Source organism: Amphiura filiformis, chromosome 19 (genome assembly GCF_039555335.1).
Source record: "Amphiura filiformis chromosome 19, Afil_fr2py, whole genome shotgun sequence".
Classification (NCBI taxonomy): domain Eukaryota; kingdom Metazoa; phylum Echinodermata; class Ophiuroidea; order Amphilepidida; family Amphiuridae; genus Amphiura; species Amphiura filiformis.
The window spans coordinates 28,339,821-28,444,921 of NC_092646.1; the positions used below are offsets into that span (position 1 = coordinate 28,339,821).

Genomic DNA, 105,101 nt, shown 5'->3' on the forward strand with positions numbered 1-105,101 from the left:
CCTATTATTTAACATTCAAAGCATCGAGACTTAGGAATAAAATTAATGCAGTGAGACAATATGAATGTTTCCTGTAAGAAAATCAAATATCAGTCATAAGTCTCAACTATTAGCTCGTTGGCTGCAGTTTTAAAATTACCATTTTGTGTGTGTGGCAATGGGGACTTTGCCTTTAAAATTAGGTTATATTGATCAAATTTCCCAATCATAGTGCATTGTAGGAATGCCTTTAAGCCTCCTCTGGTCTCACCCCATCATTCGACGTGCGAGAAAAAAAATTGTACCGCCACCATTCTATTTGTAATGATTATATTATTCGGAGCGGGTTAATTTTACATTTTATGTTTGGTGTTGAAATTCGAATTAATATAAAGACATTCGAAAATGTTAGTTTTATATAATACAGTATAGGCCTATTCATAATTTTCAACTAAAAAAAAACACAGTGATATGCACAGACATAAACACACAGGCCTCTGCACACCTTAAAGGGGTACGGTATGGCATATCAAAAAGAAACCCCCTTTTGTTAAGAATGCTGAATCAATACGAGATGCTGTTAAAGGAAGGTGACCTGATATATTTGAAAAATCGAATTCTTTAAAACTTACCTATAACATGAAATGTCGTCCCTTTCAAACATTCATGCATAAAGAACATGTAAATGTTCCTTGTAAATGTGACTAATTCCTTATGGAATTATTTACATTTTATACAGCGTGATTTTGGTAGTCTACAGTGTTTTTATTAATGATAATCATCATAATCATGTAATAAATTGGTATCAAATGAGAGTTTCTATTTTTCTCATTAACATATTGAAATTAGGAGTTCCAAATCGGTGTATTTCCGAAGATATGATCAAAAACTGTTGAATTAGTCTAAAATATGGAATACCACATTTGAGACTAATTCGACAGTTTTTTGATGATTTCTCCGGAAATATACCAATTTGGAACGCTTAATTTCAGCATGTTAATGAGAAAAATATGAGCTTTCACCTGATACCAAGATCAGCATTTTAATGGGGGTAAAGTGAGGGGATGAGCCTGAGGTTGTCAACCAGGTTACCCACCTTTAAACATGTGGTGAATATTTAATGAGGATCACCCGATTAATTATGCAAAATGTCCCCACATCTTCCTAGGTCGCCCGATGCATTTAGAATTGCAAATTATGTTACAACGCATGTAACATCTATGTAACTCAATTCATGGTTAAGGGTGAGATTATAGTATACTATATTCAGCGAATATTTAGCCGTGGGCCGTGTATAAGGAAATTCAATGAATACTTTAAAATATTAGATTGGTTAGCAAATGTAATGTAGTAAAATGCGCTAAGCTTTGAATAAGTGATAGATAATGGTTTCATAAATGGCATATATTGCCATGCATCTTCAAGTTATATGCTATCTTCAGTAGACAGTTATCCAGGAGCTTAAAAATTATAATTATAGGGGTGCAAAAATGCTATCTGCAGTAGACAGCTATCCAGGAAGCTTAAAATGATAATTATACGGGTGCAAAAATGATATCTTCCGTAGACAGCTATCCAGGAAGCTTAAAATGATAATTATACGGGTGCAAAAATGATATCTTCCGTAGACAGCTATCCAGAAAGCTTAAAATGATAATTATACGGGTGCAAAAATGATATCTTCAGTAGACAGCTATCCAGAAAGCTTGAAATAAGTGATAGATAATGGTTCATAAATGGGATATATTGCCATGCATCTTCAGCAAAAAAAAAAAAAAAATCGGAAGTTGTATGTATCGTCGTCAATAGACAGTTATCCAGGAAGCTTAAAATGATAATTGAAGGGGTGCAAAATGCTGTCTTTATGAAGCTTAAAATAATAATAGTAGAGGTGTAAAAATGCTGTCTTCAGTAGACAACTATCCATAAAGCTTAAATGATAACTGAATGGGTGTATAAATGCTACCTTCAGTATAGACACCTATCCAGGAAGCTTAAAATGATAATTGTATATGTGTGTATAAATGCTGTCTTCAGTAGACAGCTATCAATGAAGCTTAAAACATAATTGTAGGGGTTCAAAAATGCTATCTTCAGTAGACAGCTATCCAGGAAGCTTAAAATGCTAATTCAAGGGATGCAAAATGCTGTCTTCAGTAGACAGCTATCAATGAAGCTTAAAATAATAATTTTGTAGTGGTATAAAAATGCTATCGTCAGTTGACAGCTATCCAGGAAGCTTAATATGATAACAGTAGGGGTTAAAAATGCTGTATTCAGTAGATATCTATCCATCATGTCCAAGAAGCTGAAATGATAATTGTAGGGGTGTAAAAATGCTGTCTTCAGTAGACAGCTATCCATGAACCAACCAAAGCATGATACGTGTTTGATATCTTCAGTAGAATGAACCTTCAAACAAAAATGGCGTGGATTATATGCAATATCTGTTGAAATGCCATAACTTGTATAATACGCCTGTCGTGTGCTGCTATCTTTAATAGCCACCAGGAACATTATAATATATAGTAATTTTATGGGTGCATGTAGAGATACATATCCAAGAACTATGGAATAATAATTGCATGTGTGTCATACAATGCATCTTGAGTAGACAGGTAGCCAGGAACCTTAAAACAATAATCGTATGGACGTCATGTAATGTTATCTTCAGTAGATAGCTAGGCAGGACCCTTAGAATAATTATTGTACGACAGGTGTCATGCAATGCTACCTTCAGTAGATAGCTAGCAAGAAACCTTATAATAATAATCATATGGTTGCCATGCAATGTTATCTTCAGTGGATAGCTAGCCAAGAACCTTAAAATAATAATTGCATGGGTGTCGTACAATGCTATCTTCAGTAGATAGCTAGCCAGAAATCTTATAATAATAATTGCGTGGGTGTCGTACAATGCTATCTTCAGTAGATAGCTAGCCAAAAACCTTATAAACTAAATAATTGTATGGTGTCATGCAATATGCTATCTTCAGTGGATAGCTAGCCAGAAACATTATAAAAATAATTGTATGGGTGTCATGCAATGCTATCTTCAGTAGATAGCTAGCCACAAATCTTGTAATAATAATTGTATGTGTGTCATGCAATGCTATCTTCAGTAGATAGCTAGTCAGAAACCTTATAATAATAATTAAATGGGTGTCGTGCAATGCTATCTTTAGTAGATAGCTAACCAGAAACCTTATGATAATAATTGCACGGGTGTCATGCAATGCTATCTTCAGTAGATAGCTAGCCAAAACGCTTGTAATAATAATTGCATGGGTGTCATGCAATGCTATCTTCAGTGGATAGCTAGCCAAGAACATTATAATAATAATTCTATGGGTGTCATGCAATGCTATCTTCAGTGGATAGCTAGCCAAGAACATTATAATAATAATTCTATGGGTGTCATGCAATGCTATCTTCAGTGGATAGCTAGCCAAGAACATTATAATAATAATTCTATGGGTGTCATGCAATGCTATCTTCAGTGGATAGCTAGCCAAGAACATTATAATAATAATTCTATGGGTGTCATGCAATGCTATCTTCAGTGGATAGCTAGCCAAGAACATTATAATAATAATTCTATGGGTGTCATGCAATGCTATCTTCAGTGGATAGCTAGCCAAGAACATTATAATAATAATTCTATGGGTGTCATGCAATGCTATCTTCAGTGGATAGCTAGCCAGATGCCTTATAAAAATAATTAATAATTTTACAGGTGTCATGCATGCTATCTTCAGTAGATAGCTAGCCAGAAACCTATTAAAATAATTGTATAAGTGTCATGCAATATATCTTCAGTAGATAGCCAACCAGGAACCCAAGAATAATGCTTTTATTAACAAACACGAACAAAGTTTAAGATTATTTTCACTTTTTCACTTTATTTCCAAACTACAGTTGCCGAACATTTTCACATAAAATTACATACAGTAAGAAAGAAAGACAATGGGTGTCTGTTAATCTGTTTGTTTATTGCTTAGTTGGGTTTTTTTGTTTGTTAATATTGTTGCTGTTGTTGTTGTGGTTGTGGTTGTTGTTGAGCAGCGTATAAAATAACATTCGGGCCTGGTATCCTAACGTTGATATTCCAAAATGTTTTTTAAAAGCCCAATTAAGTTAACAGATGAAAAGATCGTTTACATATTTCCCGTCTTAATTAAAAAACACATATCAAAATATATCGTATTATTTGGGTTTATTGCCAAACAACTTTTACAAGGAATAAAATGGTATTTTTACTTATTTAAGTCATATTCTTAACTTTTGTGGCAATATTTATAGTACCGAATTTTCTAGGGAATGAGCCGCATGCACTTTGCCTTTGCCATGTCATGTCATTGAAAGTAATCAACCAATTTTAATAACTACGTATCATAACGAAATGTTAGTGCAATAAGGCTCCATATGCAATAGCTGCCATGTATCATATTTTTAGATGCGTACAACGTAGACTGCAGATTTTGTCAAATGTCTATAAGGCAGCAATTGGAGATATAAGGCGTTCTTGCATCAACCCATTGATATATTATTGACGGTAAGTAAGAATGGGCTATTTCATTTAAAATCCACACTCCACCTGTGGAAGATCTGGGAAATATCTGCGACAGGGGGAGTATGAATTTCAAATAGAATGAACACATTAGCAGCTCCATTTGAAACTCGCCCTCTCTCAGTGGAATATTCAAGTTGAATTTTTCTCAGAAGGTGTATGAAACTCAAATGGAGCTGCCTAATGTGTTCATTCCATTTGAAATTCATACTCCCCCTATGGAAGATATTTCCAAAATCTTCCACATGGGGTAGTGTGGATTTTAAATGGAAGAGCCAAATGTAAAGGCACTTAATGTTGCCATATCAAGTGGAATATTTACAGGAATTTACTAAATGAAGACTGATCGATTTGTGCAAGTGAAAAAGTTTTTAGTTTTGCTCACATTCATTTCTATATGAGTATGGACTTGCATTCATAATATTAGGTATGTCACAGTGGCTGCACAATAATTCTGCTACACTGTGCATGCAAGCATAACAGTGAATTGAAAAGGGCGCGCTTCAAATTTGGCCAATTTTAGAAAACATCCATGTCGATAAATGAATTTCTTCATATGCTTCATTTATCCAAATTGTTTGAATTTTTAATATATGGTGTGTGAAGCCTTCCTGAGGCTACCATCGGGTCCCCCAAAATTAAAAATTGTTTTGTTTAAGAACTACTGCCTGTTTTTATGGATTTTTGAAGATCGCTCATAAATCAGTAAATATAGGCCTACCGAAGTAAAGGAACTACCACCATTTAGCTGAAATACTAATCTTTCTTAGCATGTAAATTAATTCCGTCGACAACAAATGAAACACTTCCCTAAAACCAGTTGAAGCAAAACATTAATCAATGTTTTTTTAGGGAGTAATTTTGCAAACCACAATAGCTCTAAGCCATTGTGTGTGTCCAAGGCCATACTATTTTTGTATACGCGGTACAGTAAAATTGCTCTTCATTTTACCGATTATCCTCCCATGTTAATCCAGATGACAAAATGTTAATTTAAAGTCTCATTGCAACTGAATTTTAATTTTTAATTTTCGGACTTGGCTTTGAGTAATGGTGACACATACCATGTTTACAGTAAAAATGAAAATTATATTCCAGACACCGTCAAAATGTCAAACTTTTAATTTTTTTTGTATTGTTTTTAAATAATTAACTGCAGTTCATTTATTCAACCTCATAACAGGATCATACTTAAAAGATTTATGATGAATGAACAGACGTTCATTAAATATTGAAAAAAACCAAAATTACTCATGCCTAATTTGCATAATAATATCATAAATACATAATTAGCTGTAATTACCTAATTTGCATAATTAATTACTTTTTGTGTATTTTTTGTCATCAATTGAAAGAACTTTGTATACATATGTGTGCAAAAAAACCGCACCTTTATATCATGTACGGTTTTCTATTGGCATCAATTTTGCATATTAATAAGCTGAACTTAGTCATTTTTTGAGATTTAATTTGTCTGCAGATTGGCCGAAATGGCTAAAATAGTATATTTGATTAATTTATTATAATTATTCAATGATGGATTTTTTAATTTTGTTTTCTGTAACGAAGTCAGGAAAGATAGGCATTTAACATGTGCTATTTAAATTAACGCTGTTTTTCCAAGCAAGCGTCCAAATAAACCTTCAAAATCTCGAAATGTGCCAATTTTGTCATTACAGCCATTTGTGGCAGGATTTCATTCCATCTACGAGCATCTTTAAATTGACATTACATCACAATGCATTGACCGATTTCAATTCTGTTTTTTTTTTTTTTTTGCTTTAATAAAGCTTAATAATGTAGGAACATTAAATAACGCGTTTCTGCTGCGATTATTTTTGAGGTGATATACCTAATAATATTGTTCTTTTATCTGTATTGTGAATATAAATTGATTAGGCCGAGTAAAAATAAAAATATGCTTTTCATCCGAGTTTTTCGAACAAGAGAAGGGGGGCTTTTTATTTTTTATCGAAAGATAAGTGTAAATACCCATATGTGGCTCTGTATTGAGCGTATGCAATATGTCTGAAAAAAGGAGGCCTTTTTTATTTTATCATTCTCGTAGATAGGGTCCTTTAATGATCACAGAACTTTTCAGAAGTGTTTCTTGTATATTAGCAAGGCTTTTGAAAGCATCTTAACTTCTTAGACATCTTTTTTCAAAAGTTATAAATTAACTTATAAAAAAAGATGTCTAAGAAGTCTAAAAAAATTGAAGCAGTCTCAAAAAAGGAAGCGGGAGGGGACGAGAAACATGTTTTATTTTTTATTCGGCCTTATGTTAAAATTGAACTTAGAATACTATTTAAAACGTAATAAAACATAAAGCTAAGACGTTCATCTTAGAGACTGTTAAGTCTTTGTAGAACTTAGTATTCTTCTTCCTGTTCAATATTTTCGTCAATCGATTCAACACCAACCTCTTCGTAGTCTTTCTCCAAAGCTGCAAGATCTTCACGAGCTTCAGAGAACTCGCCTTCCTCCATCCCTTCCCCAACATACCAATGAACGAAAGCACGCTTGGCGTACATCAGATCAAACTTGTGATCCAGACGCGCCCAGGGCTCAGCGATGGCAGTCGTGTTACTCAACATGCAGACGGCACGCTGTACCTTAGCCAGATCACCACCAGGTACAACAGTCGGTGGCTGGTAGTTGATGCCGACTTTGAAGCCAGTTGGACACCAGTCGACGAACTGGATGGACCGTTTGGTTTTGATCACGGCGATTGCTGTATTGACATCTTTTGGCACGACATCACCACGATACAGCAGACAACATGCCATGTACTTGCCGTGACGAGGATCACACTTGACCAACTGGTTGCCCGGCTCAAAACAGGCACTAGTCAGTTCAGAAACCACAAGCTGCTCGTGATAAGCTTTCTCAGCAGAAATGACAGGGGCGTAAGTGGCCAGTGGAAAATGAATACGCGGGTAGGGAACGAGGTTAGTTTGAAACTCCGTCAAGTCGACGTTCAAAGCGCCGTCAAATCGCAATGACGCTGTGATTGAAGACACAACTTGTGCGATAAGTCGGTTCAGATTGGTGTACGATGGACGACCAATGTCCAGATTACGACGACAGATGTCATAGATGGCTTCATTGTCAACCATGAAGGCGCAGTCAGAGTGCTCCAACGTGGTATGGGTACACAAGATGGAGTTGTATGGCTCGACGACCGCCGTTGAGATCTGAGGAGCTGGGTAGATTGCAAATTCAAGCTTGGATTTCTTGCCGAAATCGACAGAAAGTCGCTCCATGACGAGAGATGTTAATCCGGAACCAGTACCACCTCCGAAGCTATGGAAGACCAGGAATCCTTGGAGACCTGAACATTGGTCAGCCTATATAGATAAAGAAAATTGAATTACAAAGAAATTCTATAAAAAGTAAAGAAACCTCAAGACATCTTACTTTAAATAGCTGGACCCAAAGCTCTCGCGCGTGTTAGTAAAAATGTGTGCAATATGTTCTTTTTTGCCCCTCTTTTTAATTGTTTTTAATTATTGAAAAGAAAAACATCACAAGTCGATAACGATAAAATCATTTTGTGGAATCCTAAAGCTTTCAATTTAAAAGAAATATTAACAAGTGGCATCATAAAAATCCCAAACTAGGAGTTTATAAAAACTTACTAGTTTCCTAATCCTGTCCAATATCATGTCAATCTTTTCCTTTCCAATAGTATAATGACCACGAGCGTAGTTGTTGGCGGCATCTTCTTTGCCGGTAATCAGCTGCTCAGGGTGGAAGAGTTGACGGTAGGTACCAGTACGGACCTCATCTATTGTAATGGAAGAAGAAAATTGCCACTTATTTCATGAATTAATGAAATTTGTGTTTGAAGAGTTTGGTTCCAAAAGGCGCTAACTCCAAAGGCTGCTTTGTGTAAAATTCATTTGAAGATATTCCTTAGAGTAGCAGAAACCTTGCCAATATTTTTGTTATTTGCAAATCTCTTTACCTCCCACGTGCGAAGAAGAAAATAATAAATACAAAATATTTTTTTGTTCCAAAAGGAGCTTAATCTAATGGCAGCTAGCCATTTTGAAACTTTGCATTGGAGATTTTTAGGGGACAAAATAATGCTGAAAACAGTTAGAAAATAAGCTAAGTAACATCCATATCCATTATGTTAAAATATACCAGAAAAATGTGACACAAGGCAGCTATTATATTTAGCGCCTTTTGGAAACAAACTCTTTATTTGTGTGTATCTATAAAGAAAGTGAATAAGGTACATTAAGACGTATCGGAGGGGATCATGACCTAATGGTGTTTGCACTCATTAAGACGTATCGGAGGGGATCATGACCTAATGGTGTTTGCACTCATTAAGACGTATCGGAGGATCATGACCTAATGGTGTTTGCACTCATTAAGACGTATCGGAGGGATGACCTAATGACCTAATGGTGTTTGCACTCATTAAGACGTATCGGAGGGATCATGACCTAATGGTGTTTGCACTCATTAAGACGTATCGGAGGGGATCATGACCTAATGGTGTTTGCACTCATTAAGACGTATCGGAGGGGATCATGACCTAATGGTGTTTGCACTCATTAAGACGTATCGGAGGATCATGACCTAATGGTGTTTGCACTCATTAAGACGTATCGGAGGGATCATGACCTAATGGTGTTTGCACTCATTAAGACGTATCGGAGGGATCATGACCTAATGGTGTTTGCACTCATTAAGACGTATCGGAGGGATCATGACCTAATGGTGTTTGCACTCATTAAGACGTATCGGAGGGATCATGACCTAATGGTGTTTGCACTCATTAAGACGTATCGGAGGGGATCATGACCTAATGGTGTTTGCACTCATTAAGACGTATCGGAGGGGATCATGACCTAATGGTGTTTGCACTCATTAAGACGTATATGTGGGGATCATGACCTAATGGTGTTTGCACTCATTAAGACGTATCGGAGGGGATCATGACCTAATGGTGTTTGCACTCATTAAGACGTATCGACCTAATGGGGATCATGACCTGAATGGTGTTTGCACTCATTAAGACGTATCGGAGGGATCATGACCTAATGGTGTTTGCACTCATTAAGACGTATCGGAGGGGATCATGACCTAATGGTGTTTGCACTCATTAAGACGTATCGGAGGGATCATGACCTAATGGTGTTTGCACTCATTAAGACGTATCGGAGGGATCATGACCTAATGGTGTTTGCACTCATTAAGACGTATCGGAGGGATCATGACCTAATGGTGTTTGCACTCATTAAGACGTATCGGAGGGATCATGACCTAATGGTGTTTGCACTCATTAAGACGTATCGGAGGGATCATGACCTAATGGTGTTTGCACTCATTAAGACGTATCGGAGGGGATCATGACCTAATGGTGTTTGCACTCATTAAGACGTATCGGAGGGGATCATGACCTAATGGTGTTTGCACTCATTAAGACGTATCGGAGGGGATCATGACCTAATGGTGTTTGCACTCATTAAGACGTATCGGAGGGGATCATGACCTAATGGTGTTTGCACTCATTAAGACGTATCGGAGGGGTTCAGGACCAATGGTGTTTGCACTCATTAAGACGTATCGGAGGGGATCATGACCTAATGGTGTTTGCACTCATTAAGACGTATCGGAGGATCATGACCTAATGGTGTTTGCACTCATTAAGACGTATCGGAGGGGATCATGACCTAATGGTGTTTGCACTCATTAAGACGTATCGGAGGGGATCATGACCTAATGGTGTTTGCACTCATTAAGACGTATCGGAGGGGATCATGACCTAATGGTGTTTGCACTCATTAAGACGTATCGGAGGGGATCATGACCTAATGGTGTTTGCACTCATTAAGACGTATCGGAGGGGATCATGACCTAATGGTGTTTGCACTCATTAAGACGTATCGGAGGGATCATGACCTAATGGTGTTTGCACTCATTAAGACGTATCGGAGGGGATCATGACCTAATGGTGTTTGCACTCATTAAGACGTATCGGAGGGGATCATGACCTAATGGTGTTTGCACTCATTAAGACGTATCGGAGGGGATCATGACCTAATGGTGTTTGCACTCATTAAGACGGGGCGGAGGGGATCATGACCTAATGGTGTTTGCACTCATTAAGACGTATCGGAGGGGATCATGACCTAATGGTGTTTCATTAAGACGTATCGGAGGGGATCATGACCTAATGGTGTTTGCACTCATTAAGACGTATCGGAGGGGATCATGACCTAATGGTGTTTGCACTCATTAAGACGTATCGGAGGGGATCATGACCTAATGGTGTTTGCACTCATTAAGACGTATCGGAGGGGATCATGACCTAATGGTGTTTGCACTCATTAAGACGTATCGGAGGGATCATGACCTAATGGTGTTTGCACTCATTAAGACGTATCGGAGGGATCATGACCTAATGGTGTTTGCACTCATTAAGACGTATCGGAGGGGATCATGGACTAATGGTGTTTGCACTCATTAAGACGTATCGGAGGGGATCATGACCTAATGGTGTTTGCACTCATTAAGACGTATCGGAGGGGATCATGACCTAATGGTGTTTGCACTCATTAAGACGTATCGGAGGGGATCATGACCTAATGGTGTTTGCACTCATTAAGACGTGTCGGAGGGGATCATGACCTAATGGTGTTTGCACTCATTAAGACGTATCGGAGGGATCATGACCTAATGGTGTTTGCACTCATTAAGACGTATCGGAGGGGATCATGACCTAATGGTGTTTGCACTCATTAAGACGTATCGGAGGGATCATGACCTAATGGTGTTTGCACTCATTAAGACGTATCGGAGGGGATCATGACCTAATGGTGTTTGCACTCATTAAGACGTATCGGAGGGATCATGACCTAATGGTGTTTGCACTCATTAAGACGTATCGGAGGGATCATGACCTAATGGTGTTTGCACTCATTAAGACGTATCGGAGGGGATCATGACCTAATGGTGTTTGCACTCATTAAGACGTATCGGAGGGGATCATGACCTAATGGTGTTTGCACTCATTAAGACGTATCGGAGGGGATCATGACCTAATGGTGTTTGCACTCATTAAGACGTATCGGAGGGATCATGACCTAATGGTGTTTGCACTCATTAAGACGTATCGGAGGGGATCATGACCTAATGGTGTTTGCACTCATTAAGACGTATCGGAGGGATCATGACCTAATGGTGTTTGCACTCATTAAGACGTATCGGAGGGGATCATGACCTAATGGTGTTTGCACTCATTAAGACGTATCGGAGGGATCATGACCTAATGGTGTTTGCACTCATTAAGACGTATCGGAGGGGATCATGACCTAATGGTGTTTGCACTCATTAAGACGTATCGGAGGGATCATGACCTAATGGTGTTTGCACTCATTAAGACGTATCGGAGGGGATCATGACCTAATGGTGTTTGCACTCATTAAGACGTATCGGAGGGATCATGACCTAATGGTGTTTGCACTCATTAAGACGTATCGGAGGGATCATGACCTAATGGTGTTTGCACTCATTAAGACGTATCGGAGGGATCATGACCTAATGGTGTTTGCACTCATTAAGACGTATCGGAGGGATCATGACCTAATGGTGTTTGCACTCATTAAGACGTATCGGAGGGGATCATGACCTAATGGTGTTTGCACTCATTAAGACGTATCGGAGGGATCATGACCTAATGGTGTTTGCACTCATTAAGACGTATCGGAGGGATCATGACCTAATGGTGTTTGCACTCATTAAGACGTATCGGAGGGGATCATGACCTAATGGTGTTTGCACTCATTAAGACGTATCGGAGGGGATCATGACCTATGGTGTTTGCACTCATTAAGACGTATCGGAGGGGATCATGACCTAATGGTGTTTGCACTCATTAAGACGTATCGGAGGGGATCATGACCTATGGTGTTTGCACTCATTAAGACGTATCGGAGGGGATCATGACCTAATGGTGTTTGCACTCATTCATATCGGAGGGGAGACCTAATGGTGTTTGCACTCATTAAGACGTATCGGAGGGATCATGACCTAATGGTGTTTGCACTCATTAAGACGTATCGGAGGGGATCATGACCTAATGGTGTTTGCACTCATTAAGACGTATCGGAGGGGATAATGGTGTTTGCACTCATTAAGACGTATCGGAGGGGATCATGACCTATGGTGTTTGCACTCATTAAGACGTATCGGAGGGGATCATGACCTAATGGTGTTTGCACTCATTAAGACGTATCGGAGGGGATCATGACCTAATGGTGTTTGCACTCATTAAGACGTAAGGGGATCATGACCTATGGTGTTTGCACTCATTAAGACGTATCGGAGGGGATCATGACCTAATGGTGTTTGCACTCATTAAGACGTATAGGAGGGGATCATGACCTAATGGTGTTTGCACTCATTAAGACGTATCGGAGGGGATCATGACCTAATGGTGTTTGCACTCATTAAGAGGGGATCATGACCTATGGTGTTTGCACTCATTAAGACGTATCGGAGGGGATCATGACCTAATGGTGTTTGCACTCATTAAGACGTATCGGAGGGGATCATGACCTCGGAGGGGATCATGAATGGTGTTTGCACTCATTAAGACGTATCGGAGGGGATCATGACCTAATGGTGTTTGCACTCATTAAGACGTATCGGAGGGGATCATGACCTAATGGTGTTTGCACTCATTAAGACGTATCGGGGGGGATCATGACCTAATGGTGTTTGCACTCATTAAGACGTATCGGATGGTGTTTGGGATCATGACCTAATGGTGTTTGCACTCATTAAGACGTATCGGAGGGGATCATGACCTAAGAATGGTGTTTGCACTCATTAAGACGTATCGGAGGGGATCATGACCTAATGGTGTTTGCACTCATTAAGACGTATCGGAGGGGATCATGACCTAATGGTGTTTGCACTCATTAAGACGTATCGGAGGGATCATGACCTAATGGTGTTTGCACTCATTAAGACGTATCGGAGGGATCATGACCTAATGGTGTTTGCACTCATTAAGACGTATCGGAGGGGATCATGACCTAATGGTGTTTGCACTCATTAAGACGTATCGGCGGGGATCATGACCTAATGGTGTTTGCACTCATTAAGACGTATCGGAGGGGATCATGACCTAATGGTGTTTGCACTCATTAAGACGTATCGGAGGGGATCATGACCTATGGTGTTTGCACTCAAATATTTTTGTAATAAAAGGTCATAAAATTATTAACTATATTATGATAAGAAAGAAAGAACAGTTTGACCCAACTATGAATGATAGTCATTTTCAAAAGGATCTAATGTTGAATTTGGAAGAAGCATGCAGGCATTTCATTAAACTGATGGGTACCAACCATTTTGATACACCCTGTATAACTAACGCACACCCATGCGCATATTTGGGGGGGCGCGAGCCCAACGGGGTAAAATAAATGCTTTTAGGGCGATAGCGCCTATAATCCTTTTTTTTTTTTTTTTGCTATTCACTTTTTCAAACCACCGAAAAAAATTGGGTCAACCTTTTCGGGCTGTTGAGGAAGGGGCGGCAAAATTTAATTTTCTTCAGCCCCGGGTTCAGCCCCCGGGGTATAGGAGCGGCCACGGTACGCTGACACCCTTCTCTGCTTCGTACCTACTACAGTTGGTTCCAAGTCAACCATCACAGCACGTGGAACATGTTTCCCAGACCCAGTTTCACTGAAGAAAGTATTGAACGAGTCGTCTTCTTTTCCCATCGTTTTGTCACTAGGCATCTGACCATCAGGCTGGATACCATGCTCCAAACAGTACAACTCCCAGCATGCATTGCCCATTTGCACACCGGCCTGGCCTATGTGGATAGAAATACATTCACGCTGTGATGACAAAAGACAAAACAGAAGAGAGATTACAAAACACGTTATTTGAGAAAGATATATATATTTATATGCTAGTGCTAGAAATTACTTTTTGGAGAGCAAGGTTAACTATTCAAAATGAGAAAAAAAAATGTATTTTAATATAAATTATGTAAGTGCTTCTCTATGATTTGTACATATTTTTGAACTATGGCAAGTCGTAAAGCAATAACAGTATAAACAAAACCTTAAATGTTAGAGTCATCTTAAGTTAAATTTAACTTGTTTTGTGCGCCGAAGTTTATTTAGCTATATACAATTATTATTAGTGTACCGTATATATAATCAAGGGGACCCCGGAACAGGAAAGTCAACATTGCTGCCGACTTTGCTTTTTAGTAGGCTATTGTATGTTACGTACGTATGAAAATACATACACTTGCAAATCTGTAAGTTTGGAACCTAACAGTAGGAGTTAATCTCTTAATGTAAAATAGTGAATCAAAAAGGTGAGTATTTATGCACTCCAAAATGAGTGAAATTCACTAAAAAAGAGTGAAATTTGCACTCCAAATTAAAAGAGTGAGTTTCACTATAAAAAAAAAAGCAAACTTTTTATCTTCAAAAAGGCATTTATAGGACCACTATACATAAAGAGTTGTCCCTTTTATCATACATTAAAAATGAATATTTCACTCTTGTGGAGTTCAAGTGAAATTCAATTTTTTGGAGTGAATATTTCACTCTTTTTTAAGTGCATAATTGCTTACTAATTTGGTTCACTCTGTTATATTAAGAGAGTGCAAAATCCGATACAAAACTTTTATGCAATACTACGAAAGACCTGAACCGATTCAAATGCGCAATATCTCTCCGTGGCTTTTCTTTTCTTTCAAAAGCAGCAAAATCACCAAAATCGTGAATTGATCTAAGGACTATTTTAATTGATTGAATTTGACCATAAAAAGCAGACCATTAATCTTAATCATGTTAATCATCACACTGTTGTCTACATTATTGGTGACGAATTGGGCTATTCCAGTTGAAAACCATACACCCCTATAGAAGACATGACCTTAATCTTTCACACAGGGAGTGTGAATTTCAAATGGGATTACTAGTACCTGAATGGATGACTCCATTTGAAATCTACGCACACCCCCTATGTCGGGAGATTAAGGCCACGGCTTCCATAAGGTGGCGAATTTCAACTGGAATTGCCCATTGCTTGTTATGAGAAAATCGCACCCATCCTTCACCTAGATCCCCTACTCTTTAATAATGTAACAAAACAGGGTTCGCCAAATTGCAAAATTAGGGTAGCCTAAATGGTTCAAAATTCAAATAAGTATAGCGATGCACTTACAAACCATAATTGCCCACTTTTGCTGCATATTTAACATAACAAATGTAAGAAAGCTTAAGCACCCCAATAAATTGCTTTAATGGACGTAATTGACCACTGACCACAAGGCACTAGGATCCACAACATGCCCATCTATCAGGGCACAGTTATTTAACCCCAATACATTTGCACATTCATTGAATGACCTTTGATAATTTGGGTATACACGAACTCATACTCTGCAACTTGAGGTCAATTTCGTACTGTGATTGTTTAGTTGAGGTTATTGAACTACACCATTGGGATGAGGCCATTGTTGCCCAGTGAGAACGATATTTATCAAGCCCCTTGTAAGGTTTTCTTTGCCCTCTAAACAGCCTCCTAGCATTTATTGAAGACCTCTCGAGTTCCTGAAGCTATTTTTCCTTTCCGTATAAATATGCGCATTATAGAAAGGGTCATTGCATCGTTAGTGGGTAAAGAACATTTCCTCGCATAGAAAGCTATACTATAGAGGCATACTGGTATTATCTTGAAACCCTTTTTTACCAGCATTTGTTTTAAGGGGTACTACACCCCTGGCCAATTTTGTGCCTATTTTTGCATTTTTCTCAAAAATTATAGCACATTGGTGACAAGTAAGATATGCATATTATAGGGGCAAGGACTACAACTACTGTACTGAAAATTCAGCAACTCAAAGCAAGTAGTTATTGATTTATTTATCAAATATTGGTTTTCCCTCATTTTGACTGTAACTCCGCAACTGTTGTCTGTGCTGAAATAAAATTTCCAGTGCAGTAGTTGTTGTCCTTGCCCCTATAATATACATATCTTACCTGTCCCCAATGCGCTATAAATTTTGAGAAAATACAAAAATAGGCAAAAAATTGGGCAGGGTGTAGTACCCCCTTAAATAAAACGTAACTTTGGTCAAATACAACTTTATAGTTAAAACAGAGAGAGGGGAGAGGGGGGCGGGGGATGGAGTGAGAAAGAGAGAGAGAGAGGAAAGGGGAGAGGAGTGAGGGTGCAAACAAGTAAAACACAATCCAAACTTATTTTGGCACGTGAATATTAGTAACCCAGAAACGTTTAAATATCGGGTTAGGGTGTAAAAACGTTTTAATAACACTCATAAAACATTTTTGAAAACGTCATGTAAAACAATGTGACAGAATATTATTTAATTGTTGACAAAATATTTTTTGTTCATTTTTTTGTTCTGTATTGTTTTGTTTTGTTTTGTTTTTTGTTTTGTTGTTTGTTTGTTCTGTGGTTTGTTTGACATTGCTCATGTTTGTTTGTTTTTCATCGCATTCCTTACTTTATTTTCCAAATCATTTCACGGCTTAATATCAGTTTTCCCAACTGCTTGTTTTGGTTTGGTTTGTTTGTTTTTAAATTTATATGTTTGTAATTGTTTAGTGTTTTGTTTTGTTTATTTGTTTATTTCTTTATTTCTTTATTATTTTTATTCATGTTTTGTGCGTTGTTTTTGAAATCATTTCAAGACTAAATTTCACGAAGTGCCTGAAATTTAGTAAGGCCTAAAAAACTTACGACCGACCCAAAAATCTGGGGGGAAAAATCGTGTTTTTTTTTAATTCTTTTTAGTTGATTTTCATATACTTGGTATATACAAAATTGGCACAAAAAGTTTGCCTGCTTGTAATTTGTACCAAATAGCTCCGATATGTTCAAAAAGGGTCTGACAAACCTTTCAAATCATTGTGTACTATAATATTTGTGGTGAACTTGTGTTTTTTAATATTGTACATGGTAAAATAGTTTTAAAAAAGTTAACCGACCCTGACTTTGGAGCTTTAAGGGCAATTCAAACTTTCCTCTTTTAGGCCTTAGGTCTATCGTCATCGTTTGTTTTTTTAAAGATCTACAAACAAATAACACTGACTGTACTGAGGCACACCCCCTTGATATTATTTTTAATAATCTAACATAATCCCAACCTTGACCATAGCTCTGTACATTGTGTATAACATTCATTGTATTTCAAATTTAATTAAACAGTAATAAGCAAAATCAATAAGACGAAGTCACTAAAACAGATGCTATATTGATTTATTTAATTAAAATATCTTCATAAAAAAATTGTTCATATTGCTACTCCCCATTCCAGAAAAATACGGAACTAATTTTTTGGAATTAAAAAAATATTATCCTGTTTTGCCAAATGAAACATGGCTAAATCCTAATCCTTTAGTTAGTCCTAACTGACAATAAAAGTCAAGTTTTAATATTTTTGCAATTCGAGGTAAAATGGTCTGAAAACATGCAATTTTGCATGTTTTCTTACAACTGCAGTGCCAAAATTGTAAGACTTGGCACAAGTCTAAGCATTCAAAATCTTGAGTATAGGATTAAGCTCATAATTTAAATATTATATGTTAGTTTTCCTAATTGGTTAATGAAAAAGATTGGAAAATGTGTTTTCTAAAAATTAGAATGCAGAACTTGAAATTAGTCTTTGTCTTAGTCTTTGGCCCTTATTTCCAAAAATAGACCAAATAGACTTTTATTGCCGGTTAGGACTACCTAAAGAATAAGGAATAAGTTATGTTTCATTTGGCACGACCGGATAATATTTTTTTAATCCAAAAAAAATTAGTTCTGTATTTTTCTGGAATGGGGAGTATGCCTATATTTGTTTGGTATAAGTCAAGTACCGTATGTCATGATTAACTCTCTCAGAGCAGTACCTTTTGTCATTCAGTGTTTGTTATAGGTAAAAAAACCGAATATTTAATATATCGAATGTGAATATTAATTAGCAAAGTGAAACACTAAAAAAAACTTCTGAAAATTTATGTGATTTTTTTGTTGAATGATTAGCATTAGTATCTTGTTTATTTTGCCTTGAGAAGAAGATACGGATGCAAACAAACCAGATATTTTAAAAGCTACTAAAATAGATAAAAAGAATGTTGTTGGACTCTTAAAATTTGAAAAAATAAAACACATTTTTAGCTACGATTTTGCTTCTTTTTTTTTTTTGTTTTTTTTTTTTTGCATTTAAGTTTTTGACACATTCTTACAAAAAAAAAAAAAAAGAATTGGCAAAATTATAATGGCTGTAAAATTGACTTCAAATAAATTTCCATGTTCTGTAAATTAAGACCCAAAAAGTGAGACAAAAATGCTCAAGCTAGTATGAATGTGAATTTCAAAGAAAGAACATTTAATAATTTCCCCAAAATTGAAATCGCGGCGTCAGCTTAAACCAAATTCGCCAAGTTTATTCGGCCTCGATTATTATACTAAGGGAACCCCGTACTGGAAAGTATACGCTACTGCTGACTTTGTGCACAGAAATACATTGAATACGCTATTACTAAAATCCACGGGCGTATGTGTGGCGTATGGAAGGAGGCCGAGGGTGTATATAGTCTGTCATGCCTTGACGTAAAAATATCCATTATCATACGAATGGATAAGAAGGGCTGCTTAAAAAAGTTGCTTAACCAATGACAAATTTCAAAAAAGTCGGCTCACATTGTTTTACTTGACGGTGCTTATATAAATTAAATGTTGCCACTTTTTCTTGTTTCTCATAATACTATTGACTTAATCAACATGTCAACTTAATGATATTAAAAATATAGTGGACCACAAAAAAGATTTCACAATGCAACTTTAGTAAGTCTACCCTCCACATACAAGCGCAGTATACCGTTTCAGATGTTGCATTTTTACTCGAGAAGCAGGTGTTTTTTATCATGTTCCTGAAATGCAATATCTACAAGTAAATAACTTATTTAGCAGATACTGGTTCATATTGTGTTCTGCTTAATTTTATTTAAGGGCTTCGGATAGCGACGTTTTCACTTATTTATTGTGGGATATTAGAGCACGTCAGACATATCGAATAGCATTTTAAAAACGAGGAATGTCCTTCTGATATCAAATAATTTTGATATTTTGAAATTAGCGTTGTAATACACATTTTATGGCAAATGATTAAAAATTGATGTTCCCACAAAAATACTGCGCACACGTTGCTATCCAATTCCTTAAGAAATATTTTTAATCAATCGTCTCTTCTAAAGAAAATTGCAATATGTGACGTGTCATGTCAAAAGGAGACACTTTTGGGCAGAATTTTAAATGGAGAAATAGCCACAAATCTGCCCAGGGGTGATTTTTTCACAATTTGGGTTTGTTGCGAATTTGTGATGTTATTAATGTTAAAAATATTGTCTGATAGTTTCAGACCGGAATACAACTGGCATCTTGTATTGTTTTAGACAATTTTCAAGGTAATTCCTACTCTCAACATTGTCAATTATATTTTTAAAAGACCAATATCTCAATTTCCAATTTTATAATACCATAACTTACGAACACAATATCTTCGCTTAGGAATGTCCGATTTCATTGGGAAAACGGCGTTGTGGAGCAAAATATCTCTATATTTAAGATACGTAAAAACCTCAAAATTGATAACCTGCCCAAAAGTGTCTCCTTTTGACATGACGCGTCACACATATGCTAGTATATAAAGCAAATACTGCCCTTTACTTGCGAAGGCAAACTTGAAATGGGCTATTCCAGTTGAAATCCATACACCCCCTATGGAAGACATGACCTTAATCTCCCACACAGGGGGTGTGAATTTCAAATAGGATTACCTGAATGGGTGACTCCATTTGAATCTACACCCCCTGTATGGGAGATTGACGAGGTCATATCTTCCACAGGGGGTGTATGGATTTGAACTGGAATAGCCCGATAGTTTAACTCTCAAACTTACCATATTGGCAGTAGCTTTGGTACTTCTCGATAAATATTTCAAAATTAGCACAGCAAACTTCTGGTCCTTTTGCAGTAGTTCTCCTCAGTCCGTAGAGCTACGATGTGCGAACGGATAAGGTAAGTTCACGGTATGAAATCAATTTCAATATATCACCTCCTTTTATATCAACTAATATTAATCGATATATAAGATTAATTTGTAAAAAACAAAACCGCGTTTGGTTACTATGCCAATATCAATATTTTCTAGATATTCGTTAATAAAATGATATTAATGCAAACTTATATATACATATATTTACAATCCAGCTTGATTCACCCTCTTTTTGTTTTTAGTTTGTTTATAACTAAACGTAATGCGTCTACAAGGGCATTACAAAGAGGTATTAATATTGAAATGTTCATATTTATAATTATTAAAAGTATAATTGAAATTAAGAATATTACTTCTAGAAACATATTATTTTTTAATTAATTTGTCGATCGAATTGAATTAACACCTTACTTCGGTTTTATGATTCTACCAGTAACAATGGCAACGCCAGAACAATAGAAATATTGATAATAGATATTCATCACCGATTATAATCATTATTTTATTCAGCTTTTAGTGGTTATATTATAACTATATTTTGGCATGAAAATTCACGTAGAAATAATTGGGGGAATTTCTTGTAAATTACGCAAAGATGCGACAACGTATAGTTTTTCCTAATCTTGGCAATCAACAGTAAAATTCACAAATCTAACGATATGTATAATTTAAAGTGTATGTAGCTCTGAGGAAAAGCCGTTTTTTTCATATGAAAATTTTGACCTTTCGTATTCACATTTTTTCCCAAAAAGACCTAAATTTTTTAAATTTTTAAAAAAAAAAGGATATCTTTAATACGAAAAGTCAAAATTTTCAATTGATCGTCGGCCTTTTCTCACAGCTACATAATAGATCTACATATCATTAGATTTATAAATTTTACTTCGAGGACTGTTAAATGTCAAAAATATCCATTTTTAATAACTTGCCATAAAATTTGTATCATATCGCGAATTTCATAAAATCAAAAACCGTTGCTATATCCGAGCCCTTGATCCTCTGAATAAAAATTGCGCATGCATCCAAACACTTTAACACATCCCATTTGAAATTCACACTCCCTGTGTGGGAGATTAAGGTCATGTCTCCCATAGGGGGTGTATGGATTTCAACTGGAATAGCCCAAATCGAGAAGTCACCTGATGAAGAAGATCGTGCTTCTCCATCAGAAAGCAAGCTCAAATATCACGCTGATCTAAAAAATCACTGGGCTATTCCAGTTGAAATCCATACAACCCCTCTGGAAGGTATGACCTTAATCATCTACATATGGGGTGTAGATTTCAAATGGAGTCATCCATTCAGGTAGCCCCATTTGAAATCCACCCTCCCTGTGTGGAAGATTAAGGTCATGTCTTCCACAGGGGGTGTATGGATTTCAACTGGAACAGCCCGTTGCCTGTGTATGATATTGGATAAGTGCGCAGGTGGGTTTAGCATTCTTTCAGATTTGCAATAGGATACTATATATACCATTTTAGAAGTAGATCATGATTTTTTTCCCTTCAAATATGATAGAATTAACTGCGTGTTTAAACAAAACTAAGTCAAACGTTTTATTGTGTCTTAAAATTAATACGCGGCACAATTTCGTAAAACTTATTCCGTATTCGAAATTTAAGGGACTAGGGCAAAACGCCAAGAAGAAAACGCAGCTGAATTGCACGGATAATTTCAGCAAAGAACCAAAAACGTAGCGTTGGTCGTAACAGTAAAACGCACGTAACAACGTTTGACTAATATTACTGGTCCTCATAATCTTCCTTACAAGGAAATGATGCTTCCTTAAAAGGAAACGATGCTACCTTAAAAGGAACCGATGCTTCCTTAAAAGGAAACGATGCTTCCTTAAAAGGAAACGATGCTTCCTTAAAAGGAAACGATGCTTCCTTAAAAGGAAACGATGCTTCCTTAAAAGGAAACGATGCTTCCTTAAAAGGAAACGATGCTTCCTTAAAAGGAAGCGATACTTCCTTAAAATGAGACATTGTTTTTAAAAGCAATTAAGGGCACACCTTGTACAATATATATAAAATATAATAATTTCAGACAACACACATATTTATATGACCTTTTTCAGCTCTACACTATTTTATTTCGTTGATCAGTTAGCTCAACATTTTCTCTATTTTTAAAAATTAATTATAAATACATAAACACATGTTTAATGAGATGTTTATTATATTGCACATAATCTTCCTACAGTGTTTAATGGGTCATTCCACTTGAAATCCACACCTCCTGTGGAAGACATAATCTTAATCTTCCACAGGAGTGTAGATCTCAAATGGTGCCCAATAACAAAATGATTATTATGATACTTAAGAAGTCAATTTGAAGTATTAACGTTAGCAAAAATACAATATGGATGGCTCTATTACGCAAAATAGTCATTCTATATAAGAATGTTCATGCATTATGTGGCCTGTTACAGTTGGGAGGTGGGACAATACTTGAGGCTGTATAATTATTGCTGCGGTGGGTGTGTTTCTTGCGGTCACTCTATGTAGAAACACAAGTAGAAACCCCTGCGTAGAAACACATCAGAATTTACTGAGGTGTTCAAGTTCTAGACATTAACAATTGTTGCTATGCTCGTTTTTTGATCGTAATTAAATATCTTTGTTATTTTGTTTGTTCTTGTGTTGTTCTTTTGTTGGTGTTATTGTTCTGAGAGACTTTGTATGTGTATGAATGATGTGATGTTAGGTATTGCGCAATGGGGTGATGGGTGTTGCGCAATGGGGTGATGAACGTGATGATGAGGATGGTGATGATGTGTGATAGTGGTGGTGGTTGCGGTAGTGGTGGTGGTGGTTGTTGTTGTTGTTGTTAATGTTGTTGTTGTTGTTGTTGTTGTTGTTGTGGTGGTGGTGGTGGTGGTGGTGGTGGTGGGGTGTAGTAGTAGTGGTGTTGATGATGATTTTGATGTTGATGGTGATGGTGAGTGTACTGATGATGTGAAATTGTGGCTGTGCTATTGATGCTGATGGTTTAGTGCTAAAAATGTCATGTGATGTCGGTGATGGTGCGAGGTACATGGTGTCTGATGGAACGTGTGATTGATTTGTAAGCAAGTGAGACCGAAATGCACCACAGTGATTTGCACGTTTATTTGTATTCGTGTGCAAGTTTGTTTCTTTGTTCGTTTGTAAACATGATATTTTTTTGTACCTAAGAGCTTATGGTTTATTAAAGAAAACATTTTAGATAGATCGGAGGTAGATGATAAACTAAGTGTCAGACAATTTTAGCAAGTGAAATCTATAATTCTGATTACAAAAAATAAGAAAATTTTCTGGTAGTTTTGTTTAATAACTAGCATTAAGCATATTATAGGGAGATATGTATGGAGTTATGATTCCCTATTAGTGACAATATAATAAGACACCCTTACATCTGGCAGGGAATCATTTAAATTTGGCTGAAATTTACCAGAAAACTGAACAATGTCATGAAGTAATGATCTAGTGGTGAGACATTGACGCAAACGTGATCTGTAGTTACCCAAAACTTCTATCCTCGTTTGTTATATTCTGTATAGCAGTACCTTTAGATATCAACAGAATTCTAATTTTAAAGAGTATTGGCAAATTGGAGTTCAAAGAGTGAAAAAGATATTATGTTTCCTGTGCTATTCTGTTGCAATACCTAAAAGAGATGGGTTGAAGCTAAAACTTGCTAGAAAGATACGATTGAAAGAAGTAATTGCTGTATCACTGAGACTAATAGTTGCTGTCTTTATGTGTTAATATTCTTCGCCTTCTTCATCTTCATCTTCTCCTTCTGTGGAATCCACGCCAACCTCTTCGTAGTCTTTCTCCAGAGCGGCGAGATCTTCACGGGCTTCTGCGAACTCACCTTCTTCCATACCTTCACCAACGTACCAATGAACGAAAGCACGCTTGGCGTACATCAGATCAAACTTGTGATCCAGACGAGCCCAGGCTTCAGCGATGGCAGTGGTGTTACTCAACATGCAGACGGCGCGCTGGACTTTAGCAAGATCACCACCAGGTACAACAGTTGGTGGTTGGTAATTGATTCCGACTTTGAAGCCAGTTGGACACCAGTCGACGAACTGGATGGAGCGCTTGGTCTTGATGGTTGCAATGGCGGCGTTGACGTCTTTTGGTACAACATCACCGCGGAAGAGCAGACAACATGCCATGTACTTGCCGTGACGAGGATCGCACTTGACCATCTGGTTAGCTGGTTCAAAGCAAGCGTTTGTGATCTCCGAAACGGTGAGCTGCTCATGGTATGCCTTCTCGGCAGATATGACTGGAGCGTAGGTTGCCAGAGGGAAATGGATACGTGGGTAGGGCACCAAGTTGGTCTGGAACTCAGTCAGGTCCACATTCAGTGCACCGTCAAATCTCAAAGAAGCGGTGATGGAAGACACGATCTGACTGATGAGCCGATTCAAGTTGGTATAACTTGGACGGTCAATGTCAAGATTACGACGACAGATGTCATAGATAGCTTCGTTGTCTACCATGAACGCGCAATCGGAATGTTCCAGCGTTGTGTGCGTTGTAAGAATGGAATTGTATGGTTCTACCACCGCGGTGGATACTTGAGGTGCGGGATACACGGCGAATTCTAGCTTGGATTTCTTGCCGTAGTCGACCGATAGACGTTCCATGAGGAGGGATGTGAACCCGGAACCAGTGCCGCCACCGAAGCTGTGGAACACCAGGAAGCCTTGTAAACCCGTGCATTGATCTGCCTGTATCACGAGAAAGCAAAACAAAATCATCTTTTAGCAACAGAATAATAGAAAGTTTCCATGGCATCTATCTAAAAATGTAAATGAGTGAAAAGTGATAAAATGTTCCTTCTAAAAGAAAAAAACCTGTCAAGCTTTCGTCAGGATTAATAGCTTTAACTCTTTCAGTACATGACTCCGACATTTTGGCAGTCAAAGAAGGAGATGTACTTCGGCTGCTATGCCATCGCGCCTTTACTTCTTCATACATTGCTAAAACATAATGAAACACTGATATCTGCTTCTATATCGCATATTGACGAATAACAACTATAACCCGCTCGCGCATGCACGCCACTGTAAATTGACTACAGAGGGCGACATATTTGTGCAATACTAACACGTGCTTGCCTTGGTCGCTCCCCGCGCTCGGCGAATCGCATAAGAAACTCCATGTGCTTATATAGGGCCGGTTCATAGTAATCTAATGAATCCGTTGATTCGTCTGTATGCGATGTTTACGATTATAAGCTTACCAGTTTTCTGATTCTATCGAGCACAGTATCAACTTGTTCCCTGCCGATAGTGTAGTGACCTCGTGCATAGTTGTTGGCGGCATCTTCTTTGCCGGTAATCAGCTGCTCAGGGTGGAAGAGTTGACGGTAGGTTCCGGTACGGACCTCATCTGAAAAAAAAATAGACGGAACTCATTGTTACAGGTGGTTGCAACATTTTGTTTTCATTTTTGTTGAAACGTGTCTATACATGAGGTGACCTCAATGTTAAAGGCAAGGGAGTGAAGGGACTGGTATATCGATATGCTTGAGTGAACCCCATGCAACCACTACACTGTTCAATTGCCTTATTGTGATGTGGCGGGAGTTTTAAAAACACGAGCCCTGAACAAAATTTGATGCGCGCGCATACTGCCAGGCAAAAAACAATGGAAATTGTGATGATGCGTGCGCATACTGCCAGACATTGACGTCAGAAGTCAATTCATCTATATTGATACCTGAATGCAATTATGGAGGTGCGGTTACTTCCATGGCACAATTAAGAGGAGATTTCATAAGAAAATAAGAAAAAACATTTTAAATAATAAGTTCTGGTACATATCCAATAGAAATAAAAGTCCTCACTAGATATATTTCAGTTCCTACCAGTAACCTTGTTCACTCTGCAATGACTGCAGTGTTTCTACATGTAGATGTCGGCAGTCCTTGGTGGCTGTAATGACATTGCCACATTGACGTGGCTGTGATGACATATAGAAATACTGCAGTCATTGCAGAGTGAACAGGGTTCCTGATAGGAACTGAAATATATCTAGCGAGTACTTTTATTTCTATTGGATCTGTACCAGAACTTATTTATTTAATTTGACTTTGAACGATCCTGATGAATCTCATCAGAAAAAACATTGTATCTTACCTGAACACACAATCTACTAAGACATAGGATAAATAATTGATTCAAGTCTTCCAGCATGTCTTATCTAACCAAGAAGAAGTATCTCAAACACTAGGATCCACAACATGCCCATCTATCAGGGCACAGGTCTTTAACCCCAATACATATGTACATTCATTGAATGACCTTTGAAAATTTGGGTACAAAAAGTCATACTCTGCAACTTGAGGTCAAATTTTGCACTATGAGTGTTTAATTGAGGTTATTGAACTATACCATTGGGATGAGGCCATTGTGGTCCAAACCTGGCTTAAGATGGCTGAAAGTGTTTTACACAATGAGACATCCTCTCTGCGATTTGGGACACGTCTTTCATAGAGACGTCGTCACTATCCAACTGAAACCGTGTCTCAGTGGTTATGCATATGACTTGCTTGAGATCAAAGTGTCTCTGGTTACACAGGATATGTCTTGGATTGTGTCTTCATGTAAGACATGTGTTTTTATATATTCCCTATTGTTAAAATCATGCACACATTATCATGATTATTACGAACACACAATTTGGTAGAGCGTAACACGATTTGATAAAACTGATGGGTAACAATCATTAAGGTACAGTTATTGCCAGTTGAAATCCATATCACCCCTGTTGAAGATTCTGGAAATATCGTCACAGGGGGAGTATGTTTTTCAAATGTAATTGGTCAGGGTTAATTATTTTGAAACCCATACTCCCCTGTATTGTGGCTTTACTTATATCTTCCACAACTGGAGTGAGTATTTCGAATGGAAGTTACCCAATTGTATATTCTATTCGATGAGACTCATACTCCCTTTGTGGAAGACTTTAGCTACATCTTTTACAGAGGTAGTAAGGATTTTAGATGGATTTTTGACTTACCGACAACAGTTGGTTCCAGATCAACAAAGACAGCACGAGGCACGTGCTTCCCTGAGCCAGTTTCACTGAAGAATGTATTGAAGGCATCGTCTCCCCCTCCCACGGTCTTATCACTAGGCATCTGACCATCAGGCTGGATACCATGCTCCAAACAGTACAACTCCCAGCATGCATTGCCAATCTGCACACCGGCTTGACCAACGTGGATAGAGATACATTCACGCTGTAATGAGATATAAATGGAGTTGATAGAGATTGTGGGATTGAAAATATCGTTCTCTGATTTGAAATGTTGATATGAAAGTGTTTCTAGTTATTATTTAGTACAACAATCAAAAACAGAAAACAAACAACATATTACATTATTATCACGTCATTGTCATTCAACTATAACATAAACGACAACAACAACAGCGGCAGCAACACCCGGGGGGGGGGGGGGCACTTCAATATGAAATGGATAGGTGTAGGGCTGGAACTTTCGCACTAAGGGCATTCGGTGAGAGCAAAATGTAAAAAATATGGGGTCATTGGGTGAGAGCATGATTTTTGGCATTCGGTGAGAGCAAAATGTAAAAAATATGGGGTCATTGGGTGAGAACATGACCTTTTTTTTAAATGGAATCTTTTGGTGAGAGCCGAAACAGCGCCACAAAAACCTCGAAAATTGAATTTCTAGTTCTAAATGGCTTCAAATTTCATTGTTTTTTCAAAAGAAGTAACAAAATCAGTGAAAAATGAAAGTTGCTGTTCAAATTGAACTTGTAAGGGTCTTTGGGTGACAGATCAAATGGAAAAATAGGGGTCTTCGGGTGACAGAGCATGTGTTCGTAAAAAAATATGGGGTCTTTGGGTGACAGCGATGCTGAAAATGAGGTCTTAACAGCCCTACATACGCGTCACCTCCAAAGTTGGAGTGCCCCCCCCGGGCAGCAACAGCGGTATAACAACCATCATCGTCATTACAATTATTGACACTGATAACAATGACAACATGAACTGTAACAACGACAACAAACTGTATAACAACAACATAATCAACGACAACAAAATATAACAAAATCAACTGACTATAGTTTTCAGAATAAATTCATGCAAACAGAAATTAACAGATGTTTTTGTTAGATAACTTTACAGTGAAAAGTATTATCGATGGGTATAGAACAATTTATTATGTAGCAAATTTTCTACACTCAAATTACTCAATGTTGTATAACTATTGAGTTCTATTTGCTCATTTTCTTGCCCAATTCCTATACTCAACATTGAGTCATTTTTATTTAGAGTGTATATAACCAAAAGGGTTCACATCTTTTCAACTTCAAGTACTAGTACCTTTCATCATATTCTTTTATAGGCTCGTAAAATTCTATAGAGTCTTATCCTATGGCGCTTCAGGAAATAGGTAATCATGTTAATCAGAAGTCACCCAGGTTCTGACTCGCATTATTATGTTCATGTGATATGTAGGAATATACCTGTCGACTACATTTTATATTCTGTTAAGAATCCGTCGTCTGTATTGTGCGCAAAGCAGCGTAATGTACTAGCATTGTCGCGAATTTTGGCTTAAGGGTTTAGGGTTAGAGTTTAGGGTAAGGGTTAGGGTTAGAGTTTAGGGTTAGCTATCCATTCATTCACCTGGGTGGAGAGGAGTAATCGAGATAAAGTGCCTTAACTCAAGGGCACAACACGATGGCGTCGCCGCGGCTATAGAACCTGCAACTTATTATGAGTCGGGCCCCGTTTCGCTCCGCTCGGCCACCGTGCTCCCATTATAGAATATCTACTTCCCAATTTAAAAAAAAAAGTAGTATATTATGTTTAATTGCTTTTTTATTTGGGAGAAGACTGTTTAAAACCATATACATCCCAAGTCAATATGCAGCGTTTTTCCTTTGCTTGGAGGGTAGACATACGTATATATTGTTACTTGAGTCTCTGCGTTTACCCTCTATTTAGCCTACCATGCGCTATAGAGTATAGTATTACTACTATTAAAAAATCATCTTAAAGCTATAGAAAAAGATGATCATGATCAAAATCTAGTGCCAATATATTTTCCAGAGACCTGTGACCCTTTGATGATTTCTATCATTATAAACGTCCCATATCATAATTATCAGATATGAAAGTGTAATCTGTATAGTGTATATAGCCTATGTCACATAAAGCATATCCCTGCATAAAGGGATCCAAAATGAGCGTTTATTGCGTTTCGACAGTATTTTTTGTGGGACATGAGAGCACCTCAGACCTATCGAATTGCATTCTGAATACGAAGCATGTCTTTCTGATATCAAATAATTTTCATTTTTTTAAATCACAATATAATACAAATTTTATGACAAATTATAAAAATTGATATTTTTCACATTTTTGATATATAACAGTCCTCGAAGTAAATTATATAAATCTAATGATATATTCTTAAAGTGTATGTAGCAGGAGGAAAAGCCGACGGTCAATTGAAAATTTTGACCTTTCATATTGAAGATATGGATTTTTTCCCAAAAGGCTTAATTTTTTTGGTGTTTGGGAAAAAAATCCATATCTTCAATACGAAAGGTCAAAATTTGCAATTGATCGTCGGCTTTTCATCCCACCTACATACACTTTAAGTATAAATCATCAGATTTATAAAGTTTACTTCAAGTACTGTTAAATATCAAAAATATCAATTTTAATGATTTGCCATAAAATGTGTATCAAATTGCGAATTTCAAAAAATCAAAATTATTTGATATCAGAATGGCATTCTTCGTATTCAGAATGCAATTCGATATGTCTGAGGTGCTCTAATGTCCCAAAATAAATACTGTCCAAACGTTCATACCCCAGCCCTAAAGGGACCCTTAATCTTTCCATGACTTTTTCATTCTTCCGGTGAAATGAATTAAGGAGATTAATAATCATGATTTCGAGGGTTGAGAGCCAGAAAGCCTTAACTCACAAATTATTCCTTTGGGAGTTAAGGCTTTCTGGTTCTGAATCCTCGATTTGACCTGATGACTGTGAGTTGAAACTTAGAGGAATTAAAATGAAAATTTAAAATAACCACGGAAGAAAATTGCACGAGGAAAATATATATTTTTTGAATATATACAGACCCTCTGGAATATATATATATGTGTGTTTTAAGAAGAAATATTATTATCGTTGACAATTTTTTGTCAAATTCCCATTTATACACTTATATGTTAAAATGATGTAAATTTAATGCTATATTGTACTGAGGTGTATAACTACAGTAATCACATCTAAATCATTAATTTATTAAATTCCTTTCACATATAAATAGCGGACATGATTTAGAATATTATGTTTATGATATTATGGGAAGAAACGTTGCACACATCGTAGCCTTATTTTCAACGAAAATTACGTAAAAATGATTTAATCGTGAGTCCAATTATTATTCTTGAACCAGTTTTCTGTTTTTCTGTTCTTGAACGAAATGAAATGTATATCAAAATCATATTTCGTAAAGGCACACTCTTTCTAGGGTCTGTGAGCACAACACATACGTGCATGCATTTTAACATGGGCTCGTCAAATATCAAACATAATTTATGCCCGACGTAAAACGTCCCTCGATCGCAAAACACCCTTTCAGGTATATAACATACCTCACATGCATACCCGAATAAGTGTACACCTGTCGATTATGCTACACTTAGTAATCTATCTCTAACATCAGATTATCAGACACGTACCTGAGAAGATGACATTCCACCACCTCGAAACATTTTCGCTATGGGTTTAAAGAAATGAGCTGAATTTCATATAAATTTGTAGCTAAGATAAATTTATTCACACCCGTATAATGCCGGTGAAATAAGTCGATTGCATGGCGCAGTCCTTGCAAGGGCTTAACATGCACCAACATGGGTCTGCTGAACGGGAAATGCAGAATTTCCCCCTAATATTTTAACCCATGACGCGCGTGTATTGAATTGAAATATTAACATCAAAACAACCTAATGTTTAGCTTCCCTATCTATGTAATGTACATGAAAAATTCTATTCAATCAAGTCCAATAATGCCTAGTTGTGATTCAGTGGTTCTATAAAGTTAAGCTTTAACATGTTTAAAGATGTCAAGAATTCACCATAAATTTGCATTGCAAAATATATGGGCACACAAAATACAATTTATTGGCAAACTGCCCCACGTGCATGATGGGTAAGGGGATATTGAGGGACAAAACGGGGTCTGTTAAAGAGATAAAAGGTCTGGGGTAGAGATTGTAGGGTAATTCATAATTTTTAATTTCCAGTTAGGAAGCAAGAGACGTCCCGTGGGAATTGAAGTTTCTTAAGTCACGCAAAGATATACTATTTGAAAATGTCATTCTAAGTTAACAAATAAGAGTATTTCACAATAGTGTGGTTTTCAAGGAAAAGCAATTTCTCTTATGCACATAAAATATTCTAAATCAAATTTATATTTAAATTTTCTCTTATGCACATAAAATATTCTAAATCAAATTTATATGCAAACACACATCTTTTAAAATATAATTCAGGAGTATTTGTGCAAATTGTAATATTAAATCATGCATGAAAGACAATTACATTTGAGACATTGATGTCACTATGAAGTATGAGCACAAAATAGTATCAATCTAGTGACACAGTTCAATCAACTCCGTTCAGCAAGCATAACTTAAAATTTGACCTCTAGTTGCGGAATATGAGTATTTGTTCCTAACATATTCAAAGGTCATTCTATGAATGTACAAACATTGAGGTCAATGAACTGCGACGTGATATATGCGCTTGTTTAAGATCCTAAAGGTGGTTACGGTAATGAACTACGCTCCGAGTTTAAGAAAATTCAGGAAATGTTCGAAGTTTGCAGAACATTCAACAAATCTAATCGGATTTTAGAATATCTGCAAAATAAAATTGAACGTTTGAAAATAAGGTAAAACAAAATTAACCTTAGGTTAGAATAATAATTTTAAAATAGACTTCAACACTACTACTTGTTTATTTCGCTTACCAGGAACCTTTTGAGGAACGTCCTCGTATTATATCGCGAATTTCAAAAAATTAAAATCATCAGGACATTCCTCGTATTCAGAATGCATGTTGATGTGTCTATTGTGCTCTCAGGCCCCTCAAAAAATACTGTGCAAAGGTGGGTGCCCGACACTTTAACACGTTCTTTAAAATTGTCTCTGTCTAAGCTTAGAAGCGGCAACGTCGTGTCTGAGGTGCATTAATTTATTTGAGGCACGGAACTGAACTTGTAACTGTAACTATATGAGGAGGTTTGGTTAAGTTTAAAGAAACTGTTATTTTCACGAGTACTTGCCACATATATTAGAGCTAGCATCTTAACACATTTTTGTAGATTTAGATTTTTAAACTTATCAACATATTTCATTTAATTGTATTACGTTCCACAAAGTCTTTAAAAGGAATCCAACTTGTATCATCATCTACGGTATACCATCTTTCTCAATATTTTTCTCTATCAATACGCTGATATTTTTCGGTACAATTAAATAACCTTACCATGTAAAGCATTCGGCCTGAAATAGGTTTCGTGTGAATAAGCACAAAAGTGTTATTGACATTAAACATAATTATAATATCTTGTATTTTATTCTGCAATGCTGTTTTTTCCGAATCACATCAGGCGCAAATTATTTATACTCGTCATCAAAGTGATACTCATTATGGACCACTATGGCCTCATCCCAATGGCGTAGTTCAATAACCTCAATTAAACAATCATAGTGAAAAATTTGACCTCAAGTTGCGGAGTATGAGTTTTTGTACCCAAATTTTCAAAGGTCATTCAATGAATGTACAATGTATTGGGGTTAAAGAACTGTGCTCTGAAAGATGAGCATGTTGTGGATCCTACACTGCAAATTTTCCCGAACACATGACGCTTCTCAGACGCGTCCGGGGTGTTCATAATTGTCTCTTTAGAACACTAGCGTTTTTGGAAATATGATAAGCCTAGCACATTAGTGTTCTTTTAGTATAATGTAGAACACACAGTATTGATCAGACGTGTCACAAGTGTTCTGAATGATTATATTGAATACTGGTGTTCAAAAATGGAACGCATGAGGTAATGATACCGATGTGGATGAGCAGATAGAGGCGTTGGAGAGCTGCGACGTGTCAGCGAGAAATACACGGTGCTCCTTTGAAAGAGGGATATAATTGACTACAACAACAATGGCGATACAACGTGGAAACGCTATTCCAAACTGTCTTTTTCAAGAAGGATTTAGGGAAGAATGAAATTCTGGGCAACTTTGGGAGTCCGTATATCTGTTGACAGCGATGAACAAGCATCGGAGAGACACAAGAGGGCGAGATGGCCGAGCGGTTATAGGCGTTGCGCCGCTCAGCCGGGAGATACGATCGGCGAGGGTTCGAGCATTGGGCTTGCCTTAGGTGAAAACTCTCGGATTTCATCGGAATTCTTCTGAACACCGCCACACACCGACACCGCCTGGCTAATAATTATTTGGTGCAGAAGGACACTAAAATGAATACACGGGATCGATACACGTGAATTGCTATGCACGATTTTGATATCAGACGAAAATCTTCTGATACCGGGTTAGAAAATGATGAATATCTCCCGTCATGATTTTTTCTCAAGAAACCAGATTTGGTCTCATAAACTTGGAAATACGTGTTGAACAGATATGATAGTCGCTAGAATGCGCTTTGAAAATTGGCCGTGCGCTTTGAACTCAAAATTTGACCATTTTATATTGCGTTGGTCCTGTTATGGACTACAGCGTGCAGCGTGTAGTACAGCTGCACTCACTGTAGGCAGTATAAAAGTCGATGACCATTGATGACCTCAATGGGGTATACAAGCTTAATCACGCACAACCAAGATCGATTACCCGGCTATTGTGAGTAGCCTTAGTTATGTCCCTCGACTAATTATTAGTTTAAAAGAGCTTTAAAGGTTTTAACCAAATGGCTAATCGTGGCTGTGGATTTAACCTACCATGGCGATTCCTGCCATGAAGATATAGGGTTGAAGACACTGTGCGCCATTATCTTGTTTATACTACCATGCGTTTGTTTATTGTCGAGTAATGAGATTTTGAAAATGTATAAGTAAAGGTTGAACACCAGCATTCTGAAAATCAATGTTTGAACACGTGTAATGTGTTAAAAAACCGTTACATTTCTTTAATGTGTCCGAGGTGTTCATAGATAGCCTAGTAATTTTGGATTAGAACACGTTACACTAGTGTTCTGAGGTAATAACACCTGTGTTCTCTACATTAACACTAGTGTTCTCTAAATAAGTTGAACACGTGTCATGTGTTAAAAAACCGTTACATTAATGAACGCGTTCCATGTGTTCTGACCAATTTGCAGTGTAGTGACTGGACCATCTTCCTTTAAAGAATAAGATTGATTCTTTATTATTATGTAGGTATATGCGCAGAGAAATGGCAAAGGATGTTTTATCTTTAAATAACGGTAGCCAGACACAGTGTGACGAAAGTTGAAGGCCCTTGTGAATTAAGCTTTTCTTTGCATTTTAAATTAATGGCTGAGGTCCCGTGTCACACCTTTGAGTTTAGGTAACACCAAGGCACTAAGCAGGGGATTCCTTCATGAATTTTGAAATGAAAGGCGAATGAACTACAGGAGCTTCTTGAACTTCATTCTCAGATGATGTGCGCCTCGATTTTTTGTGAAGTTAGCCTACTATATTTAGGGGTTTCCCATAAACACTTTTCAAAGCACTAAATTGCACACAGAGAGAAATTTTTGCACAACGTTATTTGTTATAGAACCTCGCAATAATTAGGTAAAATTTACCTCAGAACTATGTGATATTTTCTAAATTATGTAAAATTTTACGTATTTTAATAAATATTACATAGTTCTGAGGTAAACTTAATCATTATGAGGTTCCATACTTACATACGTTATGTAAAAAAAATCTGTGTGCAGAAACACAAATGTTGGTTAATTCCAAAATACAAATGTCCGATTCCAAGATTTGGTGTTTTAATTCCTACACACAAGCCATTCAATTTCCTTAGCATTTAAACCTGTTTAGAAACTTGGTGCAATTTAGTGTTTAGAAAAGTCTAAACACTGTTTTTACATAGAATTTAATATCTCTACTCCGGATTACGTCATTTTCCCCAGACAAATACCAAATTATTATTGGTTTAGTTTTTTTTTTGTCTCGGAGTGAAGAGCAATTATTTTATTCCCCAATTTAGAGGTTTGCTTTTTATTTTTGATCACTTATCGTATTTTGCTATAACAAATAAAGAGGAACTAGATTTGGTTGTTATTTTCAGCAACAAATTCGGCAATTGGGCTCATTATATCGCGAGGAGAATTTTTTTCTTTATGAAGTCACATTGTGTCTCTAATACATGCTATACAGGCTTTTCAAAAGGATTATGCTCCGTCCGTATTTTGATTTTTTTAAGTGTCCCCATCTTCTATTCCAAACGCACCGCTTAACATTTCCAGATTTTTAAATATAAATTATTAAGTAGGGCCTATATGAAGTCTTGTCATTATGGATCGAATGGTGTATTTTGGAGATGTAGGATTTTAAAAAAAAGCAGTACAATCGTTTTGATAACGCCTGTAGCTGCTTGTATATTGAACCATGAAACTAAATCTGGAAGGTTTTTTTTTTTTAATTTTCACTTTCGACCCAGACCATGCAGAGAAAGCGGGAAGGTGAGACGGAGTGATTGCGACAAACAGACAGAGCAAAGGGACATGAGAAAAGTTGCTATTAAAAGAAGAATGTATGAAGAAGCATCAACATTATACGATTCCCTTATCTGTTCCTCCCTGACATAATCAGGTAGTATGAATGTATACTATAAATATCTAAAACAAACTCGGTCTGTAACACTAGCAAAGCGAAGACACTCTATATGGTATATGAGGCCTACCATACAAAAAGAACCTGGCAATGCCTCTAGAAGTTGAATTACGGTATACCGTATATTATTGTCTCGACTCGAACGGCGTGAAAGATTGAGGGTGAGAGAGGGGTTTGGGTGGTTGAGAGGGATGGGGGGGGGGCGATAGAGATCGAGCTACAGAGAAGGTGCGTATCTTTTGGCACACAAGCTTTTATGTCATATCTATTGTAGTTTTACCACTTTCCGCACTACCCTTGTTAAAGATTACACAGCTAACTACTCACTTAGAAAAAGGGTTCTAAGTAGAACCTAAAAGGCTTTCCTGTATGTAGAACCTTAAATAGTTCTACAAAAACTAACAAGGTTCTGCAAAGGCCAGAAAGAACCATTCTATACATGAAAAAGGTTAATGTAAAGGCCAGAAAGAACCATTTTGGGGTTCTTGTAATTTTATAGAACCAACCCTTGTCCTCTAGACCTATAGAAAGATTTTTTTCCTAAAGTATATGGGCCCACTGTATGGTAATGCCATTCGAACATGTAAAAAGGGAACTGTATTTAAAATAGACACAGAGTTCATGAAATTGATCCACAACAAGAGGAATTAAGCCAGAGGAAGATGCCATTGCTAGCTAATACCTTAATAGGGTCTATTAACACTCTACTTCATATTTTAAATATATAATGTCAGTGTATAGAACGATCGTTGCATTAAAAGCAGACATGATTAAATTTAAGAAATAATATTTGGGCACTCTGTATTCATGGTATTTCGAATCAGTTTTAAAAATATAATAGACATTTCTCATGCAAGTTTACCAATTATTCAAGTTTACCAAAATATTGTATTTTGTTTTATTTCAATCGAGGAAACTATATGCTTTATTTGTTGATTAACGTAAAGTTACATTTTACATTCTAACTTTTTTCAAACCTGATTTGTTGGCATAATTATTTTGTAATGATTACACATGTTCCAACTTACACCCAATTAATTGGTTTCAGCCAAACTTTCATGTTGGTTTTTTGGACTACAGAGTACGTTTGATGGCTTTAAAGTCCCCATAACAACCACAGTTAAGCAGCTAAGATATAGTGAGTTATCTTTCTTTTAACCTCATTAAAATAACATAATATTTGGCAAAGAATAACCAAATTAAAAGTTGACCGAAATCGTATACTGTATGCATCTACCCTTTGGAAGCAAATTATTACATATCGACTGTTATTTCAGATTTAACCCTCTTACCTATTGCAAATTCATATATTTTACATAATGCTTGTTATATTACAATACATAATATAAACTGAGCTCAAAAAAGAAACTTATATTTTTTACAACTTGTGAATCACAAGGTCATATCTTAAATACTGTCAATCAAAATGAACCAAAATTACACACAGGATTACCTTAATACTCTACTCAAAACACATGTCAGTAACCAAGCAGTTGTCCAACTGACACAACAGCAAAATGCACTGTCATAGGACAGCTTCCTGGACTTCCTTCACTTTCACAGCCCAACATTTGGCACCCAGGACAAAAAATCTGTGAGAATGCACACAAGATCCTTGCACAGATGATAAAACGGTGCTGCTTTCTGCTTTTCATACACTTTTTTCATGAAACAGGGCTGGGCTGTGAATGTGGTCCAGGAAGCTGTCCCATGTCAGTGCATTTTGCTGTTGTGTCAGTTGGATAACTGCTTGGTTACTGACATGTGTTAAGAGTAGAGTATTGAAGTAAATCTGTGTGTAATTTTGGTTCAATTTGATGGACAGGATTTCAAGATATGACCTTGTGAAAAATTATAAGTTTCTTTTTGAGCTCAGTTTATATGGGCTTTTGGGTTGGGGTCACAATTTCTTCTTTGCTATAGTTTGAAAACCCAGTGAACTTCTATTATTTTTACTTCTCATCGTCGTCCAATTTGAACCAAATAATTAATGTAGAGTTACATAGCTGAAACCACTTTGTCGCTCGATGCCACAAAAGGCGCAAATTATTAATTAGTACTGTTAACTTTAAAATCGTTTAACACAACCGTTACAAATTATTAATGCCTTTATCGTTTATCACTCTTTATGATACCACTCTTATTTGTAGCAGCAGAGTAGAGCTGATTGATCTTTTGAAGCGCATCAAAGAGGCCAGCGAAGAAAAACACCTTCTCCTGAACACAAAGAAGACAAAAATAATGGTTGTAGACAGAGAGCGCGGGAAAAGTGATGAGTTTGTGATAGATGGACAGCAGATTGAGGAGGTGAAGCAATTTGAATATCTGGGTTCAATGATTAACAACAGTGGTGACAGCACAACTGAAATTAAGAGAAGACTGGCTATTGCAAGGACAACTGTGCAGGGCATGTCAAGCATATGGAAAAGCAGAGGCCTATCCATTGACCTCAAGGTACGCCTATACTTCGTGCAACTGTGTTTTCCATTGCCACTTATGGATGCGAGTCTTGGGCTATGACCAAGAATGATAGGAAAAGAGTAGATGCTTTTGAGATGTGGTGTTACAGGAGGCTTCTACGAGTGACATGGAAAGACAGGAGAACAAATTCCTGGATCCTCGACAAGATTGGTACAAGTCTAACCATCAGAAGCGGCATAATGGAGAGAAAGCTGAAGTACTTTGGCCATATTGTCAGGAAACATGGAGGTGTAGAAAAACAGATTTTGCAAGGGGCTATGGAAGGCAAACGAGGAAGAGGACGTCCACCAACATCTTGGACTAATGACGTGAAGCTGGTTTCTAACCAGGGAATGCAAGGTGCAACGCACTTGGCATCAGATCGAGTGAGATGGCGTACTCTTGTGAAGACCACAGCAGCGCTACACAGCGCCACCTGACACAGAGAGAGAGAGATCGTTTATCATAACAGGGCAAGCAATTCATCTTTATAACAGCACACGTACTCCGTCTTTAAGACGAGCGTGATTGCAGGAGTTACATTTCTAGTTTTAGCCATTTAACTAAAAACCTGTATTGACATATTATATTAAATGAGTAAAGTAAGCCAATAATCGCATAATATTTCCTTAGGTCATGCAGTTTTTGACAATAGGTATCAAAACCAAAGTTTTGGGTGTTTTTCCCCTCCCGAGAACGCACATGAGGAGGAAATGACACCCCTATAGTTTGACCAGCTCTAATCAGCGGGCCTTATAACATCGCGGATCAATATCAATGTCTTTTATTTGGAGAATATGTCTTGTGACATGGCCAGAAGTATCACAAATTATTAATTGAAGTCTTATACTGCAGATCAACTATATATATCACTCTTAACGTGGGTCTACTTTTCGGCGTAGTGGTAAAAGCCTAATAATTCCCGCCGATTACGAACTAATAGTATTAAACATTGTGATCTCCTTTATGCATCTTGTCTGTCTGCTTTATTTGTCTCAATATTTAAGTGCAAACACCGCTAGCTCATGCTCGCTCCCCTAGCTTAAGTTATTATTATATAACATTAGGTCATACAGGTTGGTCAATTCTCGCTATTCACAATAAGGGCGCCGCCAGCGGTTTGCGATGTAATCGTGATGTATCATGGGAAAAGGTCGACATCCAAGTCCGCGCAATACGAATATTACCATGCTATTACATAGGAACACGTGACAATATTTTTTAGTTTGTCAAAATAAAGGTGTTACACGCGAATCGATACTCAATAATACTTAATAATGTGATTTGAAATGTGCACAATTAATTTTTTCTCTATCGATTTGCGTGTAATACCGTTATATTGACAAACTAAAAAATATTGTCACGTGTTCCTATGTAATAGCATGGTAATATTCGTATTGCGCGGACTTGATGTCGACCTTTTCCCATGATACATCACGATTTTCCCATGATACATCACGATTACATCGCAAACCGCTGGCGGCGCCCTTATTGCGAATAGCGAGAATTAAAATTATTTTGTTTTCTATCATGTCCTTAAGGGATCTAAAATGAGCGTTTATTGCGTTTCGACAGTATTTTTGTGGGACATAGAGCACCTCGGACCTATCGAATTGCATTCTGAATACGAAGCATGTCTTTCTGATATCAAATAATTTTCATTTTTGAAAATCACAAAATAATACAAATTTTATGACAAATTATAAAAATTTGATATTTTTCAAATTTTTGATATATAACAGTCCTCGAAGTAAATTATATAAATCTAATGATATATTCTTAAAGTGTATGTAGCAGGGAGGAAAAGCCGACAGTCAATTGAAAATTTTGACCTTTCATATTGAAGATATGGATTTTTTCCCAAAAAGACCTAATTTTGTTTGGTGTTTTGGGAAAAAATCCATATCTTCAATACGAAAGGTCAAAATTTTCAATTGATCGTCGGCTTTTCATCCCACCTACATACACTTTAAGTATAAATCATCAGATTTATAAAGTTTACTTCAAATACTGTTAAATATCAAAAATATCAATTTTAATGATTTGCCATAAAATGTGTATTAAATTGCGAATTTCAAAAATCAAAATTATTTGATATCAGAATGACATTCTTCGTATTCAGAATGCAATTGATATGTCTGATGTGCTCTGATGTCCCAAAATAAATACTGTCCAAACGTTCATACCCCAGCCCTTAACTTCATAAATTATGAATTAGTCTCATGCACGTTACGCAAAGGGTTACGTTCCTAGTGGGTAGCATGCAATCAGTTCGAATGAGAGGGGTGTAGAGATCTCAGCTCATGGACATTGGGCTATTGCAGTTGAAATCCATACACCCCAGTAACCTTAATCTTATACACACAGGGAGTGTGAATATCGAATGGGGTTACCTGAATGGGTAAATCTACACCCCCTGTGTGGGAGATTAAGGTTATGTCTTACAGGGTGTATGGATTTCAACTGGAATGACCCATTGCAGGTTGAAACCAGCTCTAGTTGATAGTTTAATACCCTCTCTCTGAAATGGAACAGGTGGACACAACTAAATTATGAATAGATATTAATAGTCGTGCCGATTAAGGTTTTTTTCTATTTTCTATTATTACTTATTTTAGAGAATCTAGGGTTTTATGATTCTAAACAATATATATTTTGTGATAGACTGAAAACCGGCAAGTATATCGTTTTGAATATCGCAAAAAACAACTCTTCTTTGCAATATTATACTCTCAGGTAAACTTGAAAAAGAATCAAGTGCTGGAGTGTATGCTCTTGAAAATAATACAAAACTTATATTTACAATTATTGTTAATGTAGATCGTCAAGATTTATCCGCAATATTATTTCATCGGGGATGTGGAAAGTGATTTCTCCTTATTGGAGCAAAGTTTTTCTATTTGCTTTTTCTCCATCTCCTCTTTTCTCCCACATAGCATCATTTCCTCGATTTTGATAGTCATTTAAGGAGCTACCCCGCTTTCTGCATGTCTGTTATTTCACCATCGTGAACTAGGCCTATGTACTTTACATCGTATTTGATATAAGAATTCTTTTCGCACTTGTTATGTATTAATTTTCCATATTAGTCAATTTGTGAGATTCGCCTATATTGTAAAAATCAAGTTCGAAGATCTAAATCCAGGAACCATTCAAATAAAGCATATATATATCTGTAGGCCTACTCATTTGTTTAAAGGGGCATTTCGTGATCTACAACCTCGTCTCCCACTTTTCTATTAAAAAACAGTTGAGATTTTTATACCACTGGAAACCTCTGGTAACATAATGTTTATGTACCAAAACATTCTTCCAGATTTACTCGTTTAGCAAAAATATCGTCAAATTTATATTGCGTTCTGGTTAACCAGAAAGAAATTGCAACACAGTGGTCCATGGAGCAGTGTATAATACACATACTCATGTATAACTCGCAAACGCAAAATCGGAATCAACTGAAATTTTGGGAATAAGCTTTTTTCATGGGTATCTATTAAATCATAAATCATGTCATAAAAAGACGATGCTATAGGATCACAAAGTACTCCTTTAAATGTAAATAATGAAAATACGAAGTTTTCATCATTTTAGTAAATTCTGTATGTTTTAGTAGCCGATTGTGGTCGATGGCTAATTGTCTCAACTCTCAAGATCATCTTTATATTTGAGAGTTAAAGAACCTGCCCTGCACAGTAAAGGACTGTATCTGATACGCAATTTAAATACAAATACGGCATTTTAGCTTGGGAGAGCAGCCTCTGTCGCATGTATATGATATGACAAGATAGTCCGCGTTTGCCCGCAAGGTGTAAACGGCAGATGCCTGATAAAACTGGGACAAAATATTAATCCCAGTCTGGCTTCCATGTTACACAAATAATAATATTGCGTCGACTAAATATAACGATAGGGAATTTGAAGCAAGCTATTATGCTCAATTTTACAGATGTATGTACTGTAAGAAAATTCCGTAAATTTACAGAGTTTCACAACTTTCACATGCAGTGTAAATATTTATTAGTTTTAAGGATCCCGTGTTCCGCTAACGCTATTCTCATATATGCGACCACCCATTACATGCACCCAGCCAACATATCCCTACCCAACACCCCTCCCCCAATAATACGTTTAATATTTCGGATTCCCTGCAAAATGTTTGGAAACTATTTGCCTGTAAATAAATAAATAAATAAATAAATAAATAAATAAATAAATAAATAAATAAATAAATAAATAAATAAATAAATAAATAAATAAATAAATAAATAAATAAATAAATAAATAAATAAATAAATAAATAAATAAATAAATAAATAAATAAATAAATAAGTAAATAAATAAATACATTAAAAAAATTACTAAATATATAAATAAATAAATAAATAAATAAATAAATAAATAAATAAATAAATAAATAAATAAATAAATAAATAAATAAATAAATAAATAAATAATAAATAAATAAATAAATAAATAAATAAATAAATAAATAAATAAATAAATAAATAAATAAATAAATAAAATAAATATTTTTGAGGTTCGTGTAGCTACAATTTCTGGAACCATGTAAGTGGGTGGGATCATGAGAAGGGAAGGAAATTTGAATATTCGTTTATGGAATTCTGTAAAAATACAAAATATTACACTGCAAAACGAATCGGCAATTATTGCCTGTAAATATGTTACAGTGTATGCATGAACATGTTTATATACAAATAACCATTAGCCCATATACATGATGTTCAGATATTGCCGAATTTGCCGCAGAGTATTTGCGTTTGAATGAAATATCTAGATCTTTAAACATGGGATTTTATATGTTACGCTATATACCATGGGTAGTAATTTAATTTAAAAAAATATGTTTTATAGCTTCTGAAATTTACATTTTATGCTTCTACACAATAATCTTGATATGTACATGTAAAAACATAATAAATGATAACATGAATAACATATATACATGTATGTAACGTTTGAACAGAACACAACAACACAACACAACAAGCTACAACACATTTGACCAATGGTATGATTACAAAATTCGAAAGCTATCCAATAATATAGTTCTTCATTTAAAAGGGCATTTCGTGATCCACAGCATCATCCCCCCACTTTTCTAAAAAAAAGTTGAGATTTTTATATCACTGGAAACCTCTGGTTACATAATGTTTAAGTACAAAAAATTTCTTGCAGATTAATTCGTTTTGCAAAGATATCGTGAAATTTGAATTTCGTTCTGGTATACCAGAACGAAATTACAACACATTGTCTATGGAGCAGTGTAATACACATAATCATGCATAACTCGCAAACGCAAAATCGGAATCAACTGAAATTTTGGGAATAAGTTTTTTTCGTGGATATGTACTGAAAAATGTCATAAAAAGAGGATGCTAGGATCACGAAATACTCCTTTAAATACACAGTTGATTACTGAAATGGAATATTCGTATTTTGTTATTATTGGATAGGACCTATGTGCTATATCAATTCAATTTATCAGCTTATTATCAAGGAAGGGAACGTTCATTATCAAACTGTTTAATGCTCTTTGTGCTCTTGCGTCCATGTTTTGAGATATTTTCTCAAAATATCCAGAGCTATCTCAAGAACCACTGAACCAATACTAGTCTTGTTTGTACTCATTTCAATGCAATTTTCATGTTGATTCCAAATATGGTCATGAACATTTATAATTCTGAATGTTTTAATTTTTTTTTTTAACTTGTCATCTGCAGTCGACATCCGCGTGGATAGGGTTAATGAAAGAAAGTGACACCAGACCAAAGCAAAATATTTTCTGATGTTATGTTTAGATATATTATTTAATATTTTCTTAACTATAAGGGTTCATCTGCTGCAATCATAATTATCCTCAATCCATTCCAAAGTAATAATTTCACATACTTAAAACAAAAACAGTAAATTGAATTTATTCTACCGTAGTGTAAGTCATAATTATAAGCAATTTTCTACTCAAGTGGCTCAAGGCATTTTTAATTAGCTCTGTTTCATCAGGCGTGTATATTCTGATCACGTAACCCTGATTTACTATTAAGACAACGCCAGAGATATATAAAGAGGTTAACATCTTGGACAAGTAGTCTAGATTACCCACCACTCAAAAATAAAGATAGTATTATGATGAAAAGAACACGTCCATCTAAAACGGGGCCTATTATATAATGGGCTATTCCACTTAAAATCCACACTACCCCTGTGGAAGATTTTGTCTAACTTCCACTTAAAATAGTCACTCCAATTGTGGAAGATATAGCTAAAGCCGTAATACAGGGGGAGTATGGGTTTCAAAAAGATTAACCCTTACCAATTACATTTGAAAAACATACTCCCTCTGTGGAAGATATTTCCAAAATCTTCCACAGGGGTAGTGTGGATTTCAACTGGAATAGCCCAATGTAATATCAATTTCAAGTACACCCTTAGAAAAAGGTTCGCCTTGAACCTTTTTTGTCCTGTATACGGAACCTTCTCCCAACATGGTTCTAGAACAAACCATTTTCCCTATAAAATGGTTCTAATAGGAACCAAAATAGAAGATAGAACTGCCAAAAACATTCTATGGGTTTAAGAAACCTTTTTAGGTTCTGTAGAGAAACCTTTAAAATGGTTCGTTGACAAAAAGCGCAGTGATTTATAGTGCGCTATGCACAGGCACATCGCCTAGACCATGTAGACGTTTATCCACAAGCCTCAGCACACTTTACAGGTTTTTACAGCTTTAAAGGTTCTATATAGAACCAAAAAGGTTCTTAAACCCATGAAAATGGTTCTTTATAGAACAAATCTGATAGAACCTTTTTGGTTCCTTTTAGGCAAATATTGAATCAATCTGCGCACAGAGTTAAGGGCAGTATTTGCTTGTGATTAACAAACCAAATACTATGTTCTTACTAGTACTTTGGAATGAGAATTGTATAGAGACGTTAGCAAAATGGGCTATTCCATTTAAAATCCACACTACCCCTGTGGAAGATTTTGGGAATATATTCCGCAGAGGGACATGAATTTCAATGGAATGAACACATTTTGGCAGCTCCATTAGAATTTCATACACATTCTGAGAAAGATTCAACCTGAATCTTCCACTGAGGGAGGCTGAGTTTCAAATGGAGCTGCCTATAATGTGTTCATTCCATTTGAAATTCATACTCCCCCTGTGGCAGATATTTCCAAAATCTTCCACAGGGGTAGTGTGGATTGTAAACGGAATAGCCCAATTAACAACCCAGATACTGTTTTTTTTACTTTGGAGTGAGAATAGAATATTGTATAGAGAAAATGTAATAATAATAGTGATGATCCATTTGCTCTTGGCAGAGTTGAAGAATATTTTTGTTCGATTTTGTGTTTGATAGGTTACCTTGGGCAAAAGAGCGGATCCATTAAAATGCATGGTTTCCAAAAAGTCGAAATATTGGTCATATAGGCCTATTTTGTAGCATTGTAAAATTCTCTTATAAATCAATAATTATATAGGGTATTGGTACACTCTTAGAGAGAGAAAAAGGATTCTACATAAAAGACAGCTCAAGCGAAAATGGAAAATGGTTCTAGGAAATTGAAAATAGGAACTCCAAAATATCTGAAATGGCTCTTTCTGGCCTTTGCACAACCTTTTTAGTTATTTGTAGAACTATTTAAGGTTCCACATACAGGATAGCCGAAGAACCTTTAGGTTCTACTTGGAACCCATTTCTAAGAATGGGCCTTAAGAGTGTATCTTGTACAATTAAAAACTCACTTTTTAAACTTTTGAAATCATTTGAAACGATTTTGTTTTCTTTAAAAAAATCTCCGCAGTGTTTTTTTTAAGGAACGGTCCAATCAGTGTAAAAGTTAACCATTATTTAAGTGTTCCTTAATATTAATAGCTGTCAATGTGAACTATGACTTTCATCACGATCAGTGTGGTTATATACTTGCGCTACAGGATATTTAGATTATTATATCTTCAAATTCAATTTCCGACAAATAAGTACAAAATAAGATGTGCATGGTTTGAAGCTTGATTCGTTAATAAATTCGTTTATAAGTTATAGCTTCTAAGTAAAAACGAAATATCTGGTTTGTTTAATTGCTATCACATACTGCCCTTTACTCCAAGAGCAGACTGGTTCAAAATAGTTGCCTCGCAGACAAAAACCACAGTAATCTGCTATGTTATTCACTTGAAGATATTATAGTTTACTTTATGAGTAACCCATCTCACGAGTAAGAAAGCAGTATCACTTTGGTAATTTGTTCATAGATACGTTTTTTGTACGTGGGAGAACAGAACTTGCGGTGATTTTCTGTTCCAAACGACTGTATCCTACGCCGACTGAATTCGCCGAAGTGATGATGCAACAGGATTAACTACCATAGCAATAGGTTTAAACAATTTTTGAATATATCGCACTGCACTTGTACGTTCACGTGGTAGGCCCTACCTCTGCATTGAACCTTAGATGTTAAAGAACAGAGATGAAGACCTGGATTGTAATTTTATAGAATATTCATATCAATTTTGATCAATCGCACCTGTAAGATTAGTATCTTTGAAAAGAGCAGTACTATGATTACATACATACACAGGTGATGAGTGCAACCTGTTTGAAGCACAGGGCGATATATTAAAAAAACTAAACCTATTGCTATGGTAGTTAATCCTGTTACATCATCACTTCTACGGCGAATAGTTTAACATAAGCCTACTGGTTGCTTCAAAATCGTTTATATCGCCGATTCCCCGGCATAATATGATTTTGAAATTGGTTAATTTGTTTTCAAACCTGATTTTTTTGGCATACTTATCTGTAATATTTACTCACTTCACCTATTATAGGCTATATGGAATCAGAAAATTTTGTTGTATTTGTAAGATCGACATAGCAATATTAGTATCGTATTCAGACATTGAGTCTCCCCTAGAACTCCACGTTGAACGACCAAATCAGCCGGTGTGATTTCTTTTATTTTACCTTGTTTATTTTGACTTCAAACCTTTCCTGGCGGTTATTACAACAAATATTATCTTAACATTTTAGCAAAGAATAACAAAATTAAAATTGGACAAAAATCGTACATTACGCCTTTAACAAAGTGTGCAATGAACACTATACTAAAACCGTTACAATTTATGCATTATAACGAAATAATGTGTAAGATACCACTTTTATTACCAATTAGAAAATACAAGTTGTTTAAAATGCTGAAAATAATTTTATACCGTGCATAATCCTAAACAACATTCCTTTGCATTATACTATACAAAAACATACAAAATGTAATAGACATGGTACCACTCACCATTTTGATGATGAACAAGAACTAGAAGCACACGATGCAGACTAATATAAAATGGAACAAAACTACTAAATTACTTGTAGTTTAAAATTTTTAGATGATGTTGTAAAATTTTGTAGCTAAGACCGGTCTCATCCACCATATGATGTTAGGGCAAGACTGCGCTATAGCTTAGTGTCGAGTTTTACATGAGAACGGCGGCTTGGTGGTTAAATTTGTTATCAGATTGGAACAGACGTAGTGAAGGATGCCACCATTTTATAGAGAGGGACAATCTCTTATTATTCGTTGATATTGAGGCACTAAGGTAAATCGGATATTTCAACAGATTTTGAAAAGAGATTGTGATTATTAATTTCCTTGTAGAGATTAATTTAATCAAAATATTGTGGAGGTATGTAGGGATAACAGATTGCGCATTTACTGCCCCAGGATCGGTAACGAGAAAGAAAAAATATACTAGTATTTTGTCAATGCAAAAATTTTATTTTTTACAGAACTGTTTAAAAATCGGGTCGTTTAAGTGCCAGGCTTAAAACAACTTGCATATTGTTTTGCTTTTTCATGGGGGACATCTTCCCTTAATCTTAATAAAATAGAACAATAAATCAATAATTAATCAATAATTGCCCTACACATTTTTAGCCCGAAAAACACAATTTTTTTTCAAAATCTGTTGAGTAACTTTCAGGTTGTCGCTGGCCACTACGAGCCCATCAGTCCACAAACCATAAGCAACAACACAGACACTATACATGTAGACATTCCACAATCGATCTTCGCAACCAGGATCAGCTCCCGGGATCAGCTCCCCAATGTTCGTACGGTTGCAACGAGATAATTAGCAGTAAGTTCCTTGTATCCAGGGAATTTCAAGCCAACTCAATTTTACACGAGAGCATTACCACCGCCAAGGTTCGAACCCGCAACCTCTCGCACCATAGTCACGAACGCCTTATCGATTGCGCTAACTTGACTGCTAAGAGCTTCTATAAAGCTAATTGATCGAGATTATGATTTTCGTCACCACCAACTTTGTTGTCATCAACTTGAATTATGCAAGTGAAAATGTTGGCAGTGACGACTCTTGATCATTTTACACGTTTTTTGTCTGTTGCGACAAGAGCAAGGGGCAAAACGTCGAAACCAGACAATCGCAGCCGTATAGAAAGTGACAACGTATAAAAAGCGTTGCCGTTTTGGCTTAAAGAGTTTGGGGTTCAAATCCCCGGGTCAAATCGTTGGCAGGGCAAGACCAAAGTGCAATAGAATGCAATCGCTGTCATTTGCAACCTTAGTTACTTTTGATCAATACCCAGCCATGTAAAGGTGATATCTTGGGTTAGCTTAGAAGCCATCAGGAAAGTAGACCATTAACAATGATAAGCACATGAGTTTAACACAAGGCAGCTATTACATTCTACATGTTCTACTGCACTTATATTACAAGGGTCTTGCGCTCTGTCTATACGAAATTTGCTTCACATAAACTTGTTTAAAATATTTTAAGCCAAAGAACGTGTTTTTTGTATGGTTTGTTTTTTATTTGATCTCATAATTGCTAAGGCTAGGACTTTTCAGAATACAGAACACGATTGGCAAGACACAATGTTTTTCAGTGTTAAGGTGAGTCGGAGTGGTGCCTGAGCTAGTCGGGAGGTACTTTTTCTCAAATATTGAAAAAATCTGAGACTTTTTACTAGTCTCGGAAAAAATAAAGCCCAAACTCGTAGGGAAAGATATGGGTTCCATATACGTGAGATCCCTATGTTGTTCCAGGCTCATCATGAAATCGCCATAAACGATCTCTCAACTACAATGTACTGCTTATCTTTAGTGTGGTGGCGCTCGCACATTATTTGTATCATAGGCAAGGCGGGAGGCAAGGGTGGCAAATTTTGACTATGGTTCTTGGTCAATTTATGGGTGCTGATTCCGAATCTTGTGTGTACTTTCATAACAAGGTGTCGAAATTCCAAATTGACCAAAACTATATGTTCTCAAACAGACTGTGGCTGTCTAAGTAGACCTTAATGCGTTTTAGAGGCTTTTTGCCAGTTTTGCCCCCGGATGAAAACTATTGGCACACCCTGTAAGACTTAAAGGCAATATTGGACTATTATATTTGAAATCCATACACCCTCAATGGAAGACATGACCTTATTCCCCCACTCAGGTAGATTTCAAATGGAGTCATCCATTCAGGTAACCCATGTAAATTTAAAATCTCTGTGTGGAAGATTAAGGCAATGTCTTCCACAGGGGGTGTATGGATTGCAAATGGAATTGTCCATTTATTATTAGTTATTTAGAAAATGTATGTAAAATGCATTAACGTTAAGGGCTCTGGTAGCAACGTTTAGACAGTATTAGACAGTGTGGGACAAAAAATCAGGCATATCGAATTGCATTCTGAATACGAAGTTAAGAATGTCCTAATTCTGATATCAAATAATTTTGATTTTTTTTTTTAATTCGTGATATAATACACATTTTCCGGCAAATGATTAAAAATTGATATTTTTGATATATAACAGTCCTCGAAGTAAACGTTATAAATCTAATGATATGTACTTAAAGTATTATGTAGCTGGGATGAAAAGCCGACGATCAATTGAAAATTTTGACCTTTCGTATTGAAAATATGGAGTTTTCCCCAAAAACACCAACACATTTTAGGTCTTTTGGGGATAAAATGTATATCTTCAATATGAAAGGTCAAAATTTTCAATTGATCGTCGGGTTTTCATTGGGTTTATATAGTTCCAATTTTAATAATTTGTCATAAAATTTGTATTATATTACGAATTTCAAGAAATCAAAATTATTTGATATCAGAAGGACATTCTTCGTATTCAGAATGTGATTCGATATGGTGTACTCTCAGCTCCCACAAAAAATACGTGAAAACGTCGCTAAACGTCCGATCACTTAATGGGATTTATATTGGGTCTGTTATGCAGGTTATCTAAGATTTTAATTAGTCATATTATTTGAAAAATACAAAAAGACAGATTTTTTTTTCCAGCAACTTCACCATAATATTTACGAAAGGGTAACGTGACATTTCACGTCGAAATATTTATCAATTCTCACGTCCCCTAGCGTAGATATTGATCGGTCGGTTTCTTATTTTGAAACTGTTTCTTAACACAAAAAAAAAATAGCATAATGTGTAACGACCATGCATTTACCGTGAGATGATGTTGGTTCATGACGTTGTTTTTCGTATGTTTCCTTCCTGATATAGAATTCAATATTTTGATGCCAGTGGGTGGCTTACAACTTTGTTTTTATTTATTTTTATTGACTTGTATAGGGCCTACGTGTGGTACCTGAGACTACTACTAGTAGACTTCGAGCATATTGCACGTTATAAACGTTTTTTCAAAGGGGACCCTAATGTCATAAAAAAGAGTTAATTAGAAATATAATTGCTTTTGTTTAGAAGCAGTGGTTTCAATGTTTAGAAGCAGCGATTTCAATGGTCAGACAGTAAACGTTAGGTATGAAGTTGTTGAAGGTATGCGTCACGGGTGCCCCGTGAATTGGAGGAATCGCACCGAGGTTCTCTCATTGACCTCCCAGCACACACAAAACGTTTTTAAAACGGTTTTAACAGGTTATATTTTGGATTTTTGGTTTTGGTAAAAACAGTTTGATAACATTAAATGTCGGGTTTTATAAAGGTCATAGAAACGTTTTAAAACGTTTTGTATGAAAACACACTGCAAAAATATGTTTAAAATGTTTTCAAAATGTTATTCTAAAATATTTTTGCAAACATTTCGCCAAATATTTTGTCAACACTTATTGACTCGGTCCAACATCCGGGCTATCTCTAGTCTCAGGCCCAAACTGCATCATAGTGCATGTGGCTCACGGTTTGTTATGAACAACAGAAACCGGCTGTGAAGGAGGCTACATAGCGATGTTGTTGGAGTGACATTCAATTTCGGAAAAAGCGACACTTGACCATGGAATTTTATTAATTTTAAGTTTGTCAGTATATAAACGGTAAATCAAGTAAGTTTCTTCCACTCTGAAGACTTAGAAACGGTTGTTTGATTCCACTGACTATTTGCGATCGAAATTTACATAACACCAATGACAGAAATCATCAACAAAAATCGAATCAGGGACTTGTTTTCACTCGACCGTGAGTCGCATCATCAACCGGAAGTGACGTGGCACGGACAGACATAATATAACATTATGTTAGAATTTTTGTAGTAAGTTATCAAAAAACGTTTTTGAATGTTATGAAAACGTTTTATACCCTTTATATACGGTATAACCCGACATTTATACGTTTTCTGGCAACCTTTTCTAACCTTTTGATGTTGAAAATGTTTTTTGCTGGGCTGGAGTGACTCGCAGATAAAAACACAGAATGCGCAGGGTAAACCAGAATTGTACCTAATATTTAAAAATAAAAGAGGATTACAGAACGCTAGTCCGAAGAGTCATTACTCCCAAAACGCAATAACACTAACACTTACCCTAACCCTAAACTCCATCCTAATCCTAACCTATAACCTAAGCCCTAATCATAACCCTATAAACATAACCATACCGTATATAAAACCTCGTCTACAAGCATATAGAGTGCTTCTGATGAAAGCTAAATTAATCCAGGCGTCATTATGGAATTTAAGCAAATAGATTATACAGATCCAAGCATATACAAACAAGTATTATTGTAAGACCAATCTATTGTATTGTCATATTTTCGCATGTATCGTATTAATTTAGCTTTCATCAAAAACACTATATATGCTTACAGACGAGGTTTTACGTTATTATATAAACATAACCCAAAACATAACCATAGCTCTAATCTAAAGCCTCCAGCATACTTTCCTGCCGCTTGCCGCTGCGGCAAGCGGCAGGGCGTTTCAACCAATGACAAGCCTTGATTGTGTCCGTTTGTCTGCAATACACGTGGGCCACGCCGCTCAGCGGCAAGCGGCAGGGTAGTATGAAACCAGCATAACACTTATCCTAACCCGGTGACAACTCTCTAGTCCGAAGGTTCCCAAGTCCGAAGGCTCCTTAGTCCAAAGGTCCGCTAGTCCGAACACGTAATTTACCATTCGCTAGTCCGAATTCTGAAAAAGGTTCACTTGTCCGAATATCGGGTTCTACAGTCCGAGGGTTCGCTAGTCCGAATAATAAATAAGGTTCTCTTGTCCGAATATAGAATAAAGCTCGCTAACCATAACCATAACCATAACCATAACCATAAACCTATCCATAAACCCTAACCCTAAACCCGAACCCTAAACCGTAACCCTAAACCTTAACCCTTAATCTATTATTCGGACTATAGAGAACCTTCGGATTAGCGAACTTAATTTGGTTTTCGGACTAGCGACCCTTCGGACTAGAGAGAAGACACGTCCTAACCCTATCGGATATCCTAACCCTATTCAATATAATACTAACCGTACCCCTACTGCTAACCCTAATCCTTGCAAAAAATGCCCTAAACCCTAACTTAAGCCCTTTTTGGACTAGGAATTAATGAGCTGTCCCCAAAACTTGTTTTGTGGATTTTGATTGACTGGATGCCAAATTATTTTTTTATCGTTCATTGATAATTCTTTCATTATAATAATTTTTTGTGTTTATTCTGCAGACCTTAAATAAAAGGTAAACTTCGTTATAGATGTATACAGACCCTGTGTAACGCCCCTTGTCATCTAGGGCTGACATTTCAAGCACGGAAAACATGTTTTTGTGGCTTCAACTTGAATGGATGCAATAATTGTTCCTTAATATTGTTCACTGATATCCATAATGCTGTAATAAAATAATATATCAGTCATACCTTATTCGGAATCACTTTGAATCATCATTTTATTTTTAAACTTTACCGAATCCCTCCATCCACTCTAGCTAATTAGCATCAAGCCTCATTAGACTGTAGAGCGAATAATTTTGCATGATGCACATGGGCCAAGTTAAACCATTACGCATCGCCCGTCACACATCCATCATACGTCACGTCGTATATAAACCCTCGATTACGCACTGAACAGTCAGTAGTGGGTACCCCTTCGCCGTTGCTTACGAAGAGGACAACCTGATAACATAATCATCACCACCGCCTTTTTCATCATCTCATCATATTCATCTCTTTACATAGTTCTATACTAGGAAAACAAACCACTATTCAATATGGTAAGTCTACGATGATTTTCTACCTGTTATATTTGTCATAATGCTTTGTTCTATAGCGTTTTATCGCTAAGCTTATTGTACCGCTATCTACCGTAGATAGCAATGCACATGTGAATACGCTTGCCGTTAAATTGGATTGAAATTTGTCCCTTGCAAGCTATGTAAGAGCAGCATTGACAAATCAAATATTATTTTTTGATATTGAACATCTTTTTCTGACAAAGATGACAAACATGTTAACTCAGCTGGTTTGGTGATCGATTTTTGAAACTGACAGCATTGATATCATAAAAATCGTGCTATTTTATATTAAAATAAAATGACATGCGAATTTAAATATTGAAGTGATAAGCTGCGAAATTTTATAAGCAAGTGAATAGAAATTCATTTTATGCATGCACCCTAACACTCAAATTGGCCGTTCACCTACTACATTTTATTAAGTTGCACAATATAAATAACATCGAGACAGTTCATGTCCCGGAGCTTAAAACGTGCGTTTGATCCACACACGCTCGTTCCCTCAATATGTGCATTTTCTTCAGCTAATAATGTGTGTAATAATAACTCGTAATCAATATTTCTATGAAAATACTTCTTCAACTATGTTTATTTCTAAAGATATGATGTGTGTTGCTTTTGGTAAAAAGAGTAAATTCAATATGATTCTCTTTTTTTTTCAAAAAGATTTTTCTTAATTTAGTAGCTTGCCACACCCGGTATAGCCGCCGCAATTCGTATATGAGACAGGTTGTACGAACACGTGGTTTAACCTATGAGGTGCAATCCTTGTGGGCAGACGATATCCGGTCACGTCAATATTGGTTCAAAAATGTCAAACAAATTGTAAATTTTTGCAACAATAGGCCTATTCTAAATTAGTGTGTTATATACATTTGAGTATTAACATGTAAAGTCGTTTTAAGATAAATTTATCATAATTTTAGCAAATTTCGTGAAATGTGTTTGACTTCTGACAGCAATTTAAGCGTTAGCTATATTGTAACCTCCGTACCCTACAGTGCTATTTACAACGCCCGTACCGTCTGCCTATCCCATTCGCCGCGGGATGTACTTTAAAGCGACTCTTATGACAGGATGACATTTTTGTGCTGAAAAATATTATAACATTAAATATTTAAATATGTAATTTTCGCAAATCTTTTATTAAAGATGTTTGATAATATAAAATTGAGCAAATAATGCGACGTTATGCTGTGCTGGGCGTGTTTCCATGTGTGTGCACGTGGGTAGCGAGCAGAGTACATGTAGTACCGGTAGCATTATATATAGAGTTGAAATTACTATTTGAATTAGTCGATTATAAGATTTATAAGTTTGCCCATCCCAATATAATAAATAGCCTAATCAAGACACTCAGTTTGTAGCATTTTGACTTAATAATATAACGAGTTTTCCCCAATGTATATGCAAATTTAGTTAATGAGCCCAGTCAGATGGGCGAGTTAATTCTTTTACACTGTTACAGTTTCCCGCTGTCACCGTCTGTGATCGCTTATATTTTAATTATTTTGTCATAAACTAAATGTTAATTAAAGGTAATTATCAACAGCAGCGTACCAAGCTTTTTAGTGTGAGGGGGCAAACCCAAATTATCGTCCCCATTTGTAAACTTTTGTCATTTTCTTTAGTCATTTTAATGACACTTTACTCTTTGCCGTCCCCATTTTAATCCCTGACATTTTTTAGGGAGGGGCACTTTCCCCAGGGCTCCCCCTGGCTACGCCACTGAAGATCAATAAATAACTTTGGATCTAACAAATTTTAAAACCGTTAGCCTTTAAAAAGGCTAACGGTTTTGCAACGTAGTATGCCCCACTGTTTGATTTAATACAGTGAAAAATTGTACAACATTAAGAAATCCCGCCAAGAAACCACGCCACGTGCTAAATTGTGCACAGGTGAATGCCATATATATGCCATGATAATGTATGCTGCCATTAATCTGATGAGTTTATCATATATAATGCGATTTTCATATCACACTAAAATATCTATGCATTATATTTTAATGTAATGTGCATTTAGTTCCTGTCAGTAGCCACGTGTTCAAATGTTTCATAGGTTTTATCATATCACCAAAAAGTGATTTGCAAACAGGCTGTTCTTGTCAGCAACCACGAACGAGTACAATTGTTGCATGTACAAATTTTATCATAAGATCACACTAAAAATATCTACCATTAAGCAATAATCTGAAATGTAATTTGCAAAAAGGCTGATCTTGTCAGCAACCACGTGTTCAATTTGTGCATGTACAAAATACGATGCACTTGTGAATAGGGCGGGTACGTACTGTCAGATCATGATGCTGAATAAGTCTCCCGGTCTTGATGTGCTTATCATAGTAGATGTTAATGACGTGACTCACAGTGACACCTGTCTAGACACAGGCTATATAAATGACGCTTTCTGTATCACTTGTTACGCACCTCATACACGATGTGTATCTTTGTTCTTTTCACAGAAGATTCTAGAATTCTTAACGAGTTTTTTTTCTAAGATGGCGTAAGCGAAGACTCGCAGAATTTGATTCTACTGTTAATGGTTTTTTATTCTTCTACTAGAGCATGTTTAAATAAAGCCTTTTTCTTCTGATGAAGCTGATTACTTAACTTGAGAAAACAATTCAGTATTTGGTGTTTTTTGTTCGCAAAAACATATCACTATTATACTGATTTCAGCGTCTTTTACGTACAAGTATACTCGTGATACGAGGTTATCTACAGAAGATAGCATTTCATCACTTGCAATAATAGTCGTAAACGGAAGTCAATACTTCTGTGATTTCAAATAACAATTCACTGCTAACATTTATCTACTGAAGATAACATTTCAGCACTATTACGTGCAATAACAATTCAATGCTATCTACTGAAGATATCATTTCAGTGCTTTTTATTTGAAAATAACAATTCAATGCTATCTACTGAAGACAGCATTTTAATGCCTTTTACATGCAATAATAATTCAATGCTATCTACTGAAGATAGCATTTCAGTGCTTTTTACTTGCAATAATAATTCAATGCTATCTACTGAAGATAGCATTTCAGTGCTATTACGTGCAATAATAATTCAATGCTATCTACTGAAGACAGCATTTTAGTGCCTTTTACATGCAATAATAATTCAATGCTATCTACTGAAGATAGCATGTCAGTGCTTTTTACTTGCAATGACAAAAGCTAATGATCGACTACTGAAGATATAGCATTTCAGTGGTTTTATTTGCCATAACAATTCAATTCTATTTACTGAATTAAGATAGCATTTCAGTGCTTTTTACTTGCAATAGCAATTCGATGCTATCTACTGAAGATAGCATTTCAGTGCATTTATTTGTAATAACACTTCAATGCTATCTACTGAAGATAGCATTTCAGTGCTTTTTACTTGCAATGACAAAAGCTAATGACTACTGAAGATATAGCATTTCAGTGCTTTTATTTGCCATAACAATTCAATTCTATTTACTGAATTAAGATAGCATTTCAGTGCTTTTTACTTGCAATAGCAATTCGATGCTATCTACTAAAGATAGCATTTCAGTGCATTTATTTGCAATAACACTTCAATGCTATCTACTGAAGTTAGCATTTCAGTGCTTTTTACTCGCAATAACAATTCAATGCTATATACTGAAGATAGCATTTCAGCACTATTACGTGCAATAACAATTCAATGCTGTCTGCTGAAGATAGCATTTCAGTGCTTATTATTTGAAATAACAATTCGATGCTATCCACTGAAGATAGCATTTCAGTGTTTTTACTTGCAATAACAATTCAATGCTATCTACTGAAGATAGCATTTCAGTGGTTTTTACTTGCAATAATAATTCAATGCTATCTACTGAAGATAGCATTTCAGTGCTTTTTACTTACAATAACAATTCAATGCTATCTACTGAAGATAGCATTTCAGCGCTATTACGTGCAATAATAATTCAATGCTATCTACTGAAGATAGCATTTCAGTGCTTTTATTTGCAATAACAATTCAATTCTATTTACTGAAGATAGCATTTCAGTGCTTTTTACTTGTAATGACAAAAGCTAATGACTACTGAAGATATAGCATTTCAGTGCTTTTATTTGCCATAACAATTCAATTCTATTTACTGAATTAAGATAGCATTTCAGTGCCTTTTACTTGCAATAGCAATTCGATGCTATCTACTGAAGATAGCATTTCAGTGCATTTATTTGCAATAACACTTCAATGCTATCTACTGAAGATAGCATTTCAGTGCTTTTTACTCGCAATAACAATTCAATGCTATATACTGAAGATAGCATTTCAGCACTATTACGTGCAATAACAATTCAATGCTGTCTGCTGAAGATAGCATTTCAGTGCTTATTATTTGAAATAACAATTCGATGCTATCCACTGAAGATAGCATTTCAGTGCTTATTATTTGAAATAACAATTCGATGCTATCTACTGAAGATAGCATTTCAGTGTTTTTACTTGCAATAACAATTCAATGCTATCTACTGAAGATAGCATTTCTGTGCCTTTTACTTGAAAATAACAATTCAATGCTATCTTCTGAAGATAGCATTTCAGCGTGCAATATATAACAATCAAATGCTATTTATTGAAGATATCATTAGGGTTAAGGTCATGTCTACCATGGGGATGTATATGGATTTTAAGTGGAAGAACCCAATTCAATGTTATCTAATGAAGACAACATTTCGGCGCCTTTTACTAGAGAAACAATACACATTTGTCTACCGGTACTGAAGATAGCACTTTAACCCCCTGGACACTATACTGGTCATCTAACATCATTTCTGATTGGTTGATAACTTGAAATGCTCATGTTCAATTGCCAATTATGACTAAGCTTTAAACTATTCATGGTCAAACTTACATTTCCAGATGATCTTTTTAAAACCCTCCTTGATTGGTTCAAAATTGGACACAATATTCATTTTGGCCAATCGGCAGGTAGATCTCACGGGGTTAACAGGAATGAAGCACGAGGTCTAGACACCGGCTATTGACTATCAGCGCCACGTGGTACTCGCATGAATGCATCTTAACTACATATTCGCAGATGATTCTGTATTTCTTACGCTTCGCTTAGTTGAACATTAAATTGGTTTCTTTAAACCACAGGCTAATGTAATATTGAAGTAATAATTAGGTATGCTTTTTTTAGATATTTTAATTTTTAGTTGAAACTATGTTTGTCATATAATCAATGTACTCCCTTATTGTAAATACTGTAACGTATTTCTTGTCTATACTGTAAAACAATTGACGGTTATCTACTGAAGATAGCATTACATTGTTAATTCACAGTTATATATTTAGAGAATAAAGATAGGATTTTGTCTTTTGTTTATCAATATCGTGTCATAATGGATGGGCTGGCCCATACTATTTTGAGTAGTGGAAGCCGGCGCAGCCGGTATCCACTACGATAAAAAATATTGGTCAGCCCATCCATTATGACACGATATTGGATAGGCAAAAGACAAAATCCTATCTTTTATTCTCTAATTAACTTAGGTTTAATATCCGAGCTATTTCCTAAAGATTATATTTTAACCACACATTTAAATGCCTTCTACTGCAAAATCAATACTATTGGTTTTGCAGTAGAATGCATTTAAATGTGTGGTTGGCAATAGCAACTCTAAACCTGTTTAACAAAACTTAAATTGGAGAAAGCATCTCAGCTCCAATTCAAAGCTATCTACTGAGGATAGTAATTCAGCACAAACAATGGGTAGCTGTCTACTGATGATAACATTTCATCAGAAATTCAGAGCTATCTGGCAGAGAAGATGTCATGTCATTGCTATTAAAGGTAGCGCTATAATGATATTCGAACGTTACTTTAAAACTTTATCTTATTATTATCATTATTATACTCGTACCTCGGTGCTTTTTACTTGCGATAAACCTTCACTGCTATCTACTGAAGATAGCACTTGACTTGACAAGCTTTTACACTCGTCTAGACGCAAGCCATCTAATCACAACACAATTGTCTATGGAGCAGTGTAATACACATAATATATGCATAACTCGCGAACGCAAAATCAGAATCAACTGAAATTTTGGGAATAGGCTTTTTTTATTGATTTCGACTGAAAAACGTTATAAAAAGAGGATGGTGGGTTTACGAAATACTCCTTTAATTCAAAGCTGTATCTCTTTATAATCATGATTATACTAGCACCTCAGTGCTTTTTTACTTGCGATAAACCTTCACTGCTATCTACTGAAGATAGCACTTGACTTGACAAGCTTTAACACCCGTCTAGACGCAAGGCATATAATCCTGCCATCGTCAATCGTCACTCGCATAATGCATCTTAGTACTTGTCTCAAAGGATTAAAGAGTTCTCGCTGATTTTTTTTGATAAAGTCGTAAAAATATACACGATGTCTGGTCGTGTGCTAACGAGACAGCGTGCATTGTTGGGTGTGGTTTTGAGACAATTCGCTACAGCGCTTCAATCTACGTTTGCTGAGGCTGAACACGTGTGTGTTTTACCCATTGATATTATACAAATGGTACTAACGACGCATATATAACATGCAATAATAATATTATACTACTCAGAACACCTCTTAAATTCGCTTTATTCAAATTATCCAGATTTATGGAATCTAATATAACACATATCTTCAGAGATAGTAGACTATTCTAGTGTCAAAACTGCATTATATTGTTAAAATGTTAGATTTAAACAACTATTTTTGTGAAGCATTTGATAGGATCAAAATTTATACTGTTTTTTAAGTATTTAAGAAATACTACTAACTCATCTTAACATATGACAAGTTAAAAGAAAATCAAAAATTTTAGAATTGTTAATTTTCATGACCATATATTTGGAATCAGCATGGAAAATGCATTCAAATAATAAATAAGTACAAACAAGCCTAATATTGGTTTAGGGATTCTTAAGATAGCTCTTGATATTTTGAAGAAAAAAAATGTTGACTTTTATGTTGAAGCCGATGACCAACACGCAGAGTATTAAGATAATGTTTGATTTCCTTTTACAAAGATGAAAGTGATCCAATGACTTAATCATGTTAATGTTAATTACAAACAATACCAGGCATATTATTGCATTGTCATTGCATTGTGCTTACAAACAATAGACCACTATCATTGCATTGTGCTTACAAACAATAGACCACTATCATTGCATTGTGCTTACAAACAATAGACCACTATCATTGCATTGTGATTCAATGCTGTTATTCCATTGTTATCGCATTGTATACACATGATGCAGTCATGTCTACAGTAGAATTCATCTCGACCTTTGCAGGACTTAACCCCATTAAAAGCTATTAAACCAAGATAACACTCATTGAAACAGCTCAACTGATTAAATCGGATCTTCTCTGGTTGTGCACAAGTGACTGTTTTCATGTGCGATATCGCAATAAAGCTGGTATTCATAGCTTCAGTTGGGTAACCGATTATAAAGGAAACGAAAGGAAACAATGTTATGTGTGGCTTTGTTCACGAAATCAGACAATGGCGTGCTTTTTGTAAACCAGCATTCTTGAAAATGAGCAACATAATGATTTTTGACTTAACACGGTTTGGAAATAATTTCTTCATATTTTTGGTGTTATCTGTCGTTTACATGTCCTTCCTAAAACACAAAAGTACGACCCTCTCCAAACACCTAAATTAGCTAAAAATTTAGGACATGTTACAAAACTATATTGTCTAGAATTTTAGAAGAGTACTTTTAATATTGGCCGGTTATTTTTCACACAGCGACGTTAACTAGGCAATGTACTATTACCTATAACATTAACTAAAACACCAAAGTACGAATATTTCCAAACATCTAAATTAACTAAAAATTTAGGACATGTTAAAAACTATATTTTCTAGAACTTTAGAAGAGTACTTTTAATATTGGCCGGTTATTTTTCACACAGCGACGTTAACTAGTCATATCCCCATACTGTTAACGTAGGGCTATTTGTAAAGGTCACGCGTCAATGGGAAAGAGCACTGTGTATTGTGTATAGGAAAACGGACAGTAACTGCAGTATGAGGTGTTTACTTATTTTGACAAGTCGGCATAAAACACGAAGGAAGGAATAACTCAAGAAAAAAACTTGTTGCTTATTAGCCAGTAACAACAATCAGTTTTCATTGTGAGACATTCATCATGTTGACGTAAGAATGAATCACGACCTTGAACTGAACTACATTTGGATAATGAAGTCATTTTCACTATAGTGAATTAGTCAGTCACCAGGTAGAGTTTAAAATACTATCTACTGAAGATAGCATGCGTGCGATTAATGTACTACCGATTTCGCCATTGGTTTCAAATACTAATTAGTATTTTATATATAGTAGAATGAGCTCGCATTTAGTTTTTGATTATTATAATAATAATTATTTTGATGCCGTATGTTAATTTATAATTAATTAATTAATTAATAAATTAATTAATTAATTAATTAATTAATTAATTAATTAATTAATTAATTAATTAATTAATTAACTAATTAATTAAAAAAAGATTTAAAAGAATTTGGCAACTTTGAGACTAAATCTCAATCGATAGGTTGAGAGATTTGTACCAGATGCCCAATCTGCAATAGCTGCCAGGTGTAATATTTTTAGATATGTACCATATTGAATGCAGACATTGTCAAATTGCTATTAGGCAGCTATTGCAGATTGGGCTTTTCTTGTACACTTGGTGTGTGGATGCACGCAATCTACATACCCATCATTAATCTGTATGCTAGCCATAGGCTTCAGTATAAAAAGTCCAAATTTTTAGATATTTTCTGAAAATATCAAGAGCTGTCTTAAGAACCATTGAACCAATACTAAGCTTGTTTGTACTCATTTAAATGCATTTTTCATGTTGATTCCAAATATGGGCATGAAAATTGACAATTCTGACATTTTTGAATTTTATAATTTTTTAAAACTTGTCGTCTGCAGTTGACACCCGACCCGGTACCCGCGTGGAGAGAGTTAATGCACTTCGAAAATTCAAGAAGACATTGATTTTATGTATAGGCGAAAAGACCGGTAAAACAAAATGATTGTGTGAGTCATCGAGTTTATGCATACCCCACGTGAACCGAAAGTAACATTCTGTTTGCCAAAAGCTGACTTTATACTCGATCGCTTTTGCAGAAAAGCATGTCGCGAGTATACTCAGTGCGAAAAAACGATGCGCAGTTTGTCAACTGAGCATCGTCTTTACATACTGAGCATGCGTGCGATCACTTTTCTGCCAAAGCGATCGAGTATAAACTCAGCCTAGAGTTGACAACCGGCAAATATTCTTGTTTGTCAGATAATTAAAAAAAACACTCGATGTTCTAAAAGTATTTTGTTTTCCAAAAGTACATCATTTGAACTTGATTATTGTACGTCATCAGTTAGACCTCAATAGGATTATTATAAAACGTTAAAATAATTATTTTAAAGCAAAGTCTTGATAATTTCATTATTTGAGTTAGAAGATAGAAGATGCTGAGGATAGAATGAATGGACTGTGTAGTACCGGAGATAATAGATTTTATGCGATATTAAATCAGATTATTTGTCTTATCATGCATACATGTACTAAATATTTTTATCTAATATGCATTTTAATAAAATGTTATTTAAACATGTGAGTGAACAAATTAAATCAAATTAAATTATGAATGTATTTTCTTAATTTCTTAAAATGCAGTGTAATACACTGCATTTTAAGGCTATTGACTTTAAACTAAATTTATGTATTTTAGAACGATTGAATTTCTTATATAAGCCCGAACGTTTTGGAAGAGTACATAGAACAAACAACCGAATGTTTAGATTTTTCTTATCTCCCCGTTTTCAACAGAAAATATGCACATATATTCTAAATTAAACGCCACAAGTCAGACGTGATAATTTATTCCGCCGAATACATTAAAAAGAGTACGGTATACGTCTTGTTAAGAATCTTCTTGACCTTTCATGGATGAGGCCCCATTTATTTGGCTGGTTATCACTTATTGGCAGGCCCTGTTTATTGATGGCTAATTATGCCTTTTGTCTTTACACGCGGATAAAAGCTCTTTATTTTATAATACGTGCATTTGAGACACAGAATAATATCTGCAGTATTCTGTTTTGTTACGTATGCATTTTACTGAACCATAAAATGGTCTCAGTCTGTATTAGTCTAATTTCATTCCTTCCTCAGCAACCTTTTGGTTTTCCTTCCTCAGCAACCTTTTGGTTTTAAATAGGCATATATTTCGAAATGCCAAGAAGGTATGACCCGAGTTGTGTCAAAAGAAAGAGAAAAAATAAAGAATATAGGTAAATTATTACAATATATCCCCATGCACCCGGGGTTACACTCAGACCTGGAGCCATATTCATATTTTGGGCCTTTTCATATCTCGAAACTAAGTAAAAATGCCAATAATCAGATGCTGTTAATGTATGAATCCCGAGTGGTGTCAAATGAAAGAGAAAAATGTAAAAAAGAAATGTGATAAAAATAATTTTCCTACCGTGGGTAACACTCCTAGTAAGATCCGGGTCAATATTCGGCTATATAGGATAGCTACAAGGTTCTATGCGTTCTTCTTGCCTTTGCAGAACCTATAATTTAAACATTTTAGGTTCTAATTTGGAACCTTTTTTCTACGTGTTCTAAGAGTGTGCATTATAAAGTCTGCACAAAAAGTAACTCAGCTGTTATAAATATGCCTATAGCTTCAGAACTAATAATTGTTTCCACATTATTTCTACATAGAAAGAAGGACGATTTATTTACGCGCATTTTGATACCCCATTTGGTAAATGTCGCTCAATATTAACAACACAGTAGTGCTTTTAAAGAAAAATATCCGAATTTATAAGTTGCAGTTTACAGCGATCAATGGTTTTTGCGCAAGCATAATTTGTGGCACGTAACACCCTCCATTTACCTTCGCGCTGACTTCAAATCAATACAAATAGCTGCAACTTTTAAATTCGGGTAATTTTCTTTGAAAACACTGCTGTGATGTTAATATTGAACGAAATTGGACAAATGGGGTATCAAAATGCGCGTAAATAAATCGTCCTTCTTTCTATGTTGAAATATTGTGGAAACAATTATTAGTTCTGAAGCTATAGGCGTATTTATAACAGCTGAGTTACTTTTTGTGCAGACTTTATATTGGGCTATAGCATGCAGTTGAAATCCAAACTACCCCTGTGGAAGATTTTGGATATGTTCCATAGGGGAGAATGTTTTTCAAATGTAATTGGTCAGAGTTAATCATTTTGAAACTCATACTCCCTCTGTATTATGGCTTTGGCTATATCTTCCTCAAATGAAGTGAGTATTTCAAATGGAAGCTATACCCAATTATCTATTCTATTCGAAACTCTTACTCCCTTTGTAGAACACTTTAGCTAAATCTTCTGCAGGGGCAGTGAGGATTTTAAATGGAATAGCACATTTCAACGCTTAGGCCAACATGAATTTTTCATTTATAAGGATTAGAAGGATAAATGGTTTGGAATGACTAAAAATAGACTTTCAGGGATGCGTCAAAACTATAATAAATTGGAGTATCTACTGATGACAGACGAGTCTGAGTCATAATAATTTCAATCAAACCTATGTACTTAAATCTGAAACTGCTATTTTCAGAGGTTGCTTCGTAAATGATATAAACGATAATTATAAATGATAATAAGGCCTACGCAATATTAGTTGATGATGTGGTTTGAGTCACAGCCTGAGTAATACATGTACTTTTATTGTAAACCTCTTGATTTCCTCGTAAAATTGGTTCAAATAAAACAAAACACAAGTGATGTGTTTTTGAGTCATAAACCATGTTGAAGACTTTGCACTATGACCGACGTACAACAAATTACAAAGTTGCAAATATTTGGGATAGCTGCCTGATTTCATTTTCAATCTATTAAGATAAATACCCAACAGCATGTACCAAATATAAACCTTGTGCACAAATTGCGCTTAAACTGTAAACATAATGCTGCTTTGTGTTGTTAACATATTGCATCGATGTTTGGTAAAATGCCACGTTTAGGCATATTTTTTGAGATAGTTCCTGGAGCATAATTCGGAAACCTTCAATAATCTGGAGGCTTCTGGCAACTTTATAAAATCTCTATCGTGGGGAAACTTGTATTAAGATAGATATTTAATGGCCCAGAAGGTAATCATTGCCTTTTAAACCTGGAAACTTGTAACTTTTATAATGTTTATTGAAGATCATCCAAAAAGTACAGTTTGCTATCTACTGAAGATAGCAATCACGTTTTGACAGTATTGTATAAGGCCTGTGATAAGAATGTTTTTGTGTTGTCTTCTATAGATTTGATCCAATTGTAGACATATATCGCAAATTTATAGTAATTTTAATAATAATATTAAACAGACACTTAATATAGCGCATTATTACGGAGTGCCTCGTTGTGATTTACACCAATAAAATACAACCACAAATTAAAAAAATTAAAGGAGTCTAAAAGAAAGCAGAACTAGGCGAAAAAAAAGACGGAAACTCAAACGTGATGATTTACAAACTAGGCAAGCAATAGTAAATGCAGAAACAGATATAGGTTAGTAATATATGACAGGTAAAAATACTATATATCAAAGCAAAAATAGAATAAAACATTTCATAACACGCGACAAGAAATAAAAAGAGAATATTGATGACTGGCATCCACACCCTCAGCAACACATAAAAGAACATGAAAAACAACGCTAGACCCTGTTTAGTGTTTTATATCAAATCTTGAGCTATCTACTAAAAATAGCAGTTCCTTCTTTATAGAAGATGGCATTATTTGGTGCTATTTTTTTTATTGAAAACGCTCTATTTAATTATCTCATTCAACACAAATGCAGGTACATATTACAATGACATGGTGATGATATGATTTTGAGTCAGCGACTATTATTTGTTTTAATCGTCCATTTTATTTGTCATGGATTACTTGTAAAAATGACTAACGATTATGCATCAGGTTGATTTCAAAGTCGATGAGTGAACGTGGTAATTATAAACTGATTTGTCATACATCATGTACATTTCACCTCATCATAGGCCTAGAGTTCAGTTGGGCCATTCCCACGGCTATTCCAGTTGAAATCCATACACCCTCTATGGAAGATATGCTCTTAATCTTCCACAAAGGGATTGTGAAATTCAAATGGGGTTACCTATATTTGTGACTCCGTTTGACATAATTATACCTTTGTGGGATATTAAGGTCAGGTCTTATAGTGGGTGTATGGATTTCAACTGGAATAGCCCAATGATTCAGCATCATCTCATGTCATGTATTATAATAATAGATGATGTGCGTTGATTCATTATCTTAATAGATGCAGCAGGTTGTTGATCATTAGTGGTCGGAAATATTTGTTGAATAATTTCGAGAAAATCAAAATAAAATAGAGCGTTTTCACCAAATATACCATCTGCTATATCAGTACGAACTGCTATCTTTAGTAGATAACTCAAAGATTTCATCTAAAACGCTAAATAACGTCTTTAGGGAGTACAACATTACTATAAAAAAGCGATATCTGTATTCAATTGATTAAAAACCCCGCATTTTCTGTCAGAACGTAATTGCTATCTTCAGTAGATAGCAAATTGTACTTTTTTAAATGATCCCCAATATACATTGCAAAATTGATCTCTTCAACAGACAAAACAAAATTGATACCTACATCACCAAAAATAGTTTTAATTGAAAATCTTACAAATTACAAACCAATAAAAGTTAAGAAACACTATAATTAAACTACCCTTACTCTAGGGTTTGCATTGATATTAAAATTGCTGATTTTGGCGTTGATGAACACAAACATATAATATCAAATTGATGTGCAATGGTTATAATGCTCATTTTGACCTCACAGCTGTTTCTACTATATAATTATAACACAGATTTTTTTAAATTGATTTTTAAGCCATAAAACAATATTTGCAGCTACATTACATGAAAATACATTCAACAAAATACAGAAATGATAATAGTCTTAATGGGCTGTTCATTTTGAAATCCACACTATCCCTGTAGAAGATTTAGCTAAAGTCTTCCACAGGGGGAGTATGGGTTTCAAATAGAATAGACAATTGGGCAACTTCCATTTGAAATACTCACTCCCGTTGTGGAAGATTTAAGTAAAGATATAAACAGGGGAGTATGGGTTTCAAAATAGTTAACTCAGGCCAATTCCATTTGAATAACATACTCCCTCTGTGGATGACTTTTCTTTAAATCGTCACCAGGTTATGACAGATTCAAATGGAAAAGCCCAAAATGAGTTACTATAATTGAAAACAGAATTAAAAAGACTATAGTTTGCGTATGACGACCTGTAAACCAGACCAAATATGCCGTACTGCGCAGGTCAGTATAACCAATCACGTCGCGCCTTTGGCCTGACGTCAGACGCAAACTAGTCTTTTTAATTCGGTCTTCAATATTATAGTTTAATATTTTCCTTTAGTCGAATTGATTGATTGATTTTGACAGATGAATTTGATTGTTCTTTTAAAGCATAAAATACACGATCCTTCTAATTAGTCATAATTTAATAATCCAATAATAAGTTCTCATCGCTGCTTCTGAAATATAGAAATCAGCTTAATATTTTCAAATTAAGACAACTTGTCACTCTTAGAAAAAAGGGTGCCAATTAGAACCATTTTTGTCCCGTATATGGAACCCTAGCTCATGAACCCTCAAAAAAGGTTCCAGGAAATCCAGGAACCCTTTGGGGAGCCCTTAAAGGTTCTATAGCGTGCACAGAGAACATACAAAGGTTCCACAGAGTGCCTTAAGAACCTTTAGTGGTTGATTTGAGAACCATAAAGGGTTCCATATACGGGACAAGCGAAGAACCCTTTTAGCACCCTTTTTCCTAAAAGTGTAGCATCACATCTAATTCTTGCTATAACGTTCAAAGATTTGTAAACGTGTAACATGCATGGTGCGCGTGTTTTGTGAAGACATTTCCAAAGATTGCTATCATCAGTAGATAGCATCAAAATGGATTACCGTATACCATTGATACCGCAGGCGGTCTTGTGTACATGTATTTCGGTGAGCAAAATGTAGGCCTATATATATGTTTCGATGTGATTTGATCTAGATTTGGAATAAAATCAATAAAATATAGATATCATGGAACAATGGCATAAAATAGAATAAAATAATTCGATGTCTTACTTGGGGTGTAATTTATGTAACTATAGTACGTGCACATCAGACACAATTGTAGGTTATTCGAATATATAATTTACATTATAATGCTTTAATTAGTAATTGGCAGTGGCGTAGCAGATTAATATCAGAGGGGCCACGGGAATGTGAACTTTCAGGAGGGGTAAAATGTGACAAAAATAATTGTCAAAAAAGGCCTATACAAATGTAAACATTCCAATGGCTAGCATACCACAGAAAGAATATGAATAAGAAATAAAAAGTGTAGCTTTATATTTGTGAATTACAAAATCGGTAAAATAAAATAGCAAACGATTCTGTCAGATAAGCGGCAACTAAAAATCAGTCCTTAGGCCTATATCTCCAAAACATTGCCCTAGAACAAATCACAGGCTGCAAGGAGTTGGAGGCTCATTTTAACAGCAAAATTTCAAATGGTATTTGAACAAATGAATGAAAAGTACATACCATTAAAAAGGTATTGAATTCGGGGACAATTGTGTATGCATGGGTTTTGATAAAAATGGACAAAAATGGGTTTAAAAAAAGCACACACAAAAAAGGCTACAAATCTTTAAAATCAAGGCGACCAGCATCCCACAAGAGGAAAGAGGGTGTCAAGACTTATCACGGAGGGGGGGGATTCCCTTGGTTATGCAACAAGCCCCCCTGGGAAGGGGCCCTCATATAGACATGATTAATAAAATCAGGATTAAAATTTGAAAAGGATAATGCAAAATATAGCTACTGTTGATAACCGATAATAACCGAGCGTGTAATCGAGTTTTCCGTTTAATTGTACCCTGTCAGTATGATAGTCTCAACCTCAAGCCGTTTGTTTATGACATCTAAATCTATCATGTTTTTCGCTTTAAATTAATACACCTGATTAAATGTCCAATCACGTATGATAGAAGTTTAGCTTTATAGTGTGCAATTAATTGCTTGTCATGTTTTGAAGTTTAAATATGGTAGTTGCCTACGTTGGATGTGCAGAGTGATTAATTTTCTTACAACTCATGACATCAACCTGACTCAAAATGGATGACTCAAAATACGCAGAAATAATCCAAAAGAATAATTGCTTTTAGCAGATCTTTGTCGACGCGCTGTATATACCCGTGACTAATTTATTTATGTGAAAGCGTAGCGTGACTAAGTTTAGCATTAACTTGACAAATTATACAAGTATTGGACAGAGTGACGTAGTTTAAAACAGCATAACACCTTAAGCTGTATATTAATTAGGAGAGACTAATTATTTAATATGGATCCACCTTCTTATGATTTAGTTACAGCATATTTAGAGAAAAGGTATCAACTGATATTAATGGCATTGGTATTTCAAGGACAGAAATGAAAATGAAAATTACAAGAAGTCTTGTTTATCATAAATTTAAACAAGCTCCCTTCTTCTTCTTTTTCTTCTCCTCCTCCTTATTCCTTCTTCTTCTTCTTCTTCTTCTATTTCTTCTTTTTCTTCTTCGTCTTTTTCTTTTTTTCTTCTTCATCTTCTCCTATTATTTTATCTCTTCTTCACTTTCTATTTTTTTCTTTTTCCTCCTCTTTTTCTTCGTCCTCTTTTTCTCATAGCTTAAATAATTAATATCCTTTCTCTTCTTTTGCCTTCTGTTCGACACCTTTGCAGTATTTTGAAGGTCATTCCTGACTCACAGAATATGTTCATTTTATCGTGAAATTTGGATCACTTTTACAGCATGATTTGGTGCTTTCGTGTACGATGAAAGGTTGTTGCATGTGATATTGAAATATCATTTATATATTCTCTCCGTTCAGTATTTCAATCAGGTCCTCGTACACATCTGTTTATTTTATGTCTGGAGTTTCAGTCGCCTCTATAAAATCTCACGTTCAAATCCACAATACAAAAAGTTAATTTAAATACAAAATCAAAATTTCTTTCAATGTGAACATTTGATGCACGTTAATGATTAGAACTATAGTCTGCATTTTCAAATTTGAAGTCACGTACATATCAATATGATTATTTTGTCGATGTTTTATTTTTCTGCAAGTCTCAAGAGGTTTACTGGATCGAAAACGCGCGTGTTTGCCATATAAAATGTATTATACTCGTGTACTGAAAAGTACTTTTGTCTTTCATAATATATACATTGCGTAGGTTAAACAAACCAGGATCATCGTGTGCAGGAAGATTATTCATACAATCTTTCAAACATTCATTTTCTTATTCAAATACTGGAAAAAATTACATTTGAAGTAGAATTTCATATTCATTCAGCCTGCGTGGGCGTAAAATGTTAATTTAAAGGAAATCACCGTGGTCTTTCATGTTTTTACAGTCGATAAATAAATGCGCTAACAAACACTCCACCCTAGCTACACTCACCCCCACTTCGGGAACGTATCAAACATACAAATCCCCCGGGACAAACCCACCCCCACTGGCCACTGTGACTCCGACATACTAATTATACTCAGGCCAATAAGCGTAAACACTCACTCACCCACCCTCCCTATCCCTCGTTTAGTTGCCGAGCAGGCGTTGACGAGTACTTTCGTAGAAGTAGAAGTATCCACACAAATACTGCTAACATCACCCCCACACCACACCCGACACAACCCCACTCCACCCACAATGCGTTGGTATACTATCCGGTTATACAGTACTACAATTCAAAACTGCGAGGTAAAGCAAACTTTCCTTGAACTAGACCTCCCAGCAAAAAATATCTTTTGAATCATATATATTCAGTTATTCTTTCTTTTCATATTTTGCGTTTTGAAGTAAAAACATCTCACATGTCGCAACCCCCTCCTCCTCCTCCTCTTATTCTTCTTCCTCCTAATCCTCCTCCTCCTCACACACACCCCATCCCCACCCATAATATTCTGTTGCCTCCGTTACACTGTTACACAAGACTCGATCGGTATCGATTGCGGACAACACGATACTAATGTAGACTTTCCTTGATCCGGACTTCCCAGCAAAACTGCTCATGTGAATCTTGTGACTTAATATACAGCTTTTTTGATGATATTTTCCTTGTATAGACGCAACCATTCCCCACACATCCACCCTACCCCACACACCCCACCCAACCCACCCTACCTGTTTTATAGGGACAATGTGGACCGTGCATATTGGGCTATTCCAGTTGAAATCCACACTACCCCTGTGAAAGATTTTGGAAATATCTTCCACAGGGGGAGTATGTTTTATAAATGTAATTGGTCAGTGGTAATCATTTTGTATTATGGCTTTACCTACATCTTCCACGTATTATTACAAATCGAAGTTACCCATTATTTTCTATTCTATTCAAAATTGATACTCCCTCTGTGGAAGACTTTAGCTAAATCTTCCACAGGGGTAGTGTGGATATTAAATGGAATATCCCATAAAGTGAATGCGTTTGTCATTAAATGGACCAGAAACTACTCATTGCCTTTTTAACATGGAAACTTGCCACTTTTAAACCATAAAATATCTTAAAACTGGGCGTTTTGATGGATACCTTGAGTGCGTTGATTTTGTTTATTCCGGGGTTTTTTTTATACATGTACTTGAAATTGTTTTCGTAAAAGAGGTAAATACACTTATAATTCTTTTCCGACTGATGATGAGTATAAAAACAGCTGATGGGTTTATATATAGCCAACTGTGTCGCACAAACAGGAAACGCGAAATCGTTTCGGACAGTGCTTAAAGTGAAACAAAATATAAATAGCCCATATTAAATAGAGAAAAGAAGATCTATCAGATATCTTACACTTCCCATAATGCATTTCTCCCATTTTAATTTTCTGTACTGATTTGCCAGTGCAACAAGGGTCGATATAGTGGTACTCAATGAACAGAGCAAATCCAGATCTTGCAAAATATGTTTATTTCTTGACTATATAGACCCATGTTTCGCCAGTATATTTTCAATATGAAAAAGCTTAAAGGCAACCTGTGCAAAGTGATGAAATGATTTGTAAGTTGCAAAGAATTTTGGAAAGGGTAAGATATCTTCTCAAAAAAAACCAATATTCTACTAAAAATAATGTGAATAATACATCAATACACACATTTTTGTACAAAGTGTCGTCATTTTAGCATGTCATTAAAATACCCGTCACCAAAAGACCCCTGTTTTATATTTAGCATGCAGGCCTATGTGGAAAGAAAAGAGCTTTTCATTTATACCGGTATGTATTATATCGAGAGTATTGTAATGAACTGAATGGATAAAATGTTGAACATATAATTGTAATGCAATATGTTTGGCCTATGACATGGAGGGAGGTTTAGATTACACGCATCTTTAGCTTTTCGGAATATTTTCCTCAATTCAGCATTCTCAGCGAACCTATTCAATCCAATGAATTGACAACACATCTCATGATGCAGACAAAATCATTATATCACTGAAAAACTAGACAAAATCGTCATCATGTCAAGGGCATTTACCCGATAGAATCAAATCAACACGTTGAAAAAAATATCTTCGGAAATTCAAGGTGTGTCAACCGCACGTCAATGACCGATTCAAGTATCTTGTGCATGCGTGCATCCTGTTGAATCTTAAACAAAAATGATGCGTTCATAATGTGAAACAAGGTATATAAACATCTCAAAAAAAGTAACTAACCCCCTTAAATAATGGCCATTATTCAAACACGGGTGATTGTATTACAAATCTGTAAAGTGCATTGGAAGCAGAATTTATTTCTGCACATTTTGACACCTCATTTGTAGCAATTGACTAAATAATGACGACACAGCGTACATTTAAATCAGTGTAACCCAAGATTTGAAAGTTGCAGTAAATTCTATTGATTTGTATTCAGTATAATGGAAGGAACGATATCTGAGTGTTTTTGTATTGTTGTAAGTACAACTTTCAAATCTGGACCTCACTACATTAAATTGACCGGTGTTTTATTGTTTTCTGTGCTATCGTATTAAATGAGGTGTCAAAAATGCGCAGATATAAACTCTGCTTCCAACGCATTTTACATGGCCATTATTTAAGGGGCCGGGTTAGTTACTTTTTTTGAGATGTTTATCTTAATCTCTGAATTTCTGAAACCCATTCAGTTCTGCAGATTATAGATTGTAAATCATAGTAAACTTTTATTTGTCTCTCTCCCGAATTATGATGAATTGATGAGGTATTTTGTCATACTTTTTGATATTAAACCATCATTCAAGATGTTTAGTTATCATAAATCATGGTTTATTTATTTATATCTTCAAGAATCTATAATGTTCTACCCGCAAGATAGTATTCATTGTACTTCCCATTGTCAATTTATAAACGTCTTCAATATCCATCCATCACCACTGCCTTTTTAAAGCTGTCTAGAAAAGTATAACATGACTTTATAAAATAATATTTGACATACTAATTTGAAAGATGATATTGATAACTTTGTAAGTGGAAGTAAATCCGTAAGATGCATTATAAGTAAAAACGTTGTATCAGCGTGTCAGTTTCCAGCAGGGAATTCATTAGTTGGCGAGTTATGTGGCGGTAAGTTAAGGGCGAGTTACTGTTAGACCATTGGGCGAGTTACTGTTAGACCAATGGGCGAGTTACTGTTAGACCATTGGGCGAGTTACGGTTAGACTAATGCATAGTCAATTGGTCTAACCGTAACTCACCCAATGGTCTAACTGTAACTCGCCCATTGGTCTAACAGTAACTCGCCCATTGGTCTAACCGTAACTCGCCCATTGGTCTAACAGTAACTCGCCCACAACTTACCGTCACTTAACTCGCCATTTATCCCCTCCACTTTATTTTGACATGCAGTAAACTTTGCTCAATCCGTGAATCTCTGGCTAGACTCCATACAAACATGATAAAGTTTAATTTACTGCTAATTGTCCCGAAACTCGGAGAGCTGATCCTGGCTGCGATGGTTAATGTAGACAGATTTAGGTTCTGCGCCTGCAAATGCGTCCATGACTGATGCTGAATGGTTTATTACTTTATAAGGTGTGTCTTGGGTCATAGTGATCAGAAAATTCCTGTTAAATGTGCTGAGGTTTGTGGGTTTATGCATATAGCACATAAATGACACTATAAATCACGGTGATTTTTGTTTAAATATGCAAAATACTAATACTAATTTATTTTAAATCCTGTGCATAATATGTTGATTCCTTTCCTTCTGGTTTGCATAATTTATCTCGAGCAATAAACCATGCATATGTTTTCTATTTTATTTCATATACTATATACCGCAATGGCGATATCAGTTTCAAAACTAATATCGCGTATTTACGTCGAAATCAGATTTCATGCAAGCAATATTTCCATAATGGTTTTCAGTTTCATCCGTGAATGCATTTTGCACAAACAATAATGTACTTCGATACGATGCAGATGAATTGTGCGCTTTGGTTTGCGGTTTAAAGGGCAAATCACCAATTGAATGTTATTTTTTTTATGTTAATGTATCAGCTCAGTTGTTACAGTCTTCATATAGTTCCACCAGCCTCGCAGTAATTTCACGTGAAAAGCAGAACTTTTCACGTGAAAAGCAGAAAATTCCACGTAAAAGCAGGACTTTTATGGCGTAGCGGATTTGACAAAGTGGACTATTTTTCCAAACCCTAAATTTACCCCTCTGTATTTAGCCAGATTTTCCCCTTTTTCATGAAAAGTACCAATCCATGCATATTGGGAACGCTTGAGTCCCACGCCCTACCTCATCATCAATTTTGTTAACTTGTAAAGTCTCTAGAATGGCGGCTGTTTTACAATACGTGAGCCAGACATGTGTATGCATTGACAAAAAGCTCAAGTCAGGCCACACAGACAAGAGATAAATAACTTCCGGATATGTCTCAAAAGCACTAGATATTTCACCTTTCATTAACATACAAATATGGCATACAAGATTGAGAGGTCATCTTCATCTCCGTATATTTAAGCAAAATAATATTATGTGACGTCCCGTGTCAAAAGGAGACACTTTTGGGCAGGATCGTAAATGGAAATAGCCAAAAATCTGCCCGGGTGATTTTTTTCACAATTTTAAAGTTTATTGCGAATTTGTGATATGTTATTAATGTTTAAAATATTGTCTGATAGTTCAGATCGGAATGTAACTGGCATCTTGTATTTTTTGAGACATTTTTCAAGGTAACAACATTGTCAATAATATTTTTAAAGGCCGATATTTCAATTTCCAATTTTATAAGACCATAACTTACGAACTCAATATCTTCGCTTAGGAATGTCCGATTTCATTTGGGGAAAACGGCGTTGTTGAGCAAAATATCTCTATATTTAAGATATGTAAAAATCTCAAAATTGATAACCTGCCCAAAAGTGGCTCCTTTTGACATGACACGTCACATATATAAAAATCAAGCAAGGAGCATTTATAATGAAAATTATAACTATACCTGTCATTTCTCGATATTTTTAAAGCAAAATATATAAAATGAGCTTAAAAGCACAAGTTTTAATGGCGAAGCGGCCCTTTTTTAGATAAAATATCCTTAAAGCTGCTGTCTAAGGCGAATGCAATTCAACTGATGTTTTGTCGTGTGGCAAATTGACATATCGGCGTCGTGCATGTCCAAGAATAGATAAATGGGAGGTATTGTTAAAAACCAAACCACTTTACGGAGAAATCGCACATCTTTAGCGAATCAAGTATAGAGCAATCTAAAAAGCCTTACTTGTTGAACGTGATGTATCAATAATGTAGACTAGACAGTGAAGATAGCGTAGCGCAGATTGGGAAATTTCCATAAAAATCAGACAACGAGATGTTAATCATGAATTATTCATAGCATAATGTACGCATGCGTGTGATGTTGCGCAAATATTAATGGTATAGAATAGCAACAGATGCTGCAATTGTAATCAAGAACAAATAATAATAATAACAACAACAAAAACAAGATCAGCAACAACAACAACATAATAATGTTGAACATCATGAAATCATTCATGATGTTATCACGTCGTGTCAAGCACGAAAGTATGATTGATCAATTATAACATATGACTGCATGTGCAATGTATCATGGTGCATGCTTGTCGGTTTCCTACTAGTGTCGCCTTTAACAATCATTCATCAATCGCAAAGACTCCTGTTGCACACATTTAAACACATCAATTAGCTACAGCTCAGTCGGAAACATTTAAATTAGCCCGACGACTGTATACATAGTCTATGCATTGTTAATGTACAAATAACAAAATCGGTAGCAGGGTAGACTTACAAGCGCCGCGCCGGGCTCTCCTAGTACATGTAGTATGACGAATATTCATAATATAGCTGCGGAGCTCAATGATTTGTTTTTCATTTTGAGTCTCAACTTGTTAACTTGTGAAGTCTCTAGAAAGGCGGCTGTTTTACAATATGTGAGCCAGACATGTGTTTGCATCGATAAAAAGCTCAAGTCAGGCCACACTAGACAAGAGATAAATAACTTCCGGATATGTCTCAAAAGCACTAGATATATTTCACCTCTTATTAACATGCAAATATAGAAAACAAGATTGAGAAGACATCTTCATAACTTACATTTTTGAAGCAATGAGTGTTTATAATAATAATTATAGCTATACCTGTCATTTCTCGGTATTTTTAATCAAAATATATAAAATGAAGCTTAAAAGCACATTCAACTTTTAATGGCGAAGCGGCCCTTTTTTATATCTAATATCCTTAAAGCTGTTTTCTAAGGCAAATGGAATTCAACTGATGTTTTGTCCCCGGGTTTTGTCCTGTGGCACATTAACATATTGGCGTCGTGCATGTCTAAGAATATATATTTTATGAGCTTTTATGGGAGGAACCACTTTACAGAGAAATCGTGCATCTTTAGCGAATCAAGTATAGAGCAATCTAAAAGCATTACTTGTTGAACGTGTATCAATAATGCATGCAGACTAGACAGTTATAGCGCAGATTGGGAAATTTCAATAAAAATCAGACGTATCGAGGCGTTCATGAATTATTCATAGACACTGTACGCATGCGTGTGATTTTGCGCAAACGAATGTCACAATATGATCATGAACTATGAAAGAAAGCACTATAGAATTGCAAAAGATGTTGTATTCTCCGCTGTAATTTAATCAACAACAACTAATAACAACCAGGCGGCATAGGACACGCAACACGTGACGTACGAGCCTGGCGAAGATACAGGGTTGACAGCCGGCCATTCAAAATACACGGTTAGCGATTACAAATGGAAAATTAACATACTTGCAGTGGGGTACTTTGTCGTACCCCGACGGTTTTAGAGTAAGATAATTTTGCTTTGACACCACACAACAAATTTAGAATTGTTTGTGAAGCTTTCATGATTATGTGTTAATCCAATGGCGACGTCAAAAATGGCGATATCGCTTCCACCACCGCCTGATAACAACAACAAAAACAAGATCAGCAACAACAACAACATAATAATGTTGAACATCATGAAATCATTCATGAGGTTATCACGTCGTGTCAAGCACGAAAGTATGATTGATCAATTATAACATGACTGCATGTGCAATGTATCATGGTGCATGCTTGTCGGTTTCCTACTAGTGTCGCCTTCAACAATCATTCATCAATCGCAAAGACTCCTGTTGCACACATTTAAACACATCAATTAGCTACAGCTCAGTCGGAAACGTTTAAATTAGCCCGACGACTGTATGCATAGTCTATACATTGTTAATGTACAAATAACAAAATCGGTAGCAGGGTAGACTTACAAGCGCCGCACCGGGCTCTCCTAGTATGGTGGATACTTCAATATATATAGCTAACGGAGCTCAATGATTGACCTCGAATAACACTTTAAAACTAAGCAGTACAGTTTATCTTTAGTTTAAATCTTCATACAGCCTTAAGGGATCCAAAATGAGCGTTTATTGCGTTTCGACAGTATTTTTGTGGGACATGAGAGCACCTCAGACCTATCGAATTGCATTCTGAATACGAAGCATGTCTTTCTGATATCAAATAATTTTCATTTTTAAAAATCACAATATAATACAAATTTTATGACAAATTATAAAAATGTGATATTTTTTCAAATTTTTGATATATAACAGTCCTCGAAGTGAATTATATAAATCTAATGATATATTCTTAAAGTGTATGTAGCAGGGAGGAAAAGCCGACGGTCAATTGAAAATTTTGACCTTTCATATTGAAGATATGGATTTTTTCCCAAAAAGACCTAATTTTTTTTTGGTGTTTTGGGAAAAAAAATCCATATCTTTAATACGAAAGGTCAAAATTTTCAATTGATCGTCGGCTTTTCATCCCACCTACATACACTTTAAGTATAAATCATCAGATTTATAAAGTTTACTTCAAGTACTGTTAAATATCAAAAATATCAATTTTAATGATTTGCCATAAAATGTGTATTAAATTGCGAATTTCAAAAATCAAAATTATTTGATATCGGAATGACATTCTTCATATTCAGAATGCAATTCGATATGTCTGATGTGCTCTAATGTCCCAAAATAAATACTGTCCAAACGTTCATACCCCAGCCCTTAAGTTTGTCTTGAAATATAAGAATATTCAGACATAAATAACAAATTCGGTAGTACCGTAGACTTACAAACGCCGGGCATTCACGATGAATGCTTTAATACACAGCCGCTTTCGTCAAACGTTTGCCAAACGTTTACGGGCGTTTACGAAGACGTTTGTGATCGGCAATTGCTTGCCAAATTGGCAAAAATGGGTGTGTATTATACGGCCCTAATTTGGTAAAACAACCTAACTCGAAGATAGAAGTTTTACCTAATTAAGGCGCTGCTGAAAAATATTTAGACCTGCTTTGGTGAAAACCCCAAATTTTAGGAACACAATAATAAGTTGGACACTTGAAAAAAAGAAATGGCATGAAGGCTTTTAAACTTTTTTCAGTACAGTCCTAATTAGGCATAAAAGTCTATATCGAGTTAGGTCGTTTTACCAAATTAGGGCCGTATAGCTAGGCCTACTTTACTGTATATTAAAGTGATTTAGCTCAATGTTTGATCTCGAACAGCACTTTAAAACTAAGCATGCAGTATAAGTTAATCTTTTAGTTAAATCTTCCAACAGCTTTAAATTTGCATTGAAATAAATACAAGTAACAAAGTCTGCATGCAGATAGCGCAGACTTATCAAATGCCAGGCTCTCCTTGTATGATGATTGCTTATCATGGTTACTGTATTAAAGTGACGGATCTCAATATTTTTCTCGAACAATATTTTAATTTTTAGTTTAAATCTTCATACAACTTTCAATTTTATCTTGAAATATATGAAACCAGCTAAGGAAAAGTTAAAAAATTTCGGAAGTGTTTCGTTCTTTACTTACATTAATGCTCTACGTGCTAGCCATAGCCTTCAACATAAAAAATCCAAGTTTTGAGATATTTTCTCAAAATATTAAGAGCTATCTAAAGAACCACTGAACCAATACTAGGCTTGTTTGTACTCATTTTCTTGCATTTTTCATGCTGATTCCAAATATGGTAATGAAAATTTGCATTTCTGAAATTTTTGAATTTTTAAAAAATTTTGAAACTTGTCGTCTGCAGTCGACACCCGCGTGAAGAGTATTAATAATTCTATATTATATATATTATTTCTTATTTATTTTTACAGCGTGAATGTATCTCTATCCATGTTGGTCAAGCCGGTGTGCAGATTGGCAACTCATGTTGGGAATTGTACTGTTTAGAGCATGGAATCCAGCCTGATGGCCAGATGCCCAGTACAACAGATACTGCTGTCGGCAAAGGTGGCGGAGATGATTCCTTCGGCACTTTCTTCAACGAAACTGGATCAGGCAAACATGTCCCAAGAGCTATTTTTGTTGACTTGGAACCAACTGTTGTCGGTAAGAGTGTTTTCCTCGGGGTGGTGTGGGGGTGGGGGTATGGGGGTACAATGTCAATGTTGGTGATTTTTGGTGTATATAATTATGCTCCCCACGGAACGAGAATTGGTGGGTCTTAAATAGGAGCTGATGGCATATTGGTAAAAGGGGTTCTTTCTGAACTGCGAACGGTCAAAATCAAGGACCTTTCTAGGCTTTCTGCTCGAAATCGCTTTGCAAAAACCAGATGTGAGCAATTTGGTTTTTTAGAACGTATTAATGATCAAATTCAAGGGCCTTTCAGGGCCTTCGTTTTTGTGATTGGACAACGCTTTACAAAAGTGATTGCGCATCACTTTTCAAAAGCGACGTATTGCAATTACTCAGAAATACTCTGTATATTCAGCTTATACATTGGGCTGTTTAAGTTGAAATCCATACACCCCTATGGGAGACGTGACCTTAATCTCCCACACAGGGGTTATATATTTCAAATGGAGGCATCCATTCTAGCTAGTAACCCCATTTGGAATTTACACTCATTACTAAAATGTCATGTCTTCCATGGGGGGTGTGAATTTTAAACGGAATAGCCCATTACAATCAAAACTCTAACCTTTGACCTGTCTTTTTGCAGATGAAATCCGCCAAGGTTCTTACAAGCAACTTTTCCATCCAGAGCAGATGATCACTGGTAAGGAAGATGCGGCCAACAACTATGCTCGTGGACATTACACCGTTGGAAAAGAAATTATTGATCCCATCATGGACAGAGTCAGAAAACTGGTAAGATCTTTCTCTACTTGGCTTAAGAATTGAGTAGATCCCATAATTCTGCGAGTAGACATGAGATGTCATCATTTTACGTCACGCCGATGCACATTTCAAAGCCGTGCTAATTTGTCACAATTTGTGTGCCGAAAATCATTAGGTCAACGTATCCTTAAAGAGTTTGAAACATTTTACCCTCGATTAGCCAGTAAAAGGGGGTAATAAATTTTCTTTCTCTGATCATATTTTCACATTCCACTGTCAGCAGGGCAGCTCCAACCCAACTTGGCTCCAACCAAGTCATGTTTAATAACCCTTGCCCTTCCTCACTGAACCTTTGCACCTTTGGCACATACATGTGGTAAAATTCAACATTGGTATCTTTAATATCACAGTCTCTCATGAAGGGCTAATATCTTTACAGTTATTCTTTCTCTTCATACCTTCTTTATAGTAATAATTTTATCTCCCTTCATGTTATTAAACTCATGGCAAATTCTTGAACATAATTTATACCTGCTTCATGCAAGGAGTTAAATAGTGCCAGGCCAGATAGACTGCCTGTGGGCATTTTCTGGACCATGCACTGACCATGATATTTGTATCCTATTTTATTTTTACTTATTTTCACTTCATAAAGTTTCCTTGTGTGAATATATGAAACTAATTTACGCTGTTGTTTTTAGTGCAAAGAAGCAATTTAAAATACCAACAGCAACAGATAACATGATAACCAGAGTCTAGGCTTTCTAGATAATAGTAAACGTACAAATTGGTGACATATCTTGAGCGCCATTTGTATGTGTGATGTATTTAGGCAATGGGCAAATTGATACAATTACTTTAATCATTGGCTTGCTTCTTCCTTCATTCTTTCCGCAAAGTTATTTTTTTTTATTTCTTTCCTTAAAATCATCTCAAATAAAATAAAACAAAATAATAAAATAAAATAAAATAACAGTAAAATCAGATAGAAGTTCACGATAAAACTTCGACTTATTTTCAAAGAATGACGTTTGAAATCTTTTGGTGTGTGATCTTTTTCACTTTTTTAAAATTCTAATTTCAATCTTAATCTTAAAAGAGAATAAGGAAATATCACGACGATCACAAATCTTCAATTTCTTATTAATTAATTTCTCTCGTGTTATTTTGTAATCGTATACAGGCTGACCAATGCACCGGACTTCAAGGATTCCTTATATTTCACAGCTTCGGCGGAGGCACCGGTTCAGGTTTAACAGCCCTACTCATGGAACGTCTTTCCGTCGACTACGGCAAGAAATCCAAGTTAGAATTCGCCGTGTATCCCGCCCCACAAATCTCCACAGCAGTAGTAGAGCCATACAATGCCATCCTCACTACCCATACTACTCTCGAGCACTCCGACTGTGCCTTCATGGTTGATAACGAAGCCATCTATGACATCTGCCGTCGTAACCTGGACATTGGACGCCCAACGTATACCAATTTGAATCGGTTGATGGCCCAGGTAGTATCCTCCATCACCGCGTCATTGCGTTTCGATGGTGCCCTAAATGTCGACATTACAGAGTTTCAAACCAACTTGGTGCCCTACCCACGTATCCATTTCCCTCTGGTCAATTACGCCCCGGTCATCTCTGCTGAGAAAGCCTACCATGAGCAGCTCAGTGTTTCAGAAATCACCAATGCCTGTTTTGAGCCAGACAACCAAATGGTCAAGTGTGATCCTCGTCACGGCAAATACATGGCCTGTTGTCTGTTGTATCGTGGGGATGTTGTACCAAAAGATGTCAACTCTGCAATTTCTAACATCAAGACCAAAAAGAACATTCAGTTCGTCGATTGGTGTCCAACTGGCTTCAAAGTAGGTATCAACTACCAGCCACCAACCGTTGTCCCTGAAGGTGATCTCGCCAAAGTGCAACGCGCCGTCTGCATGTTAAGCAACACTACAGCCATCTCCGACGCCTGGGCTCGTCTGGATCATAAATTCGATCTGATGTACTCCAAACGGGCATTCGTTCATTGGTATGTTGGTGAAGGTATGGAAGAAGGTGAGTTTGCAGAAGCTCGTGAAGATCTTGCAGCGTTGGAGAAGGATTACGAAGAGGTTGGTCTGGATAACCATCCCGACGGAGAAGGTGAAGATGAAGTTGGGGAAGGCGACTTTTAAGCTTACTTACAATACTAGCACACACCCTAGATCTGCTAAGATATGCACAGCAAACCCACATGTAGGGCTGAAAATATATTCTGTTCAGTCTATGTTCTATCATTGGGTATGAAATTTGCGTCATATTTTAGACTGGCTGGGTGAAACCGCTATAAACCCAAGTATGTATCAAGAGTGCATGTCAAACCATTTAGCTTATAAAAGTATTATACTACTCAATGTTTGTCATACCTGTTGAATTCGGAAGAGATGTACATCTCAATGTTTGTCGATGCCTGTTGAATTCGGAAGAGATGTACATCCAAAGATTTCTTATTCATGCTGAATTCAGATGAGATGTGCACCCAAATATTTCTTGTTCATGCTGTTGAATTTAGAAGGGATGTACATTTAAAGGCTTACTGATGAAAGCATGTCTTGTGTGCCACCGAGTGTACTATAATTGTGAAGAAAAAAAGTTGACTTAATTGTGACGATACACACGTACAACAAAATCGCGAAAATCACAAGTTTGCGAAGCGACTCACTGCGCGTGCGTATCGATTATATATGATAGCTGCCATGATTGTAGGATTTTTTATGCAATTATTTTTGAAGATGCCTTTTATTTTATTTCACGAATGTATCTTCCGATTTTGAGAATGGATTTATTTTTCAAGCGAATGAATTTGTTATGTTAATGAAAGCAAAATGTTTGACGTACCGTTGCCAGTCTTGTAAAATCACCTTGTTTCTTTTAGCGATAAAAAGAACCGATTTTATTTGTATTCGGTTTGAGTAGGTAGACGTTGATTCCAATGTGCCTCCGTTATCTATCGTCCAATGTATGTGAGTGTTGTGAAAAGTATGTAACGTCCCTACACTGTTAAAACGCTGGGTAATTTTCCCAGCTCTGTGGTTAACTATAAACAACTTAGCTGTTGGGTAAAATATTTTTAGTTATTTTTACCCAACAATTTATTGTTTATTAAAAATTCCCCAACTTTTTAACAGTGTATAGATTTTTTGGCTACTACAAAACAACACATATCATAACGCAACTTTAGTATCCTTCCTAGAATACTAAGTTCAGCATAGTAGTTGATTACTATTCAGACCGTACCCACTACTCACCACTAGGAACTCGTCAGTGTTAGTTATTGTTGAACGTAGCCAACTTTTTTCATATTTTTTGTTACAAGAATGTACCCATCGATTTAATATTTTATTTTCAATACCGCAATGTATTTGGACTATTCTATTTGAAATCCATACACACCTATGAAAGACATGACCTTAATCTCCCACACAGGGGGTGTAGATTTCAAATGGAGCCATCCATTCGAGTAACCCCATTTGAAATCTACACTCCATGTGTGGAAGATTAAGGCCATGTCTTCCATATGGGGTGTATGGATTTCAACCGGAATAGCCCATTACTGTTTCAAACTTCTACTCTTCTATTTTTTCTGCCATCCCAAGTAAAAACACATCGACTACTCAGTGCCAGAAGTGGGTAAGTACAATAGCTGCCATGTAGCTGTCATGTGTAGATGAGTACAATATACTGTATGTAAATTACCAAATGTTCACATGGCAGCTATTGCACTTACCCACTTCTAGCATTGAACAGTCGATAAGTATTCTTATTATTATTTTCACTTACTACAATAGAAGTGCCAAATGTAGAAAAAGAATATTATAGCCTTAGAATCAAACTTTGTAGCACTGAATTTCAGTATTATCAAAAAACTGTCATGTACATCTAGAAATTACTTTGTAACAATTGTCAATATATAGCACTAGCATGATTGTTCAGAACAAAGACTAAGAACAAACAATCTATCATTGTATTCAGCTGAAATTATACTCGGGTTGCTAGCGATACTCACTTTAGGGATGATTTTATCTCGTGTGGAACTATTATAATATTTTTATAAACAAGCAATTTAGTCAATAAAATGTCACGAATCTGTAGAACCCTTCAAACTGTAGTTAGGGTAATACAATACAACTATTTTGTAAGTCTACTAGATGACCTGACAAAAGGTCAGGTCATCTAAGGTCAACCTTGCCGGTAATCTTCATTCCCGACTCCAAGACAATGGTTCTCCAAAGGCAAAAACAGGTTTTACAGCCGGGAGAACAAAATTGAACCATTTTGAAATTATGGTTATTCTGTAGCCTAATCATTTAGCAGAAGAGTTCCGTACACGAGACAAAATAGGTTTTAGTTTTTAGCCAATGGTAAAACATTTCTGGTGTATTAAATATAGTACAAGCCACCTCATTGGCCAGTCATTGACCTATCGCTAGCGACTGATGTAAAATTTCAGTATTACTTGAAAAACGTTTTGAAACCAAAACTATGTTGTAGCGAACAAAACATTTAGACCTTTCACATTCTGGTGTAGCTTAGATATAGAATACAAGTAGTTGGCATACTGACTAAAACAGTAAAACAATGTACTCGTAATTTAATAATAAGGAGGAATCGTCATTTTATTTGAATTGTAAACATATATTACGCTCATTTGTTACTACAGAGACCGTCATGATCAAAGTGGTACACTAATACTTCGCATATGCATAACATGCAAATCTGTGATGACCGTTTTTTAGAAGTTTGTGGTCGTGAATTAAAAACCGTCATTTTGTGCACATTCATCTTTGCACTACTATGAAAATGCGTGTTATATTGTACTAACCATACTAACGCTAATACTTACTTATCTCAATTGCATGCATTCTAGTTATCTGAATTGCATCCAAACTCCATTTAGACCCGCACCCAAAAATATTTTTCTGAAAAATACGAATGTTGAATTTCTTCGCTCTAATTTTAATAGCTTAAACCAAAGATTTATATTGTATTATAATGCATGAAAGTGTTCTTAGCATGCATTGTAAATCCATTAATAAATTGACTGTGATGCTTAGGGAATAGACACAACTACTTTTCTCAACGCGCTCATCTCAATGATAACACTTAAATGTGTCCTTCGCGGGGGAATTGTACGACTAAAATTTGCCCAATTTGCATGCTATTTGACAGATTATAGCTTAGACTGATAGTTTCTTATTATATCATTGTAACCATACCTGTTAAATTACGTCACTTTATGTCACCAAACATCCACGCAATGAGTAGAGTAGAGATATAAAACTACAAAACCTCACCCCAAGCTCCTACATATCCCACAACCATTGTATCTCATTGCACCATTATTTATGTGACCTATCCTGAATAAGTGGAACTCGTCAGCCATACGATTTCATGATATTGCACATTTGCACTCACTTTGTGTCATAAACCATCCAAGCATTTGACATCATAGTAGAATAGTTTACTAGTATGTGAAGCTTTCTTATCTCAAACCTGAATGTCCCACAACTTAAAATTAACGAAACTTCGTCAGCCTACGACGAATTTCAATGCATATAACTTCGTATCATAAAACATCTTAGTAGAACACCGTAGATTATGTAAACCTCTCACCTCAAATTTTGTTTTTAATATACATTCCTTGTCGATCCATTTATATTGTTGGTCATTCTATAGCCGCCTCGTTGAACAGGTTGAAATATCTTACTTTGTGATCTTCACCATTGCATCTCACAACTTACAACCGATCATACAGCCGAACTTCCAAAACCCATTACATGAGGAATTGAGGACCACGTTTCTGTGGTAAAGTAAAGTGGAAATCAATTAGTTTCTCTTCGATAAGATTATGTGCTTAACCATTCTATCCTTTGCACCAAAACGAGTTCACCAGAACCCATTATACACGTAAGCATTAGAAGATAAAAAAAACCACTCACGTGACATCACTATGTCTTCCGCAGTAAAACCCCAACACACTTTCATTTGCAATAGAAGTACTTAATTTCCTAGAATATTACCCATGTTACCATCTCCATCCAGTACTCACTGTAGAAAGTACCTGTCTCAAAGTATAGTGGACAGTTGCACCTCATAATTATTAATTCCATGTTTTGCACCAAAAGGGACGCGTTCGATGCACTCATGACATTCTTCATCCTTGTGCACCTTCATCACACTTTGTTCTTGTTCATGTTCTTTGTAGTGTAAAGATCCACCTGAAAATTACTGTAGATTCATTTTTGTTCCATTATACCATGTATACCGTTCTAGTGCATTATGTACTTAAATTCACATTACCCATTTACATCATGATAACTAACCCTTAGCCTATTCCTAATATCCATTATAGACTACTAACCCATTTCTATATTACACTTCAAAGTAGAATGTTACGACTCTTAAAAGATCAACATGTGCTCCACCAAAACCATCTTAACTACCATGATAGACCTTCTTGCAGATGACACATGCACCTCACAATGACTCTATCCGTTGTCCTCCCCCCCCCCCCATTAGAGCTGACACGCCGTTACACGTCTTCTTTTCTCCGATACCATGAATGTTATTATGTCTCGTAGCCTAGTAGTAGAAACACCTGTGTTCCACCGTAACCTTCCTACCCGTAAGTTACCTTTACACATAATATACAACCACATTAGGCACTCCACTTCATCTTTCCCGAATCCATCGTAGAGTCGTAGCCTGTATAATATCTCGTAGCTTACTAGATCCATTTGTGTTACATATAACATTCCTACTCGTAAACTAACCTTCACACATGTAACGATACCTTCTATCTGCCTTCCACAGCATCCATTTCTCCAGATGCCGCAGTAGACTTGTAGCTATAGAACATCCATTCCCGGCATCTGTGTGTCACTATCCTACCCCATGACCCCTACATACGTTTTCCTTTCATTGTAACAATACCTTCACCTCTAATCTCCGTCGCACCTTCCCTTTTCCAGATACCAAGGTTGGCTCTTTCAGCTATATAATCCATCTGTTATCCACCAAACCTTCCTAACCCATACCTAACGATACCGTCCCATCTAATTTCCATCGCACCTCACTTTGCCACCCCCCCGGGACTTTGCCAGATAACACAGTAGACTGATTACCTAGTGGAAGATCGTATATGTTCCTTAACCTTCCTAGCACATTAGAGTAGATCTACCTGTACACCTCACGAAAACTATATCCTTTGTCTATCCTAGTTTAGATTAATTAAAATATGTTACACTTTTAGTACCCGTTTCTGCTACCTTACGTATCCCCTACACATACCTCTCCCCTATTGTCCGCCGGATTGTCACTTTACCAGGTGCTAGGTACTAAAGTATCTTGTTTTAGGTATTTTAGAAAGCCCATTATTGTGCTCCATGTAACTTTCCTAGCACCGTAGAGGAGATATACCCACACATACACCTCATACAAACGATATCCTTTGCACATCTCAGTAGACGAATAACACTTAGTTGCACCATTAGAAGTAGATCCACGTGTTACCCTAATTGTCCTTACACGCATTCCAAGCGATACAGATTTCCTCTGCTTTCACTTTGCCAGATGCAAAAGCAGACTATATTACTAGAGAATCCATTTATACTCATAAGTCCGCATTGCACCTTAGAGTAGATTTACTCATTACATACATCACATCTTACGAAAGCTCTATCATTTGTCCATCCCTGAAGAATGACATTCCATAACAGTTGTAGAAGTAGATCCACTTGGCGTTATTCCTTATACCAATAACTTTCACTTTTCTATGTGCCACCGGAGACTGATTTAGCTATCAGAGGATCCATTTATGCTCCTGAACCTAAGCTTCCTACCATCTTAGAGTAGGTATACCCATACAGGTCACGAAAACTATATACTCTTTGTACGTACATCCCATTTGACGAATGAGACTTCCTTGCACTTTTCGAAGTGGATCAATTTGTGTTACCAGGAGTCCTCCCTTACGCAAGTTGTCGATTGTCATATCCTGTACTTTCTAAAAGCTTCCACTTTGCCAGAATGATGCTACAGTAGATTGTTTTAGATATCTAAGAAGATCCATATTGTTCTACTAAAATACTCCAAGCTATCTGCCGTTATGCACCTCACAGAAAACGCCATACCTGTAGACATGTAGACTAATGACACTTCCTTACACTTCAACTTTTCCACATATCACAAACCATATTGTCATCGTTGATACAATCCATGTGATTGCTCCATAATCCACTCCTACCATAGTTTCCACCATGTTATCTCATAGAATCTCTATTTTCGCACCATATTCACTTCCGAAATTAGAGTATTTCTATCATCATGATCATACTACACATTCATCTGTGCACGCATAACCACCTCCTATATATATAATATATTTTCCACCTTCATATCTCATAGATCTCCATTAACTGCACCATAACCACTTCCGAACTTAGAATATTTCCATCATACAAATTCATCTGTGCACACATAACCACCTCCATCTTAGAGTAGTTTCCTCTATGTCATTCCTCTTAGAATCTGCATTGTCGTGTTTCATAATTCCCTTAGTACTATATATAGTACTTTTCACCCTGTCATACCTTATAGAATGTCTATTTGTGTGCTCCATAATCCTCTCCTAACTTGGAGTGGTTCCACTTTGTCACACCTCCTAGAATCTCCATATTTCCATATCTTGTGCTCCATAACCACGCCCTACTAACTAGAGTAGTCTCCACCATATCATAATCTCCAAGAATGTCCTTTTTTGTGCCACTAACCTCCTCCTGACACTTTCCATCAAACTTGCACCTACACCCCATAACCACATCCTTTCATCTAGATTTAATTATCCTTATAATCATCTTCATTCTCTTCAAAATATCGAAGTAGACAATGTGTAGCTCCTCGGTGCCTGATCACTTGCAATCCCTATGAAAGGAGTAGATAACACTGAATATCCTTTTCAGCTACAACCCGCACGTTCTCTCCTCTAACACCAATAACACTTGCTGTTTGAGCCAGTAGTTCCTTAAATCCATTTTCACATCGTGATAGCTGAAACATTAATCCATACTAATCCATATACTAATAATATACTTTATTAATCCCTATGACTCGAGGTAAGTATATGTGTATTCTTTCATTCCCAATTAGTTAACCATCATAATTATAATCATTCACTTCCATTCCACGATCTTCCTATCTTTCAGCTTTGCGCACATTCTCTAAAAGCATTGCCATTTTTTGCATCCTGCAGAAGTTAGGACTTTAAACGTCACTATCCACGAATATTGCCCACGACTATCACAACCTCTCCTGGTATCCATTGATATCGCCTCAAAACTACCTAAACCGGATCCAATGCGGTATGCCAACGGAATTATACGTCGTATCACTAAGAAATAGTGCAACCTACCCCCATCCCAAAATATTTCGCCGATCTACCATCTTTCTCACCATTTGCTGATAATCATTATGCTCTTGCTTGCAGCATATGCATTAACATCTCTTGCAAGTACGTAGATCGATCCTGAAGACCACCGAAACAATCTCACTTTATGTCAAGATAATCATATTTCTTCCCGAACACTCACGGTCGATCTTATCTGCTTGTGCTTATTGCTCAAGCTCACCTTAACATTCCAAGTCCACCAATTCATCTCTTATAGCATACCGGAACCTGTATGTATGTTTCCTTTCCTTAACGCAATTCCACCGTTTACACATACATAATTATGTACTCTTTGTGCATGATAGTGGCAGTGATAGTGATAGTGCTATTGGAAGAACAGTGGTAGTGCCTTGTAGATGTTGTAGCTGTAGTTGTAGTTGTAGCTGTAGCTGTAGCCGTAGTTGTAGTTGTAGCTGTAGTTGTAGTTGTAGCTGTAGCTGTAGCTGTAGTTGTAGTTATAGTTGTAGCTGTAGCTTTAGATGTAGTTGTAGATATTATAGCTGTAGTTATAGCTGTAGTTGCAGTCGTAGCTGTAGCTGTAGATATAGACTTAGACTTAGCAGCAGCTACTCACATGACCATGCAATCACAATCACATCCCTCCCACATAATCAACTCATCTCTTCCCTTCCTAGGACCTTTGACATCATCCTCTTTGATACACTTGTATTAAGTGCACAAAATCATGGTAGAACTAAAGATGCACCAAAACATGGTAGAATTATAGATAAACTTGTTTCGCCAACTTCCATCTGCTCATAGCACGTATGTAGACATATAGCATATATAGTGTTGAAGTTGTTGTGCATCTTGCATTGAAACCATTCTCTTTCCATCTCCATCATTCTATGTTTCCTTATGGGCTATTCTATTTGAAATCTCACATACCCTTGTGGAAGATTTAAGACACGTCTTCCACAGAGGGAGTATGTTTTTCAAATGGAATTGGCTAGTGTTCTCACAATCCTTCTGTGGAAGACTCTAGCTAAATATTCCATCGCCTAAATCGAAAACAAGATTGTCTTGTTAGGATATCCGGAAAGTGGTAAGTCGACACCTGCATCAACACTTGCACAAACTCTCAAACCCACCGCAAAGTGGCCTTCCTATAGTGCCGATAAGTTGAAAAAGAATACTTAATTATAAAATGCCTTAATTCGCTGTAGCAAAATATCGTATCACGTAGAGCTTCCGTCTTCACGTAATGCCAAGAGATAGTGAGCACCTAGTTTAACACAGTATATCTTATTGTAGTCATTCCTAGTACATCAAATACATATCTGTGAATATTGTAATTTAGTTGTAGTCATGTTATGGTCATATATTAATTGTAAGATCGTTTTTAATCTGTTAAGTACGTTGGTAATTTATAGATCATCTGAACCCGTGTACTCTTTGTCTCATGTTTGGATGTTTTCGTATTAAATCATTTCTGTAAGAGAGTTTACTCATATTATTAAAAGCATCTTCCCTCTGCCACACCTGTAATGTTTTACCCTATACTACGTTTAGAGTAGAATAATACACCCATCTGCACCTTAGACATTCCATCGCTGTGTTTTCATCATAGTTTAGTTCGCTATCTCACAGTAGTTCAGTAGTTAGCACCTTATTACATTGTTTCTCAACTTTGCACCACCCGACCTTGGCAGCAACCTGGATATTGCCCTTGTCCCCAATATTGTTATCACGTGACCGCATACGGCACAAAATGTAACATTTAGGGAACTCGGGTAAGATCGATGTTATTGCCTGACCTTGTGCGTCTTATTACATTATGTGACCCACTTTTGTCTCACCTTCTGTCATACCTATATTCCTAGACTGTGCAAATACATGTAGATATAATAATAGAGCTTGTTTATTATTGTCTATCGTGTTTAACATGTTTAAGCTTATTCATGTTGAGTAGTTGTATTGTATCCCGTGTACAAATTGTAACCCTCCCCATAAATACCTACAAACAAGCAACCTCCTTTCTCATCTGGTGCTCCGTATAGTGGTGCTCAACAGATAATTGACCTTTGGCCTATTGAGGTTGACCTTTGACACAAGGAAGATTAGCATGTACTAAATTGCTAGTGCTAGAGAGATTAGGTTAAAGGTCGTACCCTTTCGTTATGGGTCAATCACATCTGCACACACCCAACATGTTATATTAAGTAGATAGCACGAATCATTGACGTACCAAAAAGCAATGATAGTTGATGTTTCATCTTTAAACATTGTAAATTTGTTGTAAGCATGTAGAATCATTATTTTTGTTTGCGTAACAGTGTCTGAATATAATAGCATTTTTGCGCATTCGTAATTGTTGTAGATAACATAAAGTAAACACGGAATATTAACTTGGTTGTGATTTTAAGTTATATGTTCCTGTATTGAATAATTTTCACCATTACGTCTTTGATTAATTGAAATACTTTTACTTGAATGGTAAAGGTATAAAACGAAAGTGCAAATGTACAATAGCTGACATTACGGTCATTCCAATGACACAGGGCGGCTTAATTACTACACATTACGGTATCATAGTCACGCAGACAATGTAGAATGCCACTGCTAATATTATTCAAGAGATTGAGTGCTGCGTACGTGCCATATAGAAATTGGCCTACCTTGCAGTAAAAGGCTTAATAAAAAGGTAGGGTAGAGTAGAGTAGAGTAGAGTAGAGTAGAGTAGAGTAGAGTAGAGTAGAGTAGAGTAGAGTAGAGTAGAGTAGAGTAGAGTAGAGTAGAATAGAATAGAATAGAATAGAATAGAATAGATTAGATTAGATTAGATTAGATTAGATTAGATTAGATTAGAATATAATTAAATGGTTAAATGAAATAAGTTTACTTGAATGGTAAGGGTAAACAATGATAGGGCAAATGTGCAAAAGCTGACATGACGATCATTCGAATGACACAGAGCGGCTAAAAATATTCCCCATACATTATACGGTACCATAATCATGCAGACCATGCAGAATGCCACTGCTAATATTAAGATTGAGTGCTGCGTACGTGCTATATAGAAATTGATCAGCCTTGCAGTAAAAGGGTCAGTAGTAGAGTAGAGTAGAGTAGAGTAGAGTAGAGTAGAGTAGAGTAGAGTAGAGTAGAGTAGAGTAGAGTAGAGTAGAGAGTAGAGTAGAGTAGAGTAGAGTAGAGTAGAGTAGAGTAGAATAGAATAGAATAAAATAGAATAGAATAGAATAGAATATAATAGAATAGAATAGAATATGGTAAGGTAGGGTAGAATAGGATAGGGTACTAAGGTAGAATATATTAGTAGCAGAGATGGTGGGGTAGATTATTAGAGCAAATGACAGGTACAGTAGAGTAGCGAAGGATAGAGTTATGTTACATAAAAAGAAAAGAATTTTGGAAAGCACTTTGGGCTCGCTTTTCAAATTAAAGATTCATTATTTTGTTTATGAAAGCACCCAACATTGGGTATTTCACAGAACTTTAAGGTACATTTGGTCATTGTAGTTGGAGGACTATAAGGGCTAATGTAGTGCTAGAGTATAGTAGAGTAGAATAGAATAGAATAGAGTAGAGTAGAGTAGAGTAGAGTAGAGTAGAGTAGAGTAGAGTAGAGTAGAGTAGAGTAGAGTAGAGTAGAGTAGAGTAGAGTAGAGTAGCTTACAATTAAAGAAGATACAGCTAGTTTTAGTGTTGCAGGTAGGTGCAGTATTAGTAGTGATAGTATTACTACAGTGAGTAGTTTCGGGAGGTCTAAAAGACGCATTGAATATAGACAAGATAATAAAGATCACAAAAAGAGAAAGATTTCAATAGGTTTGTTGGAATAAAACATGCAAAACAGTAACTAAACCTGTCATACATTTTTAAAGTGCGTAGCTAATATCAAAAGTTGTATGTTCGAGATACAAATAGTAATGGGTAAAACCTTTTTTTTTTAAATCCCGTGTGGTATAATAAATAATCGCTTAGTGGTAGGTCACTAAAACATGATAATGGTAGGTGGTAATGTAGTGGTAGTGGTAATAATAATGATGGTGAAATTGCTAGTGGTAGTGGTAGTGGTAATGATATAGTAGTGGTAGCGACTGTGGGTAGCGATAGTCAAAGAAATGGTCGTATAATAGTGGTGACGGTAGACCCGAGGTGGCAGCGATCGTAGTGGTAGTGGTAATGGTAGTAGTAGTAGTGGTAGTGGTAATATTAGATTGCAGTGACCAGTGGCATTGGTACACGGGCCTTTAAAAGAAAGATTTACTTTTATTGACTTGGTCATTATTCTTATGTCAATTGCAGTTGCAATGTCAATTGTTTGTTAAATTGTTTCATTTATATCCACAAAGGCTCACAAATAGGAGGTTTTGATTATTATGACGACCTTAGCCGTCCTTTGAATGCGCCACCGTAGTTGCCCTGATATTGCGTTATCGTTATATTTTATGTGCATACCACATTATAAATATTATGTACTTTGTACAGCTTCTTTGTAGATAGTAGACCATTTTGTAGACTGTTGTAGTTATGATATTTTGATTCTATGCAACCCGAGGGAGAAGTCTACGTTATTCCGTAGCTATAGATAGCACACAATTCTACGCAAATTCACGACGGTAGTTGATAGTTTTGTAGTAGTATATAGTAGAGGAAAAAGTTGCATGTAACTTTGCTCATGTTTCGTGTGGTGATGCGCAAATTCTTCCACCTTTACCCAGTATATTTTCTGCCAGCTATATTAACATCAACATGGTCAATATAGACGGCAATCAGTATTCGTACGTCAGATTAATATGGATTTGAAACGTTTTACCTAAAACACCTCAAGTTTAAGAATATTATTATCGGTAAAAAATAATATGTTGCCATGGCAATTAATCGGTCTAAAATGTGTCATATTTTGTAAGATCCTTACAAGTCAAAACAACGTATAAGCGTTAAAAATTTTCCTTGTACACGAAACACGACTGTGTTGATCACACCACGACGCGATCTTATCGATACTCGGAATGATGAATATCATGCCTAGTTTAAAAAGCTTAATAAAGTTCCGATGAGTTTGGATATTTGATGCATGACGTTCCGCACGTAAAACCCTCGTCCTTATATTGTACGTTTTTGTGAGACTGCGAGAAATATTATGTAAGCATGTCGCTTACAACCTGTGTTACCTAAAGGCGTAGATGTTTATGTGTTGTACCTACATGATAATCAGATTTAGCCGTTAACAATATTTCAAAATGGTGCTTTATAAATGTCAATTGTGTTTAAACCAGTAATGTAGGAAAAATTAAGGTCCGTAGTTTAATCACATGTCTTCTATTACCTAAATTACAAAAACACATAATTTACTTCCTAGATGCAGTAGATTGCTTAACTCTCTTCACGCGGAATGTCCACTGCAGACGACAAGTTTTTAAAAAAAATTCCAAAATTCCAAAATTTCAGAAATGTAAATTTTCATGACCATATTTGGAATCAGCATGAAAAATGCATTAAAATGAGTACAAACAAGCCTAGTATCGATTCAGTAGTTCTTAAGATAGCTCTTGATATTTTGAGAAAATATTTCAAAACTTGAACTTTTTTCCATTGAAGCGCATGGCTAGCACGCAGAGCATTAATATGATATGCATCGAACAGTCCGTTTGTCGTGAATTGTAAGTCATTTTGGCCTATTTAAGTCATTTAAGATGTAGAAGATAATCGAGTTGTTTAGCTGTGTTTTCAATCTAGAACCAGGTCTAAAGTAACCTGGGAACAGAATAAAGCACTAGCACGGGTTTTGTTAAAACAATAAAAGAGCAGAAGAGTTATTACTTTAGAATCACAGATGGTAGAAGTATAGTAATATGATTCTGGGCCGGATTTGCCACATGGACAGATGGGTCCAAATCCAGGGCCCAAGATCCAGGGATACAACAAATAAATTGTTTTTAAATGAATCAAATAAAAAGTAAAAAAAAAAACAGAAAGTGGACTAATTTTAGTGAAGCGCAGGTGATGGGATGGTATAGTGGTGTTACACGTGGATCCGGATAGCCAAGGGCTTCAATTTATTTTTAGCCTTTCCCAGGGCTCTGAAAAAGGTAAATCCGCCCCTGTTAGTGGTAGAAGTAGGAATAGGAACAAAAGTAGTCTTAGTAGTATTGTAGGAGTAGTAGTACATTTTCCTTTTTTCTTTGCCCTGGCTCCTGACAAATTATCAATCAACCATTCAATCAATAACTAAACGATCGATCAACCAACCAATCATTAAACGGTCAATAGATCCATTAACCAGTAAATCGATCATATCAATCAAACGATAAATCGATAAAACAATTGACCAGTCGATCAATGAAGTAGGAGTCGATGAATTAATTGATCAGTCGATCAATCAAGTAGGAATACAAAATCGGTATAGCTTTTAAAGTTACTGAATATTCCTATTTTATGCCTTCCTAATTAAAATAAATAATCAATAGATAAAGAGCGATCAATCAATCAAACAATAAACGATCAATCAATGAATCATACGATCACACGATCGATCAATCCATCAAGCAATTGACCAGTCGATCGATCAATTAACAGATCGGTCAATTCATCATACATGTATTCGATCAATCAATAAATTAAGCAATTAAAGATCAATCAAGCAAGCAAGCAAGCCATCAAGCAAACAAATTTGCTCAAATCGATTCAAGAAGTATTAACGGTGCTAGCAGTATTTTAGAAGTAGAAGTAGCAGTATATTTAGAAGTAGAAGTAGCAGTATAGAAATAGCAATAGAAGTAGAAGTAGAAGTAGTAGTAGAAATATCAGTAGAAGTAGGATTAGCAGTAGAAGTAGCAGTAGCAGTAGTAATAGCAGTAGCAGTAGCAATAGTAGTAGTACTAGTAGCAACATAAGAAGTAGACGTATCATATCAGTAGTACTATAGTTAGATTCGTAGTATGACCGAAAAAATGAATTAAAAAAAGTAAAAACAGCTAACCGGTTGATTTCTTTATAGCAATGTTATATACCACATCACATGACTTCCGGGGAGTGGACCAATCACAATTGTTGAAATCATAAATAAAACAAAGCAAACAAAAAAATTTGGTCAAGTTCATAAAACGATAATATTCTTTATATTCAATCAGCATATACCAATATCATACATGTACTTTGTTTCCATTGCCTGTATAGAATTCAAACTTTCTTTGCATGTACATTGCTATCTACGGTAGATAGCATACATTTGCACATATTTGCTTAGAAAGTAGACATAGATGAATATAATTAATGTTTATCATGATCATGAATATAATACATAGCATTAAAATACCTAACATGTATGAATTTAGTGCGCTTTCTTCAGTAGATCTGTTCCAGATTTGTTGCCTGTTAGCTTATGTTGCATGGTCTTGCACAAGGTGCCGTCCTATACATTATACTGTGATTGTATGTCAAATTACATATTCGTGTAGCTTAACATGATTATAGTACCTTTTCCAGTTGTCTATTTTTCGGTACTGTTTCTTGTTCTGTCGATAGTTGTAAATCATACTTTTGTTCCATCGACATAGTTGATGTTCCCCTCACCCCAACCTGTGATGTGTTTCCCTTTGACCTGAGAAGGTATAAATCTGTTCTCCTTAGCTTTGCTATCTACGGTATAGCAAATAATTATACTAGAATCTATGTGTCTAACTTTAGCACTGTTTCACAGCTATGCTGCGTTGATCTAGTATTATTTCTATTTAAAAAGATGTAGATAAGGCGACGAAAAAAGAAAACACTGTTCTACGGGCCCGACCGACCCAGATTTTAAACAAATTGGGAAAAAATTTCCTGTACAAATGAATACCGACCCAAATTTCAACAATTTCAGGAACACTTTTTTTTTTGTATTTTCCCAAATTGCAAATATTACAGAATTTGGTGATTTTTTGGGTCATTTCAAAAAAAAAAAAAAAGAAAAGAAAAGCCCGACCGACCGACCCTACTTGAAAGGTCCGTCCGCCCGTAGAACAGGTTTTCTTTTTTTCATCGCCTAACCCTAGTGTGTTCTGTCTCAATATAGCATGACATTATACAATTGTCTTGCAAATATGACATTATACATTTGTCTTGCAAATGACACCCTTTCCGATAATTATTTGAGTACATTATATAACTTTTCAATTCCCCAATAGGTATTCATCTTAAACCGTCTATTTAACCCTCTGAGCACTCCCTGCCGATCTTACATTGCCTCTGATTGGTCAATTATGTGATATCTTCACTTTAATCACCAATCAGAATGGAGCTTTGCAAATAGTTCACCCCAGTTTTTTTGCATGGTGAAATTATTCTAACAATGTTGTTGATTGGTCCAATTGATAATGAAAACTTCTTTTTGACTAATAGGTAGGTTGTTCTCATAGGGTTCCACCCCTTTTCATCCATGATTATTCATCTATGCCTGGAATGACACGTTAATAGGAATTGGATATAAGAGATGACACGCTTTATATATATTCCATTCCGACCTGTGACACATTTCTCTTTAGCAGCAAAATTTAACTCCGTCCATGAATTTCAAAAATGATTGTTTAGTAATATCTTCATTCAAGTTAGTCATGCATTTAGGTTTGGGCTTAAAATAGCATAATTATGTATCTCTACAACACTTGCAGTCCTGTTGGATATCACGGTATTACACCCAACTGTGTGTCAATAAGCACCTTTGTCCTTGCCACCCATGCATGTCAAAAAAGATTATATCACACCTTTATTCACACATTACAATGTAGCCTATATGCTAGAAAATCATGTAGATAACTATATATAAGTTTGCTATCTACTGTAGATAGCACGGTATCTTGCTTCGTTTTGTGATAAAATCGCATTATCTCAAAATTATTATCTTTGCCCTTACCACAATTAATTATGTGGTCCTTACTTAGTAGTATTCACCTAGCAGAAACAATTTGGTATAGTAATATATATGCAAGATTCTACAGATGGTAGTTATGCAGTTACTATCTATCATGTGGTATACACTACTTTTCATCTGGGTAAAAAATAAATAATCAAAATTTATGTAATCTTGATCAAAACACATTTTAATACGATATTCACACCAAATTAGGTCATCTAGTCAAGAAATTAGAAATGTGAATGAATAATTAGTTGCATGATTTGCTATCTAAGGTAGTAGACAGCACCAGCATGCCATATGAATTCATAAGCACATTGTCTTAGCTTAGCATACTATTCAAACTGACTTCATCCGTATACGTATCATCGACTGCATGACGTAAACATTCACAGATTATGTAATACTATCTACGGTAGATAACACTGCATGTATTAGACGCATGTCTTGTAGCAATAAGCACTTCATTTTAGCTTTTACTCCCTCATTCAGGTTTTCCATTATCATACTGTGTCTTTACTCGGGATGGCAGTATACCATGCACCCATTCATGTTCCTTTCACCGTAGAAAATAGTATCATTTCATGTAGTTTTAGAGAACTTATAAAAGAAAAAAAAAGCAAAGGCGATCTTTGCGAGCACAGTAGGCATAGACATAGCTACTTCATAATAATACTATATAATAGTTTAAAATGCTAGTTGTTTTAACGTCATAAGTTATCCAAGTATGGACCCCAAAAACTTATTCAGATATTGAAGTATGTGATTCCACATGAGAAGCAAAAGAGGACAGTCCACAAATCCCTTAGCATTTATTGGGACCAATGTTCCCAGGAAAAAGAAACGCAGATGCATTTTCAGACAATAGGAGCATAACAGAGTTTGAAGAAAAATTGTGTTTGCATGGGAAGTTCACCCCTCACCATTTCCTCCAAGTTCTCGCATAACAGAAGCAACCACAAAAGCGGCACAGTTGATACGCGTTGATCATGACGGTTCTGTAATAAATTCTAATGATATTGTGTGTATTGAGAATTGTAAGAATAAGTTTGAGATGTTTAGAATGGGCAATTCCATTTAAAATACATATACCATATGGAAGACATAATCTTAATCTCCCACCAACATGACCAAAGAGAGTGTGAATTTCAAAATGGTGTTAACTAAATGGGTGACTCCATTTGAAATTTACACTCCCTATGAGGGATGGTACTCATGCCTTCTATATGGTGTGTAGTTTGGATTTCAACTGCAAAAGCCCAACGTTGTGGTTATAGTATAGTTGAGTTAGGACCACATAATTAGATATAATGAAAGATAGGGATAAAAAGACTAAATTGCGTCTGACGTCAGGGCAAAGGCGCGCAGTGATTGGTTGCCGACCTGCGCAGTACGGCATTTTCTGTCTAGTTGTCAGAATTTTAGACGCGACTTAGTCTTTTTTTTTTATCTCTGTCTTTCATTATAGCGTCATCATTGTTCTAGTTTAAAGCATGAAGTTGAGTTTATAGTTCATTGGCAATGAGCGAGTTTTACACTGACCAATGAAACGGGTGGTTATATATACCCGGGTTATATATTTGCCCGTATAAGTATACGATCCCATTCTATACTGTTGGACTATGCAGGAAGAAAACAAGTCACGTATCGCTACAGCTAGCGATAGAACTATAAACTCACCTTTACTTTCTTATTCTATAAAGCATTAGAATTCATATCTATAACATTATAGTTTTTTATCTTTAAATTTTATTTTGTTCCCTACTGCAATCTTATAGAATGAAATTTTAGCCAAAGAATGTTATGATTTTCTATCCTGTTTTAATTACTCATAATTAACTTAAACCAAAGAACGTCTATACGCATGGTAGATCCTGCAGTTAAAAAACAATAATGATCATGATAATGATTCAATGTTTCATTTTCAAAGGCAATATTATAGAACTAAGAACTAGTTCTAGCATGATAAAATAGAACAAAATCCTTCTTTTTCTGTATTTAAAAGAAAGGCTTCAAAAAGTTGATAAACTCTGGTTGTTTAAATAATTATTCTACATTTGTGTATTTTATAACAATATTTTTAATTGATCCTTGACGAGTTTCCAACGTATTTACATGGCAAATCCAAGCAGCTATAAGAAAGTATAGAGAATTATTTAATACATTATAATTTAAAGCCACCTTAGATATAATCATTGTCGACAGACATTAAGCCGTAGCTTAAACGCTGATAATTACGGTAGGTAATACTTTTGGGAAGTGATAACCTAAACTGTGTCACACTGTTATCGATTCGGTTGTGGTAATGGTATAATTGTATAAACCCCGTAATCAAAATATGCCTTACTGATATTCACTATAGAGCCATTAAGTTAATAAATCGCTGCTTAAACACTGACAATTACGGTACTTATGATACTGTTTAACATAATATAAAATATTAAACTAAACGGGATTAACAAATGTGTTTGATATCATAAGATTCTTTACAAATTTATGGTAATATTTATTGACTATTCCAAAATATACCACTATAATACTAGTAATAACATATTAATGAACCTGTTAAAGTTCGGTTTAAAGAAGCATTAAATTAACCAGAGGCAACAAACTAAAAAAATCCTTACACACGTTGGAATCATGTGGTCAAATGTCTGAAATGTATTTTTAAAATATTTTGGTTCATTAAAATGTAGAGCTGTAATAATTAAAAACGATATGTATGTTTGTGTAATGCACAAAAATAAATAAAAATGTGTATAATTTTGATTTTGAGCTGAGGAGAATAAAGTGTAATAAAATATTGTTATGTTAAAAATAATATAAATGTGTCTTTATTATGTTCATTTTATGTGTTGGTAACATTAAGGCGATATTGGGAGGTGGGCTGAGCCCCTGCCGTTAGCCCCTCGATTCCCAAGCCTATGCCAGCTTAACGATATTTTGAAAGAATATTAATATGTAAGATGCACTTTTTGAAGAAAAAAATTATCCTGTTTCTGAATTAAGGGATCTAGAATGAGCGTTTATGCGTTTCGACAGTATTTTTTGTGGGACATGAGAGCACCTCAGACGTATCGAATTGCATTCTGAATACGAAGCATGTCTTTCTGATATCAAATAATTTTCATTTTTGAAATTCACGATATAATACAAATTTTATGACAAATTTTATGACAAATTATTAAAATTTGATATTTTTCAAATTTTTGATATATAACAGTCCTCGAAATAAATTTTATAAATCTAATGATATATTCTTAAAGTGCATGTAGCTGGGAGGAAAAGCCGACGATCAATTGAAAATTTTGACCTTTTATATTGAAGATATGGATTTTTTTCCCAAAAAGCCCTATTTTTTTTTTGGTGTTTTGGGAAAAATCCATATCTTCAATACGAAAGGTCAAAATTTTCAATTGATCGTCGGCTTTTTATCCCACCTACATACACTTTAAGTATAAATCATCAGATTTATAAAGTTTACTTCAAGTACTGTTAAATATCAAAATATCAATTTTAATGATTTGCCATAAAATGTGTATTACATTGCGAATTTCAAAAAATCAAAATTATTTGATATCAGAAGGACATTCTTCGTATTCAGAATGCAATTCGATATGTCTGATGTGCTCTAATGTCCCACAATAAATACTGTCCAAACGTTCATACCCCTTCCCTGAAGTATAAACTGTTTAATCAGGCGGGGGAAGGGCAATGGGCAGATGGCTCTTATCGGACTGGTCAGCTCCTTCTATCAGACAGAAATCATTTCTGAGATCGATCAGAAATTGCCCTGTGAATTGCCCAGGAAACATGATTTTGGGCTAAAATAGTGTGAAATTAAAATTGGCCCGACAAAATTGAAAATTCGTACCGATGAACCACTGGGCGAAAACGATACACATGCATCTGGAACATTTACAACTATATTCGAACACTTGCAATTTTACACTATTATATACCCATTTCTAGGTGCTTCCCGAATGTTTGCGTATTTAAACAGGATATACTAAGAACAAAGAATGTTTTTCTTCTTTGAGTTTTCAGGGGGTGAGGTGCAATCTGCCCCGTCAGACACGTCGCTGGAATCCAGGTACCTACCACTAGTTTATCTGCATGCTTTTATTTAGAGTAAAAACTAAAAACATACAATTTGTTTTATTCATTTATTATGATTAGAATGTAAACTTAAAATAACCATTTTATTTTTGTCCAAACTGCAAAAGAAAAGCAGTAACAATTCGTGTTTTTTAGTTTAAATTACGCCTTTTCATTATCCTTATCGCATATCTTGGCGTCAAAAACCGGTAAACGGTTGTTTATTTTTTTATTTTCTTCAAATGTGAGTGAAAAAACAAAAATATACCGTTTAAACTTCTGTAGGTCGAGTTGTCCGTAGGTCGAGTTATCTGACATTCCCTCATGCAGTGAAGTGCAGACACAATTTTGT

General features: G+C 35.8%; 3 protein-coding genes across 4 annotated transcripts; 1 reads left to right on the top strand and 2 right to left on the bottom strand.

The window, feature by feature from the left end:
- Nucleotides 1–6,410: 6,410 nt before the first annotated feature.
- Nucleotides 6,411–20,643, bottom strand: LOC140141137 (tubulin alpha-1 chain-like). Its single transcript, XM_072162934.1, has 4 exons — nucleotides 20,526–20,643; nucleotides 14,205–14,427; nucleotides 8,191–8,339; nucleotides 6,411–7,899 (listed from the first exon to the last, which is right to left on the bottom strand). Exons 1-4 carry the CDS (start codon nucleotides 20,526–20,528, stop codon nucleotides 6,922–6,924), a joined length of 1,353 nt encoding a protein of 450 aa, XP_072019035.1. The 5' UTR covers nucleotides 20,529–20,643; the 3' UTR covers nucleotides 6,411–6,921.
- A 2,039-nt stretch (nucleotides 20,644–22,682) lies between these two features.
- LOC140141138 (tubulin alpha chain-like) lies at nucleotides 22,683–48,484 on the bottom strand. Of its 2 annotated transcripts, none has more exons than XM_072162936.1 (4): nucleotides 48,291–48,484; nucleotides 27,650–27,872; nucleotides 25,869–26,017; nucleotides 22,683–25,353 (listed from the first exon to the last, which is right to left on the bottom strand). In XM_072162936.1, exons 1-4 carry the CDS (start codon nucleotides 48,291–48,293, stop codon nucleotides 24,370–24,372), a joined length of 1,359 nt encoding a protein of 452 aa, XP_072019037.1. In that variant the 5' UTR covers nucleotides 48,294–48,484; the 3' UTR covers nucleotides 22,683–24,369. The 2 variants fall into 2 exon arrangements, with proteins under 2 accessions (XP_072019037.1, XP_072019036.1); XM_072162935.1 differs by lacking the exon at nucleotides 48,291–48,484 and adding an exon at nucleotides 31,366–31,539.
- Nucleotides 48,485–54,317: 5,833 nt separating this feature from the next.
- LOC140141139 (tubulin alpha-1 chain-like) lies at nucleotides 54,318–89,325 on the top strand. Its single transcript, XM_072162937.1, has 4 exons — nucleotides 54,318–54,473; nucleotides 81,342–81,576; nucleotides 82,193–82,341; nucleotides 83,495–89,325. Exons 1-4 carry the CDS (start codon nucleotides 54,471–54,473, stop codon nucleotides 84,482–84,484), a joined length of 1,377 nt encoding a protein of 458 aa, XP_072019038.1. The 5' UTR covers nucleotides 54,318–54,470; the 3' UTR covers nucleotides 84,485–89,325.
- The last annotated feature ends 15,776 nt before the right edge of the window (nucleotides 89,326–105,101 follow it).

What these genes read in the sequence shown, in the direction of transcription:
- LOC140141137 (XM_072162934.1), bottom strand. An exon ending in CTTGGAACCAACTGTAGTAG is followed by an intron (nt 8,340 to 14,204) that starts GTACGAAGCAGA and finishes CCATTACAATAG; the next exon opens with ATGAGGTCCGTACTGGTACC. An exon ending in TGGACAGGATTAGGAAACTA is followed by an intron (nt 7,900 to 8,190) that starts GTAAGTTTTTAT and finishes TTATCTATATAG; the next exon opens with GCTGACCAATGTTCAGGTCT.
- LOC140141138 (XM_072162935.1), bottom strand. Translation starts at nt 31,398, where the DNA reads ATGTTTCGAGGTGGTGGAATGTCATCTTCTCAG. An exon ending in GTGGAATGTCATCTTCTCAG is followed by an intron (nt 27,873 to 31,365) that starts GTACGTGTCTGA and finishes ATCTCATTACAG; the next exon opens with CGTGAATGTATCTCTATCCA. An exon ending in TCGATAGAATCAGAAAACTG is followed by an intron (nt 25,354 to 25,868) that starts GTAAGCTTATAA and finishes CTCGTGATACAG; the next exon opens with GCAGATCAATGCACGGGTTT.
- LOC140141139 (XM_072162937.1), top strand. An exon ending in CTTGGAACCAACTGTTGTCG is followed by an intron (nt 81,577 to 82,192) that starts GTAAGAGTGTTT and finishes GTCTTTTTGCAG; the next exon opens with ATGAAATCCGCCAAGGTTCT. An exon ending in TGGACAGAGTCAGAAAACTG is followed by an intron (nt 82,342 to 83,494) that starts GTAAGATCTTTC and finishes AATCGTATACAG; the next exon opens with GCTGACCAATGCACCGGACT.